General features: G+C 47.8%; 7 protein-coding genes across 11 annotated transcripts in view; 3 read left to right on the forward strand and 4 right to left on the reverse strand.

The window, feature by feature from the left end:
• The window catches only part of MYBPH (myosin binding protein H), a 10,099-nt gene extending 8,212 nt beyond the window's left edge, over positions 1–1,887 (reverse strand). The window contains exons 1-2 of the mRNA XM_009807948.2: positions 1,593–1,887; positions 1,220–1,354 (exon numbers count right to left, since the gene is read on the reverse strand). Coding sequence (XP_009806250.2) covers positions 1,220–1,354; positions 1,593–1,887 — 430 coding nt within the window. The remainder of the gene's footprint in view (positions 1–1,219; positions 1,355–1,592) is intronic.
• Positions 1,888–18,312: 16,425 nt separating this feature from the next.
• Positions 18,313–27,448, forward strand: DENND2D (DENN domain containing 2D). The gene is given in 12 exon segments (XM_059831222.1): positions 18,313–18,532; positions 19,678–19,862; positions 20,401–20,513; positions 20,628–20,697; positions 21,799–21,876; positions 21,971–22,111; positions 24,040–24,188; positions 24,346–24,523; positions 25,035–25,076; positions 25,421–25,511; positions 25,954–26,193; positions 27,387–27,448. Coding segments are annotated over 12 exon segments (1,569 nt in total).
• A 5,902-nt stretch (positions 27,449–33,350) lies between these two features.
• CEPT1 (choline/ethanolamine phosphotransferase 1) lies at positions 33,351–65,628 on the reverse strand. Of its 5 annotated transcripts, none has more exons than XM_059831328.1 (9): positions 65,365–65,628; positions 62,436–62,837; positions 58,542–58,689; positions 57,402–57,543; positions 42,275–42,359; positions 37,337–37,468; positions 36,292–36,450; positions 34,914–35,039; positions 33,351–34,149 (listed from the first exon to the last, which is right to left on the reverse strand). In XM_059831328.1, the coding sequence occupies exons 2-9, from the start codon at positions 62,829–62,831 to the stop codon at positions 34,030–34,032; spliced, it is 1,308 nt and encodes a 435-aa protein (XP_059687311.1). In that variant the 5' UTR covers positions 62,832–62,837; positions 65,365–65,628; the 3' UTR covers positions 33,351–34,029. The 5 variants fall into 5 exon arrangements, with proteins under 5 accessions (XP_059687311.1, XP_059687312.1, XP_059687313.1 ...); XM_059831329.1 differs by lacking the exon at positions 65,365–65,628 and adding an exon at positions 64,575–64,600; XM_059831330.1 differs by lacking the exon at positions 65,365–65,628 and having other exon boundaries at positions 62,436–62,653; positions 62,837–62,966.
• Positions 64,692–80,597, forward strand: DRAM2 (DNA damage regulated autophagy modulator 2). Its single transcript, XM_059831331.1, has 9 exons — positions 64,692–64,729; positions 68,154–68,249; positions 70,955–71,112; positions 71,800–71,867; positions 72,427–72,566; positions 75,062–75,239; positions 78,671–78,753; positions 79,755–79,847; positions 80,252–80,597. The coding sequence occupies exons 3-9, from the start codon at positions 70,982–70,984 to the stop codon at positions 80,357–80,359; spliced, it is 801 nt and encodes a 266-aa protein (XP_059687314.1). The 5' UTR covers positions 64,692–64,729; positions 68,154–68,249; positions 70,955–70,981; the 3' UTR covers positions 80,360–80,597.
• A 10,971-nt stretch (positions 80,598–91,568) lies between these two features.
• LRIF1 (ligand dependent nuclear receptor interacting factor 1) lies at positions 91,569–97,481 on the reverse strand. Its single transcript, XM_059831217.1, has 3 exons — positions 95,924–97,481; positions 94,086–94,364; positions 91,569–92,739 (listed from the first exon to the last, which is right to left on the reverse strand). Exons 1-3 carry the CDS (start codon positions 97,424–97,426, stop codon positions 92,272–92,274), a joined length of 2,250 nt encoding a protein of 749 aa, XP_059687200.1. The 5' UTR covers positions 97,427–97,481; the 3' UTR covers positions 91,569–92,271.
• Positions 97,482–118,866: 21,385 nt separating this feature from the next.
• On the reverse strand, positions 118,867–132,330 carry LOC104259956 (cryptochrome-1). The gene is made up of 11 exons (XM_059831332.1): positions 132,297–132,330; positions 128,315–128,750; positions 127,229–127,345; positions 125,369–125,516; positions 124,624–124,764; positions 123,602–123,772; positions 123,297–123,437; positions 122,639–122,790; positions 121,551–121,648; positions 120,912–121,022; positions 118,867–119,712 (listed from the first exon to the last, which is right to left on the reverse strand). Exons 2-11 carry the CDS (start codon positions 128,725–128,727, stop codon positions 119,549–119,551), a joined length of 1,656 nt encoding a protein of 551 aa, XP_059687315.1. The 5' UTR covers positions 128,728–128,750; positions 132,297–132,330; the 3' UTR covers positions 118,867–119,548.
• Positions 132,331–134,164: 1,834 nt separating this feature from the next.
• UBE2T (ubiquitin conjugating enzyme E2 T) lies at positions 134,165–139,556 on the forward strand. Its single transcript, XM_059831258.1, has 7 exons — positions 134,165–134,183; positions 135,194–135,312; positions 135,664–135,733; positions 136,275–136,380; positions 136,881–136,979; positions 137,418–137,501; positions 139,297–139,556. Exons 2-7 carry the CDS (start codon positions 135,204–135,206, stop codon positions 139,420–139,422), a joined length of 594 nt encoding a protein of 197 aa, XP_059687241.1. The 5' UTR covers positions 134,165–134,183; positions 135,194–135,203; the 3' UTR covers positions 139,423–139,556.
• The last annotated feature ends 905 nt before the right edge of the window (positions 139,557–140,461 follow it).

Below are 140,461 nucleotides of genomic sequence, written 5' to 3' on the forward strand. Positions count from 1 at the left end.
ACCATGAAGGTTTTCCCAGCAATGCCACCAGACCAGCCGAATCCCATCAGCTCCTCTTTCCTTTCACCACTGGCATTACTCAAACCAGCCCTCACCCAAATCTCACCATATTTTAGTCAACCAGGGTCTTTCACCAGCCCAAATACAGCAGTCACGGAGCCCATGTAGTTGTTACTGAATGACTAGAGCTCTCCTGTCACCCAGCCAAGCCCAAAGCAAGCTAGGAGAGCATCCAAAACTGTGACCTTTGGGTGGCTGTCAGCCAGCACCCTCCAGGAATGGCTGCATCTTTCCTTGTGCCACGCAAGGGCCTCCTCACACATCCCATCCGGCCGTGATTACCTCCCCAATAGCCAGCCCAATGATGAAAGCCTCCCACAGACTGTGTTGATCGTGCCAACCACAAGCTAACCAGTCAATGGTCATAGATCAAGTTCCCCAAGGCCCATGGACCACCTGGGTCTCCCAAACCACTCCAGCCTCATGCAGCACCCAGCCCACCAGCCCCAGCCTCCCCTTGCAGATCCCCCCAGCCACACAGATCATTCACTCTCACCCCAAAGCCAAGCAGGGCTTCAAGAGAGCACCCAAAACACAAGATTTATCCACCTACCCCATTCCACCAACCAGCAATGCAACCACAGAACCACAAATAATTGTTGCCACCCACTAGCCCACCTCCATCCACCACAGCCATTCTCCTTCCAGGCATCTCAAATGCCATCTCGCCTGTGCAGGGCTCGCCTGCTAATGCATGCCAGCCCCTCTTGTGCTGCCCAGGATCCTTTCCTCCCTCATGCTCCCACCTTATCCCCATTCCTTCTGCACTTCATTTTGGGCAAACATGGGAGAATTGCATCTTCTTCTTCCTGAGGTCTTGGATCACCATCCCAACCCCAGGTCTCTGCAGAGCTGGAGTTCATCAGAGACCATCCTCAGTGGGTATGCTGGTCCCTCCTCCACCCATTAGCTGGACATGACAGTGCCATTAAACCTGGTCCAGCCCCCCATTAAAGACATTGCTACTATCTGAAGTCAATGGGAAGCCCCTCTCCTCCATGGAAAAAAAAAATGACTATTTAAAATGAACCCGTTTGGGCAAAGAAAGGGAAATGGTGCCCGGGGAAACGCACTGCCACGTTCCGCCCAGCTCCGTCCCACGCCTCTGCAGCAACACACCAGCTCTCCATGTTTACGAGGCAGGAAAGCCCAAGCCTACTTCCATCTTTGCAGATCTCCACCACGTATCCATCCAGGCTCGACTGGCCTGTCTTCTCCGGGGCTTTCCAGGTCAGCGTAACCGAGTTTTCACTCACTTCTTCCACGGCCAAGGACAAGGGGGAGCTGGGTGGCTCTGTAACAAACCCGCAGTGGTGAGGACAGGCTCTCGAGTACCGGGGCTGTTGGAGGGCAATCACCCAACCTCCACCTTGGTCTTCAGCCCCCCTCCTCCTAATCCCCCAGCCCTACCCCACTGCAAATATATCCTTGATGACTTCATCCCTCTATCCCTTCACCCCGGCACCCCCACATGCCCCCTCCCAGCCTTGCATATCTCCCCTCCCCACTTCAGTGTCCGGTCCCGTCCTCACCTGCCTTTGGTTTCTCAGGCTTAGGTTCAGGGGCTGCGGCTTGGGTTTCAGCTGGGGGAGCCAGGGGACCTTCTTCAGGGGCTTCAGGACCTTCTTCAGTCACTTCTGCTGTGGGGACAGGAATAGGCTCGTCTGCGGGGGCTGTGGGCTGCTCCGTGGCGGGGGGATGCTCAGGGGCTGGGGGCTCTTCAGCAGCTGGGGCTGGTGCTGGTTCCTCCTGTGGGGTTGGCACTGGCTCTTTCTTCGGAACTGCAGGAGACGGGTCTGTGTCTGGAGGTGCGGTTTTACCAGTCATTGCTGCAAAGCCTGGAGGCTGGAGAAGAGGATGTTTTGGGGTCCCTGCTCTAGGATCTCTGCTCTGTTTTGGGGTCCCTGCTCTAGACCAAGGGTCTCTCCTCCAGATCTGGGATCTTGACTCCAAAGCTGGGGTCCCTGCTCTGGACCAGGCGTCTCCACTCTGGACGGACCGTCTCTGCTCTGTGACGGCTGTGCTGGGAGGGGGGAACCAGGTCACTGAGCCAGAACGGGGGCTGGGAGATTTTTATAGGCTTCGGCTGGCACTTGTCACCTCCCTGCAAACCAATCTGCCTGCGCAGGCGGGGGCTGCCAGGAATAGCCACACAGGACCTGCACATTCAGCAGCACGCCCCTACCCCCTCCTATGGGACAGCAGCACATGGTCCTGCCCCCCCCTCCCCGGGCTTGCCCGGGACTGGGCAGGCCAGGGCCAGGTCACCTTTCTTTGGGGACATGGCTCCTGTCCCCATTACCAACACCCCTCTAGTTAAAGGCTTTCCAACCCCCCCACTGCCACCTCCTCAGCCACCCACTGCCCCCCCATGTCCTCCCCCTAGCCTACACATTGACCCTGCACCCCCCATGCCTTCCCCCAGCCCCTGCATTAACACCAGACCCACCCACCTCAATCCTCCCTTTTAATCCTGCATTGACCCCCCAACCCTCCTGCTCCCCGCCATGTCCTCCCATAGTCCCTACTGTAACCCCAGAGCCCTCTGCTCCCCCACGTCCTCCTCCATTCTCCGCCTCAATCCCAAAATCGTTGAGCTTGGAAGGCAACTTTTGGGATCATCTGGACTGAAACAGCTGCCCATACCCCTGACCCACATTCCTGGAAAAGATTAATCACTGGCCAGCCCTGCACCACATCCTCCAGCCTCTGCCCTGCCCGTACGACCAGGACCTTGTCCATGGAGTCTGGTCACCCCAGGACTTGCGACCCACCACTATTCTGTTAGCCCCCAAACTCAGATTTGCCCCAAAGCCCCCAGCTGACCCAGGAAAGCCCCATTAGTCCTATAGGATATAACCCTGCTCACTCCTGCCTGGCCTTATTTCCCTCTCTTGCCATGTTATGGATGAGACGCTACTAAAAATGCCTTTGTAACCTATGGTCTAATTCCTTAATCTTCCTCAAATTTGGGTTGACAGAGTGTTTTCTTCTGTTCCCTAGCTACTTGCCTGTCTCCAGGGATGCTGCTATGGAGGAGCCAAGCAAGCCCAGCTCTCCTGGACATTGGTCCAAAGGCTCACAGTTTCATGGTCCCCAGGAAACACCTCCAAACATGGACATCAAGGTCAAGAGGCATCTCTGAGACAGCCGGAGCATGAAGCTATGCACTCTGACAGGGCCGGGTGATCTGAACTTTGCTAACAAGGGGGTGGTTTTCCAGGTGGGGGGAGCTGTGGTCACCCATGAAGGGGAAGGAGAGAAGAGTGAGCAAAACCACATTGGCCAGGCTGGTCTTTAAAGGGATGGTGATATCCCAAAAAAAAGCCGCAGGGCTCTGAGGGATGCATCCCAGCTGGAGCAGGAGCCATGGACCGGGTGGGAAAAGGGGATGGGAAGAGGAGGCCAGGGCAGCAATGCTGGCTTTTTGGTCCATCAGGGTGTCAGCGGGGTGCTGGGCTTGGCCAGACACTGTGCTCAGCTCCTGGCTGCAAGACAGCAACAGGCAAGCACTGACGGTTGCATGGAAGCATCACCCCAAGGACCCCTGCCCATGGTGCTCTACACAGACAGACAGCGAGACGTGGGGGAACGCAGAGGAGACAGCTGCCAGTCCCCAGAAAGAGCATGAAGGAGAGCCCACACTTTCTGCTCACCCTGCTCCTCCTCTAAGCTGAGAAGAAAGCTCATCGCAGCCACCAGCCTTGCGAGCCACATGGGGATCAGCTAACTCAAGTGCAAACTTGGTCCCCCATGGGCTCTGATCCTGCCCGGAGGCTGCAGCCTGGCAGCACGACCCTCCTGCTCCAGGGAGGAATATTTTTCTCCCCTGGTGATTTCAGCAACAGCGTTTGGCAGCAGAACAGAGCCAGGACACTAAGAGATGGTATCAGTATCTCAGGGAGGGCATGTTTCCTCCAAAACTATGTGATAACCCAAATGCTCCTTGATTACTTTCGATGGTGAGGAGGAAGGAGGAGGCTCCTCCTTCCCCAAAATACCTTTGGGATGCCTGAGGGATGAGTTCCCTGAGGTAGAAGAGGGTGATGTGAGGCTCCCGGACATTTTTGCTGCCTGTGGACCATGGACGGCTACTAGCAGTCCCTGCTGCTCCCCAGAGCAGCTTGGAGTGGCTCAAATTTGCCAGGTGGGTCATGACCAGAAAATTTTCTGCAACTGCTCTGGCAAAAGAGAATAAGACAGCCCTGCTCCCCAGCACAGCACCGTAGGTCTAGAGGGGACCATCCATCTGTCCTTCTCCAGCTGCCTTTGGCTCGCTGGTGGGTCTGACACCCAGAGGGGAAGGATTGGAGAAGCTCTGGTTTCTGCATACCTTGACCCACAGGGATTTCATCCCATCTTGGATGATCTTGGCACCTCCTTGACCCCTCAGCATTCAGCTGGCCGATGCCTTGATGACTTTTTCCATCAGCTCACAGGTGGCCGCCTCCAGACTCCCACAACCATCAGCTCTGCTCAGAAGACTTTTACAAAGGCGATCATGATGTCTAATCTTAACCAAAACGCTTTGCAAAAAGCAGGTTTCTTTTGATTATGGGTTAAGAAAAGCAATTTTAAAAGCTCAGGAAAAAAATAAAATCAATACAAAACTCTAGTTCATAAGGAAATGAGCACTCAGTTTCTCTCCTATTTCAATTTGGGTGAGTGCAGTTGAAAATTAAACACTTTCCCCAGGAAAAGAACATCAATGCAATTAGTTCGCTTGAAGGTCTTGATTTGAAAAAAACTTGAGTTTTTCAACCTGCTCGATGACGTTTAGATGCTGTTTTCTCTGTTGACTCACCGGATGACTCATAGGTTAAGATCAAGTGAATCAACATGGTTTATCATCCTTACTTATATGGGCCGTGTTACTGTAGTATATTGGCATCTTGTTTATTTGCACATTGCCAGCAAGACGGATGTACGCTGAGCAAACTCAAGCATGGAAATACTACGTTGCCTGCTGTAGATGACAAAGGCATCGCGGCAGGTTGCCCAAGACCGAAGTCAAAGGGTTTCCCTCACGGACCAGACTTGGCAGCCAGAGGTTTCGTTACCCACTGCGATGGCTTTACTTGTCGATGCACGATGGGGAGGGAGAAACTGCTCCCATGGAGTGATTTCACCAACAAGGATGGGAGCGGGGTGTCTCAGCCCCCTGACTTTGGGGTGAGGGAGCTAAAATGAGTCTGGCGTCGGAAGCAAAATGAAATGCCCACCGGTGCGATTCCTCCACCTTGGCATGAAAACGAAGAGTACACTGAGTGGGCTGCACTGGCTGTTCCTGCAGGCAACTGAGAGGGTTGAAGATTAAAATTTTAGTGATAATTTAAATATCAACACATTTTTTGCCTGAAACTCCAAATATTTCAGGATTTAGCTGAAATACTGGCTATTCACAGGAAGCAGATACTTTTAAGAAATTGGTCTTGACCCACATTTCCAACCCACTGCACCATTGATATGTTGCACCATTGATATGTTGCCTTAATTATCTTCCAGGTAAAATACAGGTCTAAATAACGAGAGCCTCATTTCTTCTGTAAAGGATCAGATCCTCCTCATGCCACTGTTATTCAAACCCCCCAAAAGATGCATCATGGTCATCTTTCAGCTGAGCTTATTGAGAGGACTGCATTGCAAAGAGATAAATCTGGCTGTAGCCCAAAAGCATCGGGTCTACCCATTCACCCCGATTTGCCAGTTTAGGAAATCTCAGCATCGAGGACCTGCCAGGTGGGACGGGGGAAAGCCTCGGCAGCGCCGTTCCCCAACACGACAGCTGATGTGTCGATGCGAGAAGACAGAAGATGCCTCTGACAGCTGGGGCAAATCCTGGAGGCTTTCAGAGATTAAGACCAACCCTAAAGCAGGGCTCCAGGATTAGACAGGAGGTGGTGAGGTCTTCCCACTTGCACATCGCAAAGCAAAGCGGAGATGCCGAAAGTCCAGAATAAACGAAGGGCTCCTTGAAGCCGTAACATCCTCCATACTCATCCCCTCTTGCCCCTGTCCCCATGAACATCTCCGGAAAGCCCAGTGGGCTCTTTGCACCCCAGGAGGACTGTGAAAGCAGCAGGGCGGATGTCACACACTGTTACCTGGGCCACCACTGGTTCTGAGCATGGCATCATGAGGGCCTTGGCACAAGCGATGTGCTTCACTGGGGCAGAAGACAGAGCCAAGCTCCAAGGGATGGTGTCATGGGTGTCAACAAGGAGCAGTCACCCATAGCCTGTATCAGGGTGGGGAAGGGGACACACAGGACTGACAATGTTCCCATTGCCACCCCTCAGCGGGATATATTCAGAGCTACCCAACGGGAGAGAGCAGGAGCCGTCCCCATTTCCCTACGGCCACATCCAGCCCTGTGCACATCGTGGGGACTGTGAGTTCATGGGAGACACCACAAATGATCAAAAAAAGGCCCAGACCCCCTGGACTTCAGCAGAAAGGAGGTTCCCAAAACTCTTTAGGGGAGGATATTGCTGCCTGTTACTGATGCAGCTGGAGATGGTTTCTGTGTGGGGCTGTCCCCTCCTTTCGGCTGCTTCCCCCCACTTCCTGCCTGTCCCCTCTCCAGGGGGGTTAAGTCAGACCTCCAGAAAACCGGGGAGGTCATACGGAAAACACACAGCAGTTGGCCACAAATGCCAGCAGGGCTGAGGCTCGGGGCAGCTCAGCGCCCTGCCTGCCACGTCACATCTCCCCAGCTCCCAGCAGCATTTCCAGCCTCCATGTCACCACGATATTCACAGTGTGCTGAGTCAAGCAGCTGGGCCAGGCGGCAGGTGGGCTGGGACGTAGGCAAGCTTTCCACTTTGTGTATCGCACGGAAGCGGACGCTTACTTCACCCCGAAGCAATGACTGCAGGCAGGGGGTCCTGGGGCCAAGCCAGGACACGGGCTCGACCCCTCTCACAAAGCCCCCGGGGTAGTCCCTGTTGAGATGCTGCCCTGGGGCAGGAGTTTTAAGCAAGTATTGCTTTAAAATGTCCTTGTCTGGTCAAGAAAACACAGACAGGTAATAAAGAGACATCGTCAGTGTGATTCAGGGTGTCTCCGAGGTCCTGTTGGGCATCCCTTGCCAGGCACAGAAGTAGGGTTCATGCAGCCCAGCGGCATGCTCCAGTCATCCCCATTGCATGGTTGTACATCAGCTCACACCACCAGCACTCAGCATCACCAGTTTGTTTCATCGAATCATCAATAACCCTTTCTTTGCCAAAAAGGTTGTCAAGCACTGGAACAGGCTGCCGAGGGAAGTGGAGGTATTTAAAAGATGTGTAGATGTGGTGCTTAGGGCCATGGTTTAGTGGTGGACTTGGCAGTGTTAGGTTAACAGTGGGACTCGATCTTAAGGGTCTTTTCCAACCTCAATGATTCTCTGATTCTGTGATCAGTCGGGGCGAGCAACAGGTTCACCCACCACCAGGTCCCCCAATATCGGCTCACGGAGCAGCACAGTGGGTGCCTAGACCTGCAACCTGCCCGCTGGGATCAGGAGCTGGCAGATGTGGGCAGGACTCGTGGATGCAAACACCCAGCACCAACAGCCTCTTTGGGGTGTTATTTTGGAGCTGTGATGGGATAATTCTCCTCCGAGCTGTCAGGGGGAGAGAAATAGAGAAACCCATGCCAATATGCCGCAATTTTGCCCAGTGCCTCTCTGGGAGCTGAGCCAGGGAGCTGAGTGCCAGCTCCGTGTCCCCTCCAGCCGGGGGACAGCACTGTAGGGGGAAAACCATTGTGGGGTGGCATCACGCACTCCCCTCAGCTGAAGTAGTCCCCACAGCGCTATCCATGGGACCATCGTACGTCGCAGCCACGGCGCGAGGTGGGCAGCACCCTCCGAATCAGCAGCTGCACCCGGGGCCAGCCAGGACAGGACGTGACGGGCCAGCAGAAGCACTCACACACCTTGGCACCGCATCAGTCACCTCCCGCGTCTCCAGCACCCAGAAGCAATGCCAAACCCAGGGCATTACTCTGCCTTTCGTGGGGGTTTTTTCCAATCCTGCCCTACCTCTGGGGCTGCCAGCAGGAGCTTGCCTAGGACAGGCAGGCAGAGAGCCCGCTGGGGCTGAGCCTGTGCCAGCCCCGATGTCCTCAGCATGCCAGGGGTCACCTCTACCAAGGGTTGGGGACAGCAGCTGGGGTTGCCAATAAGGCTCTGTCACCACCTGCCCTGCCTGGTTCCACTCTGGGGCAGAGAAAGGCTGCAAACAGCACCTTGGATTTTCCCTTCTGCATTAAAAGCCAGGTGCTCAGAAAGCCCAAAAATGTTGCAAGCCACCTTGGCTATTTTATTCAGGACATTTACACAGAGAGGCTGCACCCGGGGGACACAGCCACACACCTGACCGCTTCTGTCGCTGAGCTGTGGCAACCCTTGGGCCAGCAAGTAGGGAGCCAGGAGGCCCTGCAAGAGAAGGGGAGGGAACAACTCAGCCCCGGGCTCCACCAGCACTGAGGGCAAATTTCTTTATCATTTAGTATCAGCAGGGAGCTCAGGTGTTTGCTCTTCACTGCACAGGGGCAAACACCACTGCCCAGAGCCCCACTTTGCTCATTTCCATGCCCACTGTCCCAGACAGCACCCAGTGTCCCAGTTTGCCCAGTAACCACTGGTCCCCAGGAAGGTGTCTAGCCCTGATGTAAAGACTTCAAGGCACCGTGCTCTTGGCCAGTTACACCCCAAGCACACACTTCTGGTCTCACTTGACTTTCGCCATCCCTTGGGTCCCCTTACCAGCAGTCAAGGACTAAGGCCACCTTAGGTGTCTCCAAGGCCATTGCTCCTCTCCAGTCTCCAGTCCCTCCTGCAGGATCAGCACTGGGGGCTGGTGTTTCCACTTCCCCTCCCAGCTCCTCCCTAATTTTCCCACACCCCTCCTTTCCTTGCCTTAAATGCTTTCACTTGCACCCTCACCTGCCTCCTTTCCCTCTGCTCTCCCTGTCCCCTCCTATCTGCACCCTCCAACCTCCTCCCCACCTCACGCAGAGTCCCTGCAGGACACTGCCATGCTCCACCCCACCACAGCCAGAGCAGCCAACAGCTTGTTTGGCTGAAAGCATTACAGCAGATGGGGACCACCATGATGTCCTGCAGCCAGACCCATCCCAGCTCTGGTGGCACTGGGACCAGCCGCGTTTCAGATCTGGCAGCCAATATCCCAATGCTGGCGTGGTGGTGGCTGGCACCGCAAGGGCTGCCTGTACCCTGCCATGTCCGAGGGGTTTGAGGAGGGCTGTCCGTTCCCAGGATGCTCTGAAGCAAATGGGATCTGCTCCCTTAACGGGGCAGCACGTCCCAGACCCACCCCCTGTCCCTCTCTAACCCAGGCACCTTCGTTCAGGAGCCTCCCTACTGTGCCCCCCTCCCTGGAGAGTTTGCTGGATTGGAGGGGCTACAAGAGGGGTTGGACCATCCCCAAATCCCAGCGACTCCCTCCAGGCTCCAGTAAACTGGGAAGACCAACCTATTTGGGGTTGTCCAACCGTGGCCTAGCTGCACCCTTCCCTGCTGCCACCAGGGAGCATCATGGGGACATTTAATCAGGCTGGCCTCACCCTGGGTCCATTCGAAACCCTCCAGATATTGTGCCAGGCTTTGGGAAGATGCTGTTCCCTTTATGCCTGGTCCTTAGTGTCCCTGGTGTCCCCACAGCCAGATTTGACCCAGCCCTGCTTTGGATGCATGAGCTCGACCCACCGCAGGGTGCCTGCTGCCATGGTGGGGGCACCCAGCCACTTCTCCCTGCCCTGCCCCATCTCTGCTGTCCCCACACAGCAGAGCCCCGTGCCTTCCCTGGAGGAAGCATCACCCCAAAGCACCTCCAGAGCAGCTGGGCCAGGACATGGGCTTCAGAGAGCAAATGGGTTTTGATCTGTTGGCCCAATAACCTGCAAGGGAACAGCCGTGGAAGAGGACGCTCCATCCTCCTCCTCCTTGTCCATGTGCAGGAAGGACACTCTTGCATTTTTGCAGCGGGAGGCCACCACCTGCCGTGACCAAGGGCCAGTGAGGGCCAGGGCTGAGGCTGGCGGTGGCTTTTGCCACGAGCGCATGTGATGAGCTCGTTCCCATCTCCTGGAGGTTAGGAGGTGGCAGAGATCCCAAGGGATTTGGGGACAAGGTGGAGAGATAGGGGGGTCCCGTGACCCTCAAGTGCTGGCCCTTAGGAAGGAGGAGGACTTCCCCAGCAGTGAGACAGATGGAGGGACCATGCCCACCACCTGCTCCATGAGGGAGCCCACCCTTTCCGCAGGCTGGAAATGCCCTGGTATCCCACTGGGCAATGGTGGCCAGAGGCGTCATTCCTGCCCGGCACCTGTAAAGCCCTCGGGGATCCCATGGGGTGGTAAAACATTGCAGGAATGTGAAGCAACATGCAGGGCTCTCGCCCAGCCCTGGGTGCCACTGAAGGTGAGAAACTGATTTAATTTCACAACCTGCAAAGCCCTTGGGGAGGTGGACACGGCCAGGCTGGGCACCAGGGCTGGTTATTTTCTATCCCTGGCAGTGTGACTTGCAAAGCAAAGTGTCCGGGCTCTCCGTGAGTTCACATCTTCCTGCAAGCCAGGCCACAACCCACATCCCACCCCACCGCCTGGACGAGGAAGAACGCCCTTGGTCGTCCCTTTTTTCCACTGCTCGTGACCGTGGTCACCTCTTCCTTGCAGGGCACAGGAGAAGCTGATGTCCTTTTGCACCCCTGCACGGCCACCTGGAGGGATGGGGAGGGAGGGACGGAGGGAGCAGCCAGCGACCGGTTATCCGATCCCGGCAGCTCCAGTGTAAACTTAGCATGGCCTTTTGGAAAGTACTTGCTGTGGCAAAACACGCAGTAAATCACCGTTCTGAATGCCAACAATATTTTGAGATTAGCAAATCTTACAGAGCTCCTTGGGCTAAAGCTCGGTTTGGGGTCGTGGTTTGCATCCCTGCCACTGTAACTGGGGGGCTCTCGCCATCCCAGTACCCCCCCGGCCCCCGGGGATTGCACCAAGCTGCAAATGCTTCTTGTTCTATGGAGGAGATGGGGCAAGGTCTGGGGTCAGCACTGGGCATGGGGCTGCAGGACCCGCACGCTCACGTGGGTGCCCACCCCACGCTCCTGAGGAGCAGGACTGACCCTCTGATTTCCCTGCCGTCCCCTTCCCAGCCTGTTCAGCCCAGCTTGGAAAATCCCCAGTTTCCTCCTTTTTATAATCAAGTAGCAAAACCAGCTCCCCACCGGCTTCCCAGCCCTCTCCAGCATCGTCCCGTGCTCCCTTGGGTGAGCTACTGTGACCCCCCAGCCCCATCACCCTGGCCCATGGTCCCCAGTGTCCCCAGCACCCCCAGCACTGGCAGGTCTCTGAACTACAATGCTTCAGAGTAGGGATGCCCAGGACTTTGCAAAAGCCACCCAGGAGGTTGGACCCTGGTGCCACCACCTGCCTCCAGACATGCCACGAGTTTTCCAAGCTCAGCCGAGGGCTAATTCTGCACCAGGGCCATGCCCGTGGGACAAAGAGGAGGGACAAGGTCTTTGAACTGGGCAGAAAAAGGGGCAGCAAGCACTTGGGAGCCAAACCCAGGGGCTTCCAGATGGAAAATCAACCACAGGCTTTGCATGCTGCAGGAGATTAACCCCTGAAACATACTCCCAAGGCCAAGATGTCCCGGAGGTGGCATTTTAACCCAGGACAAGTCACTGGCTCAGGAGTGGAGGGAGTGGGGAAAATCCCGTGCTACACCTGAGGCTGGGCTCTGCGGCTCGACCCTTTCCATCTATGGATGCCAGCTTGCAAACAGCGATGCCAGCCCAGCCAGGAGCCTGTAAACTGAGACGTCTTTGCACCTCCTGACCATTAAATGGCCTCGGAAAGGAGCAGTTTCCCTGCACTATATTTGCAAGGGGGTTGCAGCCCAGCACCAGTCCTCCCTGCCCACCCAGCACTGCCCAAGCCCCTCTGCCAAACACCACCTCCAAGAAATCCTAACGGTGGATTGAAATGCTTGGGTTTAAAACCATTAAGTGGAAAGAAAAGTGTCCAGATTAGCTTTGTTTTCTAATCCCTAGGAGTTTTGCAGCCCCCTCTGCAACCACCATGCAAGAAATGGTCCCTAAAGTTTTTTTCATGCAAAAATGTGCAACCTTTGGGGTCTGTGACTTGGACTTCGGCTCTCTGCACCCCAGCAATTGGAGCAGGGAGGGCTTTGAGGGATAGGGGATGCACCTTGCTAAGAAGCTATGATTTTGGTGTCCGTTGAGGGTTGGCATCTCTTCTCCTCACCCAGTCTGGTGGGCCAGAGTGTCCCAGCTGGCTCTCAGCCCCCCTGTCCCAGCAGGTCCCCCCACACCCACAAGCATCAGGGGGAAGAGGGGCAGGCAAAGGATGTTACGTGGCACCCCATTCTGGGGAGCTGGGAGTGATCCCCAAGCACCGAATAGGGCAGTGAGCAAAGCATCAGTGGCAGGAATGGTGCAAACACAAGTGAGCTGAACCCACACATCCTCAGCCCAAGCGCAAACCTCCCTGGAGCCAGATAACCAGAGAGAAAAGTCTCTGGGGAGGAAGGTCCCCTCTCCCGCAAGGTCTCCCAGAGGTGTTTCTTTGCTCTAATGCTGCCATCCAGTGGGAGAAAATCCCTGGCATGGGAAAGGCTGGAAAGAGGTCCTTGGGGTCCCCAGCCCTGGGGGGGACACACACCACCACCACCAGCAGCCTTGGGCTGCCCTCGGGGACCTCCCTGCCGGGGATGCTGCAGGCAAACCCAAGCCTCCATCTCCAAGCCCCGACCCCAGCCTGGCTGCGATGGGCAAAATAAAAACCACTCACACGCCGCACACTTGAGCTGCTCCAGCACCCTAACACCCTCCCGAAATGCAGCACTCAGTGAGGGGAAGGGGAAGGGGTGAAAATGCACCGGGATGAGGCAAGGGGCAGCAAGCTGAGCTGTCCTTGGGAGAAGGAGGAGGGTGAGGAGCTGCGGTGCAAGCAAGGTCCCAGCGGCGAGGACACCCCGGTCCCCATGCGATGTGGCCCCACGGGATGCTCACAACAGTGTCCCCCGGCCGCGGGATATTTGCAGTCTGAACACACCACGCCCACAGAAAGCCAAATTCCAGCGTGTATTCATCAGCACTGGGGCTGCAAGGGGGGAAAAAAACCCAAACACAAAACTCCCCGGGTTTGGTTCAGGAAAGCGAAATGACTTTGGCAGCGGCCACAGAGCAGCGCGACGGCAAGTGCTGCATCCGCGGTGGCCAGCAGCCCTGAGGATCCCACAATGTGCCCGTTTGTTGTCCCGGTGGGTGGCTGGCTTCCCGCAGAAAGGAGCTTTCAGTGGGAATATTCAAAAGTTCAACCTCTTTCAGCAGCGCAAGGTTTGCTGGATTGTGCGACAGGCACAAAGGGACAGTGTTTCCTTGGGAGCGGGGAGGTTTTGTGGCTGGGAACACGGCTCTTTTCTTCCCCGCACAGAAGCCGTCTGAGCAGAGTCAAAGCATTATCGAGGCGGGATCGTAGTCAGATACTTGCCTTAAAGGGAGAAAGCAGAAAAGATTTGTGTATATGGGAAAAAAAATCAAAGAATTTGGGGATTTCTTTTGGCTGAAAGCAGCAGCTGTTTTTCCAAGGTGTCTCCAGTTTCCAGGAAAGCAGGGATTTTCCTCCAAAACTGTGGGGGAAAACCCGTAACTTTTTATTTTGCCTGCGTGCCAAGAGGAAATTTCTGCTGGGAACAAGCCCTGTGTGCAAATAAACACGCTGCCCTCTCCTCCGGGAAGCACAAGTGCTCTTCCACCCAGTCAGGATCAGCCAGAAACCATCCCCCAGACCAGCAATTCCCTGAAACCCCAATGAGGCAGCAGCATCCCGGCCAGGTCAGAGGCACGTGCCCTGTTGGGGATGTGTTTTGAAAGCATCCGCCACCTCTGCAAGCTGGCGAAGGCCATTTCTCCCAGCTGCAAACCCACCCTTGAGCTCCAGCCCACGCTTGGGGAACGGAAGGGGATGGGAGGTGTTGCAAAATATGAAAGGAGGATATTTGGTGTAGGAAATCTGGTCTACATCTGCAAACAGCCACGCTCCGGCATTAGGGCTGAGAACTGTGCACAGCTCATCACACCTAAAGTCCTCATAACCCATAGCTGTGCCCAAAGCCCCTTCTGTGTCTTTAATTATTGCATAAGCACTCTCTCAAAATGGGAGAGGAAATATTAGGGGTGTGGACAGGCTAAGGATGGGAAAAGGGGATTTTTTTTTTAAAGATATCACTGGTTTTAAAGAGACTTTCAGCGTTGGTGGGTCTGGAGCGGTAAAACCACCCAGCAAAGCCAAGCAGCTCTGCAGCCGTGCCTGGGATGGGACGGCCACCATATCGCAGCACTAATGAACTGCTCTCCCTTCCTGTAACGAACACGGATGGCAACCGGCCTCGAGCCCGAGAGTTGGCCAGGGCGCCTCTGAGTCACTCCGAGAGGGGGAATAAATCTTGGTCCGATGGAGAAACGCCAGCCCGAGGGAAAGCACAACGCGGCTGGCGTTCCCAAGCACAGCCAGGACAAGCTCGCAGCCGATGGCCATGGAAATGAAAGCATGGTGGCCACGTCAGGGCAGCTCGGCTGACTCGCCATCAGGCTGCCAAGCAGGAGACCCCAAAACCTCCATCCCGTGGAGGGGATGGTTCAGCGTCACCCCCAGCCCCACAGCGGCTGCGCTGGGCACCGTCCCTGGCACCGGCGGGGTCCCGGGGAGAAAAGGGCTTGGAGGAGGCCAGGAGGCCAGGGCAGGGCTCGGGCAGAGCGCTCTGTCCCCTGCGGTGTAGGACAAAGCCACCCCTTGTGCCCGGGGTCCCTGCCCCATTTCCCACCCTACTCCGGGTGCCGGGGTTGGGGTGCCGGGCTGCCTCCATCCCCGGTGTGCCCAGTTCCCCCTCTGCCCAGGGGTGCCCCTATGCCCGCCCCACCGCGGGCAGCTCCCCCCTACCCGGGCTGTGCCCGGCAACCCCCGGGACGCCCGGCCCCGTGGGGGGGGTTCTCAGCTCCCCCTGCGCCCGGTGCTCCCGGGACCCCCATATCCAGGTCGCTCCCGGGACCCCCGTGCCTAGTACCGCTGGCTCCCCCGCGCCCGGTGCTCCCGGTATCCCCACGCCCGGTTCTCCCGCCTCCCCCATGCCCAGCTCCTCCTGGCATCCTCCTACCCAGGGGTGCTCCCGGCTATCCCGTTCCCGGTGCCCGCGGGACGGCCGTGCCCGGGTGCTCTCGGCTCCCGGGGCTCCCGGTATCCCCGTGCCCGGTTCTCCCGGCTCTTCTGCAGCCAGGTGCTGCCGGGACCCCGTTGCCGGTGCTCCCGGGACCCTCTTCCCGGTGCTCCCGGCTCCCCCCTTCCCGATGCTCCCGGGACCCGCTTCCCGATGCTCCCGGCTCCCCCCTTCCCGATGCTCCCGGGACCCCCGTGCCCGGTGCTCCCGGGACCCCCTTCCCGATGCTCCCGGGACCCTCTTCCCGATGCTCCCGGCTCCCCCCTTCCCGATGCTCCCGGGACCCGCTTCCCGATGCTCCCGGCTCCCCCCTTCCCGATGCTCCCGGGACCCCCTTCCCGGTGCTCCCGGCTCCCCCCTTCCCGGTGCTCCCGGGACCCCCTTCCCGATGCTCCCGGCTCCCCCCTTCCCGATGCTCCCGGGACCCCCTTCCCGGTGCTCCCGGCTCCCCCCTTCCCGGTGCTCCCGGGACCCCCTTCCCGATGCTCCCGGCTCCCCCCTTCCCGGTGCTCCCGGCTCCCCGTGCCCGGCGCTCCCGGCCCCCCCGTGCCCAGGTGCCCCCGCTCCCGGGGCGGGCTCCCCGTGCCCGGCCGGTGCCAGGTGCGGCCCGACCCCCCCGCTCCTCCTCTCCTCCCCTCTCCGCCCCGTCCCGTCCCTCCTCCCCCGGGAAAGCGAAAGTGCGGCGGGCGGAAGCCGAGCCCTCCCCGCCGGGCCGCGCCGCACCGGGGCCGCACCGGGGCCGCTCCGCGCCGGGGCCACCATGGCTTCCATCGGCAGCTTCTTCCGACGGAGCCTGCGGCGCTCCGGCCGCAGAGGTGAGGGTCGGGAGGGGACGCCGGGGAGCACAGCCCCGCGCCGGGCTCCGCGAGGTGCCGGTGCCGGTGCCGGTGCCAGCCCCGGAGCGGCGGCTGCGGGAGCCGACGGCTGCCGGCGGAGCGGGGACTTTCCCGGGCAGCGCAGCGCAGCCACGCCGGCTGGGACCGCCGGGACGGGCGCGGGCACCGGCACCGGCACCGGCACCGGCACCGGCACCGGCACCGGCACCGGCTCGGTCCCCTCCAGCCCTGCCCGTCGGCGCTCCCCTGCGGAGCCCGGCTCGGGCCGGCTGCCCCCGGGGCTCACCGCGTCTCCCGGGGCTCGTTCCATCCTCGGGGGCTTACCCCAGCCCCGGTGGTGCACCCCGTCTGCCGGGAGCTGCACCCCATCCCCTGGGGGTTCAGCCCATCCCGGGAGGTGCACCCCATCCCCTGGGAGCCTACCCCGGCCCAAATGAGTCTGCCCCATCCCCGGGGGGGGGGGTCCAGCCCCCCGGGGTTTGCCCCATCCCAGGGGCAGCCCCATAGGCTCCCTGTTACCACAGCCCCAAAAGCTTTCCCAGCCCTTTGCCCACCGCAGGGCACACCCGAGCCCAGCACCGCGAGCCTTTAGATAGTGCAGAAATCGGTCCTTTGGGATTATGAGCTTTTCCGAGATACAGGACGGATCGCCGGGGTGTTCTGGCCTGCTGTACCCCAAGCCACAGCAGAGCAGGTTGGGGCAAGCTGCAGATTTGGGGGGCTCACTGCAAGCCCCCCCCCCCCAGGTCTGTTTTGTGCTGGCTGGCTCTTGCTCTGGGTGCGATTTATGTTTTCTCAAGCTCAGCAGGAAAGGTTCGATAAAGCAAAAGCCATTTCCTCTCTGCTGGGGCAGGTGGGCGGCTGCACGGAGCGGGAAGCAGAGCTGCTCCGCAAACCGTCGTGATGGGCCGGGAGGTTTCGGCACACCGCAACCCGGGACTTTTCCAGGGGGAAAGAAACAGGTTGTGCCGCATCTCAACGTGGGTCTGAGCACAGCCCTCGGCTGATAAGAAAACCCCGCTCTGGTCAGGGAAGCTGATTGTGCAGCAAAATGTCTTTTTCTTTTAACACCGGTGGCGCCGGTGCCGTTTCCGTATGGGCCAGGGCGCACCGCGGCAGCCTTTGCCCTTGCCGTGCCCAGCGCAGGGAGGGGTGGAAATCCACAGCACCAGCAGCCGCTTTCCATCCAGGAGCTGCGTGCCCCCCCCGGCCACCTGGCTCATTCCCCTCCTCCCAGGGGGTGCTCCTGCTGCTGGGGGGGCTGGGGGGTGGTCCCCAAGTCTTTCCCGCTTGGGCAACAGGAGAGTCGCTGGCCAAAGCTCTTGCAACAGTGGCTTGTGTCCCCAGGACACGCAAGAGACTGTGAATCCTGCCGCTTTTGGGGAGTGCTGGGACCTCTGATGCCACATCAAACCCATCCAACGCTGCGCGACGGTGCATGGCCCGTACGTCCCCGGAGTTCGTCTTCCAGCCCAGGGATGGGGTATTACGGTCTCAGAGGGATTTAAGCTCTGCCAGCGAGGGCGTTGCAACCAGACCTCACGCAGGAGAGCGCTGCTGGGTGACGCCACGCTTTCGGGAGAGCTCGCCACGCCGGGTCGTGCTTTGGGCAGGCGCGTGGGTCCGTCTGCAAGGGGCAGACCCACAACCCGGCATGACCAGCCTCCCCGGAGCGGCAGGTTTTACTCGGCTCTTTGAAAACGCCATGGACACGATGCAAATCCAGCCCTTGCTTGAGAGCACGTCTTGCGTTCTCTGAAATGGAGGATGGGACTGGATAGGCAGGATTTAACCGGACTTTCACCTCACCCTGGCAACCTGCGATGGGAAAACAATCAATGCTGGCATCTGGTGAGGATGGGGGACGCCAACAGCCCTCCCCACTGCACAGCCCTGTTCCCTGGGGTCCCCCCAGCAACAACCTCCTGCCACAGCCCCGTAAGTGAGATTGGACCGCTGAAGCCATTGCTGGAGCATCCCAAGGAGGAGCAGAAGAAGCAAAGTGCATCTCGTCGACCTTTTTTCCCTGGCCCGGAGCACCTTGCTGGGTTGTCACATGGGTGATCACCACCAAGGACAAACCAGAGGTGTCTGCAACCGGGTCTCGTCCTCGGGGTGCACCTGGGCTTCCCCCTGCTGCGAAGGGACCTCTTCGGGATGAATTTCACCTTGCCAAAAGGAAGGACTTTGCATGCGGAGGTGGAGCGGCCTCGGGGTGCACGCGGGGGTGGCTTCGCGCATCTCCCCGCCCCGAGCTGGGAAAGGTGTTTCTGGTCCCTGGGAAGGGACATCCTGTGATGGGACTGTGAGTGCCACCTCCTCGGATGAGCTTTCTGCTCCCGTCGGCTCCTGATGACCTGGAGCAAAGGCTGGAAAGGTGTTTCCAGACTAAAGGAGAGGGCTACGGAGGCAGGGGATATGCGGGGTGGGGTGTCCACCAGCACTGCTTTTGGAGGAGGATGTTGTGCACAAGGGAGAGGGATGATGAGAGCAGCCGGCCACGGCCGTGCCTTGCCTTGCCGAGCTGTGGCACAACCAAAAGAGCCCAGGGCCAAACTCCAGGATGCGGGGAAAAATTTCATCCAGCCACGCATTTATTTTCCTGCCTGTTATTCCTAGGAGCAGCTCAAGCATTTCTGTTCCAGCTCCCAGCCTTAATCAGAGCCAAGACCAAGCCCGGGACAGTTTCAGTGCCAGGAACCAGGGATTTAGAGTTGCAAGCGGCTGCTGGGAGAGGGAAAAGCTGTGGCATTGCCTGGCTGCAGCCTCCTGCCAGCATTTAACTCCTCTCCTTCCCAACCCTCAGATCTCATTTCCCCGCCATGATCATCCCAGGGCCCTTGGAGATGTGGCTTGGGCTCTTTTCACTCTGATTTCTAGTTTTTCGGGTTGTGACAGCTGACGCTCCCCAGCCGTCCTCCCCAACCGGCCGAACAAGAAATGGGCTGTAATCTCAGGGAAATGCTTTGGGAGCTGTGGTTTACGGAAAACCCTCGAGTATCTCATTTGCAATCAACAGTTCCCAGGACTGAGGACATCTGGCAGGGAGAGGTTGGGATTCATCTTGTTGGAGCCTTTGGAGGTGCTTGAACAAGATCTGTGCTGTTTGTTTGCTGGTTTTTTCCCCTAAGGGAATAAAATTAGCTGCTATAAAAGCATTCCCACACCTTCCCACAGATGCTTTCTGCAGGGATCCTCTGCTCTGTGCCATCCCATATGCCGGCTTCACTCTGGGCATCTCTCTGCCCTCCCTGGGATGGGGAAAGGGAGGGCTGGGGGTGTCTGACAGCACTTTGATTTTCTCCAAAAGACTCATAAAAGCCGTTTCTCTTTCCTTTCAGTGTCCTGTGCCCACATGTCCCCAGCTGTTCACTGTTGGGGACCGAAAGACCCCATGCACCAGGTCCCGGTTCCCTCCAGCCACTATGGCTGGTTCTGCATCTCCTCTCCTGCCATCAGGACACCTCCTGGCCTTTCATTTCACTCTGGTCTGTTTTTCGGTGTTTTTTTTTTTGGCTACAGAAGGAAAAGAGGAGGCCTCTGCCGCAGAAAACAACCCCTCACGGGTGCCGCAGGGGAAACCAGGAGAGCGGAGCTCCGTCTTCTATTCTGCTGGACAGTTTTTCTTCGAGTACCTGGTGGTGGTGTCACTGAAGAAGACGTCAGATGGACGTTATGAACCCAAGATAACCTACCAGTTCCCAAAGGTATTTAGTCCCGTGTTTCCAGGAAGATGAGTTTTCCAAATTTAGAGGAAAAGGGGATGTTGCTTCTTCTCCATCACTAGAGCCGGGGGAGGAGAACAGAAAAATACCCCGCGCCCTGGAGTTGCAGACCCAAACCCCGGGGCTTTGCTTGCTGTGGGTTGGGGTTGCTGGGACCGTCTGTCCCTCCCTGCGGTCCGAGCCCTGGGCCACAAATCACAGGAGGAAAATCCCGGGGTGCTCCCTGGTCTGCTGTCCCAAAACGGGAGACCATGGCAGCGAAATCACACCTTGGGGAGGTGGCACAGGAGGAGACACCTTGTTTGCAGAGGGGCCCCTGGATTCCTCTGCATTGCCCCACTATCCATGGGGTAAAAGAGTCAAAAATTGGATTTTTGGGAGATGCTTGTCCAGGGATGTGCAGGCACCCTCTGCTTCAGTCTGAGCTGGGGGTTGCTTTGGGACACACCCCATCCCACCCCATTCACTGGGGCTATGGGTACCCTCCATCACCCTGACCCTTGGCATCGCTTCATTCCAGCGCGAGAACTTGCTGAAGGGCCAGAAGGAGGAGGAGGAACGTCTCTTGCAAGCCATCCCCCTCTTCTGCTTCCCTGATGGCAACAACTGGGCCCCCGTCACCGAGTTCACCAGGTACCTGCTCTGCTGCGGGGTCTTGACTGTGGTTTCCCACCCCGTGCTGCCGTACTCCTGAGGGCTGCGGGCTGGAGGAGCTGTCCCATCCCCATGCGTTGTCTCTCCTTGCAGCGAAACCTTTTCTTTTGTCCTGACCAACGTGGATGGCAGCAGGAAGATCGGCTACTGCAGGCGGCTGCTGGTGAGCATCCCACCGCCCGTACACCCATCACTGGGTCAGTGGTGGCTGTGCCACCCCGTCCCGTGGTGGGACACGATGCCTTCTGCCACGCCCAAAGTACAACTCTTGGGGACGAGCCTTAGAAAGCCACTTGCCTTGACAAAGATGATGACAAGCAGCAAGGGGGTGCCCAAAAGGGGTTTTTTTGAGCTTTCTTCTGCTGGGGCATCAGTTGGATGCTGGATGGAGGAAAGCAGCGTTTGCTGTAGCCCAGGGCTGGCCTGAAATGCAACCAGGAGATGCGACGCTTGGGAGGTGCCATTCCCCGTACCGGTGGTCGCTGCCTCCCCAGCCATCTCCCACAGCTTCCCTGGCTCCTTTCCCTTGGCCGCAGTGGTCAGGATGGCTGCAAATCCCACTCGGGATCAGGATGGGGATGTGCGTGAGTCCATCCAGGTGCCAAGGAGCTGTGTGCCCTCAGCCCCATCCCCAAAAATTACTTCTGAACAGTGGCTGCCTTTCTCAACTCATGGATTTGGCCGGCTCGGGGGCTGCAAGGCACGATGGCTGCTGATTTAGGCACAGCCTGCTTAAATCAGGACATAAAGCCACAGGGCCATACGCCACGGCTGGGTGACTTGCTGGATCCCACCACCCCTTCATTCCCTGGCAAACCTGCCCACTTCGGCATCCAGGGCTGAGCTCTGCCTGTTTGAACTGGATGTCTGGAGGGCTGAAAGTGCAGAGAGCAAACAGACCCGGGATAGTCCAGTTGGAAAGGGTAAAAAAGCTTGGGCACTCATCCCACGGGTCCCTGTTTCAGTAGGAGGCAGGATTAGCCCCGAGGATGGCGGGGCAGGACATCTCGGGGGATGCGTGTCTGGGGGGTGAAAGTCTGAGAATATGCCAGAGGGCTTTGCACCAAAATCATTAACAGCTTTGGCATCCGAATTGCTTTCTCCGGGCACTCTCTGCTTTTACACCATCAACTGCATCCTTGGCCTGAGCCCCAGCTCTGAAAATCCCCCAGCGAGTGGGGCCAGGGAGGGATCGCTGGGGAGAGTGCGGAGCTGGTGTAGTGGGGCTGGGAGATGCTCAAACCCTTTTCCCATCCTCTTCCAGCCATCCGGCCGTGGTGTCCGCCTCCCTGAGGTCTTCTGCATCATCAGCTGCTTGGGCTGCTTCGGGCTCTTCTCCAAGGTAGGGATGTGGTGGCTCCGTCCGGCACGGTGGTGGCCCAAGCAGCCACTCCGTTGCCTGCGGGGGTTTCACAGCTCACTTTTTTCTCCCCCAGATCCTGGATGAGGTGGAGAAGAGGCGCCAGATCTCCATGGCGGTGATTTACCCCTTCATGCAGGGCCTTCGGGAATCGCCCTTCCCAGCTCCAGGGAAAACCGTCACCATTAAAAGCTTCATCCCCGAGTCAGGCACGGAGGTTGGTGGGGGTCTCGGGGGCTCAGCAGCACCTTCTGAACTGCTCCAACACGGGGAGCCTGGGCTATCTCCAGGAGCATCCTCCACACCTGCAGCACCCATGGGTGCTCGCCATAGCCATGGGTGGTGGGTCGGACTGCCGGGGACCTTGTGCCATGGCAATATGGGTGCCACCTCCCTCCTGTTCCAGGAGGAGAGCAGCAAGAAGTGAGGATGAGGATGGAGCCCATCCACAGGTGATGCTGCCCCATCTTCGCATCCTTGCAAAGCAGCGTCTTTGCAGCTCCATCAGCCTCGAGCTGGAGCTGCCAGCCCAGAACCTCCCCGGACGCTGTTTCTTAACACGTCGGTGCTTGCACAGCTTTTACGTCAGAGCGGTGCATCACGCCGGGGGCCGTGGAGCCAGGCTGGCTGCACCCCGCTCGTGACCTGGCGTTCACACCTCCGAGTGCGGCATACGGGGCTGTTGGGGTGCGCAGCAGCGCTGGGGCCATTGTGGGTGTCGCAGGCTGCAGCTTCCCCTGCGCACCGCAGTACTCAGCTCTCAGCCTCGACACCCGCCCTAATTTAGCATCACGAGCAGGCAGCCGGCACGGTGCAGGCGTGCGGCAAGCCTCGCCCTTACCTGTGGAAAGGAGATCTGATACGGGCACGGTGCCCACGGGGCTCATCTCGCCCACACATGGCCCAGGCTCGCACAGGCAGAGCCTTTTCTTTGGCTTTTTCCTTCTCTTGTGGCAAAGTTGGGGTGGAAAAAGGGGGAGGATCTGCCTTGGCACCAGGCAAAATAACCTCAGTGCTGAGCATCCCAGGGATGCATCCTGCCAGGGTGGGTCTGAGAGCAAGAGCCCTCCTCTCTAGTGCAATTTAGCAGCTGGCTATCAAATTGCAAGCGATTTCTTCATCCAGAAAGGCTTGTGCAAGGACTTTGCAGGTTGCTCAATGCTCTGGCTGCGGGCCAGGCTGCAGGGAGCGCGGCTGGGGGTGACGGGAGAGAGGACTTGCGACGAGGACGTTCTTCGAAAGATCTGCACTTTGGGGCTCTGGGCAGGGGCTGGAGCAAGTCGAAGAGATCAGAGAGAAAACAGGGAAAGGGGTGAAAAATAAATCCTGGGTACTGCATGAGCTGGGAGCTGGGGATCGGGCAGGATTTGTGCTGGAAAGGGGCTGCGGAGCCCAGCCAAGCCCTGTGCTGCTGGCTGGGAAGATGCTGCTTTGCTGGAAAGGTGGTTTGGCACATGGAGGAAGGGGACTTTTTGCCCCCCCTGCCCCCTGAAGCTGAGGAGAGGGACCAGGACTGTGTCAGGAGCTGCACAGTCCTGTTAACTCTTCAGCGGTTGCCATCTCGGGGCTGCCTGCAGCAGGGCAGAGGTATCAGCCAGGCTTGGGAGACTTGTCTGGGGCAAAGCCAGCAGAACAGACAAACCACCTGCAAACATCCGTTAGGTAATTCACTTTTGGGCCATCCTAGCTAGGATGAGGCGAGCTGGCCCTCCCAGAGAGTCTTTTGAGGAAGTTTTTGTGGTTTTTATAGCAAAAGTCATGCCTTCATTCCTCCTCCCTTTCCTGGAAGCTGCTGCTCAGAGACGAGCTGTCAGACGCCAAGGTAGGAGCACGTCTCTGCCCATCACCAGGGACTTGGGAGCACTGCAGAAAAGAGGCATTTTGGTTAAAAATCCAGTGCCCCAATAAAAAAACCCACAGCGCACATTGCCACTGGCTTCTCCTGCATCCTCAGCACTGCACAGTCCAAATCTCCAGGCAGGACAAGATGAGGTTTGTCCCTTGCAGAGGGACGTGATGCAGATGCTGCAAACTCTGGGTCTTTAATTGCTTCCCAGTCAGACCAAAAAGGTTCTTGGGGGTCAGGGTGGCACAGAGGGAGCATTGCACCTCCTAAGCTGGGGTTTGGTGGCTCTCCCTTGGCAGCTCATCGAGCTCACGCGGCCCGTGGATGCCCACCTGGAACATGTGGAGTTTCAGGCTCTGCTCCAGCGCCTCAGCCCCCACCTCATCCTGCACATCTTTGCCTCTGCCGTGTTGGAGCGACGGCTCATTTTCCTGGCGGAGGAGCTGAGGTGAGTCCTGATCTGTTTGTTTAAAAATAAAACAAAACAAAAAAAAAGCCCTTGAAGGAGCACAGGACGCAGCTGAGCTCAGGGTGGGATGGTCCCTCCGAGCAGTGAAATCCTCTTTCCTCACGCAATGCCACCACGCTGGCTCCTTGTCCCGCAGCGTCCTGTCGCAGTGCATCCACGCGGTGGCTGCTCTCCTCTACCCCTTCAGCTGGGCTCACACCTACATCCCCGTGGTCCCCGAGTGCCTGCTCGACACCGTCTGCTGCCCCACGCCCTTCATGGTCGGCATCCAGATGCGGCACCTGGAGCGGGTCCTGGACCAGCCGATGGAGGAGGTATTTCATCCGGGTGGGGGAAAGCATCTGGATGGAGCCACTGGTTAGTCTGTGACCCCGGATTTGGGTTGCTCTGGGGCTGAAGGCTCTGGTTGTGCCCTTTTCCCATCCAGGGAGGCTGGAGATTGGGGCTTCTTCCATGTCCCCTCCTGTTGGCACCTGGGGCAACACCTCCACGCCCCCCCAGGTGCTGCTGGCAACCCCAGGACCCATAGCCCTGACCCTGGGGGCTCAGGGAGCTGCTGTTGGCCAGGCTGGCTGTTGGCATCGTCCCAACCTTGCAGAAGTGGAGAAAGGCTGCCTGGGGACAAGCCACCGAGCCTGAGGCAAACATGGTCCCTGGGGGGGGATGCCCTGGTCCCCCTGCCCCGGTCCCTCCAGCACAGAGGGACCAATCCTTCTCCTGCCGCCTTCGTGGGCTGCAGACACAGAGGTCTGATCATAAAACAGGTGGGAGGAAGCCTGGCTGCCTTGGTAGTGCTAAACCTGGTTGCTCTCTGCTCTCTTCCAGGCTCTCATAGTTGACCTCTGCGAAGGGAAGATCCTCCGGGCGGTAGGTCCCCCCATGCAGGGCAAGGGTCCCTTTCCACCCTCGGTCCCAGCTACCTGGCAGCTTTCACATTTTGGGGGCAGAGACATCTCGGTGTCGCCCACGCAGGGATAACGTCCCACGAAGGGATGTCTCCATCCGCTGCATCTCTCTTGTCGAGAGCCGGAGCAGCAGGGTCCATGCGTTGGGCATCCCACTCCCAGCAATCACTGCAGCACTCTGCAATGATAATTGATTAACGAGCTCTGCGGAAAGCCCCACTGATGGGCTGAGCTAACTGCTGCCCGCAGCCATCTGAGCCGGGTTCCCACTGGTGCCGGGTGCTTCACAGCCCCGTTGCCTTCCAGGTCGGCGATGAGGAGGAGATCTTGCCCATCAAGCTGCAGAATGAGATGCTGACGTCTCTGAACAGGCACAACAACAACAACAACATACACAGTAAGGGCATCTCTTTATATAGGGTAAAACGAATGCAAGCTGCCTTCCACAGATGGCCAGAGTCCTCAGCGAAATGGTTTTTCTAAAGAGACCTGGGCTGGGATGTTTCTGTCCCAATTTGCAATAAAATGCAGCCACAGGAGAGAAGTCCCTTGGCCTTTCCCCTCTCCTGGGAAACATGAAGGCAGGAACAGTTAATTCTGCTGAAAAAATCAGGTTTTGCCAATACTTGGTCCGCAAAGATGCCACCACCCTGGAAGGCAAACACAGCCAGTGCTCCCTCGGCAAAATTAGTCTGATCTTCGTTTACTGGCAGAGGGAGTTTTTAAGCAAATAATTTCTCGGGATGCAGAGACTGTGAACCAGCCAGGTTAAAATAGGTCTGTCCTTTCTACGCTCAGAGGTCCCATCCCCACCTCTCGTGCTCTGTGTCCTCTTCCAGCATCCGAGCAGGTGAACACGCTCGTCTCCGAAGCCTTCGTGCAGTTCTTCGTCCGAATGGTTGGCCACTACGCCTCGCACATCAAGTGGAGTAAAAACGGCTCAGGCACCTTCCAGGAGCGAGCCTTCTGCAAAGCCATCGCCTCCAAGACCAACCGCAAGTTTGTGAAGAAGTTTGTGAAGACGAACATGTTTTCCCTATTTATTGAGGAAGCGGAAAAGAGCAGGATCCCACAGGAAGGTAAACGGCCCCATTTCTCCTTCCCTCTCCGGTCAGGTGTGCTCTGCAAAGTCCTGGGCTTAAGGGAAAGAAATGCCCCGTGCCGGGAGATGGTCGCAGCTGGAGGCTGGGGACACTCAGGGCAGCGAGTAGCACTCATTTGCGCTCAACATCTGCATTTCTCTGTCCCTGTCAAACAATCAAAAAAATCCCTGGGCTCATTTTAGATCTTGTTGCTTGACTGTGGACAGGGCAGGCTTACCGAGAGCTCAGTGTTTAGGCAAACATGCCAGTAGCAGCGCAAATATTTGGCTTGGACGCCGGCAGCAGCTGGGAGCTGGCTCCCGGCTGCGCCGCCTGCGAGCCCTGACTCATCTCTGCCACCGGCTCCAGCACGGATCCGTGGTGGCTGGGTTGGCCCTTTCCCCTTCCCGGGGATTTACAGGGCACTGGGCAGAACCGAGCCTCCTCCCAGCCCGCGACGAGGACAAACAGGGCCAATGGAGGTTGAAGAACCCACCCAAAACATCTACCAGTGGCCAGAGACATCCTGGCCTGGGGCTCGCCACCCCCGAGGTCTTGCTGCACTCGGAGGGAGTGCGAGAGGGTGCAGTCCTTGCACTCTATCAGCGACTGCCGCATCGAGCAAAGCCAACATTCCCTCAGCACCACGTGGCAGCGAGCGGCAGATGGTGCCCGTGGTGGGTCCCCCTCCAGCCCGTCTGCAGCCCGCCCGGGGGACTCGGGGTCCGGCACTACCCCACTTGCTGCTTTCTCTGCCCTTTTAGGTCAGAATTTATAGGGCAGGCATGGACCTGGGGCTGCCTGCGATCGGGAGAGAGGGATGGCACAATCCCAGCTTTCTCGTTATATTCCTAGTCTACGTCACTTTTTTGGCTATTCACATTCCCAGAGTCTCCCGCTTTCTCTCTTCCTTGCTGGTTGGAGAGGAAACACAGAAACTGAACAGGAGTGAACACACGGGTTAAAAACTTAGGCTAACCCAGCATAACAAAGCCCATTTTGGGTAGGTGAGAGGGATGGATGGAATGGCAACAACCCCCATTTCACCTGGGTCCTCACCTGGGTGCAGTCGTCCCTAACCCAGCACGGTTTGGCTCCCGGGGTGCAGTCGCGCGCCCCAGGACTCGCAGCCCTGTATCCTCCCCAGCCCGAACGCTTGCATTTCACTAACGACCTTTTCTCATCCACAGCATATTTCCAGCAGAAAATAACAGAGTACCACGAACAGAAGAAGCACCGAAGGGACTCCTGAAGTCCAGCCTAGGAACGCAGGAGCAGGGCTGGGACCAAGCGGGTCCCCACCAGCAGCACCACACTGCGCAGACTCGACGCGTGCCCCGTCCAAGGGCAGAGCACGCTGGATTCTGCTGGATCTCTCTACCGGTTCCTGCCCGTCTGTGACTCACGAGATGCATGGGCAGCACCGAACACCAGTTTCTACCCTTTCTTTTTTCCTCAGGGCATCACTGCACTGGAAAACTCTTTTGCACAGAGCTAGCAAGCAGCCTGTGGTTTCTTTTCTGATCTTGCTAGCGACAGGGACAAAGTGCGACTCACAGCGCCCGGCCCTGCGCAGAGTCTTTGGCCCCATCGGGACCCCACGCAGCGAGGGAGGGAAGTCAGGGAGCTGGCTGCAGGACAACAAGGGTTGTAGAGTAATTGTTAGAGAAAAAAAAAAAAATTAGTAGGAAATAGTGTTATTTCTAATTAAAACAAACCTAGGTTTTGCAAATAAGTAACATCCTATCGAATAAGTTTCCGAGGTTTCTATTATTAACCACTGTTTCACTTTATTTGCTATCAAGATATGCTCGTTGTTAAATACCAGCAGGAACAGCCACGGTGGATTTTAGCGGTTTCCTCTATAGCAGCTGTCTGCTTCATTGGTACCATTTAGAGCCCAGTTTAGCTCTTTAAAGAAACAAACATATTCTTTTCCAACAGGTTATTTATTTGTGCTGTAAGCAAACTGTGAAGGCCACAGGGCTGTGTTTTGTAGTAGAGGGAAACGGACGATCAACAGCTTTGGGTAGGGAGGAAGTATTTGTTAAACTCAGTAGTAAAACATGTCGACATCCTCCTTGTTTCTCGTTTCGATGCCAACTTCTTTTAAAACCTTGCAGTTCATTGAAGCGGTGTCTCTGAAATGCGATGCCTGCCACAGACTTAAAGCTGAATTATGGTTCTGCCCCTTTCCTCATGCACTCATCCAGGGAATAAATACTGCAGCAGGGGAAGCTGGTGCTGGCTGCAGATCTGCCGGGTTCCTTCCCAGACGACCCAGACACTTCTCCCAGCAAGGGCTGGGGTCAAAGGCAGAGCTTCATCCTCCTCTCTGGGATGTTATAGCCAAGCTGCCATATCACTCGGTACCCACTAAACACGTGCACACACGTGCAGATGTTATCAAAAATATAGTTTAATACAACTTTCACAGTGGTATTGAATGCCACGGTGAGAGATTTTACATAAACACTAAAAAATAAGCAGGCTGGCTGCCAGACAGCTTTCGCTTTCAGAGCTGTTGAACATCTAACAAAAACGAGACAGACGTAAAGGGCAGTTATTTTAGAAGTAACTGTTTGTGCAGTCACGCATAAGCATAAGTGACAGAAACACAGTTGGACAGAGGGTACAAACTGAACAGCGATGAAACTCTCTAGCCCTGCTGAAAGAAAACTGATTTTTATTCAGCCCCTGTGTGTGTTTGGAGGGGGAAACAAGAATTATTTGTTAGAAAAAAAAGGGGATTTCTGGCACTGTGGGTATCTCTCCCCAGAGAGAGTGTTACAGGTTTAACTACAGGAAATTAAAGGTTAGTGGTCTTTTTCTGCATTTTTTTTTAATTTAAAAAAAGGTCACCTGCCAGCAGAAAATTGCCTGTGTGGAAAATCAAGGGCACCTATCAAGAATTGTCCCGTTTGAAAAGACCACTTGCCTCCCCCGTCTCCTGCTTGTTCCTTACCATTTTGAGAAGAGGCCGACCTTTTTGGTTGTGAAGCGTATCATCGTCTCATTGAGAAAAATGGGAAGAGGTCCTTGCTTTGGCAGTAGCTCTTTAGAAAAGAAGAATTAGAAATCACGTAAGGGACTGGATTGTGTGGTTGCTTAACTCCTGCCAGAGAAAAATGTTTACAGAAGGTTATTCCTTAGCTGCTGAAAACAGATACACAAAAACTGATCCTTAAATTTAAAAAAAAAAAAAAATGTTGTTCAAATGTAGCCAGTGCTACAGGTATCAGCAAGGGTTAACTACAGGAAGCTAGAAGGGTCGGTGCTACCTTGCCTGACTGCTGATCAAAGAATAGGTTGAAATACAATGTTAAGTTACTTCAAGCACTTTTCCTTTTAGTGTCCTTACGGAAAAAGGGACCTAGATCCATTCCCAGTGACCAGCCCAGAAAAGCAGCCTTTGGGAAGCACATCGGCTCTTAGCTCAGCTTCTCAGCTGGCTACAGGAAGACAAAAGGAACAGGTAACAGGAGCAAGCAGGCATTTTTCCGGCACTAACTTCTTTCCCCACCATCCAGCAGCAGCTTCAGAGCTACAGGTGGTGGCTGAAGATGCTGGAAAGAAAGAAAACAAGCCCAGGCGCATAATCTACCCCAGGACCCCCCAAGTCTCCCCCTACACTCCTCTCACATCTTTTGCCTTTCAGTATGCCGTTACTCTTCCTGACAGCTCTGTCCTTGTTTCCTAAGCCTGTGTGACTGATGGCCTTCCTGATCAGCAAGTTTTAAGGGTTTCTTGAGTTGGGTTGGCCTGAACATTGAAAGGCAGCTTGATATTATCATGCTTGCTTACTCACCTGACTGGTGCAATCTGGCAAGAGCTTTAATGCCCTCCCTTTAACGCCCGGAGAGTGGACAGACTGCATATTGCAAGAAGTATGCACATCCCTATGATCAATCAAGACCGGTGAAGAAAGACGACACCATGCTGAAAGGGCAGATGCTGAATAAAATACCCTCTTTCTTTCTCTGAACTCAGTCTGCCTCTCTTGAACCACCTGCTCGTAGGTGGGGGCACTGTGTTTGCTGCTGGAGACACTGGGGTAAACTCAGCTGCTGTTTGGGGGGAGCACAGACACCATCCAGCTGGGCTCAGGTCGCGTTGCAGCGTACCAGCAAAACTTGCAGCATATTTTTAAATCCTTCTCCCTGCTCAAGATTTGCCTAACACTTGATCTGAGACTACAACAGTAAATAAAACAGTGCCAAGAAGTGCTTCCCTGAACTGGAAAGTGCTCATTTATTCTGCTGAATTGTTAACATAGTTCCCAGCATAGCATTAGCAAACTCACACTCGCACAAACAACTCCCAGGCATGGTTTGGGAGTCAGCTCAGGAATCGCTCCTGATGTGTGGTTCAATTCCTGCTATGAAACTTATCTTCCAAGCAGGGCAGCTGCATGTTATGGCATGTGTCACCCTCTGCCAGCTGGCCTCAGTGACAACAAATAGTCCTGGGCATATTTAACCTACCAGAGTCAACACAGTCATTACTGCTAAGTGCTTTCAGATTGCTCCTGAACAGTAATAGACACAGCTCCTACCTCAGATCACTTCCCACCTGGCTACAAGCTCTGAAAATTGGTGCAGTCTTCACATCCTGCTCTCTGGAAATGATTAAACTTCTCTGCAACTCCACTCCGAACTCAAAGATGGGGCATAGCAGCACTGGATGTACCTGGTGCATGCGGGGTAAGAAGGAAAGAACAGAAAAATACTAGTACGGAACAAAACTGACACTCGGATGAAACAGAAACAGGGCCTGAAGTATCTTGACCTGTCTCTTCCCTGTGTTAAACTCCCTGCCAAGGCAAGGGAACTCCTTTACCAGTTCGCAGAAGAGGGGGCAACACTCCAACACCAAGAGGAACTTTTCAGCTTGCCTTTACAGTTTTAGGGGAAAACTTGCTTAACAGAGAACAGGTTGTATTTGTTTTGAAGGGAGTACACTCAGACGCAGGTGTTCCAGGAAGCTCAACGGCTGCTGTTGCAAAAGTTCTTCCAAGTGTCTTCTGAATGCAACAGAAAGCAAAGCAGCGTGTCACAATATCAGGCTGAGCCCACAAAAATTCTGTTCCCCTTCTCAACTCCCTGAGCAGCCTTAGCTCTACAAGCGTATCTAGATAACCTATGATCACAAGACAGTGCTGTAGCATACAAGTGCCAGGGGTAAAGTTCATTTATTCTATTATTTATTACAGGCATTTATACAATCCCTATATCCACAGCAACACTTTATATGGCTTGGATTACCAGCAGTAACTATTCCCTGGTAACACTGAAACTTTTTCAGGATAGAAATGGGAATTTTTTCCTGGCTGGCTGAACACAGAGGGCATTCAAACTTCCAGGTAGCAAAAAGCTCAGGAAAAGGCATCCTATTGCATTTCCTGAACATCAACAGGCTTTAGCTTAGACATGTTTCATACATGAAAGTTTGGTCCCAGACAACCCTTTAAAGACTTCAGTTCTTCACCAGTCTCAAGTATCAGCAACAAATTATTTGGAGCAGCTTAAATCTTAAAACCCTGAAGACAGAGCAGGATTCTCCTTGCTTGCATCTCTAGAAAACCACTTACGCTCCACGGAGGGACTTCCCAAGCAACTGAGTTTTGCACCCACTTCATGCTGATGAAAAGAAACACAAGGTTTGTGAAAGGGGAGGCAGGCCCTCAGCAACTTAAAATCCTTCCAGTCTTTTGCCTTGCAGACTTTGTCTTGCTCACCACTTGAAGAGCAGCAGCGGAGGCTGGACTATCTAGATCAAACCTTCACCCAGCTGAATACAGTTAAAACTAAATGAACTAGTTACCTAAATTCCAGTTATATCTAAAACTGTGGTACTATAGAGACACCTGCCACCTTACACACTGGTGGTGCTCCCAGTACCAAGGCACTTAGACCATTACACTTCCAGGACACTTCAGAGCTGTGCCCCAGCTATGTGGTCAGGATGCAGGAACCGAACTCTCCCTAAGGCTTCAGCCAAGAAAAAAACCCCAACAACCAAAGAAAACACAAGACAGAGCATGTCCACGCACTAAACACCCAGCTGAAGAAGTGAGCATCTCAGTTCCACTTCCTGCAACGTCTCAAACAGGGGCCAGCCCCAGTTCTTCCCTCGCAGAGACAAACACTTCAACAACCAAACTGGAGCCATGCTCCTCCTGTGTTCCCTCTCTAGCCCAAGCAGTCCCGTGTCTCTGCAAGGACACAGCTTAGGAAGACTGACCTCTCTGTCCCTGGCAGCCTGAGGCTGGGTACTGCCCCAGGGAGGTGGAAGGAGTTTAAAGCTCTCCAAGTCACTGAAGGAACTGAATTTTCTCCCCACTTCCTGAGCACGTTTTCTAATCGCTAGGGTATCACAGGAAACGCATGTCACCACTTCCCGTGGCCAAGTGGGGTTTTGATTTATTGTTGTTGACGCTTTTTTATTTTATTTTTTTAAAAGTGAGCTGTGCTTAATTCATTCAAAGAAGAAACACACACAGTTGTCTTCAGGTACTTCTGTGGCTCAGCAGAGAGAGGCATTTTCCTACTATCTTGAGTGAGATGCTCCATGGTCAGAGGGCTGGGATTTCAGCCACCAGGCTCCTCGCATTCCCCACCGACTGACTCCCGAGCAGCTGCCTAACATCCATGGCACATCCTGCCCTGGACACACTCCCTTTGCTCCGTACAGCGAGCCTAGGCACTGCGTTCAGGGTCTGAAGTTCCCCTCAATGCCAGGGCCTGTGGCACACATTGCAGCACTTCACATCCATGCGATTAAACCCTCCGCTAAATCTAGTGTAGCCTCCCTGATGCAGTTCACCACTTTTAAAGTGGTATTAAAACAACAACAAAACCACCCACCCCAAACTTACTGCACTGCGTGGCATAGAAAGCCCTTTGAGATCCTGGAATGGCAACACCATACACATAAAACATTAGAAAACTGCTTTCTAAGTAGCAGGCAGCATTGTACTTTGTAAGCCTAAGTAGGACAGAGCAACACACACACATCTAAAGACAACTGTTGCTCTCAGAATTCTTATTTATTAAGAGCAGAAAGGAAATTTTGCTTAAGTTTTATACATAAAAAAGTAAACAGTAAAATTTTCTTTCTATAGTCTTTTCACAGAAGAAAATTGAGAAATAAGTTGTCTTTTTAGATAATGTTTATTTAAAAAAATAAAATTAATTGACAAAGATACCACACTATTTTGCATGCCGGTCATCCCTTCCGCTTGCAGAACCCTGTTCAACACATTATTGTTTAGCAAGAAACCGCTTTATCAGCAATGCATAAGCAAAAGAACCACATCAGTCTGGACTCAAACCCTGACAGCTGCTTCAGCTACACAAGCTAGTGCGATATCTCTGTTTTTACCAGCTCAGGTCTTTAGTAGATAAATTTCAAGTGGACACTAAACAAGTATTTCACTAAGAGATGATGAAATATTAAAATTAAAAGCAAGTCGTATTGCAGCTGTAATTATACTACATTAGAAACTTCAGTTGTTGGGGATCACCATATATATTTTGTAATCAAGGTAATTACAAAGACAGAGCATTACTCCCTGCATGCTTTCCCGGGCTTTGAACCAACAGAGTTGACTACATGTAGAGTTGACTAGGGTGTACTTGGAACTCACTCTCTCAGGCAGGAGACTAGTTAAGGAGTGTTACTGATAACAAAGAATGAAAGTTATACAACATTGATTATTATAAATTACTTTGTTCTTATCTGCTTTTTGCCTTAGTCTCCTACATATCTTCACATCCGTTCATGTAGAAAACCAACTCTTTCTTATTTCTCCTTATGGTGACTCCCCGTTTACTAATGGTGATTAGAATGCGTGGAGGAGGACTTGATTCGGAATACATGGATGTGCAGATGGGCAGCAATCTGATTGCACACACTGACACAGTATCGAAGCAAATCAAAGAGAGAAAAGATCTGCCAAGCAAAAAAAATTACACACATTTAGGTCTATGTTTTCATAGAGTATAGTACAAGAGTATAACACCACCTGCATACTTCAGAATAAAAGCACTGGGGTCTTCTTTTCAAGAACTCAATCTCCAACTCTGTAGGAATAAACACTCAGTGAAGAAAGACAGTTTCTAGACATGCTGGGCTTTCTTCCAGCTTTGTGAGAATACAGGCTCTTAGTGCTAGAGTCAGAGAGGGGGAAAACTGTCATAATAGCTATACAGATACTGTGAAATGCCCCATTAACGCTGAACAGTGATTAACCACACATAAAATATCAATTTTATTAAAGGTTAACACTGCATTTTGGTAGATAACACTTGAATGCTTGATAAGCACATATGAGTTTAACTTAAGATATTTTTTCCTAATGGGTGCTCCTAGTAATGACAGATGTACACGCTTTCAAGAGATTAAGGCACAGCCATACTGCACTTGCACTGCGCATAATATATTCCCTTGCTAACAAGACATCAACACAAATCTTCCAAATATTCTATTCTACGCTTTGAATATTTGCTACATTGCTTTAAAACTGTATAAGCTATGCACCAAGCAAACCATGTTTACCTCTGGTTGCATGAGCTCTATTTAAAATCAACTCAGTAAAGTAGGTTCCCAGTCCCATCACCCTCTAGGTGAGTCAGCTAGGCTCAACCAACGCAAACAGTATTTGTGAAAGAGCACGGAAATGCTTGCAATGATAAGCAAAGTGAGTCCATACTTACCAGGGCAATCCAGAGTACAATATACTCATCAATAAAGCTGTTAAAATACTGGTCCAGAAACAATAGCGCTGGGCCTATGAATGCTGTGTCGTGCAGGTGCATTTCGCTTTTGGTCATGTGTGCAACCTACATAAAAAAAAGGGAAGTTTAAGAAATAAACATATGCCAGCCAAGGTAGAGTGATTTCAGAATACACAAAGCCAAAAAAGTTACAGTTCAAGACACATTACTGTAAGATATATCGAGTACTTAAGTAGCAGCAATAATACTGTTTCAGCCATGAAAGTGTACACCTATATAAGATTCAAGGTTTGCAGAGAAGTATCTTTTATTAGAACAAAGAATGTAGCTACAGGAAAACACACCTAACATATTTTCCAGCCCACAAACTTTTCCTCCTGCCAGAAACAAAACAGTAAAATGGAAGTAGAGTGGTAAATTTTAAGGTTTAGTTGAGCCTGGAAATCAATACTCATAGCTGCTAGATCTTCAGAAAATCAGAGAGACTGGGTCTTCCTCTCACTCTACCTATTTGTTCCCATCCCATAAGGATCACCACCTCTCCCTGATTGCAATTCGATGATCATATCCTTTCGTGCCCAGGTGTGACCCTCCCACCCTCCCCCACGTGCACAGAGGCTGTCCCACACCACATCCCCACTTTTACCAGCACAACCGTTGATGTGACTGTAATGAACTGGTCTTGGTAAGAAATAAACTCTTCTTCCCTTGTGAGTTACATCCAACACTGATCCAGTTCACGTGGCAATGCAACATATGCCCACAGAACTGAAACGGTGTGGGGCAGCGGTTGTTGAATCCCTCATCGGCTCCCTGTTCCTGTATTGGGAGAGGGGCTCCTCTCCCCATAGTATGGCCATCTGTTCCCTGGTACAAACCTGTTACTAGTTTTAACCACTATTTCTCTCCAATTGTTTAAGTTAAACCCTGAGCAACTGTTCCAAACCTCAGCAGCTCTGTCACCTTCTCTTCTTCCTTCTCCCAAACTTTCCTCCCCTCTGCACCTGCAGCTGAGGAGGCTTTCAGCCAGCTCTGTTCCTGCCCAGCTCATCACCCATGTGCACAAATACACTGCAAAAATGTGAGTGAACAGCTGGGAAAGGGGGAAGAAACAGAACTCTGGCAACTCTGAGCTGTACTGGCACTGACTGTGTAACCATGGCATTAGCTTGAGGTTTACCACTCCCCTTCCAAACAGAAGAAAGGCTCTGCTGCACCTCCAAGAAAATAAGTAAAGCACGAGTATCACTTCAGTACACAAACAGATGCAAATTAGTCACTGGAATAACTAGAACATTAAAATCTACAAAAAGTTTTACTGCAATAACAAGAAACTCGAAGGTTCTGGTGCACTTACCACTAGTTTATTTGTTATCTTAGCAGATACAAAACCAAAAGTAAGTATATATAAGCAGGGATGCCTTTCAAAGAGCTGCACAGCAGATTTCTTGTAGATCATTGCAGCTAATGCAATCACTGACCCAATATGAAGAAAAGGTGAAAGGACGCTTGTTCCCTACGGTGAGATTAAAGTTAAAGCGTTAGGTTAACAAAATGTGCATGTTGCAGAGAAACCTCAACAAGCCAAACACTCACGTGGTATGCAATGGGTGGTTTCTAGCTAAAAACACATTAAAAACATGTCTTTCTGAACACTGGTACTAACAGGAACAAAACATGATGAAACTTGAGTGAGCATCAGCTGAGAATGTGGTTGAACCTTTCTTGCGCTGGGGGAGAAAATAAGGTTTTAGGCAGCAGAAGTGCACAGTTCCGACACTTGTTCTGACACACGCAGTGGCTGACACTGTTAGCAAGTAACAGCAGACAATACTTCTATTGCTTTTTCTGTGCCAGCTAGAAAGCAATGAAAACAGCCTCTAGGTAGCAACTAATTATTAGGCTGGTATAGAATTGCTATTCGGAAAACTCCCGGAGCCCCAGAATCAATCAACTTCACTGAAACAGAAGGTACTTGTGCAGATACCTCCACCTGTACTTTTTTCACTGATAATATGAATAATACAGATATTTTAGAAGGTGCAAATCCATACCCAATCTTCTTGACAAAATTCCTTCTGAATGTATTTTCACATTGGACTTTTCTGTGAACCCTTTGGGGGGGGGGGCGGGGGTATATTTGTATAACCTGTTTTATAGGATTAATTCAAAAGCAAATATCAAAATAACATGAGCACTTTCAATCACTCAAAAACTTTAAATCTCTTGACTCCTAAAGCTACTATTCTTACGCAGACAATATTAACTTGTTTTTCCCAAGCCAGCAAGGAACTGAAAGGAAAATACTTCACATATAGGAAGTATTATGTTAAATAAAAACCAAAGGCATGGCTGAAAAGCCACAGAGTGCTGAAGAGTAACTAGCAGAACAAAGTACTTACTGCTATAGTGGATCCATTTTTGCCAACTCCACCTGTGAAGATCACACCAAAGTAATTTGTACAGGAGAATATGGTTCCTGCGACAGTACAGAGAGCCGGGAATATTTTCACCTGAATATTCAGTATTGGAATCTTAATGGAAGAGAGACAAGAAGTTAAAATATGCACAAGCAAACTAAAATTGGACTTAACACTTCTGGTGCACTCAAACACTCCACTTTCCAACACCACATTGGCTTTTCTTTCTCTGCTATAGAGAGATTCAAATCTCTACAAGGCACAGAGAAATATGTATTTTTCCAATAATCCTTCCATCAAGCTTCCCATAAAGCTGGACTTATCTTCAGTTACCTGAAAACAGCCATCGAAAGCAGAGAAGTGGTCAAAAACCAAGAACTTGCTAGCTAAATCACCCAGAAGAGAAACACCCGCCTCTTTTCTGAAGCTGGTTGTAAAACTCACAGCTGCAGTCCAAGATCAAACTGGGCAAAGCAAGAGCCATTGGAGATGATTAAACAAAGCCCCTTAAGAAACTAGATACTACCTTACGGGCAAGACAAGGGAGCAAGCAGAGATCAGACAAGTTATCTCAGAGACAGTGAGCCTAGGAGAGTAAGCGATGAGGTTGCTAAAGAAGCGAAAAATGAGCACAGGCAGCTTTGAAAGAAAGGCAGTAGTTTTCTTCATTTTTTAACAGTAGTGTTTCAAGCAGAATGGGAAAAACTAGAAGTGAAGAAAGAGTTCAAAATAAACCACAGCAAATATGTTACAGAAGCAAGTGTTTAGAAACAACTACCCAAAGCTTCCCAACTTTGTCTATACAACTACAAAAAATCTTCACAGGCTTTTAATTCAGGAACTGCAGTCATAGCACTCAACTGCATAAACACACTCGGCTCCCTAACAGCAAGGAGTCCAACTACATACAGAAGCCCAAATGAGGTCAAGTTGTTTCTATTTTTCTTCAATTACACTCTCAGTGTAGCTTTCAGCAGGTAAAGATCAATAGGTTTCTATCTCATTCAATAACTTAATCTCTTGATCTTTTCAGGGCACAATTAAGAGGCAGAGCCAGCTTTAATTCTTCATGCCTCGCTCTTAAGCAGCCTACAGATGAGCACTCAGACCACCTCTCCAAATCACTGCCTGGCAGGCTTCTGGCCGGCTGGCATTGTTTCATGACACTCGAACACGTTTCTCCCGTGCTCAGGCTGCACTGTTAAATGAAAAAACATTTTCTGAAAGACAGTAAAGAAAGAATAATGACAAGTAAACAGAAGGCATACATTGCCACAGACTGGAGTGCTAACTGTAATCATTCATTAATGTTACAAGGCACAGGACTTCTGAAGGTCTCTCTGCGGTTCTATAAATGAAGGTACCTGTGCTGCCCTCTGCTTCAGGAACGATACTTTGGTATTTAAAGAATGGGGTGAATTTGCTCTTCTACAGGAAGAAGAAAACAATGGCAAGCTTCATACAGGAGTCAAGAGACATTAAGCTTGACATTTCCCAAAACCAAAGGGAGTTTGCTGGGAAAAACACCCCAAGAACTCCAAACTACTACCAACACATCTGAGAATGATGCTCAGGAAAGGCAGAAGGATGAGACCACACTATTATAACATCCAGTTTGGCTAGTTGTGCTTTATTAACACTCTCCTTTTTGCTTCCACTGACAGCTGCATCAGCGATAGCTATTAGACTGCGCTTATCTGGCAGAAATAATTAATGGGAAACAAAGCTACATACAGAAATTTGGCAGAGGAAAGTCAAATCAGAGGTATAAGGTGGCAGCGCCTGCTAAATTGCTTTGCATACAAAATTGAAGCAGTGAGGCTGAAAGTTAGAAGCAGCAAAGGCAAGCAAATAGCACAGAGAAAAAAGAACAAAAAAAATCTGAGTAAAGGGAGAGAGGGAGCAATTCTCAGAAATCTTCCTACAAAATGGCATTGCAGCCCCTGACTTTTTAAATAAGAGGACACTATAAGGCAAGCCACAAGACTTCCTTGTCTGGTATTCCATGTATCAGCTACAGTCCATGCAATTATTCTGACCTTGCTGGTAATTGCACAGGTTTCACCAGAAGCCAGATGCATGCAAAACTTCACAAGACTATGTTAATAAGGCAGAGAAGTATCACAAGCCAAATCTTTTACAGGTAAATTACATCCTCTGTTAAACCCTTTGAAGTTGATTGCAAGAGAAAGGCTAAACTGCACAGAAAGCTTCTGAATATAGATACATCTTGGTGAAGGGAGCATTCCAAATTTTGTCTGGGAAAAAGCCATGCATGTTAATAAAAACAAGTAGCAGCAGGCAAAGAATGGATTAACGAGTGCTTGCCAGAGCCTGGATTAAAGCAAGTCCAGAATCATTTGCCATAAAATTAATGTCCAGCCTCCATCAGAGTTTTGTGCAGAATGAACTGGGATTTGAAAAAAAAATAAAATATATAATTAGGAAACAGTCAGGAAAAGAGCACAGCTAAGGGCTCAGGGCAGTAGAAGTGAAGAGTGGGTAAGAGACTACGCATCCGTAAGTGGACAGGGGCACTCCCTCCAGAAACTCTTGGCTAGCTCCTAGTCACAAATACCACAACCAGCTGGGCAACTCAGAGCGTTCTGGGAGTCCTTCTCACAAGGCTGGATCCCAGCTGTAGTTTAGAGCTGTATGTGTGTATGCTTCAGTCACATCTGCAAGAGGAAGAACAACTCATAGCGGTCCAAAACCAAGCCTGCTTTATATTCATGAAGTGTCTATGCTTTTAAAAAGATTACGTTGTGGAATAAAACTCAAGCAATTGCAGCACTTTTCTCACTTCAAACAGAAAAAAACCCTCTATATAATCAATGCATCAAACAAGTTGCACCTAAGCTTGCTCGCTTTACTCACATTTTCCAAATGAGGATCTCAGCTGCAGTCGTACTCACCATCCACCAGAAATTACCGAGCTCCAGGAGCCTTGCAGAACAGCACTTTAACACGCTTTAAAGAGAATCTACACTGACAGAAAGAAGGAAGCCAGTACCGGTACACACCATTTCACGGACAAAAGAGAAAGCTAATGAAAGCAACAATTGACAAAATACACAATTCTGCATTTAGCCTATTCAGATTGTTTTGCTTTTTGCATGTTAGCATAAGAAAGTGGAATGTTTGAGTATACAACCACATTTTATTCTATTCCCCCCCCCCCCCCAAAAAAAAAGAAAAACACAACCCTATAAATACCAAATCACCAATTTTGCTGTCACATGAAACATTAAAGGATCAGGGGGGTGAGGGGTGGGGTGTAAGGAGGGGTTGTGTGATATATTTTGCTCTGCAAGTAGTAAATAACATTTATCTCTAAGTAAACTCAAACTTTCACGAGTTGAATGAAAAAGGAAAATTCCCAATTGTCATGGGAAACCTGATCAAGTTTGTTCCCTGGAGAAATGCCTCCATTAATCCAACACCGGACTTCAAAATAATTCAATCTTTTGGGAGCTGACTTAGCCAAATGCTGCTGCAACCCAGAACTTCTACTAGATTTCAAGATTTTGCTGAAAAGGGTTATTTACTAGGTTATTTAAAAGGGTTACGTTATTAAATAATACAAGGGAACAATTTCTAAGTTCACATAAACATCACCTTGCACTGAATTGTGCCACAGGTTGCTCTGACAGCATTTTTTTTCCCCCTTTTTAAAAAGAGAAAAATTTAAAAAGATAAAAAGGAAACTGAGAACATGAATTGGGAAATCCCTATTTGTAATGCAGAGCAATAGCTGCGTGGGGATGTTGGCCACACTAATCCCTCTGGAAAAGTTTGGCACCAATAAGCTGGCTTGTAACCTCTGTTTTTTAGAATTGGTTCTATCCACACTCATTCTCTTTAGATGGTATTTACTTTGCAGTTTACATAATTAATTGGGGGGAGTTGATTTTTTAAGCCTGAAAGCACATGTAGCAAAACTGGGGTAGCCAAGGTTAGCTCCTTTTTCTAGATATTCTCTACAATGTTAGAGGGTTCATTTCTCTAGTTATATGAAGCAGATTAGAAAATCATCAATTTGGGGTGATACGTTTCAGTAATTTTTGACCATCTCTTGGTTTTATTGCAAATCAAGGTTTTTTTTAATCCACTTAAGAATTGTGTTTATCAAGTACACAAACCAGATCAATAGTCAGGAGGGAAAACCTTCCAGGAAACCAATGCTTTAGATGTTATTTCCAGAAATTTGCTGCATTTATGTATGCACACATATGCTTTTCTTTGGGCAATGCTATTTCGACAGCCCAACGTGGCTTCAGTAACGCACACATGAAGTCAACTTAACGACAGCCCATAAACTGCCAGCTGACATGGCATGGTGTAACATATGCAGGATCCATACGCAGCCAGCCCATGATAGTCAGCTTGCTTAATTAGGATGCTCACTGCTAAAAAAACAAACAAAAAAACCAGGAAAAAACCCAAACGTGATAATTTTTTTTTTTCTCCCCATACAGAGAAGAGTTGTCAGCCAAATTGAGGCCAAATTATCTACTGATGCTTCCCAACTGCTCTCCAAAAGTCTCCCCCATATCCTCAATCCAATTTAGCACTCCTCCGTGGCTGATCTAGCTTGTTGCATGGAATTCCCTCAAGTTTTGGCCAGCTCTCTCAAAGAAAGCTGGACTTCACTGAAGGTACATTGAAGTTTGTGTAATGTTTGAGAACTTTCTACCTGCAAACACAAGATCCAAAATAACAGCTTGTTTTAATGACTCTGGTAAAACCAGAATGCAGTTATTGCCGTGTGACCTGCACTCAAGAATATAGATTTCCATTTATGAGGAAAAGTGAGACCTTCCCCTCACAAATTAAACCGTGCTATTACATGCAGGTAGTTCTTCCAGGTATCTATGAGATTATTAAAAAGGACAAAAATAAGAACATGAACAAAATTACCAGAGATTGCCAAAAAGGTGGTCCTCCAATCACTGCCAGTAAATGCATGATTATTATGAAGATTTGTACTTCAGTCACATCAATTCTGATTATGTACAAAAAGCCAAAAAAAGCAAAATTATTCAAAGCAATTTCAAGAGAGTTATTTGCAAGCTCAGCAGCTCTCCTCTATCATGCACAGTATCAAAACTCCAAAATACTGAGGAAAACAAGAGGCAAAATTTATAAATAATTTAGAAAGCAGAATTATATTTTAGTTTTATTGTTAAAATTAAGAGCCGTGCTGTGCTATACTTTTTGTTTTATTTCACAGTGCAATAAAAATCCATCTTGTCAAAAGGAACAGTTGGAACTCTTCTTTTAACTGACCACTGCTGGTTGCAGAAATCAATATTTAGTTTCAACCTTGCCCACCAAAAAAAAGAATTTATTTCAGATGACAAAATTCAGGAAAGATATTTTTAATCCCTATTATATTCCCTACCCTATGGTTCTTGTTTTTTTTTTTTTTTTTTTAATATGAGTATTCTCTCTGAATAGCATCAAACTTGAAAAAGGAACATGAATCCCTGGAGAGTTTATGCAAATGTAAACGGTACAGTCAGCCGCGTTGCTGAAGATTACACAATTCACTCTCTAGCATGCAGCAAGAAGAAAAACCACTTCTGGTTCTAGCACAGATGTTTTGGAGAAGGGCAAGAAGGAAAGGCTTATAGAAAAGACTGAGTTTAAGACTTTGTTTCAAAGAGCATGCAAAAGCCTTGGCGCTAGCAGGAGGGAAAACCAGCCATACAAATCAATTCCAGGAACAGAAGTAAAGAAAAATACAAGTGCAACATGAAGAGAATGCACTTGCTGGTGTGTAATATGGAGCTGTATAATACTATCTCATACTGGAATACTGTATCAAAAATAATCCTTCAAGACAGTTTGAAGTATTTATGGCATATTCCTTATCTCTAGTAGTACAGTTCTACCTAAAAGACTCAAAATCGTTTCTTGCAAGTACATACTTTGCTGTTACAAAAATACTGTTGATATTATCAACAGCATAAGCATCAGGGAATAACGGTTCAGGGTTGGGTGGGGTTTTTTTTTGCCTGCGTGCCTTAAACGAGCTACAAGACCATATGATTAAGTTTAGTATCAGATCAGTGTGCCACCAAGTTTTCTCTACAGCCTTTGTTCCAGTTTTGGAGTGGATCCTCTCATTTGAGCATCTCTAGTCTGGCCAAAACAATTTTGTTTCAGCAGTAGATCAATACGCACAAGGGATAATGATGAGGCTGCAGCCAATTCCCATGTAGAACATCCCCCAAAGCACCAGAAAGCAGAAGAATTGAAGCAGCAGAGAGGAACATAAAGGATGAAGACGACAGGAGAGCAGCAATACCCACGAACTGGCCAGACTCTTAGCTTATAATGGGAAAGTTTAGCCAAAGTCATCGGAGGGCATCTAGAGAAGATCCCAGTAGGAAGACAGTTTCCTTTAGATGTCTTTGCTTTGTAGATTTTCTTTTCACTACACCAAGCATGGAGATGAGCTACACAAGAAATAACCTCAGGGGGCCTCCTATATTCCGATTTGTTCAATAACAATCCTGTAAGGCAATCAGAACTGGGTTGGGGAAAAATTAATTTCCACAAAGAGGAAAGAATGTTCAAAAAAAATCCTTATTTTCAGCCTCATACAAACAAATCTGCCATTGAGCTACCTTGTAAGAAAAAGTAAAAACGCTCAGCCATGCAAGAAGAGATACACAAAACATCTGATTAAATGCAAATTGCTTCCTCCTAGCTTTTGGAGTCAGCATGGAAATGTGTTTTCAGCGTGTCCAACTGCGGAAGGGCTGAGGCAGCCCCGTGAACCCGCACAGGTTAAACAGGAAGGCATTTTAGCCTATTTCACTACTTCTATCAGTGACCTAAGAGAATACAAAGCAACTGAGAAAGCTCCCAAAACAGTGACTAATAACTAACGTAGGTAACTCAAGTTTATAGCTTTCCTTGGACAGTAAAACAGGTTTCTTTTGGCAGCAGTAATCTTAATGCAAAATAAAGTAAGGTCATATACTTCAAAAACAATTTCAGCTCATAAAAAGACAAGGTCTTCTGAAAGACAAAATCTTACACAAAACTAGGAGCCCAACCAAATCCATGGCAGCAGTGCCTGGATTCAGGTTAGAGAAACAGCGTAATTTTCTTCACACAGCCATGGTACAACCTTTGCTCCGTTGCCCATAGTTCTGCCCTTCCCAGTTCAAATGAAAGTGGCATCAGGCAGCTGGAAAGGGTTCAGCAATGAACTGCAAGTATATTTGGTTAAAAACTCCTCCCTGACTTATTAGAAGAATCTCATATTGCAGAACAAATATGAGTCTTAACTTCAATTCTACATAAAGATTTTTTAACACCAAAGGGTTCCTTAAGACAGAAGGCAAAGACATAAGACCAACTGAGGAGAAACTAAGCTATCACCTAAATAAAGCATAAGTTCTTAATACCAAGGATGAAAAAGGACTGGGAACATCCTACGCTCATTAAACCCACTGTTAGATGACTTAAAGGTATGCTCGACACCAGCAGAGTACATGCCTGATGCTGTAATTATCCAGTGCATTTTTTTGCAGGATGTCAAATGGCCACTACTTAGAAATGTAAGAACACAGGAATCCAGACAGGCAGCTCCTCGAAGCTACACCACAAAAGGGAACAACATGTGGAAACAGAAGCTGGGTGAAAGGGAAAAGAGGCACACTGTTCCGCTAGTCATTTAGCTTGAATTTAAAATGACCGTGCAACTGCTGCATAAACTGGACTAAATCCATGCTGCTGCTAAAAGGAGCAGTCGCCCCGGCTTCTCTAAAGACCGACCACTTTCTCCTCCCAAAACCCCCTGCTCAGTCCCGCTTTCCCCCTTGTGCCAGCACTACAGCCTCGTGCCATCAACGGGATCGGGAAATTGGCTTAGCTAAAATCACCCAACCAAAAAAGACGAAAAAGAAAGGTTCCTGTCCCAATTTCTAGCATATCAGCTTTCCTTATCCATTTTGTGTGGCCTCATGAATGATGCAAGCACAAAGGAGAGGGCAGTGGAAGCTCTGCACTGCCTATTTTGGCAGCCGAACAAAACTGTGCTGAGTCGAAGTGACTGTGCAGCTACAGGCTTAGACAAGGGAGTAAAAGGAGGAATAAATGGGAACGAGTTAAGGCTTCTGAATGCGACACAAGTGGACTGCTACCAGCATTCATAAAAGTCCTAAACAGCCCTTAAAATGTAACACAGTAAAAAAAGTGAAAGAATGCAATTAGAAAACAAAGCAACAATGATTTTGTCAAGAAAGATACTGAGCAAAGGTAATGCATGGCACTACCTGGAAAGTGTTAACACGTCAGGCAATCTGGAGGACATTCATTCCTACACTTTAATGATTAACTTGTATTTATGAATTACTTCAAGATAAAGTGTGCTAGTAATAAAAACATCCATAAATTGCCTCAGTCACCATATTGTTTTTAAACTCTGGTAGAACTGGGAAGGTACCTAATGACAGGACAAAGCAGGGCTGCATGGAAAGCTTTCCATGCAGCCCTGCTTTGTCCTGTCATTAGGTACCTTGTTCAGGTTGGGTGTAGACCGACTAAAGCCCTTCTGTAGCCCCCACACTGGCCTTTTGAGGAAAAATACACATAGCTTGCTTTAGGGGCTAGGGAAATTATTTACAAAGCGGGGCGATAACATTTCTGCTTAAACATTACATAAATAGTACTGTATTTTTTTCTACATAAAGTTCTATGGCACATTGGAGTGCCTCTTCCTATGGTAAGGACTACAGAAAACAAACTGGAGTAGTGGATCGTTTATCAACTAATAGTAGAAAAATATTTTAGCTTCAATGCAAAAAGATAGGAACCATGAGGAGAAAAAAGCCATAGCATTGGGAAATCAAAAATGGGGAAAGGCCTTTGGTGCTGCAGACCCCCGTTCAATTACTGCACACAACCAGTAGCCTGGGAGCGTAAGCAGACCTGTAGGAAAGCAAAACCATTTCAAAGCAAGAAGGGAATCAGCCAGTTCAAAGTCTGATTCTATTTTCTCCTTGTGTTTGTATTTATTTACTTGTTTAAATGCTACAGTGGACATCCTAAGAAAAAACAAATGGAAAGAGCTAGCAGCATGAATTGTGCAGCTCAAGTAAGGGGGTTTCTTAAAGCCTCTTCACTGGGATATTTTCAGCAATCACTTGAGGCACACTTCCCCTAACCTGACAGTTTTTTTGCCTGATGTTTCCTGACAAATTGAGTCATATCAGCATTGCCCAAACAGTTTATGTTGCTAGGATGATGCAGAGGCATAGTGCACAATATGTGGCGGATCCCAAATACCTATGAAATGAAGAAAATGAAACAAACCGTTTCCCCCAAGACATGCCCGCACTACAATAGATGGACGTAAAGTTATTGTAACAGTTCCTCAACAGACACAAAGCAGTCTAGTTCCAAAGAGCACCTCTTCAAATAAACCAGGGACTTTTTCATCTTCTAGAAAATAAACAGAAGACCCTGAATTGAGTTTAAGATCACCAGGAACATCCAGGCAAAGAACCAAGGAACAAAGATCAGACACTGAAGACAAAGCACAAAGAACCTAGACTCAATAGTTTAACAAACTAAAAATGCCAAGACAGAACATCTAATTGCAAGGCTGGGAAAAACATTGAAAATGACCCTGAAAAATACTGATTCTGCAGCAAACTGATGTTAGGAAAGGATAACACGCAGCAGTTTGGCAGAACTGAAGACGGCAAGCAGGGACTAGGTCAAACAGTGTCAACAGCGTACCAGCTACCTTTGTGAACTGAAGGCTGTAAACAAGAATATCTAAGTGGTTTAATTCAGATAAAGTCAGGGAAGCATAAGAGTTTTGAGGTTTTAAAGGCGCATTTCCTCTCTCGCTCCCTGTCTGCCTAAACTCACAAGAGAGCAGAACACCTACAGAGCTGCAAAAGGCACGCTTCAAGTCTTGCGGTGGGACTGCAACAGATTTTACCGCACGCACTGCAACATGCTTTACGCCATTAATCTGTCCTTCCTCGTCGTGCCAAACTTGAATGCAGATTACTTGCTAGTTTTCAAACCTGTGTTTCCTGACATAATAGATGATTATCAGGAACAGTATTATTTTAGCATTTTATTTCCTATAAAAGCCTGAGTATTTTCCAGATTCATTCATTTTAAACACCTTCATCTGCGATTCCTCTAAAGGCTGTGCTAAACTGTATTAAAACTGCCCACTTCTGGTCTATGGAAAACACCAAGATGTGAGGTGTTTACAAGCAAAAGTCACATTCCAGCAGTACAAGTATGGAAGGGTGACATTGCAGAGCTGCAGGAAGAGGGATGCAGGGCTGAAGCTCTTCAGAATTCTGCACATTTACATTTTTTAACTTGATTCCCAAAACCTTTTTGTTTACCAAAGCCTTCATGTTCTTTTAAAGAATTTCTCCATAGGCTAAAGGCATACACCAACTTCATTAACAATTTAAGAAATTTTTTCCCCCCTCCTTGATGAATAAAGCGCCTTACTGCCCATCACATGCAAGTACAAGGTTTATTTGTGTTGCAAGAATTGCCATCTAGTCACTTCATATTTTGCCAGATCATGTAGTATTTGAGACAGGGCTATGTTATTATACTTTCTCACTACAAAAGTTTGTCACATGAAACAGCTATCAGATGAAAAAGAATAGCATGAGTATGTATTTCCTGTAGCTTAACCATGTCAGAGATGGTGCAATAATAAAGATCTATAGAACCTGATCGATAGATCAAAGATCTATACAACCTGACCTCAAACTGTATATAGTGTGATGCTTTCTGTGTTCTGGATGAGTGCCTTAGAAGCAGCATCATCTTTATTTATTAGTTAAGACTAAAAATAAAGATGCCAGAAGGCATCTGAAACTACATATGCAAGAATTTAAAAAGATTATTAAGTCTATTTTGTAATTCAGTATGCCTAAAAACTGGTTCATCTGAGCATGAGTGAGGGGACTTGTCAGAAGCAAACACTTCTGTGACTGGAGCAAGAGTGACAAAATGCTCTGCCTGGCTCATCCACTACATGCAGCAGTCCTACCAACCACTGCGTTTATTTGTAACACAAATTTCTTCTCGAATGGCAAAGGCATCCTTTCCAAGGGTGGAGACCATGGGTGGGGTGTACAGACTGACATCTCCATCAGCTCCGGGTCACCTGTGCAGAGTCAGAACTCCCTCTCCCCCCATTAGATGGCAATTTGTCCTCATCCATTTTAAACAACTCACTTTTATTACAGAATTTGAGTTGCTTCCTCCCACATAATTATCATGCCAATGGGTGACTTCAGAAGTCTCTGAATGTTTTGGTACTAGGGGATTTTTTTTTTTTGTCTTAAGTGACTTCTCGGGCAGCGTCATAATGTGTTATCACAACACGCTAAAATCTTGATTAAGCCCTTCCTTCCTTTGAGTTACTGCTTGCTGCATTACCATTTCCTGACACTAAGTATTTTCAGCCTTTCATAGGCTGTCAACAAAGTATTTAAAAATTATGTCATCTGCAGAGCACGCCTTACTGGCACTTGGCTTGAATTGTCAGATGCAGCCAGGGAATATGACATACAGCATGATTTCCCAGATCGCTGATACTGTCAGATCTAAAGTAGAGCTGGTAATTAAAGACTCCTTCTGAGAGCCTCCTGAAAGCCGAGATTGTGCGGAACCCATTACATGAAAAAACAAAAGAACAGCATAATTTGAATCACTGCAAGTTTAACAAAGGGTATGTAAACAAGCACCAAAAAAAATAATCTCAGTTTTGTTTAAAATCTGATGCAGTTCTAAGAAGGCTATCAAAAAGCTATTCTTACAGCCTCAGATATTTCAAGGGAAAGTCCTGGCTAATAATCCAACAACTATGAGACATTTCAAGAAACCCAACTTACTCACTTTTAATGATACCGTTTTATTGGGGGGGAAACCCAACCTATATACACTCTATTAAAAAAGCTGAAATCAGGATGAGAAAGTGCTTTCTAAAGGGTAGTAAACCAGAGTGGAGAAAGATATATTTAGCACAGACATGAGGAAAAGCATTTTGAAAATAAAGACAACCAGGAAATGAAGTTACTTAACGATGAAGCTACAGGCACAGTTAAGCGACTAGGCTCCACGGATGAAGTGGCAGAGTTCAAACCAGGCATTTTTAAGCAGTAACTGGTGACTTTTTAAGCTGTTGCAGAGGTACAGTTCCCTGAACTAGCCAAGTAATTTTTTTTTCTGGTGGAAAGGTATTTAAACAGAAACAACAAGAAAATTTCTACAACTTTAAAAAGTAGTTCCAACAAAATTGTTCTACGCCCACACTTAGAGAGCTGCTTCCACAGCCCTGGCTATCTTTTAGGTGAAGCCAGAACTGTGACAAAATAAGAAGAAATGTTTAAAGCAAACTTCTCTGGTTAATGGGCAGGTTTTTGCTTTGTTTTCAAGTAAAACATGATGCCTTCCAAAAAAATTTTTTCCAGTTAGATCGGATTTTTACTGCTCATTCCTACTTTGCAAACGTTTTTTCCCCATGTATTGAAGCACTTGTGAAATATCCTTAGAAAGATGCTTTTCTTATACCAGTTACTATGTGCATGACAAAGGTGCTGTCTCTGCTTAGTCCATGCCATTGCTTGCCAGGTAGCATTAACATTCGCTTTACCGTATAGTTCCAGAACCAGGGCCCCAGAGTTCCTGTGAGAAGCTGGATTGCTATTGTACAGAGCATAGACTCCGTAACATCAAATCTACATGCGAGGGAAAGAAACATTTCAAAACATTTTCCTGAGCACTTCAGTTAAGTGGCGCCATTAAAACAGATCTTCAGTCACGGCGTAAAGAACAAAATCCAGACAACTACTGTGCAGCATTGAGATGATTTAAAGGGTAGGTCAGAGGAAAGGAATTAATGACCACAAAAAATGAGAGTATTAATGAATTAACAAAAATATTGTAACTCACATAGTATTTTTACACATTCAAAACTCCATTCACAGCTTCTACAATTTACAGTACCACTCTGACACAATCATCAGTGTGTACATGAGGGAACAAAATGAAATTCCTTGCTCCAAGTCGCAGCAAATAAAATTCATAATCAAACGCAATTCACGACCTCTCATCTCCCTACACCACGCTCATAGCTCCAAATGACACTGAATATATTAATTCTTCATTTAAAGATGCTACTGCATATTTTTTGTAGAGCAGAAGTGCAGAATGCATCTTCAGTTTGTGACCTCTAAGGGAAAACAAGGAGTTACACCTCCATGCTCACGCAACTCCTTGGCTTCTTGGCAAATAATGCTAAAAGAAGAAGTCAAGCGAGCTCTGGACCCCTATTCAGTGGCAACCAAACTCTATTCTGTATTCATTTGTTTTTCACCCCTGACAAAGGGATGAAAAAATATGCTGTAGCCAACAGAGCCACAACTACCATACATACTCCTTCTGGTAAAATGCAGATTTATAGCCTTTTATAACTAAAATATTTCAAAATGTGATCAAACTAAAGTTACATTAAACCATCTAGTTAAAATATATATATATATTTCAGCAGTAACAGATTCAGCCATAACAGAGATCCTGTTTACTCCAGTGCTTATCAAAGTATGCTTGGAACAGAAGCATGCAGACTGCCATCCAGCAACACGTCAATTGATTAAAAAGGGTACATCAGAGAAACAAAGTTCATCGTGATCGCACTGACAGAGCTTAAGATGTGCAGTCCCCTGCCTGGTGAGAGGGTACAGTGAATTTCAGTCTGATAAGCATTCTCAGTTTAATTATCACAGCACATAATACAGTATGTAGGTAGAAAAGGTAACATTTAGTATTTTAGGGAAGAGAAAGTCACATATACAAACAACACAGCTTTGGTACTTTTGGACAGCTGCAGTTTCTTTTCCTTTTTTCCCCTATGTTACTCTAAGTGATATTTGTAATTCAGACATGGATTCATTTTTTAAACATTATCCAGGAAAGCTTAAGAGGAGGCCATCGACCTTGGCATGTGCTTAACTCTACTTAGATGTTGGCAGTGACAAGTCTTACTTTGTATGTGGTCTGCTCTGCTGGGTTCCCTTGTCAAGCTGGTAAGAGTCTTGAGCCAATTAACACGCAATCGATTAGTCATGCATCCAGAATATACTCTTGTCAGTGCTAGTTTATTGAGCATATCCCACGTGCAATTTTTAAAAGGTCCTGTTTGATTAAAGAAGCCATTAGACTTTACAAGAGCCACCACTGAATCAAGTTTCAGAGTTTAGCAACAGCTGCAGTCAATTCTTTCCTTGTCCAGAATGGTGAAGGATTTAATTCAAAGTTGAGAGATTTCCTGAGAAAATGAACCAACCAAGAACAACAGGAAACAGATACTTACACTGGAGATTGCTCTGAAATCAAGTCAATCAGTACCAATTCAGCTGATCTAATACAGCTTCTTTTTAATATTGCAAGAAACTAAGGGGGGGCATTTACGTACCATCCTCCTCCTCCCCAACACACAGAATTCCGTGCAACAGTCCCGTGTAGCAAAACACAGACAAGAAAAACACTCTTGCCTCATCAGAACACTGAAGTTATCCCCTTGAGTTTCCCAGCCTCATATGTCTACTATTTAATACTCTGTGCAGCAGCACTCTCTGGTCTGAGAAATGATGATTCTTCCATCTGCCTTATCCATATCTACCAAGCGTGCAAGTGGGATTACTCAGGCTGGGCAATGAACTATGAATCTGAGCATGAGACAAAGGATTGTTTTCTTACGGGAACCACTGCAGCAAGAAAGGAATGTTCATCATCACAACACGAGAGAAAAAAGGCTAAAGTCACATGCTAGAAGTCCAAATGCTCAGTTCTAAAGGTTGTTACAGAGTTTAATCTTAACTCATTCCAACCCAGCATTTTACTTGGATGTAATGAAATACAAATAGCATGCATAAAGCAAACCATACAGAAAAAAGAAAAGCATAAGCAAATTAAAACTATTCCCAGCTACAGAAAATTCACCTTGAGGTAAAAATAATATTAACAGTGAGCCACAAGCTTTTCTCCTTTCCTTGCTGTAATACACTTAAGATGATATATAATTTTTTCCTTTTGCTGCTCACTAGCATAGATTAAAAAGTTGTACAGGGCAGATATCGAGGTGAAGCATGTGGCTATTAAGTCGAAGCTCACTATTTCACAGAGCAGTAAGAACATCTTTCAATGATAAAAGCAGAAAAATCAGCAGCAGCATCTCTGCACATGACTGCTTGGCTCCTGGTTTAACACGCTGTTAGGGCACTTGCGAAAGGGAAAGGGAGAGGAGGAGGATCATGATGTGGAGAATCCCCCTCATCATTTACATCAGCCCTCAGCAATTTCAGCTGTATGTATTATGCTGTAGCAAGGCACTTACACATATTTAAACGGCACACAGCAAGCACTAAAGAAATGCTGACAGGTGGCAACGAGTGACTGAAGTATGCAGAAGGCAGCGGGTTGCAAGCAGCAAACTTAACACCTACCACAACAGCACTTCAACATATACTTCTTGCAAGTGTAGAGAAACTAATTCCCCCTGACATCAAGAGAGACTCTACTGAGCTTCAAACCTTCCTCTGCAAATAGCCCAGGTGTTAAAGTTCTTGAAGAATGAGTTGTTCCAACACTTAAGATGGAAAGTTTTAAGCCCTATAATCATGGAGATTACTGCCTTATCTCCTACCATAATCCTGAGATCCTGAAGCTGTTCCCAAGAGCAAGAACTCAATGCGCTAAACTTTGACTTGGAAGGCTTCCATCTCTGTATTTTGATATTTGGTGTGACTTGATATCCAAGACAACACACTAACTCCTTTCTGCTAACTGCTAAAGACGAAGGCTTCATTTTAGCTGCTTTCTGAAATACAGCCTCATTTACTAACCTCTCCTTTATACCTCAATGGTAGTACTGGCAAGAAGGCTCAGAAAGTTAACCAAATTAACCTCCTTCCCTTCCTAAACCAACCCATTATCAAGTGGGCTCTTGCTTATGTACAACTGCTACTGTGTCACCGAACAAGAATGTTCCCCCAAATTCTCCAACATTCCTCAGTAATGGCTATTTTGTTGCCTGAATGCTTTTGCTTTCTCTAGGGACTATTATTCAAACAGTCAAGTAACATTTTAAAATTTTCAGTTATATGAAAGCTGGTAAGAACTGATCCTTCCTCTCAGTGTCTACTGATACACCTTCATAAAGCATCCTTAGAAACTAATTTCCATCTCATTGTGTGCATATATATATTTACACATACATATACACAAACACCCTTATAATTTCTACTATCACCAACTTTCCATATTTCAATTAAAGGTTGGGATAAACCAGATAATGCAATAATTCGTAGGAGAAATGCTGTAGACCATGGTGCAGCAACACCCTCATGTCTCTGGGCAGACACTTGATGAGCGCCTGCTGGGTTTTTAAAAATACAACTTAGCACTTGCCCCCAGGTTTGCATAGCCAAGCGTACAAGGCCTTTACCTACAGAGCTGCGTCTCATGTCTCTTAAGACAACACTCCAGTCGCAATGCGGAACCCAGCTGAGATCTGACAGAGACTAATAGCTCCAGCTTCACTTCTAACTATCCTGGATGTGAGACAACTCCTGCAGAGTCTGACTGTCTGTGCACTGACCTTGTAAGGCTGGATACAGTACTGAACCTGCATAAACACAGACCTCTCCTAATATGCTGCTTGAAGCCAGAACAGTGAGCAGGTGCTGAATCCAAGTGGAGCAAGTCTGGATCTGGAAGAACCAGAGCTCGTGATCACAACTGGGCTCCAGCTAATGGTAGGCAAATTCCCTTCAGGGTCTATGCACCATATTCCCTAATGATTCCAGTTTCTGCACCATGTTCCTAAAATACCAGATCTGCTTCCACATGGACACGTGGAAGTCCATTGGTGTTGGCCAGTGTGCTTTTTGTGATATGGAGAAGAAAATGCACTTTTTCCAAACCAGAGATGCCCCAGTTTTGCACAGCTGCACCCATGCAAGACTAAGCCTGAAACAAAGCTCATTCTGTATTGCAGCACAGCAAGTCCACAATCCAGATAAACCAGTTACTGCGCTGAAAAACAGGATAGCAGAACAAAAAAAAAAATTATTTGCACTGCTTCAATATTGAATGTTTTTCTGCAATTCAGAATCACCTTTTTGTTTCTTCAGATGTGCAGTACATTCCTGCTTTTCCATGAGCCCATGCCCAGGTCGGGTGTTTGTTCTTGAACAAAACTTCTGCATTACAGCTCTACCCATGCTGTTCCCTGCTGCCTTTGCACAGCTGATGTTACTATACTGACTTTTACTGTACCCAACCCAACTTGCTTTGAGACACTTCCTGCTTCCTCACAGGGAATTTTTAAGCAATACTGACCTCTAGCTATTTTTTTGAGCTATTTAACCAACTCAAGTTGCTTTTTGAAAAGCCTGCGTCAGCTGCCAAGATCTAATAAAATTATATGATCATTTAAAGATGGAGACAGATCACAGGACCTTGCTGTCTCAACTGATTATTCTACAGTCCTGGAGCAGTGCAGGGTAGCTCCCCACAGTTGTCAGTGGGAAGAAAAAGAACCAGCACAGTTGATGTATTCAGTAATTGGGCACAATTAAACTAATAGTTTTCCTACTCCACCTGCAATGCTCCGTAGGAATTTAGCAGAAGCGATCCCATTTCCTCCTCCCTCAGGGTGAACACTCCTGCTCTGCAGATAGAGTCTGACACAAAATGCACTCTGCACAGCTTCAGCGCATTGTCAGGGCTGGTACAGTGACAGCATATATGAATCAGACATGCTGTTGTGCAAGCATACACTTAATTTGACACACTAATTTATCTTTTTCTTTTTTTTTTTTTTCAAGACAATGGACTTTTTCAGGAAGCCAAATTGACTATTGTTATATATCAAGTTTGAGCTGTGTGTAAGGAGTAAAATATTAATCTCGCCCTTTAGCGGTCTGTTGCTCTTCTGAGCCGTTTCCAAATTGCTTATTGAGTTGATCTCTGTAATGAAATACAACTTCTTGGACATAATCTCATCACAGAAATACAATAAGTGATAACCAACTGTGTGCTCTTTCCTGCTTCTTTGGAATGGAAGGCAAGTTAGAAATGCTGTCACGTTTCCTAAAACATCACTGCTCTTCACAGTCCTCTCAGTGTATTTTTGAGATAGAGTTACTACGCAGGATACACAGACAGGAAAAAGCGACTGTGCACTAAGACCTTTTTGGCTCCTTTCAACAGCTGTCTCCGATTCCACTTATTCAGGAGTAAGAATACCTAAGCCTGTGTGCTCCAGTGAATCTGAAAAGGTAGATAAAATATAGATTTTTTTCCAGTTTTATGATTGGTGAAATGAAAACATCAGAAAAAACTAGTAGCAAACAGTGAGAATCAATTAACTGGATAAATAATCTCAGAGTTTTTGCCATAGAAACAAACATCAGCTTATGGCAGTCTATTAACCTTATGGCACGGGGCAAATGAAGAAACAAATGTGTTTACTACACACAGTGCTGTCTGTTATCTAAAATAATGATACACACACATTCGCGTGCTTATTGCCTTCCCTAAATTAGCTACATATTGATGGATCATCAAATTCTTATAATATAAGGCCATGCTGAACAATAGTATCTGCTACAAAATGCTGTCTCCAAAATACAAAGACTCCACACAAAAGCAGAAATTACAGTGAATACCAGGAGTAATGTGCACATTTGTCTTGAGCACAAAAGCAAATTAGGCGGTTTTGATACTTGCATCTGTAAAGTTAAACACATGCCAAGGTTGGGGGTTTTTGTGTTCTTTGGTCGATAACAGGAAAACTTGAATTATCAGGGCCCTGTAAAGTTCAAAGGGAGCTAAAAGCATTCAGTATTGAGACCTTCGGTACAGCATGAAAGTTAGAAGCCTAAAACAGTACAAGATTTGACTCAGGTGTCTCACTTGAAAGATTTAAGTATCAGAGAATTGACTGAAACTATTCTGTCTGCTTTGGTGTTGTCAGGTTTAGAATAGGGGTCTAGTTTTTCTTTTTTCTTTCCTCCAATAGGCATCGAAAACTGCTCCGTCATCTTACATTTTTGAGCGGAAACACAGAAGTTTCTCAAGAGAATCTGCATTAGTATTCGGCCAATAAGAGCTGTTATAGACAAGAGGTCCGTAATTGTACTGTTTTAGCAGCATCTGGGTATCCGTACATCAATAAAAATAGACTGTAAACAAACAGTGCATGTTGTAGCATTGTTTCAAAATCCCATACAAACTAAGGGCAAATCTCAGAGGTTTCCAGGTGCAAAATCATTCTGCAGTGTATTTACTTGAAATATATTCTGTTAGATCTACGAATGCAAATATAGAATAAATGCACTTTTCCACACTAAGGCTGGTGAATCCCACAGCTCACCGCGTCCCTGTGTTCTGTTTCCCCACCTACCCTCACCCAGCAGTAAACAGGACTTTAGCTGATTACTTTCTTGGCATTGCCATTTTTGTCCCATTATTGACAGAACCACAGTCTATACTAACTAAAAAGGATTCAGGACTTTAAATTGTAGGCACAACGTCAATTAATACACTATTTTAAGAGTTACAGTTAATAGTGAAGATTAACTATGCATCATCACAAGTCAAGCAAGATCAAGAGATAGGTAGTTAACTGAATACCGAAGCCAGACTGCCACCATCTGACAAAAAGCATTCCATTCTTGAGGATGAAACAGCAGGTACTTTCCCTTATTTATTTAGGTTTTAAAATCACATCAGAAGCTCCTAATTAACTAACATGACAAAGGATATTTTACCACTCCTAAAACAAGCTAAGTAACATTCAGTATTAATTGCGGATCCAACAGGTAATAGCTGCCGCAAGCTCTAAGTGTGGATATATGAATATAAACAATTTACTACGGCTCTAAGGATCTGAACTACAATCACATAAAGTACAACTAGGCAGGAAAGCAGCCTAACTTTCAGTTTTATTTTCAGCCAAGGTACTTACATGCCAAAGCGCAACGTTCCAGAGACGTACGTCTGCCAATGCGCGCAGTAAAACATGAACGTTCCAGCAAAACAACAAAAGAACATCCAGTCAGGGTTCGTTCCCAGTTGCACAGCAATACAAGTTCCCAAAACCACAAAGACTGCAGAAGAAAATCAGTCACATAGTAAAAAGATGAAGCGTGTCTATGTGTAAAGATCCTTACTAGAAAAACATCTAATAACAGGACCCAGAGAAGGAGAGACAGTGTGAAGGTATCCTGATATGTTTTATTTGACAGACATAAGAGATTAACACTTCCATTTAAAAAAGTACAGACTGTAAAATGTATATTTAAATTAATATCAGTTAGCAGAAGTCCTCAATATTGAGGGTTTCTTAGTCTCCTACATTTTTATTGAACTTAATGGGATTAGACATCAAGGGACTTGAGTGACTTACGCAATTGCAGCCTGTGGCCAGAGATTTGGCGTTTTCTCATGTATCCAAGATTTGCTGGACATTTTTTTCCCCCCCTCACATTTTCTTTACTTTTTTAAAAAAAAAAAATCCAATGTCTGTCATTCAAGATTCATGCTTCCCCCTGCCTTAAATACACGACTTTGATAAAGTATTCATAAAAGTTTAAAGCATAAGAGCTTTAGAATTTAAGCAAGCAACAGCATCTGATCATTCTTTTGCAATAGGGTCAGCCTTCAGGCTGACTGAATGAACTCTGCCTACCTAGGAAATGATATTGCTGACTCTAATCTTAAACTCAGACTTCTACCGTCCCACTGTTTAGGCGTCATACCTGCCTTGCAATTGCTCTATACAGATTCGATCCAAAATAATATAGGAGAGCATTTTGACAACTTCTTACAGAAATTTTTTTAGAACCAAGACTCTGATAAAGCATACACAGAAGACTGCTGGCTTAGATTGAATTAGTCACATGCTTAATTTTTTTTCAGTGTAATACAAGAGAAGACATTCAGTTGATCAAAAGCACTGTCTATGGTAAGAAGATTGACTGAAAAGCTATACATTCAGCAATATCAGTTGTCCTCTTCTTCAGTAAAGAAGCATTTTTCTGTATTCCAGATTTGATTCCCTGAAATAGTCATTTAATCCTCATACGTCAATTAAAAATGACAATACCTGTGGAAAGTGAATCACAGCCATGATCAAAAAGTTCTCCTAACGGAGTACTGCTATTTGTCCTTCTGGCTTGTTTTCCATCTATAGCATCCAGAGACTGGTAGATGAAAAGGCCACACGCACAAGCAATGTATGCCCAGGGAGGTGCCTAAGAAAGAAAGAGTCAATGAGAGCAAAAGCTTGTTTTAAATCTTAAAAACCATTAAGTTAAACTATCTTACACTCTCAAACAGTTGTTTTTCATTTGCACACACTTCCTTGTCACATGCCTGGACCTTCAGTAGCTGGTCCTTGCAGGGACAGGCAGTGGGGGGTTATGACATGTGAAATGTAAATAAAACAGTGACAAGAATTACTAGCTTAGATTAATAGGTATGGCACATTTTCTAAAGCAGGAAGCTGCACTGTACGTCTGAAAAAAATACTATAGTGCTACATCTGCAGAGTGGTGTGCAGTTAAGTCTTGTCTTGCTTCTCTTTCCTGTAGGGGCATTTGTAAGTTGCCCGAGTGACTTAGAAACTGGAAAACTTTCTTAGGCCCCAAAAAGTGTAACTGTGTCACAAACACTGAGCTCATCTTCACACGACCTCAGTGAGGTGTCACCTACTAAAACACTGCCAAGTACAGGTACTACCGGGCTGCAGTGGCATTTGAGAACTATGTCACTGCAAAATGCTCTAACTTTTAGAGTTCAAGCTTAGCTATCACATTTTCTGAGATCTGTAAAGCTTCAGTGCTCTGCGGTACAGCACCTCCACCACCAACTGTTCTTTCTATTACTAGGTAACAGCAGCTTTGCCAAATCTGTGTTAATAACCCTTAATATTCGCATCCTGTATAGCAATTTATTTCTGTAAAAATACAAATGACACCAAATGCCTGCTAGACCAAAGACTACAATTCAAGGGGGGTTTTTTTCAGTATTTGAAGCATAAACCATTATTACCACACAAGGCAGAGGGTTGCCATTAGTCTGTCTGAGTTTACACATCCATAAACAGGTATTATTGGATATTTTGCAATCTTCACATTTGACAGACTTCATAAGAGGTGAGCATTTATGAGCAGCTCTATTTTACAGACCACGCCAATAAAGTCCAAATACTGCTAAGTACCTTAATCAAGCTGACTTGCCTCTCGTAAAGCTCTGGAGTCCAGCTTCCTTTGGTCTACCCAGCCATGACTCATTTGTAGCACATCAACTTTAATATATTCCTTCTACAGCTTACATTGCTCCTGCTACTGCATTTTACTGAAACAGTTCATTCTGCCTCAAAAGCTGGCACTATGCTCTGCTTTTAGCAGTAAATCTATACAAGCCATCACAAGAAGAGAGGGAAGGGGGAACCGTGTCACCCAAAAGAAGAGGATCACACTTAGGCAAGGTTGTGATGCTACAGAAGTCCATCCCATGATGATATTTTTATTTCTTATGGATAGACTTTACACACAAAGTTTAAGTTATCTTTCAGTAGCATGCAATTTTTCCTCTGTAAACTTTAAAAAAAAAAAAGGAATCGGGCTGCTGGCTCCTCTTCGTTCTTAAACACTACTTTCATTACCAGTGTAGTTATTTCCACTTAGATATTATTTGTATCTGCATAAAATTTCACAGCCCTCTCTCCCATCCAAAACTTTTTTTTTTAAAAAAAAACACCCAAAGATTTAAGCACCAGTCCATTGTTCAGCACTCTGCTAGCTGAGGTCCCCCCAACTAAGCAGGCAGTAGAATTATTTGTATTTCATTTTCTTTTTGGCTGCCCGTGAGGCTGTAAGTGGTAGCTACATCCCCTTGGCTACACCTTTCATCAACAGGAAGAGACAAGTCGCTTTTGAAAAAAGCAGAACTAAGGCTGAGCTACAAGGAAGAGACAATTTACATCTCAAAGCAATAGAGCTTTCAGAAAAAAAAAAAAAAATCTGTCTCTGGAATTCCAAAGTCCCATTTTCTTCCCAGACAGCTCCTTGACACTCAAGAAGCATAAGCTCACAGCTCCGCCACCGAGATAGCATCCTCCCCGTCGTGCCAGCGCAAAGGGCTGCAGTGCCATATGGCAAACCAGATCAAGCTGAGCGCTACCTCAGCAGAAAGTTATTTTTCAGCTAAAGCAAGAAGACAAATCTCATTCACGTAGCACAAAGCAACTGTTAAACACAAAACAGTGTTTTAATACAGCAGCCTACAGCTAACACTATGACTTTCTGACACTGAGTGTAGCTTAGTGCATACTTTGGAAGTCTAATTACCAACCAAAATACAGCTGTACTCTAAATTTTAAATTATGCCCTGGTTCAGTGGCCTATACTAGCTGCTAAGCTGCCGAAATCAAGGTAGGTTGAAGGCTGTCTTATCAAACTGGATTTCAGAGTCTCAGCCTCCGTGTAATACTGCTATGGGAGTAAGCGGCAAGTTAAAACCAAGCCATACAACAATGCCGCAGTCTGAAAAAGGAAGGAGCTGCTCCAAGTATTCGCTGCTCAAACTTAATATTCACTTTTTACCTTACACCTGCCAAATTCCACAAGTTATTGTGAAACTAGCTATCTCAACAGATTTCTAGAGAAGCAAACATCCCTTTACTACGTTGTATGTGGAACAGGGATGCAGAGTGTTGGATGTACCAACCTACCTGGGTTTTTTAGTCTGGTTGGAAACAAACTGTATGCCGCTTCACTACAAAGCGTTTTCCCAACCTCAGCTGGGAGACTTGGTTATGAAGGAGTTCAGATATTTTAAAAGCTAGAACTCGTGAGACGTTCTCCAGCTATTTGATACGTAATACATGTTCTGTACCAAATAATTCCCTTTTTCAGTGCTTATAGAAATAAGCAGCTTTTAAGAGTCAACATTCAAGTGACAAAACGTTTCTAGTGCACAAAAACGAAAGTCTTCAAGTGCCTTATGAGGTAGCTCTAGTGAGAGAGAAAAGTCTTTGAAACTAGTAACTTGAAATGCCTCCTGAAGACTTTTGTACCCCCGAAACCAGGAATTACAGGAAGTTAAAGACAGTTCTCCTCAGGACAGGTCAGGAGCTTTTAGTGCAATTCAGAACAAAGAATACAACAACCGACTTTTATCCAGCGTTCTCACAGCACGGACTACTCAGGCAGCATGCTGCTCAAGATGACAACTCTGTGTTCCCACAACTCATCGCACACCGTCCGCGAGATCCTCATCTGAGCTGCCTGGTAACACGAGCTGCCAGGGCCCACACGGGGTGAAGAAAGGTGTTCCTTTATTTTAGTAAGCTGGGCTTGGTCACACCAGCCACGGAGGCAGCAGCCGGCCTCGATCTCCCAAGCTGCACCACTCTGGAGCTCAGTCCCTTGTCTGAGCTCGAGTTGCTTGCCGTGTTGCAACTCTAGCTGGGCTCGCAGGCAGACTCAGCTCGCTGCCAATCGAGTCACCTTGCACTTCTTGTTATGTGGTAACTCTAGATCAGAAAGCTGAAGGTGACTAACCCAGTCACAAGCAGAGAAGGAAAACAGGCAAAAACTCCACATGTCATGCAAGAGAGCTGCAAATCCATTTCTACACATGCACTCAAACCTTGTGGGGCTGCAGCTTTCATGCAGCAGCTCCTTCACAGCTGCTACCGGAACAGCTATTTTGGTTCCAGACCCCATTTCATACAGTGCACATTGGCCAGAGGAACCGCTGCTTCACTCAGCAAACAGCATGCTAACCCCAGAATCCGCATGTGCTCTTTTGGCATGCCAGCTCTCATACAGAAGCACAAACATTTATAGAGATTAGCTTAAACGTGTGAGAACTGCAGGCTGATCAACAAGAAACAGTTCTCCGCAAAGACAAGAACCCACCAGAAAATGGTGCCAGCTGCTACTAGATCCCAGTAACTATGACCAAAGATTGTCAGAGGTCCACAACTTACCTGTTCTGTAGCTGTTGGGCAGTAATATACTAATAGCAGAGTTGTAAATATATTTATTAACAGTCCAATGATGGTGATCAGATTGGGGGCAATCCAGGCTGGAACTCTTCCAACTAACCACTCCCAGTAACCTTGCATTAGGGGTTCAAGCAGGGATCGTCCGGCACTCTGATATTTGTGTTCTTCTAACTGTTTCAGCTGGTGCTTTGACAAGGGAGGTGTAGGCAACTGAACTAGTTTGCTTAGCACGCATCCAGCGGCGGGACCATGACCGCAGCCTGCGGGGGATTCCAGGTGCGACTCCCCACATCGCCTCTTTATGTTTCGATGCCCACTCATGGATTGGGTGGCCTCGGAATTTTTATTTGGCAGGTAGCAGCTGTTACGGAGAATCATAAGATCCTGCAATATAAAGGGTTGAGACATACTGAAGGTGAAGAGCATAAATGAGATTTTAAGATATCAGAAGTTTCTAGGCAGTGCTCTAAGGAGCATTTCGTTTGCCATCAGCAAACCAAGAAGATTTTATAAGAGTTCTCCCTTAGAAAAGAAAGATATTCGGAGAATTGCTGAAGGAAAGACACAAAACAAGCGTTCTCACTGCAGTTATAAAATGATAAGTTGCACTTGTTTACTTTCCTTGATGCTTACTGAAGCAAATATCCTGCAGCCATCAGTCTAAATTTCATCAGCAATGGAAACTTGCACCACACCACTGACTTACGCTACAGACGAAGGCACAGCCCGTCCCCTCACATCTCTCTCACAGGAGAGCTAGCTGCACATAACAGACATACACAACTTTAGCTTATCAACTGATGGCACTAAAGATTTCTCTGTATTTGTAGTGGGTTTAGTTTAACTGGTTTGAAGAAGCTTTGCCTCTTTGGTGAGGCTGAACAACCTCACCAAAGGCGGTTACAGGCATTTTTTTCAGATCGCTGTTCCTTATTTCAGTTTTGCTGGGGCTTTTTTCTTCTCCAAATTTAACCCAGTTCAGGTGAAAGCTCATTGTCTATTCAACTTTTAAGATATGTAAGAAACTTGCAGGACCTAGAGAGCTTTAACTGGTCAAAGACAGCCTACCAGCACAAGGCTGCTGTGAAAAGAAAAGGCAGGGTCAGGAAGAGCATTTCCAGCACAAACAAGGACCCTCACGGTGTTCCATCTCCCTTGAAGACAGGTGACCAGAAACACATAACTCTCCACACGAACTAGAGGAGAAGCAGTAGAGAAAGCAGGCTAAAAAGAAGAGTTTGCTATTTATCTACAAGAGCCAACCAGAAAAAAAAAACCAAACCACACTAGTTGTGAAGTCTGGCAGAACAAAGCTAGAGAGGGGAAGATGACAGCTATCTCTGAAGCCATCAGTAACACACATACCAAGTAAGGAAAATAAGCTATGCAAATCAAAGGTCAGTACTGGCATAAGAACAAATGCTCTCGTTTCCAATCTCCACAGCTTAATTAAGGCAATTTCCAACAGTGAAAAGCCAGCCTCAGAAAGCTCTGTCAGTGGGAGGAGAAGAGAAGGCAAGCAAACAGGGCCTTGCTTATGCAGGAACTTGCTAAGTTTGGGTGCAAGCTGACTTGCACCCATTCGTTTATCAGGAAACCAGACTTAGTCACCTAGGAGGTCCCTCTGGGTGTTGTCCTGGATGACCAGAAAAATTAGTTCCAGTGCTGAAAACTATACGCTTTTCCTCTCTTCCTGAGGGGCTGCTCCCCCCGAGGGGAGCCCCCGCCTGAGACAGGAGAGAAAACAACCGAAGACCGCCTCGTCCTCCAAAACAAACAACCCCACACTGCCCGGCTTCCGCAGGACTTTCACCCGGGCCTGGCTGCTCACCGGCAAACACCCGGGGAGGGGAGGGAGGACAAGGGCACCTCTCGGCCCGGCCAACCGCTTCGCCCCCAGCCCGGAGGAGGCCACCCCCGGGGTGCCCAGGGCCCACCTGCACCCAGGCCGGGCGGGGGTGGCCCGACCCGCAGCACAGGCCCAGGCCCGACCTCAAGGACCTCTCCCGTCACCCACACGGCGCCCCTCCTCCCCTGCGGACCCCGCCCCACCTGGGGGAGAACTCGCAGAGCCCGGCGGACGGACCCCGTCCCCGCCACCGAGGGAAACCCAGCATTTACCTCAGTCTCCCCACACCGGGCGACGCTTTTACGCCCCTTTTGCGACGGCCGGAAAAGAGGTGGGCGGTGGCGGCAGCGCGCGCCGGGGGCGGGGCAGGGCGGAGAGGGGCGGGGCGGCGCGAGGCCGCCGCGGGGACAGCGCGGGAGCGGCTGAGGTAAATTGGGGGGGGGGGGGGGGGAACGGGGGACACTCAGCGCGCACGGCCTCCCCTGCCCCCGGTCCCGCCCCTCCCGTGGCCTCCCCGCTTCTCCCCTCAGCGACCCTCCGGCCTCTCTTCCCCTGCCCCTCGGCGACCCTCCGGTGTCCCGTGGACCCCTCGGTGTCACCCCCAGCCTCCTCCTTCCGGACCCCCTCTCAGCCCTGACCGCCCTCACCGCTGCCCCCCCGCCGCGCCTGACCACCCGCCGGCCGCCCTGGGAGCCCCCAGCGCCCCTAGAGACCCCCAGATACCTCGGGTGTCCCCCCTCCCTCCCCTAAGAGCTCCCCGCCACCCCGCTCACCCCCCCTCGTGTCCCCTTGTCAGCGCCAGTGACCCCCCATCACTGTCCCTCCTGCCCCAGGGACCCCCGACCACCATCCCCCGTGGGCCCCCATCGCTCCCAGTGACCCCCCTGCCCCGGGGACCCCATCGAGCCCCTCTGTCCTTTCACCTCTCTTGCCCTCAGGCCTCCCCAGTTCCCCTCCATCTCCCCCTCCTTCCTGCCCAGCTGCTCTCCTAAACCTTCCCTCCATCCTGGTCCCTCTTCCCCCTCTCTGACCACCCTGAGCTGCCCCCCATGCGCCAGGCACCTCCAGTCCCTCTCCGTGACCTTGCGGTAGCTTCGATTCCCCAGCCGTAACGTGGGAAACCGTCTCCCGTGCTCTGCTTCCAGTACTGACGTATTTTTAGCTGCTTTTCTCTGGTTAGACAGGTTGGACTGACAGGTAGCGTGCGTTCGTCCTGGACACTGAGCTCCTCAGTCAGCTGTAGCAACAGGCCGGTATCGTGGTATGCCACGTTTCTAAAATAGGCATTGGTACATCCTTGTGTCATGGTATCTTGTGCCTGGCTCTCTTTAGTTTGGCGCTGTGCCGTTCTGCTGCTTCCCCAGCTGGGTAACAAGAGCTGAGCGAGGGCATAAAAGAGCCTCGCCTCAACTCTCTGGAAGCTGACCCCCATACCCAAAAGATTTAAGAGCAACTTTTTTGGTGTCTGTACGGGAAAAAACACTCAAAATGAGTCATCCATCATTACCCTGCAGTGGGAACAACAAAGGTGACACATTTCCTACCTTCTTACTTCTAGTCCTTTGAGGATTAGCAACCTTTAACCTTTGTTATCAATTTGACCCTGACAATAAGTTGCGCAAATGAACGTGTTCAATCCCTTTCTGACTCATCGCCATCCAACCTTTGTGTTTACTTAGGAATGCACAGGGCAAATTGCTTTGTCTTTCTTCCTTCTACACAGTGTCTGTTGGAGTATTTTGTGGAGAGAAGAAGGAGTATCCCTTAGTACAGCTTTATCTCCGCCTGTCTTGCTGAGAGAGCAGGGAAGAGGCAGGTTGACAACCAGGGTATAAGCGTTAATTTAGAAATTTGCCTTTTCCACATGCACTTTTTACCATCATCTCAGCATTATCATTCTAGGTAACGTTAACTTTCTGCCGTTAATGGTCTTGGCCAGCTTTCATTTTCATTTGTAGTTTCTATTCCGCATGCTCAAGCACATACAGAATGCTGCTGCACACTTCCTGCGTTTAAAGAAAAACCTCAGAGATGGTTAAAATCTCCTCTGCTTTTGAAACACTTCCTTGACTTGCTCTTGATAATGATCTGATAATGCCTATCGCAAGAAAGATCTGTGATACTCGATTTGGGGCTTTAAAAACCCCCTTAGGACATGAAAGTGCCTACAGATCAGGATAGATGTTTAAGAAAATCATAGTTACGTTGAAAAGAGAGGCTAGCCATTGCCATTATATAATCAGTTGGCAAAGGATCTTGTGAAGAAACGAGGTGTGTTTTCTTTCTCACTGTTGAAAACAATAGGACAGGATGAGGTGTTAATTTATTTCAGGACTTCCCAGCTGGCAAATTGGGAGGCAATTCCATCCCGCCTCCTGGTGACTGGAGATGCCTCGTTATGCGCCTGTGCTTGCCCCGTGAGTTGGCAGTGTGTGTCTGCAGCAGTGTGAAGTTTGGATGGCCTCGAGAAGATGGTGCCATAAATGTACGCAGTGCTTTGCAGGGAACAAAGCCTGTGTTTGGTATATACAGTCTGCCCACATCGTAGCGTGAAAAAAAGACTTGATTTCACTGAAAAAAATTGAATGGGAAGGAAGATGAAGGGAGATGATAAGAATTCAGGGAAGATCTGGACAGAGCTAAGAAAGAATTTAGTGGGGGAAAAATTAAAAACAGTTTTATGCATAAGAAGAATTTGTCAGGGGTTTATGTCTGTGAAAGTAAGAGGACCAGAGGTGCAGTTTTCTGGCAGAGCCCAAACCAGCTCTAATCCCTGTGCCGTTGGGTTGTACCAGCCTGCAGCTATATTCACAGTAAGAAGTGCCTCACCAGAGCTCTCAGGTTGCAGCCGAAGCTACCACACTGCTTTTTACGCCCAACCGCATGAAAACGAGCATAATTTGTGTTCAGGCCTTAGCTTTGGGCTCAGTGACAGCGCAGGTTGCAGAGATGCCCAGTCTTGACTGACTCTTTGTAGCAGGGCTTGCTCTGGAGCAGACATTGCTGATGAGCTGCCTGCGTGGGCACAGTTCTTACATAATGAGAGCAATATCCAGGCGGGAAATTGGGAATAGCTGTTCTGCTTTACTAACCTCGCTTTAGTCCAGGTAAATTAATCTGCTTAGGCACGCAAATACTCCCAGGTGGAGAATCTGCGTTGTCTGTGAGCCTTACCCCCGCGTAGCTTCAGTCCCACGTGGCAGCAGTACCCCGAAGCTGCATCTGACCAGCACCCCAATGTTGCAGACATCTGTGCAAGCTCATGAATATCGCCAGCGAACAGGAACGCAGCAGAGTATCTCTTCTCTGATGACTTCTCCAGTGTGCGAAAATGGCAGGGGCTCATGCGAAGAGAAGACAGGAGTTGTGGGATGTCTGGTTCATCGCAGGTTGCTTCAGCCCCTATCCTGCCACATATTTAGCGCAGCACCAGCATCACACTGGGATGCCCATCCACAGTGAAACAGGAAGACTCCACGTTCTGTCCTCCTCCTTCTGCGAAAGCACTGATCGTAGACACTGGGTTTAATTGCATTAAAACAGTTGCATTCTTTTTTTTTCTTGAAAGCTTCTCATTTCGAGTTAAATATTTGTATAGACAAGTCCTATAAATCAAAAAGTCTTAAACACCTGCTTTTTTGCATTTCTACCATCCCACCATACATGTGCTTCACTCCTTGAACCACTTGGAACATAGGAAAAACATACTCTGTCAGGCCAACAGTCCATCTAATCCAATGTCCAGTCAGCAGCAATGACTAATAGAAAATGCTAAGAAGGAGAATAAATAATACAGAGTAAGAGGTACAGAAATACCTCACATCTTGATTATTTTCCTTTGTATCTCAAAGATTTAGAAAAAAAATGAAGCAAATGTGGAACTTCACCAGAAAGATGACTTTGGATTCCTCTTGAGGTGGCATTTCTTTTGTTGCCCTTGTTCTCAGGTATGTGGCATATTGTTTTGTTTGTTTGTTTTCAGGAAAAAATCTATTAGCTCAGAAATAAAGCTAAGGCACTATTAACATTTAAAGGCTAAAGAAAAAGTAAAATCTAAGCATCAGACTGACTGCTTGAAGTTTTGAATTACACACCCATAACATGTACTTAACATCTGTAAGAGAATGCCATGCAAAATATGCATTTCTCTTTCAAATTCCCAATTTACTCTTACAATACTCATTACTATTTTTGCTGCATTACAGTCATAAAATGAAAGTCACCATTAGAGGGTAAATGTTATACTTAGCTTAAAAATGAAAGCTGAAGTGTAAGAAAGCAAGCAACTTTAATTCTATCACTCTATTCTTATTCACTACATCTGTTAGACATCTTCATCTGTTACCTAACGTCTTCCTTACAAGCAACTGAACCTTTAATTTTACGAGGATGCAATTGTAATTTTACATTCTTGTCAAGGGTTATCAATTAGAGTTGGCTTTTGTTACCTCCCAGGAGAATGCCAGAGCTCATTTGTTCTTGTCCGAACCCCTAATATTCTAGGCTTAAAAGCAGCACAAACACAAGTCACCAGTTTCTACTAAATAAGCAATTCTCATTACGCATTGTTATATATTATGTGATGAATCTATCAGCCTGGCTTTCCGCAAGCTCTCCCAGACATGCGTGCTAGCAAAGGTCAGCAAAAAGATATGACAAAAGTCTGCCTGTGACCGAATACCTGCTGTGTGCAGTACGTCCACATCAGACCAGTGCTGGGGTCTCCTGAGTGAGATGCAAAGGAGTCGATCAGCTCTGATCTGTTGCAAAATTCACCCACTTTTTTTCAACTTCTTTTCTCTTCCCATGAGACTTTCTAGTCTTGGTGCTTCCTATCTCTTTCTTCCTCCTCTCTTTTTCCTTCTTTTCAGTCTCTCACACTCTAGGCTATGCCCGCCTCCTAAAACCTCTCAGTGCTTCACTCCTTCCTATTTTGTCTCAACATTATTTTGCTTTTTCTCACATACTGTTTGATCTTTGCCTGGATGCCCTTGGATCTGTACTCTTTATTATTTGCTCTTCACCTTTTTCCTGTTTCATATTCCACTTACAGCCTCCAGTTTCAACTATGCTTAAACACTTCCTGAACTCTTCTCACCAGTGTAAATGTAAGGGAATGCCATCAGTAAAATGGCACAAAATGCAGGGCCAAGTACAGCCTAGAGAAGAGGAGGCTCAGGTGGGATCTCACCTCCCTACCTGGAGGGAAGATGCAAAGAAGACGGAGCCAGGCTCTTTTCAGTGGTGCCCAGTGGCAGGACCAGAGGCAGCGGGTACGAACTGAAACACAGGAGGCTCTGTCTGAACATAAGGAAACACTTTCACTGTGAGGTTGACAGAGCGCTGGCACTGGTTGCCCAGAAAGGTTGTAGCATCTCCATCCTTGGGAGGTATTCAAAAGTCGTCCTGCACAACTGGCTCTAGGTGGCCCTGCTTGAGCAGGGGGTTGGACAAGATGACCTCCAGAGGTGCCTTCCCACCTCAGCGGTTCTGTGATTTTGAAATCAGCTCTGCTTAACTTTGTATTTTAAGCCGATAGAAAATTACTTCCCTCTAGCACCAAGAGTAGAGAGGAGTCACAGTTCTTTCTGCGTGAGCTCACCAGGGTGACGCAGCTGCACATTATTGCTCTTGGAGAACTGGAGGTAGAGACACAGATTTGCTGTCAGGCTGGGACTTACGGAACTGGACAGCGTGAGTACAGAGTCAGCCATTTCACTCCACTGTAAACGGACCTTTTCCTCCCACCTGTAAAAACACAGACTCACTAAGGTTGGAAAAGACCTGTAAGATCATCAAGTCCAACCATCAACCCAACACCACCATGCCCATTAAACCATGTCCCACAACACCATGTCCACACGTTCCTTGAACACCTCCAGTGATGGTGACTCCACCGCTTCCCTGGGCAGCTTATTCCAGTGTTTCACCACTCTCTCAGGAAAGAAATTTTTCCTAATATCCAGCCTGAACCTCCCCTGGCACAACTTCAGGCCGTTTCCTCTTGTCCTGTCAACACGGTAGCTGCTGTACTGCCAGCAGGAATAAGTAGCCCTTCAGTTTGAAGGTTGTGGCTGGTAGCACTCAGCTCTGGCTCATAGATATCTGTGAGGTTGTTTCAGGGATGCCTATAACAGGCACTGAGTCACACAGCATGACAGGTAGTAAATGAGGGCAGATATTAAAGTAATTTTAGGTCATTTTCTCCACGTCTGCCCAGTGGATTGTTGATGGAAATTAGGGGCTCCACAACAGCCACTATCAGTTAAACTGTCACTATTGGGACACGTTCTCCATCAGCCTCACTAATTCTAACATGGTGTTATGACACAAGGCTAAGAAGAAAATAGAGTCAGTTATTCACAGTGACCCATTTGACCTTATTCTGGCAGCAACAAATGCTGAGACCTGTAGTAAAGTGACATTACTGGTTTCTTTTCTCATGATCTTCTAAGAATTTCAGAATGAACATTTCCAGATGTTATTTCTGCTTATTTATGATTGCTTCTGTGCCGTGAAGTCAAATGTTCACTTCGGGTTTGCAGGACAGGACTGAGAGCAATATCAAATTGCTGTTCTTGAAGCAGCTTGCCTCAAGAAAAGCAAAACCTTTGAGAAATCTTATTAAACCTTTGTATTTGATTCCTCACAGTGTTCCGAGTTAGAAGTCAGCACTGAAATGTGGTGGTTTCAGCAAGGCCTCTCTGTCTTGCCTGTGGCTTTGGTTGTTTGGTCAGCTGCATCTTTTGTGTTTTCATACATTACTGCAATCGTCCTACACCACGTCGACCCTTTGGTGCCCTACATCAGGTCAGTAATGTTCATACTGTACCATAGTATTGAACTGGACTCTCACTCCTGTGAATTCTTCCCCAAGTCCAGACTTTAAGCAGCAGTTCTTACCGAACAGCTCCAGTTCTGAAGTTACTAGCTGTTTATAGTTATTTGTATGTAACTATTTAAAGCTGTCTATTTTTGTGCAAAAGTCTAACCTTTAAGCTGTGGCTCTGTGAACGTATCCTTAAAATGATGATGAACAAGAAAACTGGGGGTGCATCTCCAACCCTTGTTCAGAGTAAAGCGTCTTGCTGTCATCAGGTTTGGTTGCACCAGTAAATCCATACTATAATCTATATTCCCAGCTGCATTGCATCAAGGCTGCACATGTGACCTTAACTGTCAGTCTTTCAGTTTTCCAGGTTCTTCATTTTTCCAGTTTTAATAATCTTTATTCACCTTTTATGGACTCAAGAAATAGTTACACCAAGTATGTTCATTCCTTGTTCTAAGGATAGCATGCCTTTACCATGCTTCTTTCTACAGCTCTAGAAACGCACAGTATAGTTTGAGTAATGAAAAATTCAGTGAAAAAATATCCGGGAGGGTTTTTTCACAAACCTGTTTCTTATGGTTCCTTTGTAGACTGAAATAAGTAAAGTTGTATTGCAAGTATTTTTAGTATAGATAGAAACGTACCACTCCATTTATCTCTTCCAGTGATACAGGGACAATACCACCTGAAAGATGCGTATTTGGGATCATGTTAAATATTTCAGCTTTCTTGGGTGAGTATAGGAAGCTGTCCTTGGCTAACTGCAGGCAGTTCTGGGATACACACAGCTTTAAACAATTTAATTTCCTTATTCAGGTCGTTAAACAGCCCCTAATTCTCAGTCAAAAACTAAATTCTAAGCAATCAATCTTGATTCTCTTAAGCAATTCAAAGGAAAGTGTATGTCAGGGATGTTATCCACAAAGCCAGCATGACAACTGCAGATTCCAGAAGGCCAAAAAAGCATTTAAAAAAACGAACAGACTAGTAAAAGAAATAGAAATGCAAATTCAAGGCAGCCACCTTACTTGTGCTGCAATTATGGAGAGGGGGGAAAAAACAACCTAGTATGTCTTTCAAATGAAAGAGATCAGAAAAATCTAGTAAGTTGACTTATTTACCATTATATTATTCCAGTTTTGACTTCCAGATTCTCAGCTTTCCTATTTCAGTGTACCATAAAACAGATTTTGTATTATAAATAGCTGCCTCACTCAGCATCTTCCCAGTTAAAAAAGGACAGTCTGCTCGTCAGCTGAAAATCTTACTGCATTTGGGTTCTTCATTAACAGGTATGGCTACCATGTATGTCCGTTATAAACAAGTTTACGCTTTGAATCCAGAAAAATCCAAGATCATCAAGCTTAATAAGATTGGCCTTACACTAGGCTTGACGAGCTGTGTTGGACTTTGCATTATTGCAAATTTCCAGGTTTGTGCTTTGCTTGCAATGTTCTGAAGCTGTCCAGAGTTGTGTGTTTGTTTACTGAGATATCTGATAAAATGGGGATTTTACTGAAAGCAAAACTTCTGGGGGCAAACCTGTTTTTTGTCAAATTCCCTACAGAAAACTGGTAAAAAAAAATAAGGTTTGGTTTATAATTTCTTACTTATTTGCTTTATCCACTGGGACTTGTGAGCAGCCACTCATGAACTTTAAAAACATTAAAAACCCCGCAAGTTTTGCAGAAAGCAAACTCATCTTGGATCTCATTCTGGGAGATTCGAAAGCCCTAGCTCCAGATTAAAAGACCACAACTATATTGTATTTTGACTCAGGAGAATCAAATAGTCAAAACTTGTTACAACTAGAAGTAAAGCCAACAAAAAAACCCAGCCCCACAAGAAGTCCAGCTCTGAAAAATCTGCCCTCTTAGGTATATTTTCCTTCAAACCTGCGCAATTCTTGAAAATACTGCAATGTTAACCAGCTTTTTAATTTCTCCATCCCAGTGTCTCCATTTTTCTTCCTCTCCAATACTTTCCACCCCCTCCAAAAAAAAAAAAAATCTGACATTCTCACATATCACACCATCAGCAGGGCCGTATTCTATGTCATTGGCTGTTACATGCAAGACAGTCGTACAGTTGCCAGCCTCATCATACTAATTACCTGCGGGATTTTGGGGGGGATCTGTAGTGGTGCCTTCAGCCACTAGAGACTGCAGGGTCACCTTGGTCTTCTGCTGGATTAGGGTGAGGAAAAAGTAAAGAGGAAAAGCTCCTGGAAAGCTCCACCTTGTTCCCTTCTCCTTTTCCCCTAGCACAGCTCTCCAAGTGCTCCAGCAGCCCTTCTCTTAGAAACCTCAGTATGCTCATTTTTGGGGTTTTTTGGAGGCCTCAAGCTATTTACTTTTTTCTAGAGCCCTAGCTATACCCAGAGGTGACAGCCTCCCCTACCACACCCACCAAGCAAAAGCCTCCAGCCTGTGTTCAGCTTCCCTCTGCCACTGGTCAGGAGAGGGTATGTCTATTTTCTGTAGCTTTCAAGATAATCAAAATACCGAAGATGCATGTTAATTTGTTTACTAGTTTGTGTAACATTTAATCTTGGGCAAGACAAAAGTTGGAAGTGATGCACCTGCATATCCAAGTGATGCTGAGGACTGGTTAAGGGCCACCCCAGAGGCAAAGGGAGCTAAAGCCCCCTGGAATCCACTGGTTACTGAAGACAACTGAAGTGTGAAAATGCACAAAGATGAACAAAGGGACACGGGAACAGCCATCACGCAGAGAGCTCCAGCCAGCTCTTGCTGCTGGGAGTCAAAGCCATAGCACAGGGCTCATCCTCCTGGGAGCTTTAATTCATGCTGTTCAGCCAGTACTATTGCTTTATTCTAGCTGTGGCTATTGATTTCCTCTCATGTAGGACCAAGACTTCTCTGTGATGACACCTCATCACTGAACAACACACGATTTTGGAGCACATGCCTTTGCAACTTAGTTATTCACTATTTAAATACAAATTCCCCCCTCTGTCGTACTGTGGATGCAGCACTTCAAATTCATTTGTTCACATAAGGTGCACGTGGAGATTGTGAGGAAAGGGTGACTCCAATTCCTGATCTTAATAGTTTCTCAGTAAAATACACAGACAGTCTCATGCTTTAGGGCATAAAAGATCACCGGCACGATTGGAGTGCAGGGAGGCTGCCAGGCCTTGCATTGCACAACTGGCAAGATAACACTTTGTAGTTTCTGTCTTTGGGTACTGTGCTTCGCCAGGGATGAGAGGAAAGGACTGAACACAGCATGATTTTTCAGGGCATAAATTTTAAGTTGGGTTTTTTTCTTGGAGTAACTTCTGGTTTTAATAATTTTTACTATTTGACGGTTGACAGTCCTATAGTGTTTTTTAAGTTAAGAAGTATTAATGTTTGATTCAGCCTTGTTCCCTCTGAGTATTCAAAGATACTCATTTGACAAACAAGGCTTATTCAAACTAGAGTAATTCAGAGGAGCACTAAACCTCGTTATTTTTAATCCCATTTTGGGTACTAGAACTGTGCCATGTTTATCTTGTATTGCATTATCTGTCATAGATGTACAGGTTCCTGGGATAGAAATGCTCAGTTGATGGCCTGTTGTCACTCTCGTTACCTGCCCAACTGCAGGGATTCCTTCATCCAGTTTCTTTATTACTGTCCATTATGGCTAATGAGAAGAGCTTTTATAAATTCCTGTAGTTAAGATATAGCTGTGACCTGTAACTTGGCCACAAGAATTTAACAAAAGCAGCAGGTGCTGGCTTCCAGCTAACTCTGTATGGGGTTTCCAAGAAAACTCTCCTAAGTACTGGCATGTTCCAGAACTTCTTAGCTTGGGATGTGAGAAGGTGGGTGGAGTGCCAGAGGTTTACAGAAGAAAACTGTTCTTAGAGTTTAAAATGAAACCAGGTTCTGTACAAGCAGTGCTTTCTTTCCCTAGAAATGTGTTCTGTACTACATACACGTGGTTGGAGCCTGCCTGACGTTCGGAGTAGGGGCCATTTATATGCTGGTTCAAACCGTCCTATCCTACCTGATGCAGCCAGAAGTTCACGGCAAAGACGTCTTTTGGATCCGCCTGACCATGTTACTCTGGTGTTGTTCAAGCATTGTGAGCAGTATCCTTCTCCTGTGCAGTGTCACTGTGAAACAGAGCAGCCTTCACAAATTGCAGTATTTGCATCTGCATTAATTTAACCTACCAATGCGAAAGGCTGTGCCGCAGAAGGCGTGTCATCTTTACACGTACAGCTTGTATCGTGCCACCTATTCATATTCTGTATTGCAACCTGGAAACTTTAGGAAAAAGGGAACCATCAGGTAAAGCTCGCAAGTGAGTCTCTGGCTAATTAAAAAAGGTAAGAGGGATGGTTACCACCCTTTCTCCTCTCCTTTCCTTCTGTGCACCAGAGGCTGAAAATGGCAAAATAAGAGTTTATCACAAAGAGGTCTGACTGTAGATTATGAAAGATGGGGAGACAGGGAAGTGTACTTAAGAGATGGGTGGTTTTAAGGGGGGAAGAAAGCCAGGTAAGAAATAAGTGTGTCTGTTCCCTGGTGACAAGAATGCTGCAGCAAGTTGTGTAGTTGGATACAACTAAAAGAGAAGTACAGAATGTAGCAGAAGAGAAAACACTACTAACCTAACAGTGTGCAGCAGGGCTGCACTGTGCCAGCTGGCTCCCAGAGCAGGCTTAAAGTGCTGGCATTTGTCAGAGAGACAATTCTGCAGCATGTGGCCAAGGTTGAGTCAGAAGAGACATTTGACCTCTGATCTCCTCCCCTGCCCTTCCTAGAGTTCACAAGACAAGACATTTCTGACCAGCATTCCCTACAACCTTCCCTCGGCTCTGGAATCCATCATCTCCCTTAACTTTGAATTCTGAGGGCTGGAAGCAGCTGTGGGTTTTACAGAAATATGGGCCAACCCATCCAGAAAGAGAGGCCTTTTTCCTGTCCAGAGTCATTTAACAATCAGGAAACTGAACCAGAGCAGTTCCTCTGCTCACCCCGATGGACCTAAGCATTGTATTTTGAAAATTATGACTCAGTTTTCTGTCAAACTGGACTACAACAGTAAAACTTTCGAATTTACAATCCAAAGACATGAGTGCAAAAATCATTGCTTAAATGCTGTCTCTTTTGCAGCTGAATCAAGGCGACGGATTTAATCCCCACCAATTCCACTTATTTCCAGGCTGGCAGCCAAAACCAACACTAAACCATACGCCCCATTTCCCAGTGACGGAGCATCTCGCTGAGCTCCCATTCCTACTACTGCAAGATTATATGATCTGTACTAGTCAGATGAGAAGCGATAGATGGGGCACAAGACGGTTATCTTTAAAGAAGCGAGAAGGACCGTTACCTGCTGAGGAGGCTCAACACAGAGCAAGGAAGTCATCTGTGAGACTTAGAGAACTGCTGTCCCTAGCAGAAATTTTTGGTGCTAACAAAGAACAAGATTTTTCAGCTTTGAACAGTTAGGAGCCAAATAGAAGTAGGGAAGACTAAAACCTGCTGCAAGTTAAGAGCCTTTTACAGATGCCAAAAACCCACAAACCCCAAATCTGTAGAGGTTTTTGCACCAGCGTGGTCTAACCAAAATTAGAGGAAAGTAAAGCTGTAGAAATAATGATATATACATACATATGTATGGAAGGGGAAGAAAAGGGAAATTGTCAGAGTATTGTCTAAATTAACAGTTCATAATGTAATAAGGGAAAGATGGTAACAGGGAGGAGTCTGTGGCTGTAGGTGAAATGGTTGTAACTGGCACTGGAGGACAAAAGGAAACATAGATTTTGTAGCAGAAATAGCATGGCCAGCAGGACTGGGGAAGTGATCGTGCCCCTGTACTCGGTGCTGGTGAGGCCGCACCTCAAATCCTGTGTTCAGTTTTGGGCCCCTCACGACAAGAAGGACATCGAGGTGCTGGAGCATGTCCAGAGAAGGGCGACGAAGCTGGTGAGGGGTCTGGAGCACAAGTCTGATGAGGAGCAGCTGAGGGAGCTGGGGTTGTTCAGTCTGGAGAAGAGGAGGCTGAGGGGAGACCTCATCGCTCTCTCCAACTGCCTGAAAGGGGCTTGTGGTGAGGTGGGTGTTGGTCTCTTCTCCCAAGTGACAAGTGATAGGACAAGAGAAAACGGCCTCAGGTTGTGCTGGGGAGGTTTAGACTGGATATTAGGAAAATTTTCTTCACAGAAAGGGTTGTCAGACACTGGAACAGGCTGCCCAGGGAGGTGGTTGAGTCCCCATCCCTGGAGGTTTTTAAAAGATGTGTGGATGAGGCGCTTGGGGACATGGTTTAGTGGTGGACTTGGCAGTGCTAGGTTAACGGTTGGACTTGATGATCTTAATGGTCTTTTCCAACCTAAATGATTCTCTGATTCTGTAAAAATACTCCTGATCCTCTGCTGGAGTGAAACAGCAGAATTGTCAACACAGAAAGCGCAAAGCAGTTAATTACCCGCTCTGTAACAAGGGGAGGATGGGAGCCAGTTATTTTTGTATCACAATGATTAAATTCTTTCCATTGCAGTAGTAACTCAGGCAGGTAACTAACAGCTACTAAAGCTGTACATTTTAATTAGCAGAGAATTGGGTATCTTCCATTCAGATCAGTAACCAGAGCTCTCTGGACCACTCACATCAATTTTTTAATAAGCTTTGGAAATCTGGTTTTTCAAAGACATGTTTGTGCCAGTAAATTCAGCCTTGTTCACCACCAGAAGTAATCTTTCACATCAGGAAGCTCTTGATGTTTAATCTCATTAACGATTGAAGAAGTTAATATCTTAATCCTATGAAAATCAGATCTTCTATAACTTAATGCTCCAAGTTTCATTTATAAAGGCAGTAGCACTGATGTAGCATACTTTCCCTCTGGAAAATGTTGAGAAAGTGACACCTCAATCGCTCGAGAAAGAGCCCAGGTCGCTGGTCAAATGAGGAATCATTGTCATGAGGGGTCTCTCCTTGGCTGCTTCTCCAAAGCAGTTGTCAAACCCTGAGTGAACCAAGAGGGAAACAGAAAAGCTGATAACCCTCCCTGCTGCAAATGATACAGTATTGCAACCTGTAACCCACATATCAAGAATTCAAGGTGGTTGAGAGGTTGAAAAGCAATCAAAGAATGAGGTCTAGACACTATTAGCCTGGGAAATACCACTATTCACATAATTCAAAATGCAAAGTAAGTGTTCACATTTGATCGTAGTTTAAATGCTTTCATAAGGATGCTATGTTTGCTCAAGGAGGTATAACAAGATGCAGCATACAGAGAACAAAGATAATCGATTTAGGTTAGAATTAACCTTTTCATGTGACACTAACTAGTCAGTTGGAACAACCTACTGAGTTGAAGGGTTGAAGGGAATGATGTGAAGCAGTCTGTGCCACCATGACTGTTCATTATGCTGAGGAGACCTTGCGGAAAACATGCAGATATCTCCTTATAGCCTCAGCTTGACACGATCCAGAGCCGAGTCTGAAATGTCCAAGTTGCTCATTCTTGGTCTTGAATCTTCCTTAACACATTTCTGTACAGTGTTTGTTTCCTCAGTGGTCTTATACAGTGGCCTGTATGGAATGAATCTAGTGCAGAAGTTGCACTGGGACCCACAGGAAAAAGTAAGTGATTGAGTGGAGAAAATAAACAGAGAACAAAACCCAGCTACATTATTTGCAGTGACAAATGCATCTGGGAACGGACTGCGGTTGTGTACACGTGCTTGGGGCGGGAGAGGACAAGTGAGCTTTACCAGTTGAGCCAGTGTACAGCTACTTGCTGAACTACCGCTCTGAGCAAAACAGTTGCAGCTTCAAGCATTATTTTTAATTAATCTCACTCACGGGCAGTAATTGAACTGTCTCAACGAGCTGTCAAACCACCAGCCTGTCTGGTTGGTGCTGGTCAGCGATTCCCGGTCACTGTTACACGGTAACCGTAAATAATGACGCTCTCGTGCCGGCTGGTTGCAGCGACGCAGAGTTCCCGACTGCTGCCAGGTGGGTGTCCGGTGGAGTCGGGGAGAGAAAGGCCAAAGGCTACAAGTGATAGAGCTGCCATTGAAGTGAGAAGCGCTGGGCAGTGCGGGGTCCCGCGCGGGACAGGGGAAGGCCATGTAGGTCTTAACAGCTCTGCCTGTCTCCTCGGCCCTGCCAACCTCTCCAGACACTGCTGGAGATGCGGCACTTACTGGAGGAAATACTACGCAGGCTGGTTTTGAGAGCTTTTCCCACCCCTCCCTTTATTTAAAGCATAAGGAGCCTTTCGGAAGTCTGCTTACATCCAAGGGAGGGCCTTGAACCTCACTTTTGTAAAGAGGTTTTGCTGCTAGTCCTGCCAAGCTCTTGACTGGGCCTTCAGGTTTTGCAGGTGGATATTAAATTCCCAATGGGGGTCATCCCAGCTGTGTGGAGCAGGTGTTTTCCTGGTCATTCTCACACTGCTGCAGAGTTCAGCACTTCAGAGACTCCAGATACGCTAAGAAATGTTGCTTTCCAAAGGGAATAGTTGTGGATGCGGGATGTCGGACATGCAAGCCATCTTCATGCCGTTGCAGGTTCAAGAGGAGCTTCTCACGCTGATTGATTTTTTTTTTTTTTTGCCCCTTCTCACTGTTACACAGGGCTACACAGTTCACATCATCAGCACCGTCTCAGAGTGGTCGTTAGCATTCTCCTTCCTCAGCTTTTTCCTCACCTATATCCGTGACTTTCAGGTAAAATGAAGTTAACATTAAGTGCTCTGCTTCTCCAAGCTCTAAATAGCCTGAGGCGATGCAAGATGGGCTGCCTCATATTACCAGTCATCAAGGCTGGGAGACCTGTAGCACGCACAGCATTAAGCGGTCCTCTCCTCAGCACGATCCGTCCCTGCTGTGTTAATGCCGACTCCAGCACCAGCCTAGCTTTAACCAGCTTCACTTGTGAGATCTGTCACAGTCACAGGGAACATTTGCTCTGGGATTGCAAGGCAAATGATGGAGTCTGTCCAGGAGAACAGCTTGGGCTTGCAGTTCTGGAGCCGATCTGCATTTTGGTCTTTCATCTGACTACTGGAGTTGCCCATGCTGAGACAGCGACAAGCCTGCTAACTTGAATTTTCTTTCCTTTTTCTATGTAGAAAATTTCCCTGCGTGCAGTTGTCAGCTTGCATGGACAAACCCTTTATAACCCACCGCAGAGCTTTGTGACCGATGAGCAGACGCTGCTGATAGCAGGGAGCATCTAATGAAGGTGAAGAGAACATGTTCTCAGCATAACTCAGGAATTTAATAGCAATAACTGTTGATATTTCTAAGCATTTATTTTATATAAAAACATTTATGAAGTGATTGTATTGTACTTGACATAAAGGGCTTTGCTATTAACCCACACAGCAATGCAAATGTTATCAGTATTGTAAACAAGCCTGTAACATTTCTACACATGCCAATGTCATGCAAGAATTAAATGAAGGTTATTGAAGAGTTGTGTCTCCTCATCACTTCCACTACACCCAGTTTTACCTCTCTCAGCCCCTTGCCCTCCTCACCCCCATGTTCCTCAGGCCAAGTCCTTTTGGCTGCAGGGAGCCCCCAGCCTAGAGCCGGACTCCAGCCTCACCCTTCCACGCCTGCGGCTCCCTTGTTGGGGCAGCTGAGGCCGCCCCGTGACCTGCACACTATGCCGGAGTGGAAGGACCCCAAAGCCGCCTCATCCTTTGAGCAACCCACCAGGAGAGCCTTCTTAACACCAGCGCTTCCTCCAGAGGACAGCCGGCAGCCTGACCAGCTCCCCTCTTGCTGGAAGGGCAGCCCTGCCTTTGCTCCCCGAGAGGAGTGACAAGGAGCAGCGGCAGGAACAGCAGCCTGCGCAGGCTGCTCCGCGGGCAAACCACTCCGCCCTGAATTCCTTCTTCCTTCCCTCCCTCTTCCTGGCAGTTGTTTGAGCTGGTGGACAGGTTCATCCAGGAGTCCACACGCAGTGTGTCCTTATGGCACAAGCCTAGGAAGAGTCAGACTACGCAGCCCGTGTCCTGCTTGCTCAAGGGGGAAGCACCGGCTCTTAAACGCGCACACAGCATAGCACGACGTGCGTCCTTGTAGCCTTGGTGTCCCTGGTGCTCCTCCGAGACAGTCTCCAACCCACGAGCCAGCCGCTCATTCCTCTTGCTTCATCCCAAAGCTGTCAGATGGTGCTGCCAGCCCTTAACCTGACCTTGCAGATCGTTGGGGTGCTCCAGAGGTTGAGCTCCACAAGGCTTTTGGTGCCAGACACCCCAGATGCATGCCGGGGTGTGTACTGAGTGTTTTCATAGGGAAAACCTCCCACACACAATAGTCGTGTCCAGACCGAGCCAGAAACCTTAAAAATACACATTTGCTCTAGTTCTACCAGAGTATAGCAAAGTCGTTTGGTATTTGATTACAGACAGACCTACAGAATACATTATCAACAGCTGCCTTTGAGCCCTGTTTAGCTCAACTTCCTTGTTCAACGATTGCTCAAATCTACAGCTACATAAGCTCTAGCATGTGTTTCCTCCCACACCAAAATAGTTTATGCTGGCATCTTCCCTTCCCTGGAGGGGCAGGTGGAGGGGCAGGTAGAGGACCAGGAGAGGAACTGAAGCTGGAGGCCTCCTGGAAATCCCAGCAGCTGCCCTGGGCAACTTCTTTCTCCTGGATTAAAACAGGATGTCTCCATCACAGTTGTGCTTTATTTGCACTTGCACCTGGTTCAGCCTGGAGTTCAGACAGTTCATGTGGTGAAAACAAGCTTTGGAGCCAAAAACCTGCCAAACTACTGAAGCCAGTGGAGTAAAAGGACAAGCAGATAAGACCCAAAGGGCTCTGTGGCTCAGGGAAGATTTCCCCAAGAATTAGATTCTAGCTGCTGATAAATCCCTACGGATTTATCCCCTGGAGAGTTGCACACTTGGCTACATGCTCTTTAATGAGGCAATACGCAAACCCCAGTTTCTGGTTAACTGCTACGACCTAGAAAACATGTTTCAGCTAGCAGAAACCGCTTTTCTATGCCTCATTGAAGTCTCATTAGGCAAATGGCTTAACCAGGAGATCGTCATGACAGTGACGTACTGCCTTGGGTTTGCAGAGCCCTGATCCCTGCTGGGAAGGAGGGAGAGAGCCCTTTTCCTGGTACAAAAGGGGGAGAAACAAAAACTTCATTCATTCATTCATGCAGCTTCTCAGGGAGGCTCTAGTAGGATCCTGCCTGCCCACAGTGCTTTTCTCTCCTTCCCCTTGGTGCCCGGCATCACCTTCCCTTCATCTCTCTCCCATGGATCACTATCAAGGGCAGAGAGGTTGTTCCTGACAAAAAGCATCAGACAGGCTGCCCCTGGGAGCAATTCCTGCTCCAGAGAGCCCCAAATTTCTCTGTAGTAGCAGCACTCCAACGAGCCAGCCAAGACAGACTGTGGGCAACCAGGAGTCTGAGCTCTGGGAAGACTTTGAGTTCTACCCAAAACAGCACATTCCTGAGTTTCCAGTTAAAATCCCACAGCCCCCCCAAACCACCCTAAGGCTCCCCCACAAGCTCAGCACAACCTGTTGGGTTTCTTGCTCATTTGCAGATCCACAGAAGTTCAACCTCAGAGCATCAAACTCTTCTCTGTTTAACAATCTCCCCAACACAAGGAAAACCCTCTTCCTCCTCTCTCACTCTTTACCAAAGGGACAGGGATGCGCAGCACCCAGGAACAGCTCCGTACTCCTGACTGCTCCAGAGTTACACGCCCCCACGGCATCCCTGGCCCTTTCTCCCCCTCCCCTCCAGTCCCACCAACACAGAAGAGTGTGACTGAGGGGGCTGCTCGATCCCCTGAGGGCTGGGCCAGGTTCTACCTCTCCTACTGAAGGCTTGTGATGGCCAACCCCCCCGCAGGAATTTGGGCACAGTCAGATTGTGCTGGCTGAGGAAAGTTTGAAGACTCAGGCAGTCACAGAATCGCAGAATCACTAAGGTTGGAAAAGACCTGTAAGATCATCAAGTCCAACCATCAACCAAAAAACACTACCATGCCCACTAAACCATGTCCCACAACGCCACGTCCACACGTTCCTTGAACACCTCCAGGGGTGGTGACTCCACCATGTCCCTGGGCAGCTTATTCCAGTGTTTCCCCACTCTCCCAGTAAAGAAATTTTTCCTAATATCCAGCCTGAACCTCCCCTGCCGCAACTTGAGGCCATTTCCTCTTGTCCTGTCACTCATCACTTGGGAGAAGAGGCCAACACCCACCTCTCTGCAACCTCCTTTCAGGTAATTGTAGGGAGTCAACCCAAGACTCTCAGGGATCTGCTTCCCTCACTACTACAGGACTTCCAGGCTCCTGAGGGCATTAACATACCTTACTAGCCCTGACCGGCCTCACCTGGGAACTCCTCCCATACCTTCTGCCCATGGCCCCGGAGCTCCATGTGAGCCCTGGCTGGAGCACCCAGTCCTGGCCCGAGCTATGTTGTGGGCAGACATGCCTTCAGTTCTGCCTCTGGCTTTATTTTGTGGACAGACCTCAGACCTAGACTGTAGGTAACTTTCCTCCAACCTGATCTCCTCTATGGCCCTCAAATGTGCAGTCAGTCCTGTCTCCACTCCCATCTCCTGCTGCTCCTGACCAAACACCTTGATCGGACCCAGAACCTCGTGCATCATCTCACCGTGCCTGGGGCTGTCCATGGACCCTGTCATCACCACCCTGCTCTGCCTACCTGGCCCAGCTCCCTGGTTGGTGAGGGCACTACCTGTGCCCAAGTGACCCCCAGCTTGTCCTTCCTTGGGGAGCAGCTCCTCTCCTGCCGCTCGCTGACAAGGTGAGATCTTTCAGCCAACTCCCATTGAGTTCATCAGCATCTGCTCATGAAGAAGTGACTGCATTCATACTTCTTGTCCTTGCCAGTTCCTGTGAACTTCTTCTTCTTCTACTCCTACTGCTTACAGGCTTGGGCTAGAGAAGTTGCCACCTAAATGACACCAGCGTCATCTTCTGAGACCGTAACTGAAAACAGGGCTGACTTTCCCACCTTCTTGGTGTGCAAGATGGCTCTGCAGCGTTACTCCTGAAATGAGCCCCCCTCCCCATTGCAAGGACAGTGAGGATGGAGGCATCTGTCAGCAGCTGAACGCTGGAGATGAAGCATGCCAAGGAGTCAGAGCCCTCTTGCTAAGACTGACAGGAATGCTAACATCAGACATCTATGAAAAATGGAGAAAAACCTACTAAAACGGCAACATCCAGCAGCCACTCAAATTCTTGGTGAATCCTCATCCTACCACCTGGACAGCTCAGGTTTGTCAGACTGTTTTAAACCTAAAAACCACTTGTCAGGTGTGAGAGGTGGACTACAAAAATAAGCATGTATTTCCACCCAAAGCCAGATGGGAGGCTGCCAGCCTGGGGGGACAGCTTTGGTGGGAGAAAAGAATGTGCGAGAAGACGTGGTAAAAATGCAAAGAAAAAAGCCAACAGAGAACACGGCAAGTACTGAGCGTTATCTTCAGAGAAGCATGAGAAGATGGGGCAGGAGGAAATTGTTCCAGCTGACTCATCCCTTATGCATTGAAACAAGGTCTTTGTGGTTTTATTCTTTCTATTATTATTATTATTTAAAGAAAAAATATTAGCTAGCGACACCATCATCAATTAAAAAAAAAAAAAAGATAATTAAAAGGGTTAGCCCAAAGGCAAAACCTATGCAAGTTGCTGAAGACTGTTTAGAGAGCAAATGCGTGCCACCTAGCCCAAAAAGACTTGGAGAGGGAGGGGGACAGCCAGCATGGCGCAGCTGGGTTAAGGCAGCCATTAGATGTAGGAAAAAAAGCCCTGGACAAATTGAACTTGCATCCAAATGAGCAGGCGATTTAAGGGACAACAAACATGTTTTCAAACATCAGGAGGAAGTTGGCCAGAAGGTTTTTAAGATCAAGGTACAAAATGAGTCTTCAAAGAAAAGCCTACCAGAAAAAACTAAGATATTGGTATCCATGACCACCACAGAAGAACACAGAAAGGTTCCCATTCTTTCGTCATGGGGAACTGACAAATCTGTCTGAAACTGAGATGTGGGTAAGAAGTTTCAAAACAAACTGATGAACAGTAATGAGTTTATGAATGGATCATACTCTCATGTTCAAACAAGAACCCTAAAGGAATAAAAGATGAAACAGCTGAAGTAAGTTCTCATTGAGAACTGCCTCAGTACTGGGGGACAGGAGAGTGGCAAGTACACCACCAACTTTTTTAAGCGTTCCCAGGGGTGTCTATGGAGCCATAAGAGTAGCACTTTCCTGTCCATACCAATAAAACAGGTAGAAATTATAATAAAAATAGAACAATGGAGTAACAATGCTAGACTGTGTAGGAAAATATGACATTGCAGAACAAGGTAGTAAATTTCAATGGTAGATCTTATTGGAGAAGGTGATTTTATCTTAAAGTAAAACCTCTCTCATGCTCATCACCACAGGCAGGTACCAAGGTAGGTGTCCACGTGGTCTGGCCAGTAGCTCGGTGCCAAGACGTCTGTATCCAGGCAGCTTGTCCAGTGTTTGCTGTGACATGGAGGATGACACCAGCTTCCAAATCTTCCTCACATCTCCTGGCTGGTTCTGACTTTAGCAACTGCCTATTGGCTTTGAAAGAACCTTTTCATACCCTTTATGAGTTGACAGATTGATCTTTTTGTCTGTCCATCCCTCTCCACTTGGGTGAGCCATCTGGATTTACTTACTACCCTTTCCCTGCTTGTCTGGGTGTCTTGTGACTCCTTCCCTATCTTCCCACCATCATCTCTTAAAGGCTTGAGTTTTCATTTTAAGCTGTTGCCTTTTTTTTTAGACTGTCATTAGTTTCCTGAGCCGGAAGTCCTCAGTAGCTGCAAATAGATGTGCTGGTTTCTCGATGACCTGCTAATCTCAGTGCCATCGGCCCCTGCCATTCTCACAGCCCTCCTGCCCTTTGTTTCTTCTGCTGCTCCCATGGCTGTTCATTCTTTCTCCAGACTGGTCTTCTCTTCTCTATTACAATACCTTACAATCAAAGACAAGTCTCTGCAGATTGAGTCAAGACAAGACCTGCCTCAAATCCAGTATCATTTACCAAAGGAATTGGTGTCCCTGTAAACGGGATCTATGGTCAATCATCTACCTGTACTCCTTCACCATAGTTTTACAGAAACCAGGCTGCTATGGCAAAAGCGGGACTGTCCTCAGCTGTATGAATAGCTGGTTTAAAGAGAAGAAAGGCTATTCAACAGTCGGTTTCTCAATGAAAGGAAGACAGCCCCATGCAACGCTACAGGCTTGGGGACGAGAGGCTGGAAAGCTCCCCCGCAGAAAAGGACCTGGGGGTGTTGATCGACAGCCGGCTGAGTATGAGCCAGCAGTGTGCCCAGGTGGCCAAGAAAGCCAATGGCATCCTGGCCTGTATCAGAAATGGTGTGGCCAGCAGGAGTAGGGAGGTGATCGTGCCCCTGTACTCGGTGCTGGTGAGGCCGCACCTCGAGTACTGTGTTCAGTTTTGGGCCCCTCACTACAAGAAGGACATCGAGGTGCTGGAGCGTGTCCAGAGAAGGGCGACAGAGCTGGTGAGGGGTCTGGAGCACAAGTGTGATGAGGAGCGGCTGAGGGAGCTGGGGTTGTTCAGTCTGGAGAAGAGGAGGCTGAGGGGAGACCTCATCGCTCTCTACAACTGCCTGAAAGGGGGTTGTGGTGAGGTGGGTGTTGGTCTCTTCTCCCAAGTGACAAGCGACAGGACAAGAGGAAATGGCCTCAAGTTGCGCCAGGGGAGGTTGAGGCTGGATATTAAGAAAAATTTCTTTACTGAGAGAGTGGTGAAACACTGGAAGAGGCTGCCCAGGGAGGTGGTGGAGTCACCATCACTGGAGGTGTTCAAGGAACGTGTGGATGAGGCATTGTGGGACATGGTTTAGTGGGCATGGTGGTGTTGGTTGATCGTTGGACTTGATGATCTTACAGGTCTTTTCCAACCTTAGTGATTCTGTGATTCTGTGAAGTCCCAGATACTCCTGTTGGAGCTTGTACTCTTCAATATTCACAAATTATTTAGAAAAGCAGGCAAAGAACAAGATGTCAAAGTTTGCCAGTGGCATAGCTCCCAAGAAAATTCAAAACTGCTTCAGAAGGTTCTCATAACACTGAATAACTGAGCAATAAAGCAAATTATGAAATTCAGTGTAGAGGAATGAAAACCCTTGTGTTTTCATAAACAACAATGAGCTCTGAATGAGCTGTTATGTTCAAAGAGATCAGCAAATTCAGTACATCAGTCCACAAAAATTTCAGTTCAACAGCAAAGAGCCCTGCAATGTAAGAAATTATTAGGGAGGTATAGAGAGCAAAACAAAAAACATCAAGATGCCACTGTAACTCCACGATGCAATGACATTTCAATCAGTATAGTGGTTCTGGTCCATCCATCTGAAAAAGATTATGGTGGAACTGGAAAGCTATGGAGAAGGGCAAGAAAAATGGTCAAAAGTTTGGGATAGTTTCTGTTCAGAGGACGCCTACAAAGAATTTCCCAGTCTAGGAAAAGAAAGACTAAAGATGAAAAAAGTCTACAAAATCTTTTTTTGCTTGGCCATGGTGACGTGAGGACTGGTTACACACACCTCAAAAAGTTAACAGAAAAATATAACAGACAAAGAAAAAAACAAACCAAGGGCTATTAAACATAAAGATACCATGTCTTTTTCAGAGCTATTGTAGCTGGAAAATGAAAGGTACCAGTGAAGTCTTGTGTATGATCATTATGTCTTTGTACTCTCTTTTAGGCATCCACCATCGGTCTCCATTCTGCTTTCCTTCCCTGTCTTGGTCTCTGCTGGAGACACAATGATGGGCTGGATGGATCTTCAGCCTAATCCAGCACTGACTACTTCTGCTTTTATGTCTTGCTTTTGAGAGCGGTGCCATCTCCCTTCCCATGTGCCAGAAGCTCTCTTCCAACAGCACTGTAACTGCTCCACACCTCCCACATCCACAAGAGGAGGACAGGTAGGGCTTTGCCAAATTCAGCCTCCCACTGCCGACTGTGCCGTTGGAAATTGGTCACAACTTGTCCACTCAAATCACACAACTGTAGGAAATTCAGGATCACTTCCACGCTGTCCAAAACAGTTTGAAAGCTGAATCTGCACATCTCTGATGACAAGTATCTGCAGATTAATTCATTTTCTAGTATTTCTGCACACTTCCACCCCCAGCAGCTGAGTGCTGGCTTGCTAGGAAGAAAACGGACCTAACGGATGCTAGGGTGCCCAGCTTCCAAGTGGCCTCTCAGGCTAAATGGCTGGCACAGACCTCCGAGAAGATTTGTGCCCTCATGCAGAAATGTCGGTGCTGTGGTGGGTTGTCCTCTAGCTGAAAAGTAACACCTTTGCACATGGATAGTTCTGTCCAGATACTCCAAGTCACCAGGTTAGGCTGATGTCGGCCACTGGCCCAGTATTGTCTTTTCTTCCCAATCTGTTTTGCCCAGCACGCACTGCCACCTTTGCTCTTTGGACCCAGAAATACCTAAAAGGTCTTCCACTGACTCTTCCTGAGTATTTGCTTGAAAGTAATAGTTTTAATTCATAGCCTAAATCCATGGTGTTCCTATTGCTATGTACTTAACACAGCAAGCATGGTGTGTTAACAGCAACGCCTTCTGCCATCCAAGGCTGCACACAGGGATGGCTGCCAATAACTTTCACTCCTGGGGCCACAGCCAGTGTTCCCAGGACTCTAGTTCTTCTGTCAGAAAGAAATTCTTAACAGATCATAGGAGTTCAAGGATGAACAGTGCAGAAAAATAGAATCTATGCTACAGATAATGTGTCTGGATGAGGAGCAGTTCCAACAACCTGCAAGGTCCTTGGCTGTTGGAAGTCCCGTTGCTCCTGCTGTTGGTGCAACCTTCCTACATCAGCACACCAAGTGGCTTCTCCCGGCTCTCAGTGATCCTTTCAATTTTGCATTGATACTGTTCCAAGAAAGACACCTCTTTCTCTTCCATAGATGGCTTGGCTTTGTCTTTCTGAATCGCACCGAGTGTTTTCCATTACTAGATTGCAAGGAAATAGCCCATTCACTTTTTCCTACCACATCCTACTGGTCACATTTCTTCAAAACCTTGCAGTGAGGATTCCTCTCTGAATTTTCAGTATCTTATCATTGTCTCTAGAGAAAACTCCAGCTAACGGACCACTTTGCTAGGGTAAAAGAGGTTGTGGAAGAAAGAAGGTGGTGTGTCAAACCTGGAATCCTCCCAGCGAAAGGGGAGGATAAGTGAACTTGGCTTCATTAATTTCTTTGGAGATCGTTGGAAAATTGAGGAAAGACTTTTGTCAGAAGGCAGTTAGGATAGGTGAGTGATGTCTGTTGGAAGAGTATCACAAGAGGTGACTGCAGCACCAGATACAAGACACAAGGCTGCTTCCATCTCCTTTCTGATTGCCATCCCGTCACGTTGGGTCTGGCTGGGATGGCGTTGATTTTCTTCATAGCAGCCCATGCGGTGCTGTGTTTTGGATTTGTGAGGGAGACAGTGTTGGTAACACACCGGTGTTTTGGCTAATTGCTGAACAGTGCTTGCACGACATCAAGGCTTTCTCTTTTTCTCACTCTGCATCCCTCCAAGCAAGTAGGCTGGGGATGGACAAGAAGCTGGGAACGGACGGAGCCAGGACAGTGGCCCCAAACTGATCAAAGGGATATTCCATACCGTATGATGTCACACTCAGCAAATAGAAGCTTAATGAAAGGAGGAGGATGTGGGGACGCTTATGGTTAATGTATTTGCCTTTCCAAGTAAACATGCATGCTGAGACACGGGAAATGGCTAAATATCTGCCTGCTGATGGGACACAGTAATTAAATTCCTTATTTTGCTTTGCCTGCATGCAGCTTTTTCTTAACCTGTTAAACTGCCTTTATCTCAATTCACAAGTCTTGCCTGCCTTCTATTTTCTCCCCATCCTGCAGGAGAGGGGAGTGAGCGAGCAGCTGGGTAGGTCCTGGGCAGTTGGCCAGGGTCAATCCATCACACCCACGTATGCGCAGGGAATACTCACACTTTTCAAACAAAACTATTGTCTCCTCACTATTGCTTATATTTGACAGGCGGGCTTGGCCAAACTTAGGCTTATTCCACGCTTTCTGGAACAAGCACAGATGAGACCACAAACAGACATCTTCCTCACCAGTATCACTGGCTGCTCAAAAAAATAATCCCCCATAAATTAGCCTCTTTGCTTTGCACATTTACCAATAAAGGACACAACATCTGTGCACGCCTGCTCCATAAGCAACTCAGCCTCACCGTCAGGCCACAGGATGCAGGTCAATAGTCGAACCAACAGTCCTTTCCTCAGGTGCTCAGCTGTCTTGCATGTGCTCCCAGCTCTGTGATACTTGGGCTGCATGACAACGTGGGTCGTGAGGCCCAATTCATTCACCTCATTCTCTTCGCTGTGCATCAGCCCTTCATTAGGTGCCTGTTTCCCTATGCTGAACTATGGGATTTTGCCCCAAAACACTCCCTCCATACCAAGTGAACCCATGGATGCCCATGATACTATCACCCCAACTTGCTTGCTCTATCACAGGCATTTGCCTCTTATACAGTAATCTCAATCATTAAAGAGTTTAGTTCCATTATACACCTTCCTTCTTCACCCACCACTGCATGTTTGGTGTATCATCTTCTCCTACACTTGGTCTATCTCAAGCTCTTCAGAGCAGGGACCATCTTTTTTCTCCCTTGTAAAAGGCTGTCCTGCCTCTCTAATCCACTTGAGTTTTTCACACTGTCAAGATGCATGTTGATAAGGAACATAGGGCTGATGCAGTCTGCTAGGCTCTCCAAAGAAACCTCTCCAAAGCAACATCCTTCACCAAAACCCTATACATAAACCAGGCATCCATGTGATAACAGAGAAAAACCTTGCAGATGAAAATTTGATTAAAATACAGAAAATAAGAATAGTAGCAAATAGTCTCCTGTGAACAGAAATTGGCAATGGAGTTCTACAGGGATCAGTAATGTTGAATAGAACCATAGATGGACAAGAAAAAAACAATGACAAATTCTGTTGGCAATAGTTATTCATGGCTCTAACAACAAAGACTGAAGAACTGCAGAAGGGTCTTACATGATGAAATGACATGGACAACAGAGGGTAGTGAAAGGGAAAACACACTACAAAGATCTATAAAAATTATGATGGCAAAGACAGTTTGAGTGCACGTTCTCTCCTACAATGAAAAACTAAGGTAACATCAAATGAAGGTAGCAAGATGCGTGTTCAAATAATGACTGAACAAAATAATGGAAAAGATACTCATCAAGAATTATTAAAGATACCACCCCTGGATAAAGAAATATGCCTTTTTTGCCTCAATAAGTTATTATTCAACATAATTCTGTTTAAAAAAATACACGTCCCCCTCCCAAAATAACCCCACAACAAAACTTCAACATTGCACAGCTGGCAAAGGCCTTATAAAGGCTTACAATAATAACAACGGTAAGAGACATGTATCTAGATAACTGTCAGCAGCGGTTTCTACTGCTTCCATCTTCACATCTGTAAGAGGTTTTGTTTAAATATCTGCATTGTTACTGCCTAAAGTCTGATTCCCAGATCACTTAAATAGCATTTATTAAACACTGACCATTGACCTTTTATGACAATTGACAGTTGTCAGGAATCCACAAAAGTTGTCATGCACTATAAAACATTAGGAAAACAAAAAAATATCTACAATTGGGGTTTGCAATTTACATTTAGTTTCTAAGAGATAGGCCATGGAATTCCAAAGTAGGAAAGTTTATTTGCTAGGACTAATGCAGAAACCCCTCAATTCAAAATATAAAGACTACGCTAAGAAAAATGTGTATCTTCTGCGTTCTTTGATACATATAATGTCCCAGAAGCAGAATTTGATGGTCCAAGTCTTTTATTTCTGGTATTTAACAAAATACCTATACTTTTCTAAATACACATATACTGTAAATCTCATTAAGATCTTCCATCTACCAGAAATATTAATGTTCGTTTAAAGAAAGACTTTCTTCTTGAAGTCAATGAAATGAAGATGAGTATGGTCCAGATCACCAGCTTCTGCATTTCAGCTTTGCTGCATTTTTCTACGCATCTCTTCAAGCGCCGCTTCCCGTTCTCTTAAGAGCTGTTTAAGTCGTTTTATTTTTTCATCCCGTATTGTTTCATCCAAGTCTGGGGGAGTCAAAGGGAAAGCATCATCTCTGAAAGAACCTTCAAGGACTGAAGTATCATCTTCACAAGACACTAAAACTGGAATACTTGAGTCTGAAGCATCACTATATTGACAGTACAGGTCTTGCTCAGAGTCCCTCCCTAGAGATGATGTAACAAAGTCTGTGGAAATAGTCTGCTGCGATAAGACTGGTGGAGGTGAAACACTGCTGTTAAGTACACTGGAACTTGAGCTGCTATTCTCTGAACTTGGACTTGTGGTTGATTTGACTGAAGTTTTCCTTCTCTTTCCACTGTCTGACAGCGGTGAGGATTTTATTTTTCTTTTCTTAGTCAAATCCTCTTCCAGATCCACAATTATCTGTACAGTCAAGAAACATGCAAAATATTCTTCTGTTAAATTAAGCATCATTCTACATTATAACATCACAGTTCACTAAGCACAAATCACAAGTTATTTGTTGCAAGCTTCTTAGAATTACTATATGGAAGATGTTTCTTTTAGCAACTTGAGCAAACATACTTCCGTGTTCAATATTCTTCTAGCAAAGATTCCCAGTTAACAATTCCAGAACATTTAATTCCTTCCTTAATCAACAGGGTACTTCTGCCTTTCCTGTGCATACCTACCATCTCCTGTTGCTGCTTAAGCTCTCTAACTGTAGTGTAAGACAAAAACTTTCTATCTAACTTGACGGGAAAATTCAAAATGTAGAAGAATTCTTCATGCTTACATTTCCTAAAAGCTCAAACATTAGCAATAATGTCCATTACAAGACTGCACTCCTCCCAGCTGTTCTGTTATTTAAATGTTAATGTGCTTTACTAAGAGCAGTCAGTAGATCTGCTCAAAGCAGGGCTCTTAACATGGAATTATTAAAACCTGAGAAACCTGAGAAATTATTAAAACCTTTGACTGGGTAGAGTAGAATCATACAAAAGAAAACGTAGAACACTATGGCTGAGCAGAACTACTTCAGATGGATAAAATAATTTTAATGCATTAAGATGGAAGTCCTTACATCGAGGGACCCTTTCCAGAAGCACCCAAGCAAGCTCCTAGCCAATGACACAGGACAAAGTTTAGAAAGGCATTTGTAACTCTGAAGATTAGACAGGCACACAGGTAAAGTTCTTTTAATACAACCACACATGACTAAGTGGATACCTTTCTTCGGAAGTCAGCCACACCTAGTCATGTGAGTGAGTGAAGTGCCTTGAAATAATGGCACTTGACTGATTTCAAACTCAAGGGTAAAGCCTCACAAGAAATTATTCTTCTATTATTCTGCTTCTACCCATTGCACTACTGGATAAATATAATTGCAGAAGACTAAATATAAATCAGGATACAGAGGTATGGTTTCTATTCCAATAAAGACCATCCCTTTGACTGTTAAGCCACCACTAGAGGGTCCAGTCTTCTTCAAAGCATTTGTTGTTCAAATTTCCTCCACTGGAACCCAGAAAAGAGGATAAAAATTCTTAGAAGGTACTGAAGTCGTACTGAAATCACACAACTCTGTTGCAGTACACAAACAAGTTCTAGGAACAATTCTCACAGGGACCGTAACAATTACTGACTTGCCCTGATGAATCCAGAGGTGGGAGGGTCCAAATAAACACGCAGCTCTGTATTGACTATACATATGCTGCTTTCTGAATGTGTTGCAGTAGACATTTTAGCACTGAAAAATTTCAAGATACCTTTTCCTCTTTAACGCATTCCTGATGTTGATTTGTTATTTCCACATCTAACGATGATGAACTCCAAGAATAATTTTTCCTTTTCAAACTGTTACTGGAACAAACCCTTTCTTCTGGTTTCTCATAGGAGGTCCTTAATGGTATTCTCTTAAGGTACACTCTCTCCTCCTTAGAGAGACCAAATTTTTTCCTTAATTCCAAGTATTGTTTCCAATGTGGCTTCTCTTGGTGTTTGATTTGAATAACCTTTCCCGGTGAATCCATCTTTTCACACTGGATCTGAAATACAGAAACAGTGAGAGCGCCATCAATCACACTCTCTCACTCTCTCTCTCCATACATACAAACTAAAAACTAGTTACTAGAAAGACAGGTGAACATTTGTTTTGTCTACCATTCTCCAAGAGTTACATTTAACACAGGTAAGCCAGTTTTGAGAAATTATATACATACTATCATAGGTCTAACACTCTTTTTAGTTATTTAAAACCCCAAGTACATTGTGGAACATCCAGAAAATGCACAGTCCAACTAGTAAACCACAGAAGTAAAAGAAGCAACGAGGGAATCACCTGTTCTAAAACTTCAGAGTAACAAAGGAAGATGACGGAAGATCAGACAGTGTCTTTACAGTGTCACTTTCAGACTGTTGAATGCATTTCATATTTGCATTGTGGTTGATAATACTAACAAAGCACTATTAACCATCTCTCGTATCTAACTTCATTGTAACCTGAGCTGTTTCTGATCTTCAAGTTCAATCTCATATCAGTATGCCTGGCAATTCATGGGCTTGCAAATTTACAGATTAGAAGCAGCAAACATTTGATATGCTATTTTCCACAGAGGTTAAAGCAAACGAGAATGCTAACACTTGGCATCACACAGCACTGAAGAAAAAAAAAAAGTCTATTTTAACTACTTTTCAGGTGAGGAACAATCAAAAAAGAGGCCCTACAGATTAAATGTCTAAAATTTGCACCAATATGCTTAGCTGACATTTCTCTTCTGCCTGGTCAACACAAGCAAGTATAAACTAGCTTCAGAATGATTTTTTTATCTAGAGGCAAATTCATTCTGGCTTCTTGAGTAACCGAAAACTTGACCTGCAATCCCTCATGGGTAGAGTTTGTGGGATTTGAGACTAAGGACTTTTTACATATTTTCGACGTTATGATCTTAAAAGAACAGGTAGGTCCAGCCTGAAGGGGGAAAGCCATTAAAGATCTCAAGAGTTTCTTCTGCCTGACATGAAACCATGAGTCAATTGAGGTGGATCCCTCCCCATCAGGGCATGAAAGGAAGGAAAAGCAGCCCCTGCCTTTGGCTGTCTGAGCTAGCAGAGACTGGAGCTGACTTGGTGCAACACCAAAGTTTGTCTCTGGATGACAAACCCTGCTCTTCCACCTTGTTCTCCTCTTCTGTAGCTGCAAATTTCTCTACCTTACATCACACATACAACACAGTCAATGGCTGTGCTGTGAGAATGTGGCATCAACAACATTAGAAAACAGATAGCTCCTAGAGCTCAAACAATGACCAACTTTCCTACAGTTTCAGTTGTTACCGACAATTTATCTTTTGAGGAAATAAGAAGTCATCTTTTTCCTGACTCTTTCTTTTCCTTATGCATTTTCTCACTTGCATAGTGCAATCTTATTGAAAAAAAAATGATAATTTATTGATTAGAACCACACTTTAGATCAGCATTTCCAGTGATAGGACACCTGGTTACAAAAATCTGTGAATTTACTAATAGCCATTTTATTCAAATAGAACCAGGACCATATAACAATTTAGCAGAGACTGAGATGGGCATGTTTATTGGAGAGAGTTACCTTTTGCCAGTCTTCACTGAAAGCACACTCTTGCTTAGACTGAGGTAAAACAGCACTTGCTGCTTTGGGGGAATGAATCTTTTCTTTGCCATTTTGGCATACATTTTCCTGTGTCCCTACTGCTGTAACAGGGGTCACTCCACTTGAAATGCTCTCGCTGAAGGGCAAACTCTTTCTCTGGTTTACAGCGGAACTCTGCTGATCAGCACTTGGTGTCACCAGAGCTGCAGGTGCAGATTTTAAGTCATTTCTTAAGTCAGCTGGTGAAGAATTTTTTGAGTTTGTACATGGTTTTGGATCTTTCTGAGACAGCACCACTCCTTTGCTTTTTGACAATACCAGATTCACTACTTTATTGGTTATTTTATTGACTGCAGTAGAATCAATTAGCTTGGATGTCTCCTTTTTAAGTGAAGCATCGGAAGAGGAGGATGCTTGTTTGTCAGCTTGGGCTGACAGAACATCAGAGCCTCTTTTGGTCAACAAATAGACTTTCCCATTGTACATGACCAGAGCATTATCTTTAATAGGTGTGATTTTTGTTTGACTTCCACCGGGACCACTAGAACAGAGTGGTAAAATATTTGCAGAGTTAACTTCTACATTCTTCATGTCGGACAAAGTCTTCAAGATCTTGGAAGCCACATTATTTGATGACTTTACAGGAATAAGGCAAGGCGCTGATGACTGGGGACTTTCCTGCACAATCCATTTCATTGGAGTTCGCTGGCACTGCTGACCATCAGATGTTACTGTCTCAGGAGAAGAACTATTTCCCTTTTGTGTAGCTGTCATTAATAATGTTTTTGAAACTTCTGTGGCAGGTTTTGGGCAAATGGCTGGTAAACGCTTGGGAAGTACTGTTTTCACTGTGTTCACTGGCGACACGTAAATAACAGTTGGCATTTTTGTACTGTCAGCTCCTCCAGACACATTTGTTGCTGCAGCTGCAAGTATTTTTTGCTGTATTGCAGGTGGTAAAAAAGAAGCTGGGACAGATTTCACTTCTGCATCAGCTGGTATCTGGAGGTGGTGGCCAGAGGGCAGTACTGGAGACTTCACAGTAACTGGAAGACTTTTTGTGTTTACCAACATGTATGCAGTGTTACTCTGGTTAGATGAACTTGTTACAGCAATGTTCTGCAAAGACAGTCTATCAACTGAAACACAACTGCTCTGGATGTTAGCAGCTGATTTTGGAATTAAGCTTTCTTTTTCAGAACCTGCCCTAACACTTTCCTGTTTGTCTAATGTCCTTGTAAGAATAATCTTTCCAGGATTAGGAGACTGAAAAACAGGTATCTTAACAGATGAAGGTGCAGTAGTATTGGCAAGCTGTGTCTTAAAAGTAAGATGGACTGGACTAGAAATATTCGCTTTAGAATTATTTGGCATGGCTGAAGACTGAACTATTGGCACAAAGCTTCCAGAAGATTTAGAAATTGGAAGTAATTTCAGAAGGTTTTTTCCATCTGGTCCCGTCGTCTGAACTACTCGGTACATACAGCCTGCAATGCTTAACAAAACAAAGAAAAGAGAAAAGAAAAAGAAAAACGAAAGATAGCATAAGTGAACACAGCATAGATATTTTAATTAATGTGCATCAGTGAATTGTATACCCAGCACTGCTACACCTTAGAAACAGATTAATGACTCAAAAATGCCAGCTCTAATCTTCAGGAACTCCACTGGCAAAAATCATACTGATCTCTTAGTGTACATTCTGGGTTAGCATTTCAGAATACCACAGACTATCTGAAAATAATGTCCAACTTTTACATCACGGAATGGCAAGAAATGGCATCCTTTTCAGATAAAAATAACCTAAAAGACCCAAGAAAACACCTTACATTATCCTCCTCTTCTACTTACAGGGCCTTTCATTCTGAAAAAGAAAAACGTTATCTCCAGATCTCACAGAGAAGCCGTATTTTTTGCTTTCCCATCTCCCTGTTGCTATTAATATCCCTACTTAGTGCTATGAAGTATGAATTTCAGGAAAGCTTCAGGAAAATACAGGCAGATTAGGTGCATGGCAAGATGGAAGCAGAAATTACTTCGGACACATACATACAAAAAAGAAACGAAGATGCAGAACACATTTACTTTGTGGAATAGGATGTAGGGTGACCAACTCATATGCCTGCATCTCACCTGCCCGCTCATTCTTCAGGCAGATAGAAACTACAAAGGTGGTCATTGTCAAAGAGATGGGGGGGGAGGGGGGCGGAAAATCACCCTCAAATGCTATCAAGGCACATACATTTATGAGAATGGAAGGCTAAGTCTAGGAAGTAAAAGACTTCAAAAACAAGGAGGAAGACATGGAAACAGCACCAGCGAAATCTGAAGAGTAAATACAGATTTTTTGCGGGTGAAGATAGGAACTCAAAATGGCAAACAGACAGATAGAACCTTGTCAAATCAAATGTTAGTTGTGACTGCTTCAAATGCCAAGATTTTTCAAATCCATTGCAAGACAGAGAATCTTTCCCACTTCAAGTGAGTTTGCCCGAATGCAGGCATCTTCCCCAAAGAACTCTTGGACTCTCAGAAGAACAATCTAATGCCCAAAGCACTGCCGAAGCAACATGGCGTGTTGAGACATATATGGTCAAAACAGAGTTTCCCTCACTAGTAAAGAAGAGACCAAATGAACTGGAAGTAGGTTTCATGGTCTTGACATCAGATCCAGAATGATTAAAAGGCAAAGCTGCCCACGCCACTTTCAGTCACCAAGAGCATTCTAGCTCTGTCCCATTGACTTTCTACATCAATACATTGAGAACATGGACATAAGGTTATTTCCCAGACCCAGTCCAGATGACATCAGTATTGTGTTCTGCTTACTGTCAAGTAGTTTTGAAACACTGGCATTTTTTCTGGCAGTGAAGCGTTACAGTTTGGGCTTCCAACTCAGCTTGGAACAGAGTGACTAGAAGGTATCATTCATGCGTCCCACCGTTGTATCTGCTCAAGAAGTCAGTCAAGACATTGCCTTTTCCCATCAAATGAGAAGTCACAAGGATGCTCTTCACTCCCAGAGTTGGACAGTTCCTGCTACAGTCTGAGGGGTCATGTTCCCCTTGGTGGTCGACATAAATAACCGTGCTATTGTCTGTCTAAAACATAAAGGCTTCAGACATGCAGAGCTCTGCTTGCTGTAACCTTAGAATTAACTCCCACGTCCAATATTTTGGTTCAATGCCTCATTTCTAGGCATACTGTGAAAAAGCAGACGTTTACATAACTTATCAGTGCAGTGGGCAGGAAATTCTGCAATACTTTTGTTTTAAAAATAACGTACTGAAAACGAAAACATGGGCAATATACCACACGGTTCCTAGTGGAAGCTGCCATCAGAGGTTTTAGTAGTAAAATGGAGGTGGATGTTTTGGCATCAGAAATGATAGTTGAGAAGGACTAGCACTGAAGGGTAATGATCTTACAGAAATATTTTTGCTTAAACAAAGAGCAACTAGAAATATTTGTATGTTTGAGCTAAATTAAAGCAGAGAAGACTCACTTTCGGAGCCCCTTTAAACCTCCTAGCACTACTGATAATGCAGAATTAGGAAAACCAGCACTGAGCTCCTGGACAGCTTTTTGCATCTGTATCTGTTCTAGGCTTTAAATCTCTCAATGCTTAATAACCCCGTGATACAGTCTCAACTCTTCTTCTTTTTTATATGTAAGAATTAATATTCTGAAGGCAAATTCAGAAGAAAATTTTCAGCAAGTTCCACAGACACAGAACTGCTGAACCACTACAGCTTTTAAAGAGCAAACAGGCACTTACCTCCACTCAAACTAACTAGCAGTGCAAATAGGCATCAAAGGGCAGAAGAAACCTCCAAAGAGGCACGCTCCTCCACCTGTCAAAGCAAGGGGATACCTCTAACTTTTGGGCAAGAGGAGGGGGAGCAGATCAGAGAGAGAAGAAGCAAAAAAAACAGAGAGAAGAAGAGAGAGACGAGATAGAGGATGCATTTGCATGAATATTTTCTTCAGCAGCGATGCCCATTTCCAGTGCTCACCTCCACTGTTCTCATGTCTACACTCTTCTCATGTCTACCTTGAGTCACTGTTCACCTCCCTTTCGATGGACTTAAAAAAACTGGTTTTGACACTGTGCTACAAACAGGATCTTTTAATTAGGCTGAGGAAGAAACCTCCTTTAAAAAATCTGGTTTGCCTGAACTCCAGATCACTCTGCTTTTCATGATTACAGAAGACAACCGCAGCTTTTTATCGTCATACTTCATGCAAAGAGAGCAAGAAGCCCCAAAATTACAGTTTTCTGGAAAATAACATTCTTTAACTTGAATCAAATAGCAGGTATTTACAGGATTGCAGAATTACAAAAAGCTAAAAGATAGACAAGAAAGAAGGAAAGGAAATGTTCAGATGAGATATTGACAAGTTGTATTCACATATATTTACTCAAACATCTATGAAAGAGGAAGGAAAGACATCATTGTAGAAGTTTTTAAATGCTTTTGTTATTTCAAATATAAGTTGAAAATGCTTCACTGTATATATCTCACATCATTAAAGACTTTTCCAGGTGATACAAAGAAATAACCAGGACTGATGTTTCATGTTACCCAAATAACACAAAGCATTTTCATCTTTTTCATACATTATTGAGTGACAAAGAGGAGAGCTAGAAGCTATTTTAATTCACTCCGCAGGACATTGTTTCTTTGAAGAATATGCTTTAAGAATCCCTTAAGCAGAGTGACAAAATCTTTCCATCAGTATCCCCCTTTAAGAGTGTCTGATTAATTTAGTTTTAAGAACAGGCTAATTTCTTTTCCTAAAAAAATAATAATAGAAATTCTGTAAATCATGTCAAGTTGTACTTGGGGATTTTTCCCACAATTGCTGAAGTAGAGTTTTCTTTCTCCTCTTCATTCTCCTTCACTTCCCTACCCTGCAAATATAAACCTCCTCAAATCTCATATATTAACACTTAGAAATACTTCTATTGTTATGATACTTTGGCAGGATCCAAGCCCTGAATATAAGGCAGATCCCTGAACAGAACTTGAGGACAATAAGCTCATGGAAAGAAAAAAAAATATGGTGGACTGGTAGAAATCTTATCTAATGTCACCATAGAAACTATCAAATTCAGGTAGTCGGCTTTCTTAAAAAAAAAAAAAAAAACAAACTCCGTGATATTCAGAGGGAACTGTCAACTAGACGACGTTTTTCTTGACCAAAATAGGTAATTATTTCTTTAGATAAACAGTCCGCAGAGCAATATTGAAAGCTTCCTAGTCAACAATGGAAATAGCATTAAGCAAGCTCTGAAAGCAGAGATAACAGAAAGAAACGGGAAGGTTTATTTATTTATTTATTTCTATCAAGCCACAAAAATAAAAAGAATAGACCACATTTCCCTCAGTTGAAACGGAATTCCTGTTTTCTTCACTTATATGATCAGGCACGCCAATTTACCAATTTTATTGTCTAAAGTTCTCAACCCATATTGTTTACTACTCCTACTAAGCAGCAGGCTCAAATAACAAAATACTGAGTATTTAAAAATTCACCTTCTGTTCCTAATTTTTGCATTAACAAAAATACCCTCAGAATATTTTCAGCAAATAAAACCATTTGCCAAATTCATTGCAACCACAAGGGCATCCCAACACATTACTGCAGCAGAAATCATGATCATGCCGTCTAAAAAATATATTACTGGAGATAAAAAAGACAGAAAGACTTGCTCAAACTTCAATTAGACTTCCAAGTTGCCAGAAGAAACATTCCCTTTCGGCAGAAGCAAGCTACTTTTTAGTCTGCCTTTACTCCCAGCTATTATTTTAGAGACAACTTTCATCTTCTATGAATATAATTAAACCAAATAGGGACTACAAGCCAGTACAAACTTCAGAGAACCAACTTCATTTATTTTAATGGGTTAAGCTGAATCCAAGAAGCGGCAAAATAACATTTATTATAAATTGGAAGCATACATGTAGGGACAAAGCAAAATTAATTGATTGTGGTCTATATTTATTTTATATAGCCATATCCCAGCCATGTATTAGCTGAATATAGTAACAAAATATTTTTTGTTATTATTATCTGAAAGCAATCTGGAAATTTATGTTGAGTTTGCATACTAAGCCAGGAATCCTGTCCAGAATTTAGGTCCAAGCCATTCCTAATGGCTTGGGGTTTTATCGCCATCCAGAAGCTTTCAACAATGGCAGAAGAAACATTTTCTGTTTCAATAATTTTGTATAGAAACACTTTCACTCACTGTGGAATATTCCTTGAAGTATGGATATTATTCTAGGATGTGCTAACTGCCGGGAAACGGTCCCTGTGCTTTACTATAAACCACAGCTCTACCGATCGATGGTCACGTCCTCATTCAGCCATAAAACCTTTGGCAGCATTGCAGAGAACGTCAACAGCACCAAAACTACATCCTACGGCCACAGCAACCCCGCGGCTCTAACGAGCTAACCCGAAACTCTTCGCTGAATAGATGCAGCAATCGGAGAACCCCAGAGGGACGAGCAAAACGCATCAGGAGTCAAACCACGACGCGAGCAGCCGGCCCCTGCTGAGCTCCTGCCATTTTAAAGCAGGAATGTAAACACGGAGGCTTAGGCAGCTGAGAAAATTTCCTTGGCATGATTAGAGTCGGTACTATCCGGCTCGCGCAGGGTCTACAGTTGCACGTTTACGTTGTAGTTGAATTAACAGCTTAGCGTAAAGCCGTTCTACCGCCGTAAAAGGTTAAATCCCTGCACCTCACATCCCTCTTCCTTCTCCCACTCTCCTGGCTGCCTCCGGCACAAGCCTAACGCACCGTGACTTCACCGGCCTCACGCCAACGCGCACCCCGACAGCGAAGGCGCGAGCGAGGGGCGAGCCAGGCGAGCGCCCCGCGTGCCGGGGCGGAGGCGTGAAGAGCCGGGAAGGGCGCGGAGGAGGCGGGGAACGCCCTCCGCCGGGAGGGTGCCGCTCCCCCAGCCGACGCCCCAGCTCCGGCCACACCTCGCCCCTTCCCCGCCCCGGAAAGGCGGCGGAGCCGGGCCCCTCCCACGCCGCCGCTTCGCACCCCGCCGGGCCCTGAGGCGCGGGGCGGGGCCCCGCCGAGGGCGGGAGGGAGGGCAGCGGGACCGTACCTGGCGGGTCTCTCCCTGCTCGGCCGTGCCGGGCCCTCCCGAGCTGTCCGGGAGAACAGCGGTAGCGCGGCGGCGGCCCGTCTGCGGAGGCGCTGCTCGCCTACCTCAGCCCGACGCCGGGAGGGGGCGAGCGCCGGGCCGGCCCGCGCCGCGCCGCGCCGCCCGGGGCCCGGTACTCACAACTGCGTGGCGCTGCCCGGCCGCTCCTCTCGGCTCCGCGGGGCCCCCAGCGGGCGGCTGGACATGGCGCGGCGGCGGCGGGAGGGGCCGGGCCGCCCCGGCCGCGGGGGGCGCGAGCGCGGCGGCGGCGGACAACGGCCGCGGCGGGCGGGCGGGGTGGGGCGGGGCGGGGGCAGTGCGTCACTTCCGCTCGCCCCACCTCCCCGCCCAGCCGCTCTGGCGCGCGGCCCCGGCGGCCGCAGCGCTCCGCCACCAATCGGCGGCCACTTCCGCCCCGGCTACTTCCGGGAGAGGGAGGAAGTGGAGCGCGGCGCCGCCGGGCGGCCGCAAACGGCGCAGCGAGTGGCGGCGGCGCTTCCGGCGGCCGCCGGAAGTAGTTGGCGGCAGTGAGGGAGTGCTTCCTGCTTGGCCGGTTTTGAGGCTGCAAATGGCCGGTTTTGTCACCAGCGACGGCCCCGATGGGGCGAGGGGGTAACCCCGGGCCCGGCCTCCCCCACCATGGCCCCGTCGGGCCCTGGGGATGGGTGGGGCTGAGCCACCAGGCCAGGCCAGGGGCAGCCCCAGCGCTGGGGCCTAGCCCGGGCAGGGGGTGACACTGCTCCAGGCCCTTCCCCACAGAGACCCTGTCCTCATCCCCACAGAGAGCCCGTCCTCTTCCCCACAGAGACCCCGTCCTCTTCCCCACAGAGACCCCAGCCACCACACCCGTCCTCGCACGGTTGGCCAAGGCGCTCCTCAGCCCCGGCAGCCAGCCCTGGATGTCACCTCACGGGACGAGTCCTCAACCCACATCAACTTCTTCGGAGCCCTGCACTGCACGTGCATCGTCCAGATTGCTGTTGCCCCAGTCTGACTCTTCTGACCAAAACCAGCAAGTGAGACCATTGCCAATTTCTGCTGTCAAGTCACACACTCACAGAATCGCGGAAGGGCTGAGGTTGGCAGGGACCTCTGGAGGTCATCTGGTCCAACCCCCCTGCTCAGGCAGGGCCACCTAGCGCCGGTTTCCCAGGACCACGTCCAGACGGGTTTTAGTATCTCCCAAGGATGGAGAGACTCCACAACCATTCTGGGCAACCTTGTGCTGGTGCTTCGTCACCCTCATGGTCACAAAGTGTTTCCTGATGTTCAGAGGGAACCACCTGTGTTTCCCCTTGTGCCCCTTGCCTCTGGTCCTGTCGTTGGGCACCACTGACAAGAGCCTGGCACTGTCCTCTTTACACCCTCCCTCTAGGTATTTACGTGTATTAATAAGATTCCCCTGAGCTTTCTCTTCTTCAGGCTAAACAGCCCCAGCTCTCTTAGTCTTTCCTCATATGAAAGATGCTCAGAATCGCAGAATCACAGAATCACTAAGGTTAGAAAAGACATGTAAGATCATCAAGTCCAACCATCAACCCAACCCCACCATGCCCACTAAACCATGTCCCACAATGCTTCATCCACACGTTCCTTGAACACCTCCAGTGATGGTGACTCCACCACCTCCCTGGGCAGCTTATTCCAGTGTTTCACCACTTTCTCAGTAAAGAACTTTTTCCTAATATCCAGCCTCAACCTCCCCTGCCGCAACTTGAGGCCATTTCCTCTTGTCCTGTCGCTTGTCACTTGGGAGAAGAGACCAACACCCACCTCACCACAAGCCCCTTTCAGGCAGTTGTAGAGAGCGATGAGGTCTCCCCTCAGCCTCCTCTTCTCCAGACTGAACACCCCCAGCTCCCTCAGCCGCTCCTCATCAGACTTGTGCTCCAGACCCCTCACCAGCTCCGTCGCCCTTCTCTGGACACACTAGTGCTCCAGTCCCTTCATCATCTTCATGCCACTTCATTGCACTTTCTCCAGTGTATCTCTCTTGTACTGGGGAGCCCAGAACTGGACCCAGCACTCCAGGTGTGGCCTCACCAGTGCTGAGCTGAGGAGAAGGTTCACCTCCCTCGACCTGCTGGCAATACTTTGCCTAATGCAGCCCAGGATACCACTCACCTTCTGTGCACCCAGGGCACATTGCTGGCTTCATGTTCAACCTGGTGTCCACCAGGACCCCCAGGTCCTTTTTTGCCAGGCTGCTTTCCAGCCAGGCAGCCCCCAGCATATACTGGTGTAGGAGGATTTTCTTCCCCAGGTGCAGGACTTTGCACTTTTCCCTGTTGAACTTCTTGAGGTTCCTCTGGACCCATTTCTACAGCCTGTCGAGGTCCCTCTGGATGGCAGCACGACCCTCTGGTGTATCACCCGCTCCTCTGAGTTTTCTGTCATCTGCAAACTTCATGAGGTACACTCTGTCCCAGGTGTTCAAAAAACGTGTAGTAGATGTGGCACTTCGGGACATGGTTTAGTGGGCATGGTGGTGTTGGGTTGATGGTTGGACTTGATGATCTTAAAGGTCTTTTCCAACCTTAATGATTCTGTGATTCTGTGATGCCAAACAGCATTGAACATAAACTCTCATGCTATAGGCACAAATGCTGTTACTGTCTCACCATCCATATTGAGCTGGACTCCAACACATTTTCTGAAGTGTCACAGTCTGTTTGAATCTCTCAAATTTACAGGACAATGTACTCTGTGATTTAAACTTTATTTCATGAGCTCATTAAGAAATACAACAAACAAACACAACAAACAGGGCTCAATCCCTTTTGCCCAGACTACTCTGTCACGTGAGTTCACTTATTCACCACTCAAGTCATAAGGTTTCGTGACTTATAACTCTTAAATCAGGCACTTAAGAGGAAAAAAAAAAAATCAGTTACCTTGCAAATGGTGAGAGTGCTCATCCTTCCTCCTCCGTCACAGCGCGGGCATCCCCTATATCACAATGGGAAGCATGCAAGCCTCAGCAGTCCGGCTAGTGTTGGATCCTCTTCAAAAGCTTTTTGGGTAAGCTGCTGTTTTACACCTTCCAGCTCGGAGGTTTGGTCTATACTATTTCCATGAGTGAGCCGATTCTGACAAAACTGCCAGACAGAAGATGATGGCTGCAGGAGTCGGCACTCGGCAGGTGATCATGGCTGCATAATGGCCTTTTAGCTCTTTCTGGCCACCTGGCCTGCCTACGTGGCGCTCTTGCTTTGACCTAATGGCACGGCTCCCAGCATACATCATGCCTTCGCACGAGCTGTGTTAGCCAGAATCTGAGCAGGAGCTGAGTGAACAGTCACATGAAGACAAAACTGAGCTGCCCAGGCTCCAGTGTATTTTCCCCCCAATTCCTTTAGCACAGGAAGATCATCAAAGTAGCTGCCCCCAGGACAGCATCCAGGTAGGCTTTCTCATGCAGCTCATCTTGCCACTTCAGACACGAAGGTGGCAGCAAAGCTTTCAAAGCGGTACCAACTCTGTGGCACTTGCGCATCCTGCCACGGGTGGCACTGTGCACGGGACACTGTGGCTCGAATGGCCCAGCTTCCCTCTGCCTTCTCCCATGCTCCATCTGTCGTCTCCACCCAGCTGACTGCACTCACTCTTTTCTCGCCGGGAATCCCTTTCCTGTGTATCGATCTCTTGTTCCCAGTTACTGCTCTGGAAGCAACTCTGCTTGTTCCTCAGTGCTTACATCTCCTTGCTGCAAGCTCTGATATTCCTTAATTGCCTTGAATTAGTGTCTTCTAATTTCACTGAACCTACTTCTTCCAAGGCATCTTATTAACAGGCGACCTCAGTTACTGCCCACTTTTATCAGCTCTGCCTCTGCCATTGAATAAGCTCCACCTGTCCCTCCCTCCAGAAGTGGTTTGAGGGGAGACTAGACAAGCACTTGGACAAGATGTCTATAGGCATCCCTGAGCAAACAAACTACAAGATCCTCAGGAAATCCCTGACCTGCAAATCATCAAAATCTGGGAGAGCATTACAAAGGAGGAATTATACACACTCATGGCAAATGTGACTTTCCAGTTTTCATTGGATCTCAGTGGCCCACTCTTCTCTCTTTCCCCGTGAAATCACCCCATCACACCCAGAGTCTTCCCTTCTCCCCCTCAGTTCATCCCTGTTTACCACCCCACCCCACCCCCCTGAAGTCCACAAGGCATCAGTCTCCTTTCTCTACCTATAGTTTCTCTGCATCCCCTTCAACTGACTTCTTCAGCCCGCTACATCACTGACCTCTGCTTACTCCAATTTTCTAGCCTCCTTCTGCTATTGAGTCTTCACACTTTCACTGACATCCATCTCCTGCACTCACAGCCTTCCTCGATGTCTGCCTTTTCACTCCTGCTTAATTTTCTCCAACAGGAGACACCAGCTTATCTAATTAGCTCATCCAAATAAAATTCCACACTGGGTTAGCTCTCAGTCCTTTATCCACCCACCGATCCCTTCACTCCTTTCCACCTCACCTTATGCACAGCACTTACTTTTCTCTCTCTCATCCTTTTTTCTCTACCATCTATCTCCCCTTCAAGTCCCTAGAAGCATCCTGCCACATAAATTACTTTATATGACAAGTCCTTATAAATCAATTCGTACAGACCCCAAGATTTGCGGTGTCAGTCTCTGTATTTCATGGAAGGGAAAACTTTCAAAATAATCTGATAAAATTTTGCTTTTACCAACTGTAAATTGTCAAAGTGACATCAAACTTCGAGCACACGTTCTTTTTTTTTTTTTTTTTTTTCCTCCACATTTTATGGAGGAACAGCTTGCTAAAGCTATTTTTTTCCATCTGTGTTGACAGGCTCGTTCTCTCTCTTTGATGGGGACTTAGCTTGTATGGCTAGTATGAAAAAAGATGGGAGTGACTCATCCGATCCCTCTCCAGATACCTGAAGTGTAGATGTTTGTATCTGCTAATTGTCCTGTACAGTGAGTCTAGAAAAATGGTCTGTTTTCAAGTTTGCTGACCTATTTTAGATGCCCATTTTAAGATTAACTCAGTCACGTTTAAAGTTAATGTTCATTAGAATTAATGGTCAGCAGAAGCCTTGGGTGAGACAGAGGCTGACCTCTAATTTAGGACCTCAGAGTTAGGCTTTGCATTTAGCCACATTTTAAGAAAACTCTCAGGTATGGACTAAAGCTCTCAGTGGCATGAAATACAACCCGCTTCATGTCAACCCAAATCCCATCTTCCCAATGCTTCAGCTGCTTCACCGGCTCCCAGCCAAAGAGCTAACAATTACTAGTGTTGCCAAACATCGTACTTGATGTCACACTATCAATGAAGATTTTAAAAAACTATTTGAGAGATTCTTGTTATTGATTTTGAAGTTTTTGGGGAACAGACTGAAAGACCCTTTTGTATTCTGTCCACTCCCTCTTGCTCCATCACTATAATCTCCCATTACTTCCCTCCACCCCAAGCAACAGAACAAGTCAAAACTGTCAGGATTTGTGAATCAGAAGGCAAAGTTTCCGCTGGCACTACTGTACCTGTCCAGATTGTGGCAGCGGGAGGGCTGCAGGGGTGGAGAACCTGACACAGGAGCAGTTGGATGTTTCCTGAAGAAACCACAGCCTGTGGAGGGCCCATGAGGAGGAAGGAGCAGCAGAGAGGAGCTGTTACAAACTGACCACAACCGCCCATTCCCCATCACCCCTGCACTGCTCAGGGTGGAGGGGAGGTAGAGGAGTTGGGGATGAAGCAGTGAAGTTGAGAAGTGAGTGAGGGGAAGGTGGTGGTTTGATTCTCGTCTTTGTTTCTCACCATCCAAATCTATTTTAATTTGCAATAAACTAAATCAATTTTCCTGAAGTGGAGTGTTTTACCCATGACGCTAATTGGGAAGTGATCTCCCTGTCTTCAGCTCAACAAATGAACCTGTTCTTCTTCTTTTCTCCCCCTTGTGCTGTTGAGGAGGGGGAGTGAGAGAGCGGCTCGGTGGGTATCTGGCAGCCAGCCATGGTCAACCCACCGCAATCACATTTGTGAGGGCTCATCTGGAACATTGCATCCACATTTGCACAGCCTCCTCACCCCACTGTACAAAAAAGACATCAGCAAACTGGCAAGAGTACAGTGGAGAGCCACAAAGATTGGCCAGGGCTGGAGCACATGATATGCGAGGGGAGACTGAGAAACCTGGGTTTGCTTAGCCTCAAGGAGAGAAGGTGAGGGGGACCAGGGGCTCTCTTCAGCCACCCAACTGAGGGTCAGTAGAGAAGACAGAGCTGGACTCTTCTTGGAGGTGCGCAGTGAAAGGGCAGGAGGCACAAAGTGTAGCAAAGGAAATTCTGGCTAGATAGAAGAAAAATATTGCACTACACAGGAAAGGTTAGACGTTCAACTTAAACTACTCTATTATTTTGTTAGAATGACCATGAGCAGCATCACCTTCAGCTCAGAATGGAAAGTTCCCTTCTCTGACTTACTGACTCACAAAGCAATATGAGCAACATGCCAAGGGGTTGGAAAATGAAAGAAATAACCTTTGTGGTAATATTTTTTTTTTTAAATTATGAATGAACACTCCTGTTTTCCATCCCTCTTGTCTGGGATAGGTCAAGGCACATTGCCACAGAGGTTTAGACCATCTTCTGATCTGTACAGTTCCTGATAGACCTGAGAAATTATAATCTTTTTAAAATTATTTTTTCTTTAGAACATAAAACTGACTTTGGAACCTGCCATGATTGTATAACATGAAACCAACGGTGTGCTCACATGGAGAGATGTGGCATGGGGACACTTGAGGACAGAGTCTTTCTGAAATAGCTCTGGCAGGTGAAGCCAGGCAGAGGCACCATGGCTGGTCACAGTCTATCCATATCACCTCTCGGAGCAGGACCTGCGCTGATCTAACCCCTGAACTGCTTCAGGACATTGTCCAAAGACAGACCTTGTTGTTTCAGCCCTGAAGGGAGCCTGTGTCATCTCTCTTGTATACTACTTGACCAGCAGCTTAGAACTCATGAACAGGGTTTGCTTATACCATGGCTGGTGCTTGTGAATCTCTTGCAATTCTTCTACGAGACCTATAATCTTTACCGAGTTCATTTTCATTAAAGCTCCAGAAGCCATATCATTACAGCTGCTATTTCACTGTGACCTGAGAATATAAACTATGATTGTTAAAATTGTATAAGATATTGTATAATTTAAATAAAAGCAAGAAATAACTTCTAAGCGATTGGGAGATTTGCTTTTTAAAGTATTGATGATGCAGTTCATTCACTGCTCAGAGACAGTGAAAAAACTATCACTTCAGGAGACCAAAGAGATGATCTAGACAGAATAAATTTTCTAGTTTCAAATTCATCAACAATGCTATTCACTGGAGGCTGGAAGCCAGAAAAAATAAAACAACAGAGGGTGAAGTGAAAAAAAAAACCCAATGGAGGGTGAAGTGAAAGAAGTTGTCTTGGACACAGAGCTTTCTAGGGGCTGGCTTGTAAAATTTGAAGAGCAACTTGGTGTGTTTAGAGAAACAAGAATCAGTGCACAATTCTGAATTAATTTATAATTAATTCATCTAACCCATAAAGCTGATTTTCTACCCTAATGAAAATAACCTCAATAGATCCCAAACTTCCGTCATCTATACAGGCTGAAGTGGAAATACCTCCACATCTTAATATATTTAATGGGATGGACGTATTCTAACCCAAAGAAGGGGCAAAGCTTGTGACTATTCCTGTCTGTCATGCCATACAAATAGCAGGACTTCACCTGAAGCTACTTGCCGTGATTCCTACATGCCTGTATGTCCCCAAACAAGAGTTTGGCGGATGTCTAATCACCAGTGGGTTCACCAGAAGCTACCACTCTACACGGTCAAAAGCTTTTTCTCTTCCTTTCCCTCCCTTCCCACCTGGATATCCTAATGAATGAGGTTTGGTGTCTGACTGAGTTGGAAATATTGCATCTGACATGTTCATGGACGTTATCTGTTCCAGGACAGCCAGGTAAAAGCTCTGTGGATATGTTTTTACTATTTCACAGCACACTGGTAATGTTCTGGCCAGTACACTGAAATCACATGTTTAGACAGAAGCTGGACTCACAGAATCACAGAGTCACAGAATGACAGGGGTTGGAAGGGACCTTTGGAGATCATCTAGTCCAACCCCCCTGCCAGAGCAGGGTCACCCAGAGCAGATTGCACAGGAATGCGTCCAGGCGAGTTTTGAATACCTCCAGAGAAGGAGACTCCACGACCTCTCTGAGCAGCTTGTTCCAGTGCTCTACCACCCTCAAAGTGAAGAAGTTCGTCCTCATGTTTAGATGGAAATTCCTATGAGCAAGTGTGTGCCCATTACCTCTCGTCCGGTCACTGGGCACCACTGAAAAAAGACTGGTCCCATCCTCCAGGCACCCACCCCTTAAGCATTAATAAGATTAATAAGCATTAATAAGATCCCCCCTCAGTCTTCTCTTCTCCAGACTAAAAAGACCCAAGTCCCTCAGCCTTTCCTCATAAGAAAGATGTTCCAGTCCCCTAATCATCTTCGTAGCCCTTTGCTGTACCCTCTCCAGCAGTTCCCTGTCTTCTTGAACCAGGGACCCCAGAACTGGACACAGTACTCCAGATGTGGCCTCACCAGGGCAGAGTAGAGGGGGAGGATAACCTCCCTCGCCCTGCTAGCCACACTCTTCTGGATGCACCCCAGGATGCCATTGGCCTTCTTGGCCCCAAGGGCACATTGCTGGCTCATGGTCATCCTGTTGTCCCCCAGGACTCCCAGATCCCTCTCCGCAGAGCTGCTCTCCAGCAGGTCAGCCCCTAACATGTACTGATGCATGGGGTTATTCCGCCCCAGGTGCAGTACCCTACACTTGCCTTTGTTGAATTTTATAAGATTCCTCTCTGCCAACTCTCCAGCTTGTCCAGGTCACGCTGAATGACAGCGCAGCCTTCCGCTGTGTCCGCCACTCCTCCCAGTTTTGTGTCATCAGCAAACTTGCTGAGGGCACACTCCATCCCTTCATCCAGGTCATTGATGAATATATTGAACAGGACTGGACCCAGTCCTGACCCCTGGGGAACACCACTTGTTACAGACCTCCAACTAAACTCTGTGCCACTAATCACAACCCTCTGACCTCTATCTATCAGCCAGTTTTCAATCCACCCCCCTGTCCGTTCATCTAGCCCACACTTCCTAAGCTTGCCTATGAGGATGATGTGGGAGACTGTGTCGAAAGTCTTGCTGAAGTCAAGGTAGACAACATCTACTGCCCTCCCCTCATCTAGCCATCCAGTCATGCCATCATAGAAGGCTATCATATTGGTCAGACATGACTTCCCCTTGATGAATCCATGTTGACTACTTCTGATAACCTTCTTTTCCTCCAGGTGCTTTGAGATGACACCCATACCGAGCTGTTCCATCATCTTTCCAGGGATGGAGGTGAGGCTGACTGGCCTGTAGTTTCCTGGGTCTTCCTTCTTGCCCTTTTTGAAGACTGGAGTGACACTGGCTTTCCTCCAGTCCTCAGGCACTTCGCTTGTTCTCCAGGACCTTTCAAAGATGATGGAGAGTGGCCCAGCAATGACTTCTGCCAGGTCCCTCAGCACTCGCAGGTGCATCCCATCAGGACCCATGGACTTGTGCATGTCCAGTTTACTTAATCAGTCTCTAACTTGAACCTCCTCAACCAAGGGAAAGTTTTCCTTCTTCCATACTTTCTCTGTTACTTCCAAAGTCTGGGACTCCTGAGGACCGGCTGGAGCAGTAAAGACTGAAGCAAAGAAGGCATTCAGTAACTCCGCCTTCTCAGCATCATCTGTCACCATGGCACCGGTCTCATTCAACAGCGGGCCCACATCTTCTCTAGGTTTCCTTTTGCCTCCGATGTACTTGAAGAAACCCTTCCTGTTGACCTTGACATCCCTTGCCAGGTTTAATTCCAAGGAGGCCTTGGCGTTCCTAGCTTCATCCCTGCATACTCTGACAGCATTCTTGTAATCTTCCCAAGTGGTCAGTCCCTTCTTCCACGTACTGTAAACTTCCTTCTACTTGAGCTTTTTCAGAAGCTCCCTGCTCAAGCATGCAGGTCTCCTGCTTCCCTTGCCTGATTTCTTGCTCTTAGGGATACACCGATCCTGAGCTTGGAGGAAGTGGGACTTGAATATCACCCAGCTCTCTTGAGCCCCCCTACCCTCTAGAGCCCTAACCCATGGGATTTCTCCAAGCAGTTCCTTGAGGAGATCAAAGTTAGCCCTCCTGAAGTCCAAGGTTGCAATCCTACTTGTTGTTCTGTGCATACTGCACATGATCCTAAACTCTATCTTCTCATGATCGCTACAGCCAAGGCTGTCCCCAACCGAATGTCCTCCACCAGTGCCTCTTTGTTTGTCAGTACTAGGTCCAGTAGTGCACCTCTCCTTGTTGGATCCTCCACCACCTGAGTCAAAAAGTTCTCATCAATACACTGGAGGAACCTCCTGTACTGTACATGCCTTGCTGTGCAGCCTTCCCGGCAGATACCAGGGTGATTGAAGTCCCCCACGAGAACCAAGGCTTGTGATTGTGAGGTGACTCTCAGCTGTCTGTAGAAGTACTCATCAGCTTCCCCATCCTGATCAGGTGGCCTGTAATAAACACCCACAACAGTGCCTCCCATATTAGCCTGCCCCTTAATCCTTACCCACAAGCTCTCAACTCGCTCTCCATCCGCCCCCAGGGAGAGCTCCATACATTCCAGTTGCTCTCCCACATAAAGAGCAACTCCACCACCTCGCCTTGCTGGCCTCTCTTTCCTAAAAAGAACATAGCCATCCATGACAGCGTTCCACTCATGTGAGCTATTCCACCGCATCTCAGTAACTGCAATGAGATCATGGCCCCATGACCGCACACAGGTCTCTCATTCTTCCTGTTTATTCCCCATGCTGCATGCATTGGTGTATAAGCATTTCAGAGAGGGAGATGTGCATGTAATTTTCGCCCTTGAGGGGTGATAGGCCTTCTGGTTCTCAAAAATACTAGCACGCTGCCCTACAAGTGCTGAGCTAAACTCTAGACTCTAATCTAGAGTATATCGAAGACACACATTGTTAGGACTAACTTAATTTTTTATTTCTTAAAAGCAAAAGGAAGCTAGTCTCTGAAAAGTGATTTAAAATTTACCAATCAATCCAGTAGCCTTGGTTCCCTGCAGGTACTTTGTTCAAGTAGATGGGAGCTGAACTGAGCCACTTGTTTTCTCGGCGGTACAATTCTTGCCGCAGCAGGATCACCATTTCCAAGCAGTATTTACTGTACAGTTTTTATTGCGAGAGGATGCCAGCTGGGCTCCTGGGAAATTCAAGTTCAGCAATTCTCATTAAGCCTTTCAAGCTCCCTTTGAACTGGCAAAGTACTCCAGCCTCTGTTAACGGTGAGGTAGATCTTTGACCTTTTCATTTGTAAGAAGCTAGACTAAAACCTCTCCAAGGTTTTTTCATAGTCACAACTTCTTCCTTGTGTTAAATTCAAACCCGTTGAGTGAGGTATAACTCAGCTTCCTCTAAATTGCAAAACAGACCCATAGACTTCACATGAACACCAATTTTGATGCAGTCTTTGGCGGATACCAGTTCAACTGACTGCCTCCTTTTCTTGCCTGTTCGTACAGCATCATTTATTTGGTTTTGACTATGAGTTCACCGCGTGTCTAATGAAAGCAGATACTTGTGGGCAGAACTGACAAGCTGTTTATCAGATGCTAGTCCAGTCTTCTCTTCAAGAAGATTATTTGACTTGTTAGTCTGACACTTCAGTTGGAAAAGAAGCCAGACAGACGCATCCTCTGCCAGTCAATATGGATATTGTCAACACTTGCTCTTGTCAAACTTGATGCCACTGAGTTATCACAAGGTGGCAAATTTAGCTGACTAACATAACTGATGCCCTAATATATCTGGAGTCTTGTAATGCTTGTGACAGCACTAAATGGTGCTGAATTAAAGAGTTTACCATGTGCTCCCTATTCAATCCATGCTACATGAATTATAAACTGGTTTATCATTCTCAATGCAATTTTTAGTGGTGAGTCATCAGAAGTGTGCATGTCCGACAAAGGCTGGGTTCCACCCCTATGGTGATGCATACCAAATTAGTATTTTCAACCACGTAAAGCAAGTTTGCAAGTATAAAGCCAAAAGACTGTCTCAATTCACTGCCAGTTATAGTTTGAAAAAGTAAAGTTGGTGTTAGGCATAGTAAAACCTTATTTTAATTAAAACACAGCTTCATGAGGCTTCGCAAGAATTTTGCATTCCACTCTTCTGATTTCTAGACATGAAACAAATTAATGCTTGACGTTCTATTAAAGGTCCACCAAATCTTAGCTAATATTGCTTATTTTGTTATATATATTTCCTTGTACAATTACAACTAACCCACAAAGAATTAAAATTCAAAATTCATCCACAGTTTGAAATGCCATGGGCTGGTTGAGGATCCATTACCATCATCATTATAACCAGTGATTGTTTTGTTGTTTTAAAACAGGTGAACGGCTCATTAAAAACTCAATTAATTTAAAGAGTAATATTTTCTAATGAGACCAAGTATAGAAGGTTTCATGATTAAAGAAAAATAGTTGAGTAAAGAAAGAAGAGAGGGGTAAGATACAATCTTGACAGGACAATTCAGAGCACAAGGGGAGTAAATCTTGCACAAAAGCTTAGAATGCACACTTCACTGCCTCCCACCAGTGTTTACCACACACAGGAGGGTAACTATTGTTCCTGCTAATTAATCCAGTAAGATATTCAAGAAGTAAACTACTTAGAATTCTAAGTCTCATTTATAAAAGTGAGATATCACTTATCAGTGTAATATAACTAAAGGCAGTAGGATACAGATTTCTGTGTTCTTGGAGTCTAGATTTGGGAAAGGATTTAGATTTAACTCAGACACCATAATTTTTAGATATAAAATCTGAGAAGTTTTTATATCTGAGTTTAATACTCAGAACTTCTCCCATCAGCAGAAGCTGGAGAAATCATCACTTAGTTCTCCAGGAAAACCCAACCAGCCTAGAAACCAGGTATTTCGCCCCTAAAAATCCATCCAAAAGAAGATAGTGTTGTCTGGGGAACAGGCACGTTGTTCTTCACACTCCCCAGCCTGTGAAGGTTCAAACAGGCAGCACACAGAGGAACTCAGTCCTTAAATTGCAGCCAGGCTTAGCTGAATCCGTGACCCAGGGCATGCTGTGAAACTAAAGGGCATTGGGCTTGTAGTGAACAAATTTCTTCCAAAAAGCATCGTCCATAGGAAGCACAGAGAGGTGACTCCAAGTTCAGGGTCAGCTCCAGGCTTGCATCAAACATCTCCCTGATAGCTCTTGGCTGCATAGTTCTCAGCCAGCTAGGACTGTTTGCACTTCTTGCTTTGCTGAAGTGAAGATGTTGGAACTCAAAATGCTTCAGCACTGAAAATGCAAGACTAATAGGGTCAGTCGCAGCAGCACTTCCCATGCAGGGTTTGCTCTAGCAGATGCCATGCCTTGGAGATGACCTTATTGAGGTGAGGCATGGAACTGTCCTCTGCTGTCACCCCTGGCAAAGACCCGCTTGTCACCATCCAAGGAGGAGTCCTCCAGGGTAAGGTTATAGAGTAGCCTCTGTTTCCAGCTGGTGGCTTCAGCCCTTCAAGCCAACCAGTGAAGTTGGTTGAACCAGTGAACGGTATTAGCAGTGAAGGTTTCTTCAACAGCAAGGAAGGAAGCTGTGTCATCAAAACCCCTTATGTCAAAAGGCTAAAGCAGCTCTGAAAACTCTGCATCTGGTTGGGAAAGGTCCTCCCCCGAAGCAGAAGTCACCACAGGCAATCAGATGACCTTATTTGGCCACCTACCTATGGCATGATTCACCACAGCATCGACTGTGACACAAACCAAAGGAAATGAGATCAGAAAAGACACCTAAAGCCCTAACTCACAACCCGCAAAATGCAAACTTAAAAAGATAAGCTTCATAAAGAAGGAAGAATGAGGAAAAATAACACCTGGACATCAGAGCAGCTTTCTGTATGTTGGAGAGGAGTGAGGGAGCCAAGGGAGGGGCAGGACTGGCAAAAAAAAAAAAAAAAAAAATAAATCGGGCAAGATCAATCATCATCAGGCACCTCTTGCTACTGTAGTAAAGGCACTTAAGATGAGTCAAATTCAGATATTACCACTGCCAAGCTGGAGTGGCTATGCCTCACACCCGGCATGCACAGCAAAGGCACCATCACTCATCTCCATGCCCCAGAACTCAGCGATCTGCACTGGCAGAAAGCCAGTTGGCTCAAAATCTGACCAATGCCACAAGCAAATACTGTTGCCTCCAAGGTCCAGTTCCCCACAGCACAGAAAAAGATGGAGAGAAATATTCTCCTTCGGTAATTCATTTTTACTGAGCAAGTCTTTCTGCCATGAGGTCATAAACTAGACCTCGGTCCTTCTGCTTCACAGGAACTTCTCCATTACTACTTTGTCAGCCAGATGTCTTGGAGCTCAGCTGCCCTTGCAGTTTCCTCCTCGACAGTGCTCCTACTCCTACTTCAGCTCCTTAGTAGACACAAGCCCTATCCCTTCCAACCAAAGACGAGATCTTGCAGATGCTTTGTAATGGAAGGAGTCGTAAAAAGGCCTTGATCCTCCTGGCTCCTTTGATGGCTGACCAGGGCCACCTGCATGGTTGGAAGTCTCTCCTCCGAGGGTGGATGCCACTCTGGCTGCAGGCACATTCATGACCATTGAGTGCCCAAAGTCATCTCTGGCACCACAATGTTAAAGGTGATGCTGAACAGCAAAAGACATTCAATGGCTGCTGATGGTCCTGTCTTCTGCTGTACTAGACCGTTCCCAGGAATGACAATGAAGCTCATGTGACACAAAACACTCCAAGGTAGACATGTTTTAGGTAACCGAAGACCAGCCCATTTAGGGCTCGAAGGCAATGACTGTGCCTTAAAACGTGAACCAGCTCTACATTCCTGTGGCCACCTGCACTGGGCTACACTGCGGAGACGGATGTAATAAATCACTTTAAGCACAGGAAGGAGCCCAATTAAAAAGGTGGTGGATGCCAGGAGGCTTCAGACCAGCAGTCATCTTCCCCAAAGTAACAAGCACTGCACTGGCCTTCCCCCTCATCAAGGGTTCAGGAACTGCCTTTCATTCTGGTCATCCTTGCAAATCATTAGGTTTGCTGAAGAGCTAAAATGTTGAGTAACATCAGCACCTCCAGGAGCTCGACGCAGGCTTGGTGCAGAGGGAGGGTATGACCAGCCTTTCAGATCGGTCTGACAGTCCTTGCAGCTTTTGTATTTACTGCAGAAGGCGGCAGTGCCGCCTGGCTGCCAGCGTGCACTTCCCTGACAGGTCCTGCAGGTCACCAGCAGCGTTGGAAGATGCTGCTAGGAGCAGTGTTTGGCCTCCTCCTGGCGCGCATGGGTCCTGTGCTGCTTCTGCACGAGGTCCATGGATGCTTTCAAGATGAAGAAGTTTGGGTGCACTGGATTGCTGCTGGAGTTGTCTTGCAGCAAGGTTTCCACAGAGGACCGATGGATGCTAATTGTGATTACAGATTACTCTAGAGACCTTATGTTTTTTCATGTCAGAAATCATTTTTATTTCTTTTAAACACAAAAATAGTACCTACAGTGATTAAAAACCCACTCCACACCCCCAACCCCACCCAAACCCCAACCATAACAAAGATAATTGACTAATCCGACCTTGTGAAACTTCACGATGAGACATTTCATTGGAAGGGTAAATTTTTACACGTGGTACATGATAGAAATAGTATCTATCCTACAGTTCTAGAGGAATTAGCTAAGAAGAAGAGTTGCGGGGAAGAAAGTTGTATATCAGCCCTAATTCAGTGAGACATTTTGCAATGTTACTCTTAAAATGCATAAGAAGTCCCATTTAGGTCACAAGAATTACACACAACCTTACAACGGGCTGCATTCTGCTGTATCTCCCCAAAATGGGGACTGCAAGCACAAACTGGGAACTTAAAAACCATATCTGAAAATCCCTAAGCCTCTGTCTCTACAAGACAGGCAAATCATGTTTTTAGCACTAACGTGTGAACACGTTAATGTGACTGTATTCTTCAACTGACCCTTATCTGGCATGTTGGAAAGACTAGTATTCATCCTTAGAATTATTTATACAGATGCATGAACATCAAGTGGATTTGAACAATGCTATAGCAACATGTCCTATCAAAACCAGTCACCACTTGAATTTACCTAACAGCTGCAACAAAACGGCTTGTAAGCCACTCACAGATAGACAATTTCATTCAAAATAACTGCGCTAACACACACAGTCAGAAAACAACACTTTTCTTGGAGGTCAGTTCACAAGCAAGAGGCACCATTTGCAGGGCAAAGTACTGACTACAGTTTGTCCAGTTCAGCTGGCCTCTGGCTCTCCCCTTTTGCCATTTTTTGGTTCCCAACAGGTAATCCCTGACGGGGTCTCGGTTTGTTCTGTCATCCTGGCCACTTTTCCTTTTGAAACATTTTCTTCAGAGTGGTCACGTTTTATCTTCATTTCCATTGGGTCATCTGTATCATCTATGGCAAGAAGGAAAGAAGAATTAAAGTTTGCAAGTCCTTCTCCAACTTCAGTGCAACAGCCCGCAATGACAGTAGCAGGTGAAGTTACAAAGCATACCAGAAAACGCTTCTATTTACAGGCAACAAAAACAATGCTGGGAGTTGGGGACTCTGGTTCTCAGATTTTGGCTTTCCATATCTCCAACAGCAATCACAACATTTACTCCCCTATACTGCAGGGTTTGTGGAAGAACTGTCAGCATACACTGCTTATATCTGGAAGGTACCAGTGTGCAGCCTCCTGGATACGTTAGTATACACAGGATTGGGAACAATTAATTCCTTCTGACCACAGCAATCGAGGCGGGAATACTTAAGACTCTCCTCAGCTGCTGCATGTTGGATTTCTGTAACATAGCCAGAGGCTGCTATGGCATACTGTTAAATACAAAAGCATTGCTTCACTTACATTCCTGCAGAGGATCACTCTGAGGCTAAGAGCGCATCACAGGCCCTAGGATTTCAATTTTAAGAGCACAGGTGCCGTAAGTGAAACATCTGTGTCACTGGAAATACCCAGTTCAGGTTCCCCCAAAGTTTGAGTGTTCCAGCCTTACCTGATAACTACCCGTTTGTTATGCATATGTTTAACCTATTTAGAAAACAAGGTTAAAAGGTAAATTTCTTAGAGCAACTCAGCTCTCAAGGGCTATGCATATGCTTAACCTATTTAGAAAACAAGGTCAAAAGGTAAATTTCTTAGGGCAACTCAGCTCTCAAGGGCTTTTCGCTCATTAGTGCTCAGTGGGAATCACAAATGATCCCTGCTATGGGGCAGGGACAAACAACGATGCTCTGGTTCGCAAGAGACATGGGCAGAGCTGCAGAGACTTCTGCACCTTGGAGATACACCTGGCAAACCTGGGGGCTGGGGAGTCCGTTTCTGCAGACCTACAGAAGGTAGAGAAGGTCTGCTCTTGGGAAAGCATTCCTCTTGCAGGCAGAAGCAAGCTCCCATCCTGCAAGAGCAGCCAGAAGGGAAAGGACACTGCTCAACCTCTGGTTTTCCCTCTTGGGAAGAGCAGCGCATGGCGTGGGTAACCAAGAGGAAAGGCATCCTGGAAATCAACACAAAACCAACCCCCAAAGCCATCAGTTCCTGGTGACAGCCTCTGCATCGCAGTACACTGAACATCCAGTGCCGCAGCACCTCTTACCTCTCGTGAGCTGGGCTGTTCTGTACTGTTCCTCTCTGACCTGTTTCATCAGCTGTAGGTTGTGATCGCTGGCTTCTTTGTGGTTCACCATCGGGAAGGGGTAATCTTGACCTGGTGCAACATGGAGACAGCGGCCTTCACAGAACTAATCAAGGAGGTTTCACTGAACTTACACCAGCTGCTTGCAGCTTTTCTTAAAATAAATGGCATTTAAGAGCCCACATGACCCACTCTTCAGAAGTGCCTATTGCTCTCCATCGAAGAGTAAGAGCTCCCATTTAGACATAAGCTTGCAAGAGACTTCAAAGATGCATTAGAGCAAGCGTAAAAGAACAAGATGTTCAGATACTATTTAAAGACAGCCAAGCATCCGAGACAGATAAATGCAAAGGCAACAACTCAAGAGTGATCCAATAGTTTTAGGACACGAAGTTGAGGCAAAAATATGTACTCTGAAATTAGACTCCAGTAAAAAACTTTAAAGGGGAATTGACAGAAGGTAGACTGCTGAATTAATCCATTTTCAGAAGAGAAATGCATGACTTGTGTTGGAAGTGCAACGCTTCCATCTCACACAGCTAATTATTTTTTGAGAGTTAGCAGCAGCAAAATCCTTAGCAAGGTATCCAAACGAATTACCTATGATACACCCCGCTTGCTTCTGCTCCTCTTCAGATGCTGTCCAGGGCTCATAGATGTACTTGGAGGGAAAGTTCTTTAGTATAGGCAAGTATTTCCTACAAAACAGGCATAATGTGGGTTTTTATAATCCTGCAGATAAATACTCGTACATTTAAGAGAAGTGTAAACTAACCTATGCCATATTAATTCTTGGTGATCATATTGTAGAATCCATAGGAAAGTTCCGATTCATTTTGCACAAAAGAACCGGTTTTATGTTCTGAAACCTCTATAGGGTGGTATCTCCCAGAAGTTAACTACAGCACAGAATGGGTTAATTTAAACAATACTTCAGTTTTGACTTCATCCAAAATATTTTGGTTTTTAACATTTTCACTGACATTTCATCCTAAAGCTTATTAAATTTCAAAGACAAACAATTTTTTTTTAAAAATCTAAAAAATTCTTACAGAACAGAAAAGTCATTTTCTGCCCCACTCTGTCAGGTATGTCAGCATGGGCTTCCCCTTAAGACACAAAGCTAGACAGGATGTGAGGAAGAGGAGATGTGGGGAAATGGAGTTGTTTGCTCAGACATCAACACTTGCTGATGCTCCTATTGCAGTCAGCTGTAAAATCACCCACTACTTATGGGAAAGCCCATCAGTACCTTATCTAGGTCAGGAAACTGAGACATTGAAGGAAAGAGGACTCGCTCAGAGCAGGAAATAAAACTTAAGTGTCTGAAATGAATCAGACCACCTACAAAACCAAGAAACACAGCACAGACTGGAGCGAGGGGAGCTGTGGGAAGTTTTACTCGAGTCCTTTAGAAAGAGGAATCAGCCTGGTGATCAGAGTGCTGGAGCCGACGGGTGCTCACAAATCAATACAATGCCCTGCTCAGTCATCATCTGTGCCACCATGGGTACGTCTCTTTGCTTCTCTGTGCCTCAGTTTCCTTATGTGTTAAATAAAATCATTGCTATGACCCCTGTTTCACAGGGGTATGTGTTTCAAACAGACCGAGTTCATCAGCTCCTGCTGTAAGAGGAGCCATGGAAGTGCTAACGGAGCAGACGGTGCCATGCTGTGCATCACCCTACCGAATGTACTGCCCCTCAGGGTCCGTGCGCTTCCCAAAGCGGACAGGGCAGAAGATCCGTGTGTACTGGTGGAAGAACGCGCTGGCTGACAGCCACATCCAGTTCCCTGCGTTGATGCTGTAGTCAGCATCTAAAAGCAGCTCTTCAAACACCTGTACTTCAGGCACAGGAAGAGAAAGAGAGAAACACCCCTGAAATGGCTGCCTTCATGGCAGAAAAAACCCCAAACAGGCTGGGAGATGATGGGTGAAGCTTGGCACTGTGCTTGTCTGGGTTACCCTTCTCACAGGGCACACAGGGAAGGCTCTCCAGCAAGACAGTTTGCCAGAAGGAAGCTAGAGCAGGACCCAGTGACCGAGCAACCCAAAGCCCAAAGGTCTGGCTTTGAGGCCTGCTGCAGACTGAGCAGGTCTCCAATATCCTCATCATCCAAAACCATCAGGTCCTGGGGATGGGAACGACCTCTCATCACTGCACCCAGCACAGCAGGGCTCAGACTCGAGCGAGAGACCATGAGGCTTCATAAAGCATGAGATTTCTAGCGAGGCTCGGTACCAAAGCAATGCTCTGCAGTACCACCTCCCACTGCCAGGCTCACGTTTTGCAGGCGTTTTTCACGGTCAGCGAGAACAGAGAAAACCAAAAACCAGAAGTGAACCTTCATGCCCTCTTCCCAGCTGATCCAAAGGTCCCCCCGCGTCAGGAAGCAGGCGACAGCATGCCGAGCAAGGTGATGGATCCAGCCTTCCTGGTGCAGCTGCGTCATAATTGCGTCGATCCACGGGAACCCCGTCTGTGCCTGCAGCAGGAAAGAAACATCAGCCCTCCTGCACAAAGCTCCATTACACTTCTTTACTACACACTGCTGTGAGCCCCACCTCAAATAGCCAGCAGGGAACAACCCTAAGGCAACAGAAAAACGCTAAACTGAAACGTAGCAGTTGTGGCAATGCATCCCGTTACCGTTTTCCATTTGTGGAGCCTCTCTGCATCCTCATACCAACTGATCTGAAGGCAGATGGGGTTCCCAGCCATTTTGGTGAAGTTTGGTGTTGCTGATGCCACCGTATAGAAGAATTCCCTCCACAGAAGCTGCCCTTGGAGGGACACCGGGGGCAGAGAGTGATGCTTGGCCTGCAAAAGACACGAGGTGAAAGCTTCAGTTCATATATACCATTGCAGCCTCACTCATTTTGTGACAGTCAGGCCCATAAAATAAAGATTAATCTAACTACACTACTGGCGTCATGGCACTTTACCATGGAAGCCAAAGAAATCCAAGATCTGAAGCAATGCTATGTGCCCAAAAGCAAAGCTGAACTCTGTTAGACCTTAGTGTTACCTCAAACGTTCTCCATCTACCTTCCAAGCTGGTGTCACACTAGGATTTCTTAAACCAACCATGTGTTTATTAACATATTAACTGCTCGACTAGCTGAATTCAGGTGGCTCAGCCATGTCTCAAGAGATAGTCTTGAGAAGGAGGTTCAGGGAGACCTTGGTTTTCTTGGGTTGGTTTCAACCATACTTTTTCTTAAGAATCAAACAAGTTTTTAGAAGTTGGTTTTGGCTTATGCTATAGTTAAAACTTGTCTAAGATGAAAACAGGTGATTCCTAAAAACAAAACTGCTTGAACAGGCTAAATTGATCAAAAACTTCACTTAAACACCAGGCAGAAGTTTTGAACTCCTTGAATTTTAGGAGGGTTTTCCAGGGCTTCCCTGCTGCTTCCAGGTCTCATTGCTCCCTGTTTATCATATTTCTAAAACTGAATTGGGAAAAGCAGTATCCATTCACAGGTGTTTCATACAACATATAAAGCCACTCCACAGATTTCATAAGATGCTGTAAGAAGACATAGCGAAGTAGAGTTTTTTGATGCACCAGGTCTCTACCAAGATGATCCGAGTGTTAAATCCTAGCCTCGCATGCCAGACACGTGAGAGCGCTGCATTTGCTTAACTATGACCAATTATTTTCTTACCTGAGCATAAATGTTTGACAACCTATAAAAAAAGGTGCGAACAGACAGACAGCCCAGACTGAAATATGGGCTCAGGCCTGTGGTACTTGGAAGCAGCGAATTTGGGATTGTTCTTGGTTTAGCAAAACTTGCCACCCAGCCCTAAAATGAAAACAGAAATCCAGGTTCAGACAGAACAAGGTGACGCATGTCCAGCTGATGAAACAGGGAAAAAACTCTTGGCAATTGGCTTCTGCATCACAGAGGGCCAGTCAATGTCATGCATGGAAAATGCTCCCATCGCCCGTCCTCCCACAAATGCCACTATCAAGGACAACAAAATCTTGAGAGCAGGCTGCCATCCTCCTCCAAGATCTCCAAATGCCTAGACCTCCTCCAAGCCCAACGTCAAGGCCACACCTCACCCATGGGTGCTGTGAAGCTCTGCTATCCCCAGAGAGCCAGGTGATTTTGTAACACGGGGAACAGCTCACTTGGTCCAACAGCACCGCAATGAAGACCTTTTCCACTTTATGAAATTGGGAATGGGTAAAGCATCTGCTTAAAAGCAGCCAGCACCAAGGCAGGCTTGGCTGCCAAGAGCTGAGCCCTGGCAGGGAAAAACTCAGCTAGAGCTGGAACTGGACTCCATGGCTGAGCAGTTTCTTGAGGTCCAGACACAACCATACGTAAAAGAAGCAAAGTGGACACTGACCTCAGCCCACTCCAAGCCACCAGCATCACCCATGTAAAAATCAAGGCTGACCTGGTCAGTCAAGTGTTGCTCTAAGCGCTGTAGCCCTTCGGTCTCCCCTCCTCTCCAGGGGGAAAGGCTCTCCGGAGGGATCTTCAAATCCACAGGGAGAGGCACCCTGTAACACTCAGCCAGGCCCGGGTCAGAGGGTCTACACCTCCTAATGTGAAAGAGAGACCTCTGTCAAAGAGGGCACCGGAGCCAGAAGAGGGAGGAAGACTCCTGCCCATCGCACACGCCGAGATGTCCTCTGTCACGGCACAGCCAGAGCACAGGGGAACAAAAGCACAGCCAGAAACCCCAGGCTGCACTCTCCTTGGGGAAGAAAGAGCTCGTCCTGCAATCACTCCAGGTAATTGTAGCCTGAACTAGGGGAAGAGGAACAGACCCACCAAATTACAGTGCTCAGAGCAGCCGGCTGCAGTCCCCACAGCTCAGGCATCCTTCTCAGTTCCCATCTGCTACGTAAGGCTTGGAGGCACCTCCTCTCCAGCTTCCCCCAGCTGTCTCATTCATCCCTGGGAGGGAGCAAAGAGCCTCCTCCATCTCCAAACATAACTATGGGGCACTGCCGCTGCCTCCAAAGGCCGCTCCAGCCCCTGTGCCTCTGGGGAGAGGTCGCTCTGGGAGAGGTTTCATAGGGAAGGAGGCAGATCAGCTGCCTGGGACGCCTTCCCAGCTGCTCCTTCCTAACCAAGGTGGGGGGTCCCCAGGCCCACGCCTCTCAGCAGTCCCCCCACATCTCTTCTGCTGAGGCTTCCCCAACGCCTCTGCCCCTGCGAGGCTGGAAGAGCATCAGGGTATGGTTTTTCCCCCACTGTAAAACACAGAAGAGGAGGTTCAAGGAAGTGTCAGTGGTATGCAGACTTCTCAAAAACCATGAATGAGCTCAGCTATCAATAGAGATCTTTCTACTTACCTGGAAAAAACTGAGCTCAGCTCTGTTGCAGACACTTACAGAAGAAGGGGCCAGTGCAGCTCTCAGAGCACTGACATAACACAGGCCTGCTGGGAAGCATGTGAACCACTTATTTCTCATCATCATTAATTTAAACAGTGCAGATAAACAAATTAGGGGAAAAGAGAGAAGGAGGGAAGAAAAAAAGCAATGCAAGAAAAAATATAGGAACTGATGTATCCCAATATTTATGTGGGTCTTATGACGGGACCACCCGAGGACAACATTCAGAAATTAATGGGATTCTCCCAAGATGGGAAGACCTAAGCCTAGGTTACCGACACAGAGCTGAGGTCATGCAGGAGGTGCCTAACACAAGTCCCAAGTATCTGCAGTCCCATCCTCAGTGGCCAGCTCTCTCCTACCCCAATCTTACCTCCCTTTGGATCACTGACCTCTCCTCATGCAGAGCTAAACATAAGACATCCTTGAGTCTGAGCTTCTTCTCAAGTCCTGGGAGACATGAGCTTGGTCCCTCCTTCCCATACAGCAGAGGGGAGGAGAGAAAGATTTAAAGCCAGAAGGGAACAGTATGATTATTCCACCGAACTTCCTGCATAAAACAAACTACAATGGTTCATCCAATTCCTGCCTTGAATCTTGATTTGCGAGGAAGCTAGAGCATGCCTTTAGAGAGACCGACCTGTAATTCCTTAGTCATTCCTCTGTTAAACTTTTACATACCTTAAAAGTCTGTCTCAACGTGCCTTGCAAAAGCTTAAGTCTTTGGACCGTGCCCCCTCTCATCTGCTCTCCCCTCCCAAGAGCAGAATCACATCCCCCGTACATGCAATCGATAACCCTCCACGCGTAGAAGTAATGCAACCTAACATCTAAAGCACCCCGTGGCCCTGGCTCTTCTTTTGGGCAGAGAAAAAGGACCTGCAATTTCCTGCTGGCTACGTGTTACTTACTGGAAGTCTTCAGCTGTCAGGTTGCGGACAGGCACCTCAGGGTCACCGACCAGAGACAGAATGTGAAGGAACCTCTTGTACGTTAGTGGGGGAGTCCCACCATTCAGGTCCAAAATCCTACGTAAAACAAGATCACTTTTCACCGTAATATAAACCAAGAAGGAAGCTGGAGCTGCCAGTGCATAGGAAGGTGACAGCACAGGCCGGAACAGCCCCAGTTCATGCAACTGAACGTGGAAATCACAGATTTTACAAGTAAAACTTCCCTGGGTGAACGTACATCCATCCTGAGAGCAGTCTCTCAGGACTTGAGACAACAAACTTGGGACCAGGATGCCAGCCATGGCTTCAACTGGGCTGCTCTGTACAGCCAGACATAACCAGGACGGCAGAGTGCAAGGTGCAGGACACTGCTGGGGCTGCCAGAGGCAGTCTGATCGCAAAAAAACCACAGGTTCAGGGCAGTATATAACTCTTCTATGTGAGCAACCACCTGTGCAAACAGGGAGCTTGAATTCAAGACAGCAAGTCACATACACCCTTTCATTTACGTAAATCAGGGGCTTTCCAGAATTGAAGTGTTAAGGCTGGTTTAGCTACTAGTGATTACCTCCCTAGTACTATTAATTTTAATGTCTTCAGTCATTCAGCTCTGAATAACAGCTTGGATCCCAGTGTACCCAGATACCAGTGAAAGTTGATGAGAAAGATAAAAAAAATCTGAAACAAAAATTTTATATAAAAGTCCTATTAAATGTCTGAAAGAATTTCTTCCACTCTGTTTAAAAAAAGAGTAGCTAATGTAAGTTTTGAAGTGAATTAAACTGATGAAAGGGAAAAAATTAACAAACTCAGCCCAACACCTTAACACCTGTGCAAAATCTTTTCTGTTACCTTCAGCAGACCAACACACAAAAATTCTCCAGCAAACAGCGCCACATTCATCTCAGATAGTCCAATTTTCTCAAAAGGAACACATTAGCAGCCAGAAAGACCAAGATACTTGGTCTTTTCTCCCTGATGCTTGCTCAATCTAGAATAAACCTCCCTGGAGACACCTCACTGGTCTTTGGGGCAATCACATACCGTTTGGTATCGTACAGACTGTGGCCCACCAGAGAAAGCACCTCAAACCCCAGCTCTTCTCCCAGACGTCGTATGTTGGCCTCCATTTCCTTGTAAAATGGTTCCATCTCTGCATCCAGAGTCACTTGCGTGATATGCCACTTCTGGATGTGATCTCTAAGAACAGACTCATACTCTCCTTGAATAACCAGCAAGCAAGAGCCCAGCTGACACAAATTCTTCTGGAGATCTTCCAGGGATTGCAGCAGAAAATGCCACCGCAGGGCCCCTATGTGCATCACAGACGTCATGAACTTTCTGTCCAGGATGTAGACAGGGTAGACGACCTGCGAGGACTCCAGTGCAGCCAGCAGCGCTGGGTTGTCGTGAAGCCTAAGTCCCTTCCGGAAAAGATGAATGGTGTGATGCGGCATCCTGGCTGTTCTCCTCAGACCTGCTAAAAGAGGAAGGCAACCATTGGCTTTGGGGATACGCAAGCCCCGTGAAAGAACAAGGTCAACTAACAACCAGAAACAGAGCTCCAAACAGCCCTCAGCTCTTTTTACCACATATCTCATCTGCTTTTTGATAAGTTTTTGTGAGAAAGAAAAGCAGAAACAGGACCAAATCACTCTCCTTGGTCACCTCAGCCAGGTCCCACCATTCAGCAGCTGTATCACCACCTTGCTCCACTGAGAATGGCTTCTTCCCCAAGTGAGTCACTCAAGTCCTTAAATTAAATCCCTAAATTAAACTACATCCCAATAGCGCTCACCAGAAGGACGGAATCAAAACAGACAGAGCTGCCAGAGCTCCATTTGCTGCAAAAACATTTTATAACCCCACAGATGCGGCCATCAGCAAACCCTCCGGAAGTCAACAGCGAGAACATGATTTCAGGGAGCTCTGCCTCCGTTCGTACACACCAGGCTGCGGGGAGGACAGCTCTGCAGGAGCCCTCGTCTCATCAGAGATCTGATGCAACACTCACTCGGGCAGTGAAAAGCCCTTCTGGATTTCAGTAGGAGACACCTGAAGCACACGGCATGGTTCCTCGCTAATAAGACTGTTAAGGCTGCAATGTGAAACAAGGGAAAGCAAAGCATAGCCCAACACTGATAAAAGAGCGTACTATGTCAATTCATCAGTTTGCTGCAGCTTTTATCCATCTTTCCTAGCCCCGGGAGACCTCATGGTGCTCCCAATTGTTAGGAGAAAAGTCGTCCTTTCTCCCCAGCAGAGCCAGGTAGTGATAACTACACAAAACGACTCATTTTCTAAGCCGGGGCTGAGGTAGGGATTAGCACGTGTTCATTCCCCTTTGAACTGCTTCAGCTGAGTTTAGAGGACAGGCAGGAGGGCCAATCTTGGCTCTCAGTCTGGGGTAGCTCAGGGCAAAGTCTGAGAAGCCGCCGCACAACTGAGCCAGCGGTGTGCCCAGGTGGCCAAGAAAGCCAACGGCATCCTGGCCTGTATCAGAAATGGTGTGGGCAGCAGGAGCAGGGAGGTGATCGTGCCCCTGTACTCGGCGCTGGTGAGGCCGCACCTCAAATGCTGTGTTCAGTTTTGGGCCCCTCACTACAAGAAGGACATTGAGGTGCTGGAGCATGTCCAGAGAAGGGCGACGGAGCTGGTGAGGGGTCTGGAGCACAAGTCTGATGAGGAGCGGCTGAGGGAGCTGGGGTTGTTCAGTCTGGAGAAGAGGAGGCTGAGGGGAGACCTCATCGCTCTCTACAACTGCCTGAAAGGGGGTTTTGGTGAGGTGGGTGTTGGTCTCTTCTCCCAAGTGACAAGCGACAGGACAAGAGGAAATGGCCTCAAGTTGCGCCAGGGACTGGATAGTAGGAAAAATTTCTTTACTGAGAGAGTGGTGAAACACTGGGATAAGTTGCCCAGGGAGGTGGTGGAGTCACCATCCCTGGAGGTGTTCAAGGAACGTGTGGACGAGGCACTGCGGGACATGGTTTATTGGGCATGGTGGGGTTAGTTGATGGTTGGACTTGATGATCTTACAGGTCTTTTCCAACCTTAGTGATTCTGTGATTCTCTGCTCACGGGGTGATGGACTCGGCAGCGAACAGAAATGCTGAGCCCAGCTGCCACCTTGTGTTTGTACCAAACCCAGCAGCAAGACGCCCAGCTTGCTCTCTCCCGCGTAGAAGGGGGGAAGCTCAACACCCACCTCCGAGTGGGTCCACACCTGCTTCTAATTTCACGCGTTACCACCCAGAGAAGAATTAAGAGATTAGGGATTAGCAAAGAACCAAACAACAATCTCTAATCCAGTTCTGCTCTTCAGCCAAACTCACACTCACGCCCTCCCAAATGGCTGCAATAGGTGACTCGGCCCCTTGTCCCCGCTTAACCCACAATCAACAGCTTCACCAGCCTCATAAAAGAGGATCTGACTTGCCCAGTTCCCAAAAACACTCATCATCACCGAGACAAACCCAGTTGCGCTCCCAGGCCACAACACAGCCCGTTGCAACCCCCCGATAAGCGAACCCTGCAAACTCAGGCGCTCACGAGGGCTGGGCAGCACCCTGCGCAGCCGAGCAGGGGGTTTGGGCTTTGCGGGGTGCTCTGCCTTGCGCCCCCGCCTCAGGCACCGCCCTGCCCGCACGTCCTGGGAGAACAGGAAAAACAAAGCGACTCTCCCACCGCTCGGGGGAGCACCCAGCTGGCCCTTTTGGGTAGCAAACCATGCAAAGGGTGCTAGGAGAGTCCCCTGCATCCCACGGCAGGAGCACAGGACCAGCCTGCAGCAGCTGGCCTCACCGAGGGGCTGCCCTGAGGCGGGGGCTCTAAGGCCCCCCACAGCCTTTGGGGCTGTCCCAAGCCCTGCGGCCCCACGTGGTCTGCAGGGCCACCCCGAGTCCAGGGCCCTGCAGCCCCATAAAGCCCATAAGATCACCCCAAGCCCAGTGCCCCTTGGCTCCACACAGCGTGGAAGACTGGGCTGTGCAGCCCCACACAGCCTATGGGGCCTTCCCATGCAGCCTAAGGGAACACCACCATCTCAGGACACAGCCTATGGGGCTGCCCCAAGCCCAGGGCCCTGCACCCCCACATAGCCTATGGGGTCATCCTGAGCCCAGTGCCCCATATAACACATAACACCAAACTTGGGGTCCCACACAGCCCATGGGGCCACCCCAAACCTGGGGCCTCCCAGCCCCACAGAGCCCATGGGATGGCCCCAAGCCCAGGGTGTCCCAGGGAGGGTCCATTGGGGTGGGGAGGGGCCCGTCCCAGCCCTTCCAGTGGGGGCATCCCCTGCAGGGCCAGTGGGGCAGGGCCGTGGGGAGCTGGGCCACACCAGGGCAGGGACTGGGAGGGACTGGGCACAGGGCAAGGGGACACCGGGCCAGGGCTAGAAGGGGCCTGGGGGGGCTGCGGGGCCGGGGTTAGGAGCAGCTCTGGGGATCCCAGCACAGGGGACTGGGGGAATCGGAGCTGGGGACTGGAGGAATCGGAGCTGGTGGGGAGCAGGGGCTCCAGGAAAGGGGGCTGGGGCACGCTGGGGAGGGACTGAGCCCAGAGCCAAGGGGCTGCCAGGGCTGGGTGGGGAGCTGGGACCCATCACTGGGTGGGAAGAACCAGAGGGATCACTGGTGCGGGCCTGGCAGCACTGCGGGTGTCGGAAAGGAGCTGGTGGCTCAGCACCAAGGGACTGCACCCTCGGACACTTCTGCCCTGTCAAGGAGGAAGGAGAAGATCCCCTGGGGTGATGGGGGGAAGGCAGAGCAGGCACTGTCTGATTGACTTTGTGTTCGGATTTATCCACTATTACTCTTGTAACTCTCCATGAACTGGTGGCTTGAGGCCGTTCACCCAGCGAGGCCGGGCAGACTCCCTGCCACGTCTGCATTACTTCTGTTCTTCAAAAATCAGTCTGCGCAGGCAGAAAATACATCTCGCACCTCATATATCCCCGCACTTCGGGAGAGGTACACCACGACAGAAAGCAGGGAACACCCCAAATCAGACAACTGGGCCTTACCTTGAGGGTTACCTGACTGACGCTCCGGGGTCTTTACATGTCACCCCGAAAAGAGGATGCCACACAACTGCTGATCACGGCTCTCCCGCTGAAAAGCATTTCTCTCTGCAGGCAGAGATCTGCTGGAGGGTTGCAGCGGTTGTCAGAGCATCACCATCCGGATCCAGCTGTGCTGCTCCTGTTCCTACAAGCATTGGGAAATTAGTTGCCCAAGTTTAAACGCTCCTAAATACCATAAACATACGCATCAAGGTGAATTCTGCATCAAAGATGGTCTGAGAGACTCGAAGCTTCTGTGTAATTCCTGGGAGAGGAGGAGGAGGATCGCAGCCGGCTCACCACCCTCCGGTCCCCCGCCCCGGCAGAGCAAGATGGGGCACGTCCGGACTGAGGCCCAGGAGCTGGGAAGGAAAACTTTTCACAGTTTGATTTCCTCTGAGGGCACTCCCGATTGTCCAGTTAAGTCAAACCACAGGTGTTCTCCTGGGCTATAAGCGTGGCCGCTCAGAAGCAATAATAATGCAATTATAAAGCTTTAAATACATGCGTCAACCAGCTGGAAAAGCAGCCTCGTGCCTGCCCTCTGAAACTGCGCTTTGGGCTTTTGAAGTGGAATAATCGTCACCGTTAAGTTGTTTAACAGTATTCCGATTTGACAGTATTCCGATTTGACAGGCTTGAGAGCAATTCCTTAACGGGGATTTAAGAAGAATCCCCATTTTTTTGCATTAATTTGGTTACGCAATCCCAGTCCCCACCTCGAGCCAGACCTGAGGCTGCTGTTGAGCCAACACCTCGGTGTTATTTCTCTTGTTCTAACAGCTGAGGTGATAGATACAGTGCTATATGTAACACTCGATACAAGAAAACGGCTTTTTAAGTCGCACCAGGAAATCAGCCCCAAAACCACCCGCGTGTAGGGGCTTGGCCGGGTCTTCCCCGCAGCAGCTCGGGGACCTTTGCCGGTGTCGGGGACGGGCCGGGGGTCCCGGAGGGGCGGGGAAGGGACAGGGACGGGGACAGGGACAGGGACGGGGACGGGGGGCGGCCCCTGCGCCAACCCCGCAGCGGGCGGGGGGGGGGGGGGAGCGGCCCGGCCCGGCCCCACGCCTCCGCCGCGGCTCCCAGCGCCCACAGTCCGCCTTTACCTCCTTCCCCGCGGCCTGTGGGCGCAGCGGGCCCGGCCCCGGTTCCTCCCGGAGGCCCGCGCCCGCTCCCCGGCCCCGCGGTGCCCGGTTACACAACGCCGGCCGGGGGAAGGAGGGGCCGGGCCGGGCCCCGCGGTTACGCAAGGGCCGCTCAGCGCGGGGGGGGGTAGTCCGGGCCCTGCCCGCGGAGGTTTAACGCGGTTTGGGGGCGGCGGGCTGGGCCGGGAGCGGCCCATAGCGGCGGGGCAGCCTCGTGCCCCGCCCCAGGCCCCGCTCCCCCGCCGTCCCTCAGCGCCCGCGGCCCGCCCCGCACTGGGGAGGCCACGCCCATACGGCGGGTTTTTATCAAAGGGGCGGAGCTTGTGCTCCCGCCTGCAGGGCTCTTCCAATGGCAGCGCCCCTCCACTTCGAATTCGAACAGCCGCCGCTGAGGGGGCGGGACTGGGCGGTACCCAATCAGCGCCGGTCTCACGGGCCGCGGGGCGGGGCTGCCCGCGAGGCGTCCTCCCTGGTTGCTAGGCGCCGGGGGAAGTCCCGCCTCCGCCGCGCGCTACCGGGGGCCGCGCCGCTGCCGCCTCACGCTGCGGGTGGGGCGTTAAAGCGGGAGTGCGGTTACTCCGGGGGGTGGTGGGGGGGAAAGCACCGAGGCTGAGGGGGGAATTGTTCCTGGCGGGATTCCGGGGGGCACTCCGGGGGGGTTAGGCCTGGGGAGGCCTTTCCCATCCCTGCGAGAGGGCAGGTAGGCCCCGCCGGGGCGGGGGGGGGGGGGGGCGATCCTTGGCTGTGTGAGGGGGTAATTAGGCTGAGGGAGGGGGGTGAAGCTCCTCCATGGAGGTAGCTCAGGCTGAGGGAGTGCAGCTGGACTGAGGGGGGGTTAGGTAGTTCCTGGGGGGGGGCAGGCCCCGGGGGGGCTGGGGCTGTGTGGTGTTTATTGTGCCGGGGGGGGGGTAAGGCCTTGGGGGGTAGCTGAGCCAGGGAGGGGTCCCCTCCCCTTAGGGGTGGGTGAGCCAGGTCCCTGCTGTCCCCTCGGGGTGGGCTGGGGGTGTCCCCTCGGGGTGGGCTGGGGGTGTCCCCTCGGGGTAGGCTGGGGGTGTCCCCGGCCGTGGGAGGTGGGTGGTAAGCTCAGGAAGAGGTTCCCACTCCGTGGAGATGGTGGGGGAGGTCCCTGCCCTGGGGGTGTCATGGATATTCCTGTAGTAGGGAATATCCCATCCCTGAGGCAGCTTTGGATTTTCTTGTTACGCAGGAGGGGAGAGTGGGGTGCCTTTGGGGTGGGAAGAGGGTCCCTGTCTGCTGGGGGGGGGGCACTGGTGGGTACCCCAGTCTAAGGCACCTCTGGGGGTAGATGGCCCCAACAGGGCGATGGGTACCCCTGTGTGTAAAGGGACAGTATTCCACCCTGAAGGGACAAGGGTCATCCCAGGGCAGGTGTTACAGTCCCCTGAGGGGTGTGGAGCCCAGTCGTGGACCGGGAGGGTTTATTGGACTCAGCTGGGGACTGAGGGTTTATTAGACTCAGCTGGGGGTGGAGGGCTAGGACTGATTATAAAGGATGGGGATGTCCTTCTCTTCCTCCAGCTGGGTGCAAGAGCTGCTCCGAGAACAGGCTCAGCTCTGAGACTCTGGTTATCGCATCAGAATAACAGCTTGAAACACAGGTTAATTCTCCTTAGCAAAAAAAAAAAGTCTCAATATTAAGTGTTATTTTTGAAAAGCGAACTCCGCTAGCGATAAAATCCGGTCTCTTAGTTTCAGCACAATGCAAAGAGCGACGCGACTGAAGAGGGAGCTCTCCCTCTTGACCACAGAGCCACCTCCAGGCATCACCTGCTGGCAAAATGAAAATCAGCTAGATGACCTGCGAGCACGTACGTACTTCTGGTGGGACTTTTCTATAAGTAAGGGATGCATTAGAGTTTGTTGCTAGGGCTGGATTTGCTGGTCCTTTATAGGTCGCATGAAAGTGTGGAGTTGTAGGAAAATGCTTAGTGTTCTTTTTTCTTGTTTTTCTTTAAATACAGCTTGGCCTATGGCTTGGTCAGTCTGCCTAGAGTTTGATTGCTGTGGGGTGGAACTGGTCTTGGATAAGATGACTTTTTTTTTTATTCCTGGATCTGAGCAGTGTTAGAGTTCTGTAACTGTGGGAGGTATGTGGAGACTGTTGGACAAATTCAAGTGATTTTGAACGTAATGCTTATGTTTTAATCTTGCTTTTAAAGAAATTTTAGGAGGTGCTGACACACCATATGAGAAAGGAATATTCAACCTGGAAATAGTTGTTCCTGAAAGGTAAGTGGGCAATGACACCTAGTGAAGTAGCTGGTGTAGTGCTTCCTTCAAATATAAGTTAACTGATGTAAGATGTTTGCTATAAGTGCTGCTATTTTGGTCTTGCCTTTAGCCTCCCAATGAAGAAAGTGGTTGATTAGGCGAGACCCTTCATTTAAGGAAAGCAATTATCATTTCCATTGGCTGATACACTTATTTCGCATTGGGCATCCTAAGATGTGTGATTAACAACCTAAAAGCCTTATGACAAGATCTCTAGCTTATCATGTTCTCCCAAAGCTTTCTGGAAAGGAGCTTGTTTGTGAGTAGAAAGCTTCCTATTGTGTTTGCTTCTTTGTGGAAAGCTATCCAGGAAAGTGCTAGTTGGACACAGCTGAAAGCATTAAAGGCAGAGCACTGCCTCCTCTGAAAACTTGTGGGGAAAGATGCCACTTAGTAAACGGCTGGGAGGAGGAGGAAGTGATGGTGTTGCTTGGCTGATGAAGCAACTGGTGTACAAAACAGAAAAATAACTTATGTCCTTAACGCTTATCCCTTCAAGGTACCCATTTGAGCCCCCGAAGATTCGCTTTCTGACCCCTATCTATCATCCTAACATTGACTCTGCTGGAAGGATTTGCCTGGATGTTCTTAAATTACCACCAAAGGTAAGGTAGCACTGCTTGGGCATGGGTAAGTGAGCCTGAAGAGGATAATGAACTCCTTATCTTTTTCTTGTAAAAGCCTTATTGAATGTCTGTTTGCTACTGACTTATTTACACAGCACGGGAGTAAAGTTTTTGAGTGGCATCTCCTTTGTTTGGAGACGGGAACACGACCTTCTCTGCTCCATATAAGTTTCCAAGGTTTTAAGGATTGGAGTCACAAGGCATTAGGTGGCCCTGTGACAACGGGGCTACCTCAGTACCGACCCAGCAGAGATGCACAGGATACGCCCTGCGGCTGTCGGTCAGGCTTCCTCGGGGAGGCCACAGCCTGTGTGTTGAGAACGGACCTGCTCTTTTCCATGGGGGTTTAAGTGCTGCAAGGCCTGAGGCAGCTTGTGGGCAGGTTGGGTTTAAGCGCTGTAAGGCCTGAGGTTTCTCTAGGCAGCCCGTAGGCAGATTTCTTCCTCCTTAATTGCTTCTCTCGCCCTGTTTCCTTGAAGGGTGCGTGGAGGCCTTCCTTGAACATCCCCACGCTGCTGACCTCCATACAGCTGCTGATGGCCGAGCCCAACCCTGATGACCCGCTCATGGCAGACATAGTACGTGAGCTCCTCTTCCTCTCTCGTGGCCGTGGGCACAGACTGGGAAGGAAGGGTGTGTTAGATTTAGGCTGCGCTTCCACTTCGCTCGCCTGGGATTAACACGCTAGCGCGATACGTAGCCATGTAGCTTGAGCTGGGTCAGGCCTGGGGGCATGGCGGAGTTTCCCTGAAGCAGCTGGGACGTGCAGTACGGGGTTTATGCCAGCAGTGCAAAAGAGATGGTAAAGGTCTTGTCTTCCAGCCTGCTAGTGCAAACAGCAGTGCGCATTCTTCAGGCAAACAAAAGCAAGCAAAATGAATTTTATGCTTCGTGCCGCGTGCTTGTAGTGGTTTTGGTCTGGTTCTAGAAGTCCCAAAGCCAGACCTTAGTCCCAGCTTCTTGGTGTGACGTTTGTGTGAAATCAAATCTGTCTTTGTCTTGCTTGTTACATTTAGTCCTCGGAGTACAAGTACAACAAGCAGCTGTTCTTGCTAAATGCCAAAGAGTGGACTGAGAAATATGCAAGCCAGCAGAAGAGGGTAAGAAACACGCTCTGCTTTCTCAGCTGAGTGCAGATCCATCTTTGTGAACAGTCTTTCTTGTCTCAATTTGCCTTTCACGATTACTTTGTGCGGCTGTCTTGGGCAGCGTTCTTTTTTTCCTCCCCTTCTGTTCTGTGTTTTGGATGGGTATTTAATTTCATTAGACTTTTTTTTTTAAGAACATTAGAATCATAAAACCATTTAGGTTGGAAAAGACCTTTAAGATTAGCAAGTCCAACCGTTAACCTAACCCTGCCAAGTCCACCACTAAACCATGTCCCCAAGCGCCTCATCCACACGTCTTTTAAAAACCTCCAGGGATGGGGACTCAACCACCTCCCTGGGCAGCCTGTTCCAGTGTCTGACAACCCCTTCTGTGAAGAAAATTTTCCTAATATCCAGTCTAAACCTCCCCGGCATAACTTGAGGCCGTTTCCTCTTGTCCTGTCACTTGTCACTTGGGAGAAGAGACCAACACCCACCTCACCACAACCCCCTTTCAGGCAGTTGTAGAGAGCGATGAGGTCTCCCCTCAGCCTCCTCTTCTCCAGACTGAACACCCCCAGCTCCCTCAGCCGCTCCTCATCAGACTTGTGCTCCAGACCCCTCACCAGCTCCGTCGCCCTTCTCTGGACACGCTCCAGCACCTCAATGTCCTTCTTGTAGTGAGGGGCCCAAAACTGAACACAGCATTTGAGATGCGGCCTCACCAGCGCTGAGTACAGAGGCACGATCACCTCCCTACTCCTGCTGGCCACACCATTTCTGATACAGGCCAGGATGCCGTTGGCCTTCTTGGCCACCTGGGCACACTGCTGGCTCATACTCAGCCGGCTGTCGACCAACACCCCCAGGTCCTTTTCTGTGGAGCAGCTTTCCAGCCACTCGTCCCCAAGCCTGTAGCGTTGCATGGGGTTGTTGTGACCCAAGTGCAGAACCCGGCACTTGGCCATGATTAGATTCACTCCTTCCAAATAAATGTGTTCATTCACAAATAATCACAGTGCTTCCCGAGAAGAAGGAAGGATGAGTAGGACTGAAGCCTGACAAAACCCCTCCCCAGGCACCCTGCAGCCCTGTCTCTCTCTCAGCTCTGCTCTCACCAGAGCCCATGTTCAGCGGTGGCTGCGCCTTACACCCAGCTACGCCTGTTCTCCACCTGCTCATTGACCAGTCCCCTCAGTCCCCAGTGGAGCGCAGCCTTCCTGCCATCATCCTTCCTCTTCTCCTGCCTCTGTTCTGCACCCTGACGTACCTCACAGAGGAGTCACATAAAAATAAAATGCACTTAAGCAACTCAAAACCTGTTCCCAAAAATCAGTTCTGTTTGGGCCTTCTCCCTTACCTGGGTGCTTGCCCTCCCTGCGCCCGATTTGGACAACGTGCTTTCCGAGAGGGGGGTGTCTTCCACCTGGAAGCCCCAGGAGTGGTGCTCGCTACTCCAGCTCCGAACGCATTCGCAAGCTAATTATGTGGGTCGTTAGAAGGGCTCGGGGTGGCGAGGTCCCTACAGCCACGCGCTCAGCCCCAGAGGGACCTGGCTCGCACGTGTGCGTGGCACTTCCAGGCTCAACCGTTGTCCTGCTCTCTTGTCATTCCCCCTTCCCAAAACTTTCCGCAGTGGGAGCAGGATAATTAATGGTCGCTGCATAAAAGCTGGGAGCACGGTCAGTTCTGATCTTCGTGGAGCGCAGGGTGTTCCTTGGAACAGTTCCGGCACTGCGCAGCGGTGCTAAGGGCTGTAAAACTACGTTGTTCACAGCTGTTACTTTTATTTCTGGTGTTATCGCAGGCTTCCCAGCCTCCGGAAGAGAAAATAAACCAAAGCGAAACAAGTACCACCGATGAATCTGCCGTGCAGAAGAGAAAAGGGAGCACTATCAGCAAGAAGGAGAAGAAATCTCGCCTGGATTCCTAAGAGGGTTTTGGTCTTGTTGTGGCTGTTGCCTTCACTTTCACTGTCCTTTTCTCTCTACACAGGTATACTTCAATATTTTAACCAATATGTAGCAGTAGCAGGCTTTATTTTCTATTTCCTAGGGGTTTTTTTGTAAAAAGTTCCATTATCTAAATAAAATATAAAGCTTTAATTTATATATATTTTTCTGGTTTGTATGTGGAGTTTTTGGAATATTCTGAAGAAAAGGAAAACTGGAAGTACCGGTTCAGCTTCCGATTTCCACCTTTCTCTCAGAGAAACGGGAACAGCACCAAGTATTTTGGTTTCTATTTTCCTGTCCCTGCCTCAGAACAAACTGAGAGCAGAAGCTGAGCAAGAGACACGTTAGGATGAGTTTGTGGAAATCCTTCTCTAGTAAAGGCTTTGTTTTCCCGGTGACAGCGAGGCTCCCAAAGGATAAGTCGGTCAATAAAACTTAAGACTCCTAAGACGTAAAACTCTGGCTCTCTCGAGCAGCCTGTTACCTTCCAGTTGCAGCTCGGCCTGTTTAACGTCACCTGGGCTGCGTCTCGACTCTGTCCTGTCCCCAGGAGGTGGCCGGTGAAAAGCACCGGCTGAGTGGGATGAAGGGAAGCCCAGAGGGTGCCAGAGGTCTGGGCGGGGTGTCGGGGAGGCAGGGCGAGAAGCCCAAGAGGGTTAGGAGGAGAGAGGATGGTTTTTGGGGGTGCAACAGATCAGAGGGGGCACTTTGGGCGGGACTCGCTGTCGCCAGAGCTGTTCGGTTTTGTGTAGACCCATGGCAGATCGCAGTGGGAGCAAGCTGGGTGCTCAGCCTCCTGTTCCACCGGGTTGCCTCTAAGGAATTTAACCTGTGTCCCGTCCCCACTCGGAGAAAAGTGAGCCAGGCCCGTCCTTACGCACCCGCTGGAGCAGAGCCGGGGCTCAGGGAAGTAATCAGAGTGCTGAATTACAGAGCTGTGCTCCCATACATGAGGAAACGGAGCGTCCTCCCCTGCCGCGTTTCCAAAGCCCTTGGCTTGTCTCTGCCACGCTTCAT

This window comes from Gavia stellata, chromosome 30, assembly GCF_030936135.1.
Source record: "Gavia stellata isolate bGavSte3 chromosome 30, bGavSte3.hap2, whole genome shotgun sequence".
NCBI classification, from domain to species: Eukaryota; Metazoa; Chordata; class Aves; order Gaviiformes; family Gaviidae; genus Gavia; species Gavia stellata.

Bases quoted from the DNA above. Each gene is read 5' to 3' on its own strand.
- CEPT1 (XM_009818383.2), bottom strand. From the start codon at position 62,879: ATGCTCTTCACCTTCAGTATGTCTCAACCCTTTATATTGCAGGATCTT. The intron at 58,690-62,435 runs GTAAGTTGTGGA...TTTCTTTCTTAG, and splicing joins GCCCAACAGCTACAGAACAG to GCACCTCCCTGGGCATACAT. The intron at 34,150-34,913 runs GTAAGTATGGAC...TTTGCTTGGCAG, and splicing joins TTGTACTCTGGATTGCCCTG to ATCTTTTCTCTCTTTGATTT.
- DRAM2 (XM_059831331.1), top strand. From the start codon at position 70,982: ATGTGGTGGTTTCAGCAAGGCCTCTCTGTCTTGCCTGTGGCTTTGGTT. The intron at 75,240-78,670 runs GTATCCTTCTCC...ATTTCTGTACAG, and splicing joins TTGTTCAAGCATTGTGAGCA to TGTTTGTTTCCTCAGTGGTC. The intron at 79,848-80,251 runs GTAAAATGAAGT...TTTTCTATGTAG, and splicing joins CCTATATCCGTGACTTTCAG to AAAATTTCCCTGCGTGCAGT.
- LRIF1 (XM_059831217.1), bottom strand. From the start codon at position 97,426: ATGTACCGAGTAGTTCAGACGACGGGACCAGATGGAAAAAACCTTCTG. The intron at 94,365-95,923 runs GTAACTCTCTCC...TCTGTATTTCAG, and splicing joins TCAGTGAAGACTGGCAAAAG to ATCCAGTGTGAAAAGATGGA. The intron at 92,740-94,085 runs GTATCTTGAAAT...TTGACTGTACAG, and splicing joins AATGCGTTAAAGAGGAAAAG to ATAATTGTGGATCTGGAAGA.
- LOC104259956 (XM_059831332.1), bottom strand. From the start codon at position 128,727: ATGCCGCATCACACCATTCATCTTTTCCGGAAGGGACTTAGGCTTCAC. The intron at 123,438-123,601 runs GTAACGGGATGC...TTCCTGCTGCAG, and splicing joins GGCTCCACAAATGGAAAACG to GCACAGACGGGGTTCCCGTG. The intron at 122,791-123,296 runs GTTCACTTCTGG...CCTGAAGTACAG, and splicing joins GCTGGGAAGAGGGCATGAAG to GTGTTTGAAGAGCTGCTTTT.
- UBE2T (XM_059831258.1), top strand. From the start codon at position 135,204: ATGCAAAGAGCGACGCGACTGAAGAGGGAGCTCTCCCTCTTGACCACA. The intron at 136,980-137,417 runs GTACGTGAGCTC...TGTTACATTTAG, and splicing joins ACCCGCTCATGGCAGACATA to TCCTCGGAGTACAAGTACAA. The intron at 137,502-139,296 runs GTAAGAAACACG...GTGTTATCGCAG, and splicing joins ATGCAAGCCAGCAGAAGAGG to GCTTCCCAGCCTCCGGAAGA.